The sequence below is a fragment of the Rattus rattus genome, chromosome 4 (assembly GCF_011064425.1).
Source record: "Rattus rattus isolate New Zealand chromosome 4, Rrattus_CSIRO_v1, whole genome shotgun sequence".
In the NCBI taxonomy this organism is placed as follows: Eukaryota; Metazoa; Chordata; class Mammalia; order Rodentia; family Muridae; genus Rattus; species Rattus rattus.
The window spans coordinates 2,993,353-3,106,462 of NC_046157.1; the positions used below are offsets into that span (position 1 = coordinate 2,993,353).

Sequence of the window (113,110 nt, forward strand, 5' to 3'; positions counted from 1 at the left end):
TTAAGTAGACCTGCCTTTAAGCAAAATTTATTTGTTTTTAGTTACTTGCTTTAGGTTTCACCTTGAAAAAGTATATAGGAGGCTAGAAAGATCTTGTCACTAAGTGACCACATCATTTGTACTTAGCATAACTATGAGCACAGTTCTGAGCACATTGAGGAATCTGCTTGTTCGTAAGGTGAGCATGAACCTGCATGTCTTAGTTATCTCACAGTTTGCAATAAGTTAGTAGGTTTTTGTCGGTTTGGTTTTTGTTTGTTTTTGTTTTTGTTTGAGACGGGGTATCTCTGTGTAACAGCCATGGCTGTACTGGAACTCACTCTGTAGACCAGGCTGGTCTGGAACTCACAGAGATCACCTGCCTCTGCCTCTCAAATGCTGGGACTAAAGTCATGCACCACCATTGCCCAGCATCAAGTTAGTAGCTTTAATAAGACTGGGATTTTACAGCTTTATCCCTGTTAAGTTTGAGCCTTAAAATTTTGCGTTGAAGATTTAAAGATCTTTAGCATCCAAATAAAGCTTTAAACCATAAACGCAGTCCACAGAGAGACTGGGAACAGTATCCTTATACAGTGCACCACTACAGAACGTCTCAGTTTCTTGTACTGCTCAGTTCATCCAAGTAGCTAAAGCTTAACAACATTAGCAAAGGCAGACTGGACATATATCCAAGTCAGTTACTGTTCACTGAGTGAATCTTAGGGATTTATAAACCTTACTAATCAAAACATTTACCAAACATATGTTTCTTACCTAAAATTTTTAAAAGTCTGATGTTGAATGCAGTTGGCAAAAACATAAGCAGTTAGGCAGTTTTCGTTAGCTTGAGTATATCTTTATAACCTTTTGTCATACAAAAGAAGAATTAAGTGGCTAATCTGGGATATCTTGAAGACCTACTGTTATTTCCTTAGACTAAAAAGGAGATACAATGATAAACTACCACCTCAGTGTGAATAAGATATTTTGTAGGTGCTATCTTAGGTAGTTTATACCCCATGGTTAGCTTAGTCAAGATAGTGAAGTTACATTGTATGTCATCAGCCAAGATGGAGGGGAGCCACCTGGTTGCTGTTTAAAATATCAATTTTTTTACAACTATTTTTTTTAAAACAAAGTTGAATCCAAGTTATATAAACGCTATACTCTAAACAAGAGTTGAATCACATATATAGTAAATTGTAGCAAATTAAGATTATGTATAGATTTTTAAGCTATAAGTCTTTCATTATAAGTTTTAAGTTTGTTGCAGATAGTTTCCAGCGTAGTATTAAGAGTTTATTTATTTATTTATTATATGTAAGTACACTGTAGCTGTCTTCAGACACACCAGAAGAGGACGTCGGATCTCATTACAGATGGTTGTGAGCCACCTTGTGGTTGCTGGGATTTGAACTTAGGACCTCTGGAAGAGCAGCCAGTGCTCTTAACCACTGAGCCATCTCTCCGGCCCCAAGAGATTTTTTCAAAGGCAGAAAAATCATAGAACCTAATGCTGGTTGTATTTTAATGTTAATTTGGGTCCCCCAAAGTTGTTTACACCAGAGAGTTCACACATAAGACACCGAGGGTCCCAGCTCCCACTTAATTCTGATTAGTAAATAAAGATGCCAGCAGCCAGTATCTGGGGAGAAGAGACATGGATGGGGTTTAGGTTTCCAGGGTAGGAAGGAGCAGGAAGAGAGAGAGCCGCCATGCCTTAGAAGAGGGTGCCAGAGAGACAAGAGCCACAGTGGCATAGAGAAGCTAATAGTCGCCATGGCCTCTAGGCCAAGAGAACATGTCCAGAGGGGTTTGCCTGGGTAGAGCTAAGTGCAGACCAGATGAAGCATAGTAAGCAGTAACTTGGCTTATCAATGGGAAAGTAGAATCTAAAAGCATGGAGGGCAGTCAGCTGCCCAGCTACTGTGCTGCTTAAGGCATATGAAAATATAAAGGCTGCGTGTGTGTCCTTCACCCAGGAACATAAATAATTGAGACAGGTAATAACCCTGAGCAGGGATTTACTAAAATATTCCAAATACAATAGAGATAAAAGGGATTTTTAACTCATTATTCTTTGTGCATTTTACATTATGTACCCCAATCCCACCCATCTATTTCTTTGTATCTGCCCTTACAAACTCTCCCTCAAAACAAAATAAAAAGTTAAAAATCAGATCTTGCTGTGGAAGCTGCTATGTCATAGTATGTAACACAGCATGCACTTTTGTCCAAACATCTTTACTTGCAAATGTTCATTGCAGTGAATCTTGATCTGCTCCGATGCCTCTGGATTCTCCCCAGGACTCCTTTCAGATATCCTGCTGTTGCCCTGTGTCATGAAGATCCTGCAGCTTTGGATCTGCAGGACTGGCCCCTTCATGAGCTCCAGCAGTTCACAGATGTGATAGATGTGCTGAACCAACTCAAAATCTGTGTCTGGGCCTGGGAGGTGGTTCAGTTGGCCAGCCTACCAGCTCTCCCACACCCATTACACCAGGGAGAGTTTTCCAGCACTGACCTGGCTACCTTAGGAGTGGGTGGGCTTCCGAGACAAAAGGATTTTAAGAATGGGCAGTAGGCCAGGCATAAGGGTCACTGCTTTTGATTCCAGCAATCTGGGAATGGATATCTGTGAGTAAGAGTCTATAGAGAAAATTTAATCCACCAACATTGCTGCTCTGGCAAAGGATCACATCCAAAAACCTTCTGGGTTTGTTTGTTTGTTTAAGATTTATTTATTTGTATATATGGGTGTTTGTTTATATGTGTGTCTGAACACCAGAAGAGGAAATCAGATCCCATAGGACTGCAGTTAGAGACAGTTATGAACTGTCATGTGGATGCTAGGAATTGAACTCAGAACTTCTGGAAGAGGAGTCAGTGTTCTTAACCACTGAGTCATCTCTCTAACTGTGACCTTCTAAGTCTTTAATCCAAAACAATGAAGTTAGTTTGTAGAAGGACATAGCTGTGTTTGAAATTGACATCTAATTAAAGGTGAAATGATAAATCAGAGAAAGATTTGACAAAATGAGTCAGAGATATGATACACCCAACTTCCATGAGAGCAGTACAGGAAAGAGAGGCTACTGAAGTAACAGTACAGGGAGGTGTGGTAAGTTGCACTTAAGTGTAATCAACACAGAAGGCACTGCAGTAGAGCTGAATTCATTTACAGTCAGTTCATGAAGCAAAAGCCAGAGAATTAAGAAGGAACCAAAAGATTAGAGAAATTGCCAAAGTTAGTATGAGGCCAAGCAGAGCAATTCAGCGAGAAGCCAAGCGAAACCAGATTGAAATCAGTCAGCTTGGAAGATTAGATTGTGTGGAAGCTAGAAGCTTTCAGGCCTCAGCCGAGGAATAATTAGAACAGAGGAAAGAAAATACTCTGGGCTCAACCCAAGCTATGTATTTGCAAAGCTTGGGTATGGGTCTGATCACTTCATCGGAGGAAATAAAAGCAACATTGACATAGGTCAGCCTGGTGTAGTGATATTTTTGAGAATTCTGAAATTTTGATTTTGTGGTTTGTTTTTTTAAAACACAGAAATGTTATTATAGGAATGTGCTTTTGCTTTAATTCCAGATATAGGAATGTCCAGGTAATAATAAAAAAAAAAATGGGGTTGGGAATTTAACTCAGTGGTAAAGTGCTTGCAAAAAAAGCAAAAGGCCCTGGGGTCAGTCCCCACTCACGAAAAAAAAAAAAAAAAGAAAAAATAAATAAATGGCTTGACCAGTTCACCTGCATCACGGCTCCACACTGGGCCCCTGGTACTTCTGGATCTAGGCGTTAGTTCTGGCACCATAGGGTCACATAGAACTAACATGAATTTATCTCAGCGGCGGCTGGTTTCAGTGTGGCACCACGTTAGCCTAGCTGTCTTCTAGCACCAGCTCCACTCCCATTGCTCATCGACCTGGCCAGCCCTGGACAGCTGGGAATTCTGGTTCCAGTCACCTACCTGGTAAAATTGAGACTCAACAAATTATAATCCAGCAATCAGATTAACATGTTAAATTCTCAGTCCACAAACATATCCACAGGATAAATTCACTGCCAATTAATAAAGATAGAAACCACCCATGTAGACAAGATAAAATTGACCTAGACCACCTGGATCAGAATCATCTTCCTCCATCATCTCCATCTTGATTTTCTCTCTCTCTCCTCTTCCTCTTCCTCTTCCTCCTCCTCCTCCTCCCCCTCCTCCTCCTCCTCTTCACTGTTTCCTAGACTTTTCCTTGCCTACCCTTACTTTCCGTCCAATGATAGGCTGGACCCGTCTTGCTGCATAATATCATCCTTCACAGGAAGTTGATTATGATTTGCCTCGTGCTCTAGTAGAAGCATGGTTTTGCCAGCTGCGGAGAGTTTCTGTGATTGTGTGGCATTTGGAAATCTGGGAACTTTTCAGAGGATATATAAATGGTAGGTCCCCAAGAGGCCAAGAGGTGGTGTGTGTGGTTGTAGTCATTCAGGGAAGTTGTTTGAATTTTGTTAGTAGCTGTGGTCAAAGAAAAAAAAACAATCTTTCTCTTCTAGCTAGTGTTAGGGAAAGAAAATGGAGGGTGGGTTAGGGTCCAGGAACCACCTCACAAACCACACGAACACCGATCTCAGTCAGACAGGCATAGTTTATTGAGCATATGCCCTGGGATTGGTCAACCAAGGCTATGGGCCAGATTCTGGAACCGAACCATGATTCAAGTTAAGATCCTACAGGGTTTTTTTTTTAAACATTTTTATTCATTTATTGTATAAGTGCTCTGCTGCATATACATCTGCACACTAGAAGAGAGCACCAGATCCCCTTACAGATGGTTATAGCCACCATGTGATTGCTGGGAATTGAACTCAGGATCTCAGGAAGAAGGGACAGTGCTTCTAACCACTGAGCCATCTTTCCAGCACCTCCAACAGGGTTTTTAAGTTGAAAACCCACAAACATTTGTGCCAAGTTATTTCACCAATCAGGATTTATGGATAGGGGAATTCCTTAGGAAGATGTCTTTGTTGTACACTTATCCTATTCCTATTGGTTGGGGTATTCAACTGTGGCAGGGGATTTGCCTTGTCTAATATTCCTGTCCTAAATTGTATATCAGGATGGGACTTGTCTAACGTGTCTTAACTTGTCAACCAGGATGTCAGTTACCCACATACATGTCTCTTTCTGCCAAGTAGGGTATCCATTCCCAAAGAAGTCTTGGGAATTTAAACTTTACTAGTCAAAATGGAAGTTTTATTTCAAATAGTTTCTTTTTTTTTCTTTTCTTTTTTTTCGGAGCTGGGGACCGAACCCAGGGCCTTGTGCTTGCTAGGCAAGCGCTCTACCACTGAGCTAAATCCCCAACCCCCAAATAGTTTCTTATATAGGTGCAGGTGTCTCTCTCATGTTGGGGTCCATCCCAGGGGCAGCTTATAAATACCATAAAAGCTTATACATGGGTGCAGGAGGTGATATTGTGTGACTGATTCAGGTCCAAGCATATTGTGGGTAACTATACAAAACAGTTGTACTGACTTCTACTGGTTTCCAAGGGCACAGAACATAACAAAATATGCAATCGATTTTGGCATTAGAAAGTTTCCTAGTGGGATTGGAGAGATGGCTTAGTGGTTAAGAGCACTGACTACTCTTCCAGAGCTCCTGAGCTCAATTACTAGCAACCACATGGTGGCTCACTGCCAGAAGCCATCAAGGAGAAACTAAAAACTAGCAGGTGAGCTTCCTGAGATGGTTTCTCCATGGACTGTTAAAGTTATTGATGGATTTGTTTCTCTAGGCAAGGCTGAGAATATTTTATTTTAGATAAGATTGCTATTATTAATCTTTTAATAATCTTTATATTAATAACATTACTATAATTAATCTTTTAATAACTGCTTTTCCAGTTATTAGTAAATGCATATAACAATCACTAGGTAATTAGTCCACCCTTTTGAGCAGATTTCTGCAGAACAATGAAGATGTGCTGTCTTGTAGTGATGCTATATAAACAAATAGACGATTTCTTAATTCTTTACGATGATCCTATCAGAATTCCTAAAATTATATTAGTATTATTAAACTCTTTTTAATAGGACTTCTATTAAGTCCTCTCTGATGTCAAAACTGCAATGAGAACCCTGCCAGTCTTCTGAGATAGCAAGTAGACATCTACAACTTAGAGCACTTTCCAAGAGGTTGTAAAACTACTAACCAAAGGTCATAAAAAGGAATCTAATGATTTACTCTAAGGGTAAGGACAGAAAACAAAATATTGACTGGGTTTATCTATTGAAAGTTCACTAATAACTTAGTCACAAAAATTATGGTTTTTAACTTTCAGTAAAGAACCTGCAGAGCTACTGATATATAATGAATGTTTAGCCAAATAATTACTCTTAATGGATATGCATGTAAACTTTCTCTGTTGTAAACTTCCTATTCAATTTATTGATTTGAATTTATGTGTTAACTTGTGATGAACTTTTTACCACGATATCATACATTCTGAAAGATGCGTAAGTGCTGAGAACAAAGAAAGGAGATAGAACTGAACTTAAAGAACTTAGAAGTAGGGGTTGGGGATTTAGCTCAGTGGTAGAGTGCTTGCCTAGCAAGCGCAAGGCCCTGAGTTCGGTCCCCAGCTCCGAAAAAAAAAAAAGAAAAAAAAAAGAACTTAGAAGTAAAGTCATTGGGAGAAAAGGGCATTGGGAATAAGGAATTTGGAGAAAGGGCATTGTTACTTCAGAGCAGGAAGAAAGAGCGAGATTAGAAGAAGAGAGCAGGTAGAACTTTTCAAGCAGAACTGAAGAAGAGCTTTTGAGAGAAAAGAACCTTTTAGAAAAACTTTCATAGAAAACTTTTTAGAGAGAACTTGGAAATAAAGATTAAAATCACTTTTCAAAGTGTCCTTCTTTTTTCTTCCTGGACTTAACTAGCAGGTTGGAAGTTAGAACTGCACAATTCCTGCAGAGATAGAACAGAGGCTACTTTACTTAATCCCCTGCTGTTTTATGATGAAGTGCTAAAAGCCAGGGACTACAGTTTCTGGTCTCAAAGGAACTCAGGCAGGCCAGATCAACTACAGTAGCAAAGTGACAGAATTAGGATAGGCAAACCCTAAATATCTTGCAAGACCATGTCTTACTGCAACTGACACTCCAATACTCAAGAACAACCAAGAAAGAAGTGCTGGGGCTCCCCCTTCCACTCCCCCACACCTCCACCTCCACCCCCCCACCCTCCACTCCCCAGGCAGCTCACAACCATCTGTAATAGGATCCAATAACCTGGTGTCTGAAGACAGCTACAGTGTACTCATATAAATACAATAAATAAATCTTAAACAAAACAAAGTTTCTAGAAATTGCAAAAACATATGAGAAAGTTTCCTTATAATGGCAGGCTGGCCAGGTAACAGTTACTTAGGCCTTAACATTTTACCTAGGTCCTAAGGGGGTGGGGGGGGGGAGGAATAAGAACCTACAAAGTAGCTAAGACTGGCTACAAGTGGCACCCAATGTCAGGCTTGGTAAAGAAAAACTTGGAAATTTAATTTCAAATGCCATAGAGAAAATATCAAGGGGTGAAGTAGTGGATTTTTTTTCAAGAGGTCAGAAAAAAAAAATTACTGTTGCTACTGCTAGGATATCTCAGGTTTTGCTCCCAGAGAAGATTTTCTGGTTTTTCTTTTTCTTTTTTGTTTATTTTGTTTCAAAAAGCATTAAAAGACTGTCTGAGCAGCTGGAAAGATTGCAAATGAAAATGGAGGGGCCTGAGAAAAACAACAACAAAATGGCTGAAGTAGGAAAACAAACAAACGGGAGCCTCTGCTCTCTCATTTCTGAAAGGGCTGTAGAGTTGCCTGGCAACTGGAGGGTTGTAAGTGGAAGTGAAAACACTTGGGAAACAAGGGGCACCAGAGAAGAGAGAACAGAAAGGCTCAGCCTCAGTGACTACGCAAGAGAGTAGGAGATTCCTGAAGGAGGAAAAAGAGGAGGAAACTTCCAGAGGGCAGCTGGGTCAGAGAACAGCTGAAAAAGCAGGGGACAATCAAATGAAAGACCCATTTCGCTTTTCCAACTTGGGCCCGGCAGAATGGCTCCCGCAAAGAAGGGTGGCGAGAAAAAGAAAGGCCGTTCGGCCATCAACTAGGTGGTGACCCGAGAATATACCATCAACATTCACAAGCGCATCCATGGAGTGGGCTTCAAGAAGCGTGCTCCTCGGGCACTCAAAGAAATTCGGAAATTTGCCATGAAGGAGATGGGGACTCCAGATGTGCGCATAGACACCAGGCTCAATAAAGCCGTCTGGGCCAAAGGAATAAGGAATGCTCCCTACTGCATCTGAGTGCGTTTGTCCAGAAAGCGTAATGAGGATGAGGATTCACCAAACAAGCTCTACACACTGGTAACTTACTTTCCTGTTACCATATTCAAAAATCTACAGACGGTCAATGTGGATGAGAACTAACTGCTGAATGCCAAATAAACTTACAGAACTGCCCAAAAAAAAAAAGACCCATTTCTAAGGAAAGGGTTAATATCAAACCAACTGGGCTGCCAGAGCTAGACATGGGTGGCCCAGGGTTATGAGATCACCATCAGCTCTCCCAGTAGTCATAACATATGCTTGCTAATGATGTAGAACAAAGTTATGTCAAGAAAGAATGGTGTCCTATAGAAATGATAGTTTTAAAGTGTTTTTTTTAAAAAAAAAAAAAAGATTTATTTATTTTTATATGTGAATACACTGTCATTGTCTTCAGACACACCAGAAGAAGGCGTACGATCCTATTACAGATGGTTGTGAGCCACCATGTGGTTGCTGGGAAATTGAACTCAGGACCTCTGGAAGAGCTGTCAGTGCTCTTAACTGCTGAGCCATCTCTCCAGCCCTTTAAAGTGTTTTCTAAAGAGGCAGTGACTTCATATAGGATGCACTCACCTTATGTGAAAAAAAGTCTAAGTACCTGGGCTACTCAAAAATAGAATTATTCTCCAACACTGCAAGAGAATGGTAACAGCTGCACTAGACAGAGGCTGGTCTGCAGCTGCAATGGTTAACATGGTGGAGGGAAGAAGTCTCGAACAGTGAAATGGAGCAAGAAGAATGAACATAGGAAAAGACCAGTTGTTGGGTAAAGATATACAAGACTCAGATATACAAGAATGGATTCTATTTGATGTTACCATACAACAATGTCACTCAGCAGCTTTAAAAGCTTGGGACAAAGTTGAGGAGCCCAGGAGAAAGTCCACCTCATTTACAGAGATTATAAAAGGGTCTGGAGAAGCCTTTATGATTTTCTACAAAGATGAGTCTCAGCTATGATCAAAGCCATATCAGACGCTGACACAAGGCAGGTGTTGATAGAGACCTTGGAGTTTGAACATTTGAGTACTGAATGTAAAAAGGTGTTTTAAAGGTGTGGGGCATGTCCATGGACAATTGGGTAAGGGATATGAAAAGGATGCCTAGGCTTCCCACGGTGTGAATATGATACAGCACAGGCTGCCATTGGGTTTAGTTAGGAGTGCAGATCCAAAAGAGCTATTCAAGGAAATATCTTACTGTCAGGAAATGGCTGTGGGGGCCTGGCTTGAAAGAGATCCACAGCAAAACCTAAAAGCTGTTTCTGTCACGGAGGGACATGCAGACTGAAAAATCTCTACTCAGGAGTGGAGACTTATTGCACACCACTGCAGGCAGTGCTGCTGCAGACTTGGCCACAGATAGACATCTTACTCTCTCCATAAAACTTCTCCCCCCCCCCTGGGGGCTGGGGACCGAACCCAGGACCTTGCGCTTCCTAGGCAAGCGCTCTACCACTGAGCCAAATCCCCAACCCCCTAATCTAGTTTTTTTATACAGCTGCATCAGGCTACCAGAACTAGAAGGCATCCATCATGGGTATCTATTCATATCACCCATACTTATTTACACACGGGTGTGCCAGGCCCCTCAGCATAAGGAAATGAAGACACTGACCAGTCGTTAGTAGGAAGTGTATTAGAAGCTTCCAATTTTCATGAACTGCATCAGGCAAACAGCGAAAGCTTAAAAAGCTGTTTTCTGGGGTTGGGGATTTAGCTCAGTGGTAGAGCGCTTGCCTAGGAAGCGCAAGGCCCTGGGTTCGATCCCCAGCTCCGGAAAAAAAAGAACCAAAAAAAATAAAAGAGTGAATGGAAGCCAGGGAAAGTTTTGTATTTGGGACATAGATTTTTTCTTATACTTCCACAGGAAGTGAAAAGACTGATAAAGAACTGTGCAGGAGAGGACTCCTGAAAACCTTGGCCACCGACCCAAAAAGTGCTTATTTCATTGAAAATGTCTGTTTATAATATTCCACTACACACAGCACGAGTAATGGCTTAAAACAGAGAGGGGAAAGGTAGTGACGTTATTGAAAATTATGGAATTTTGGTTTCTTTAAAAATATTATAATAATGTGCTTCATTTTAACCTCAGGTATAGGGATAAGGGGCTGCTTTGGACATTTGGAATTCTGGGAACCTTTCAGAGGGTATATCAATACCAGAACGTCAGAGGCAATGTGGGGTAGTTGTTGGCCATTTAGGGAGGTTGGTTGAGATTTGTTAGTAGCCACAGTCAAAGAAGAAACAAAAGGAACAAAATTAGATCCGGGGATCTCCCTCTCCTTCTCCTCCCCTCTCCCCCTCCCCTTTCCCTTTCCCTTCTATCTTTCTTTCTCTCCTATTCTAGAGTTAGGGGAACGAATAGGGTGGGAAAGAAGAACTCACAAAGTAGCAAAGACCAGTTATAGTCTGGCCTACAGAGTGAGTTCTAGGACAGTTAAGGCTACATGAAGAAACCCTGTCTCCAAAATCAAAAAATAAAAACACATGAACAAAAACGAGTGGGAAATAGAAAACCCCAGAGATAGAAGACTTTTGGGCATGCAGAGAAAGCTTAGATACAAGAGACTTGGGGATCATTTGTACAGTGTCAGAAGTCACCACATGAGAGAATTTGAACATTGAGCATGCCATTTCGAATTTTTATTATGTGTGTGTGTGTGTGTGTGTGTATGTGTGTGTGTGTGTGTGTGTGTTTGTCTGTGAATGTGCCCAGGAGGTAAGAAAGGGATCAGCTCTCTGAAACTGGAATTACAGACAGTTGTGAGCTTCCTGAGGTGGGATTGAACTGGAATTGAACTTGGTTCTTCTGCAAAAACATGTGCTTTTAGACACTGAGCCATTCATCTGTCCAGCAAAAATGCCAATTTAGTTTTTTCAATTCATTTTAACTTTTTAACTTTAATTTTAATTTTTTTGCCACTGAGCTGCATTGAAGCCAAGCCATTTGTAGCAAAACAGCAAGGTTTTAGTAACAGTAGTGTAGTGGATCAGGAGGGTTTAGGGAAGCTTTAGAACTTAGCCTACAGCTGCTCAGGGAGATAAGGAAGTTTGGGGTGGGAAGAGCTGAGAACAAAGGGAAGATTTTGATGACAAGAATTTCAATCTAGGCATTCCCAAGTGTACTGAGAGATTTGTCTGAGGTCCCAAATTCCAGAAAGTCATTTCTTTCCATGTGACTAGGGGCCCAGTAAGGTGAGGAGAGCTTCCTGGCACACCAGTGTGGCTTTTGTAGTAACAGTAGACTAGAGCAGGCAGTTCCAGGTGATAGGTATCTATTAGAGTGGGAGAAGAAAAACAGAGTTGCCCACATGGGCACAGCAGGCCAGAGAGCCTGAGAGAGTCGACAAAGAGGAGCCAATGGTCGGAGCACATGGAGTGAGGAAGCAGCTGAAAAGTCGGACTCTAGAATTTGGAGTAAAATGTAATGTGTGGCAGAAGCCAGCAGAAACAAATGATCCATGTATACCCCAGAAGAGGTATCAGTAGCTTGGCTCAGAAAAGCGGAATCCCTTGGAAGGAAGCTCATTCATGCTACTCCTGGGCTTCAGCACTAGGAGAATAAAAACAAAACAAAACAAAAACAACCAAACCAAAAAAACAATCGACCAAACAAACAGGCAAACACACAAGTGAGATGGCTAGGTAGGTGGAGGGAGAAAACCAGGAGAGGTGCAAAGATCAGGACTAGATAAGGTCATGGGTGGGGGTGGGATGGGAGTTATGAGAGAAGAGAGAGAGGAACAGGAGACCATGCAGCCAAAATGGCTGGTTCTATAGGAATGAGAGAAGCTGGAGGAAGGGAAGCCCAGCCCAGCCCCTGGGTTGAAGCAGTTGAGGGTAGGGGTCAGGGTATGTTGGTCAGGATGATAGGTAAGAGTGAGTAGAGACTGAGGGAAAGGGGCAGCCGGAGTCTACTTTGATATGTTAAACAGTCACTTGTCCTGAGTTTGAGACTAACCCCATACCTCCTACACTTTTCCAGCCCAAACAAGGGCTGCCCTTCCCCCAGTTTCTCGTTTCTATATAATTCTGCCACTTCTTTCATATGCTCTCTTTGCTCTCTTGGTCTCTTCCCCTCACCCCATCTCCTCTCACGGCCCAGTTCAGTCCATTTAATGTTCTCCTTTCTCTCCTTGCTCTGAATTCTTCTAGACGCCTCCAGCTGTTCTCAGTCTCATTTCTACAATGAAAACCTCCTCAACCATACCTTGGAGCAGTCGTGTTCTCAGTTTATAATTGAGGGAAGTGCCCCCTCACTGAGCTACATTCCCAGCCCTTATTTTGACTTTGAGAGAGAAATTCCACTAAATTGCTTAGCCTGGTCTTGAACTTGTGATTCTCCTGTCTCAGCTGCCTCGATAGCTGGATTTCAGGGTACCCCACAGGGCTCATCTTTGAGATGTGTCTCTAAGCATCTGTCCTGTCACAAACGTACCACAGATAGTTCTACATCAGATTCCCTACCTAGGTTGCTATAGAGATTAAAAGACCAAATCAAACGCTTGTACCTTAACAATCAAACCTTTACTCCTTGGTGCCCAGTTCAGTGAGTTGTGATGCCTCACAAAAAAAATCTACAGCTTACAGCTTACCTCCTAGGGACCCATGATGACTCATCCCAAACGTCAGTCACAGGAAAGACCACTGCTGCCTTAAATATGATTTAACAAGACAGTGAGATGACTGCTGTACACACACACACACACACACAGTCACACACACACACACACCACACAGTCACACACAGTCCACAGTCACACACAGTCACACACACAGTCATACAAAGTCACATACACAGTCCACACACAGACACACACACACAGTCCACACACAGTCACACACACACACAGTCACACACACAGTCACATACAAAGTCACACACACACAGTCGCACAGTCACACACACACACACAGTCACACACACAGTCACACAAAGTCCATCACAGTCACACCACCAGTCACACACACACAGTCACATCACAAAAGTCACACACAGTCACATACACACACACACACACACACACACACAGTCACACACACACACACACAGTCACACACACACACACACACACACTGTAGTGTGTCGATCTTACCTCAAAGGAAGTAAGATAGTTTATTCTGGAGCCAAACTTGAGTGACCATGGCTAAGGAACATAGCTCAAGGTCACCCAGGTCCCCTGTTTCGATCTGGAAGCATTTTCTGATTTTTTGTTTTGTTGTTTTGTTTTTTAAACAGTAACAGAACAAAGAAGCTCATATGTCAAAGCATTGTAAACTACATCAGAGGAAATATTAAGTGTGCATTCACAGCAGCCTGGCTGCTATCTGTTAGCATTCTTAGTCCTTCCATTGTTGGAGAAGAGGGTTTTGTTAATGTAATACATTAAAAAAGTCATTTTATCCAGGTTAGGTCTGAGTCTGGGCTGGGTAAGAGAAAGGATTAAGATAGCTTCAAAGAAATTGTGATTAGGTTATCAGATCAGCAATGTGGTGTTTTGGACAGGTATGGCCTCATGCCTTTGAATGCTTGGCCCAGGTGGAGAGGCACAACTAGGAGGTGTGGCCTCGCTGGAGTGGGTGTGGCCTTGCTGGAGGAAGTGTGTCTCTGTGGAGGCAGGTTTTGCTCTGCTCCGTGTGGCACACAGCCTCCTTCTGCTGCCTTCAGATCAGGATGTAGAACTCAGTTCCTTCTCCAGCACCACGTCTGCCTGGATGCCGCCACACTTAACACCATGATGATGGACTAAACCCCTGAAACTGTAAGCCAGTCCCAGTTAAATGTTTTCCTTTCTAAGTGTTGCCTTGGTCGTGGTGTTTCTTCACAGCATTAAAACCCAAACTAAGTCGAGCAACATTCCATACTCTCCGTAGTTATTAGGTTTTCATCAGTAGTCGATGCAGACATCTTTCCAGGAATTCACATTTACACTGCTTATTTATCCAGATGTGAACCCTACACTAATAGAACGTGAGGTTGTTAGACAGTTTGGGAAATGGAGACTAAGAAAACTGAGGCAGAGAAGCAAACAAGGGATCTCACAGCTGAGATTGGAACAGTGAGGGCCTGATCTTTCCATAGGATGAAGGATAAGATGAGAGGGGCTGAGGGCCATGTAAACAGGTAGTTACAAGAAGTTACAGCTATGCGTGTGTGCTTGTGTGTGCATGTTTGTATGTGAGTATGTGTGTGTTTGTGTGTGTTTGTGTGTGCGTGTTTGTGCATACTTGTGTGTGTGTGTGTGTGTGTGTGTGTGTGTGTGTGTGTGTGTGTGTGTGTGTGGTTTGACTGGGAGAATGATGAGTTGTTTTCCATACCCAGGTACATTACTTCTGCATGTGGAGTGGACTGTTGAGGCTGGAACCAAACCGTTCTCTATGGCTAGGGTGACTGCTCAGCACAGCCTAACTCAGTAAATGATTTTTTTTTCATTTATTTATTTTATTTATCAGTACACTGTCTCTGTCTTCAGACACACCAGAAGAGGGCATCAGATCTCACTACAGATGGTTGTGAGCCACCATGTGGTTGCTGGGATTTGAACTCAGGACCTCTGGAAGAGCAGTCAGTGCTCTTAATCACTGAGCCATCTCTCCAGCCCAGTAAATGATTTTTTTACTGAATGGTGAAAGTAACTGAAAAGGAAGGACCTACTAGGTATGGTGGAGGAGAAGGTTTATTGTGGATAAAAGGGAGAACATAGACAGAGGCAGAGACATCTGGGAAACCCAGAGTGAACATGACCCTGAGCTGAGCCATGTGAGGAGACAGGAGAATCAGGAGGGTAAAGTGCCAGGTCACCAAAATGGCTGGACTATACAGGGAAAGGCGGCTAAGTGAAGAACAGCTCAGCCCCTGGGCTGGAGAAGTTTAGGGTAGGGGAGTGTGGTATACCACCTATGCCCTGTAACAGGTATGGACTGAGGGATGCTGGGAGAACCTGGTGGCCAGGTCTGCTTTGATACATTAGAAAGGCACCCTAGTCACTTAGCCATGTGTCCTGGGTTTGAGACCTAAGAAGTTTCTTATGGCCTGAGGCAATTATGCAACAGAGAGGAGAGGGAATCCTAGAAAGATGTGCTGAGATGAACTTACTGCCCTTGGGGTAAAAGACTCATTAGGAGAGTTAGTAATGAATGCCACACACAAGAGAGTAGGGTTCTAAAAAACTGAGGCTTCAGATTTACCTGACAAAGTGAGTTGTCTGTTCTTACAGGGAGGAGGGGGTCCCACACAGCAGGCCTTGTTAATAAGTAGCAGACACTCTGTTAGTAAGTAGTATACGAGGCGCCTGTAGTCTCAGGTTGTCTGGGATTCCTGGTGAAGGAGTTGGGGATAGGTTGGGGAGTGGCAGCTTTTTGTGAGAGCTGAGAAGAGGCAGGCTGCAGGGTCACAGCAGGTGACCTGTCACACATTTACCAGGGGAAAAGATTGCAGGGTTGTAAGTGGCCTGGTTTGAGAGGCTACGGAGAACTAAGAGAGAATGTTTCCAGGGGTCTCCCGCTCAGGCTGCTCTCTATCCCGGCAAGCAGTATGCTCACAGAACAGAACTTCAGTGGCACAGTAGCACAGCCAAGAGTGTATCGATGTGAGCAAGGAACAGTACTGTCTAGAAAGAGTGGGCCTGCTGTATAGCAACAGCACCCATCTAGTGTTACTGGGGCCTGGAGGCCAGCCATACTCCCTGTCACCTTTAGCAACAAACCAGAGAGAGAAGTAGGTGGGGGAGACAGCTTACACAAGTCCAGACTTGGAAAACTGGATTAAAGACAATATGCCTTAGGGGATAGCATTCCTCAGTTTTGAAAGGAAAAGTGTTCTTGGGGGTCTTAAGGGGTGATGGGTGGAAGAATTCTGTGCTTAGAGACGTTCTTTGTTTTCTCATTTAAGTTCCTAAACAGCAGAGCCTTGCTCTACGTTTTCTTTGAAATTATTCTTAAGGTTGAACTCTCTCTCTCTCTCTCTCTCTCTCTCTCTCTCTCTCTCTCTCTCAATTGAATTTGACATCATGCACCTCAATCCCACTCCTCTGCCTCCCCTCGTACCTGCCCCAACCCTTGCAACCTCCCCTTAACAGAGAAAAAATAACTTTTTGTGGAAGCTATAGCGAGTCACAGTGTGTCCCACAGTATACCCTTGGTACACACTTCTTTGCTTGCAATGAGTCATTGCAATGACTCATTGATCTGGTATGAGGTCTCTGGCTTCTGCTAGTGCTACAATACTGGAACCTCGTTGGGACTCCTCTCGGATATCCTGTTGTTGCCCTGTGTCTTGGAGATCCCGTAGTTTTGCATCTGTAGGACTGGCTGTTCCTGCACTCCAGCATCATTGGGCCAATCCAAAACCCTGGATCTAGGTCCCAGAGGTATCTGAGCTGATCAGTCCATTGGTCTCATGCCCTTAGGACTGGCTCACTAACAACTCCCTGAAACCAGGGCCAGTTCTACCCTACTGCCTAGGTGAGGTAAGGCCCACTCTCCTGAGTGCTTCAGCCAGTGAGAGACATGGCTAGTTCCCCCATTCTCATGACCCTGGACCAGCTCTCCCACCTGCCATAGATGGCGAAGGATGAATGAGGGCATCTCTTTTCCGCACCACTGCACAACAGAGAAGCAGCAGGGCTGGCTTGATCTCTCTCTCTCTCTCTCTCTCTCTCTCTCTCTCTCTCTCTCTCTCTCTCTCCTCTCTCCCTCCCTCCCTGTACAGGGCTACTCTTCCAAGTACTGCAGCTGGCTAGGGGAACCATCAAGTCTGTTCTCACGCCCCCAAGCCCAGCTCTTCCATGATCCCCATTTGGCAGGGTTGTGAGGTAGAACTATTCCCAATTTTCTGAGAAAATGCCAAGTTGATTTTCAGAGTTGTACAAGTTTTCACTCTCACCAGCATTGTGCTGGAATCTTGAAGCTATAGATCGCTTTTGGTAAGACTGCCATTTTACCATTGTTAATCCTACCGATCCATGAGCTTGGGAGATCTTTCCATTTTCTGAAATCTTCCTCAATTTTTTCCTTCAGCGACTCGAAGTTCTTGTCATACAGATCTTGGTAAGAATTGTTACACCAAGATTATATATATATCAAGATTATATATATATATATATATATATATATATATATATATATATCTCAAGATAATATATATCTCAAGATTATATATATATCAAGATAATATATATATCTCAAGATTATATGTATGTATGTATGTATGTATGTATGTATATATTCATGGCTATTGTAAAGGGTGTTGTTTCCCTGATTTCTTTCCCAGGACCCTCCATCATTTGTATAAATGAGGGCCACTGATTTTTTGGATTTGATATTATAATCAGCCACTTTGCTGAAGTTGTTTATCAACTGTAAGAGTTCTCTGGTACAATTTTTGGGGTCACTATGTTTACTATCCTATCATCCACAAACAGCTATACTTTGACTTCTTCCTTTCCATTTTGTAGTCCTTTCGTTGTCTGATTGCTCTGGCTAGAACTTCTAGTACTCTATTGAATAGATAGGGAGAGAGTGGGAGCCTTGTCTTGTCCGAGTTTAATGGGCTCAGGGGACTTCTCACAACTCATCTCTGTAGTCTGTGTTTCCGGCATATCCGACTGGGATGGGAGTGGTGAGGCAGGGTTCCAAGCCAGTCTGTCTTGGAGCTCCCACGGGTTTTCATGGGGAAGCAAGGTGCTCTTGGGATCTTGCGAGATCATTCCAAATGGAAGAGATAGCCAGAGCTAGACAATGGTCCTCAGGGGACTGTGTGCAACTCCCAACCTATTGTTCTTTATGTCTTATTGTTGAGGGCCTGTGGGTCAGTTCCTCCCATCCTAACAGTAAGACCAAGTAACTTCCTGTAACTGTCATATAGGAATTCCCATTCTCTCTTGTTATAACATAAAAAGCAGCAGCTTCCTGGAAGGCTGATACATGTCAACCTCAGAGGAGCTGAAGTGAAGAGGTCTTGGAGGGAACAGCAGGCCCAGGGCTGAAGAGGAGCTTCCTTAAGTGTCACATCCGCACCCACTGGAAACAGGGAAAGTCATAAAGCCAGCACAGCTGTTTGACATAGTTTGAATAAATCAGAGCTGAATGCTGTAATCGCTGTCTTTCTGTCTCTCACTTTTGAGTTTTGGTTTTTGCATTCTTGGGGACTTTCTGCATTATGACTCACTTATGGCTTTTCCTGAGACTTTTTTAGGAAAGTCCTAAACTTAACATTATCTGGCCAGTCCTTGGAAGTCTTCCTTATGCTGTGGAGACCATTAAGCACAGATAAGCACATAGCTATATGAGGCCAGGAATCTTCTTGGGTCATCTGCCCCTGAGCAAACTCAAACAGAATAATTGGTGCAGGGTAAACAGAGACAACTGACAAACTCTGACTGGCCAGGAAGTTACAGATTCAAGCCTCTCTTTACTATATGCTTAGAGCACTCTGAAAATGTAGTTTAAAGTCAGGGGATCATACAGGGTATATAGCCCTAGAGGAGTGGAACTCAGTAACTAAGATGGGTTGACTAAAATAATTTCCTACTTTACAGTGTAGATGTTAAAGAATGTAGTAAAGGAGTTAGGTGTTAGTGTTTGTTATTCCTAAAAAGACAGTTCAGATAGGTTTCTGCTTGCCTGGAATGCTTTCAAACTGCAAACACTGCCAACCTAAAAGCAGGCTGTCATATAATAAATGTGTTTGCTTTGGAGGAGACATTCTTTAGATTCTCTGAACTGGAGTTATAAGGCTGGTAATATTAAAATCTGTTCTGTTTGTACTTTCTAATTGTGACTGAACTTGTAACCCTGGACATCCAATGAAAAAATCAGACGTATAATCTACACTTCTTGGAAATCATGAGTCTGTTCTATGAAGCCTGTATAAATAACGAAGCAATCTGTTTGCTACTCAGAGCTGCAGAAAAAGGAACAATTGCTAGTTATTTAGAGCTGCAAGACTGCCTGACTCCCTCCCTCCAATCTTGGATTCCTTTTCTCCTCTGAGGACCATCCTACCAGGGACTGGCTGCACTGCTGACACTTAATTGAGGCCACTATGTACCGCATGACAGAGGGCCTGGAAGAAAGTAACTTCGAATCCTGCCAACAAAGGTTTCTGATTCTTACCTGTCTTCCGATGGTGGCAAGAAGTTCCGTACCACGTAACTTAGCTTGGCCTAGCCTACATATCAAGGGCCAGAGAAGCCAGCATTAAGTAGGAGCATACATTATCTTGCAGTTATAAGAGGGAGTAGGATTTCTTTCCTCCCCAAGGCCTGTGTGCTCTGTTACAACAGACACCTGTCAGTTCTTTATCCTAGGGGACAGACTGAAGAAAGCATGACCTGATTTCTGGTAGGGAAAGAGAGAGGCAGTTAGAAGGTCTGTGATTGACCATGTCTTGGGGGTGACTTCCTCTCTTGAAATCTACCCACTACATCTCTCTCTCTTATCAGTCTATTTTCTTTAATAAGTTTACTTTAACGTTTTCTAAATCTGTTCTATCTTGGCAAACACTTTTGAGACACACAGACAGACATTTGTAGTATTAATTTTTAATAAATCCTGACGCAGGGTCACTTCCTGCCTCCGCAGTTCACGTTCCCGAATGAAAGATACAACCCACGGCCTTTATATTTCAACACGCCTTAAGCAGCACAATAGCTGGGGAACTGCCTAAATTTCATGCGGTTAGAAATCTACCTCCCACCGATAATTCCAAGACACTACTTACTAATTTATATGCTCCATCTTGGCTGCTCTAGACCCAGTGGAGAAGCCCTCTGAGCCGTTGTCTTGGTCCCTTTACATGGATGGCATCTCTGTTTCTCAGTCCTGTACACACCTCGGGTGTGGCTTCTCTCTCGTTCTCCTCCACACTCTCCCAAGGCATGGTGGATTTCCTCCTTCCTCCTCAAGGCCCCATGCCTGGGAAACTTAAATCCCACCTCTTTCTCTTCTTCCCAGCTATTGGCTGCTGGCATCTTTATTTGTCAAAGATTCCCAGAAGCCAAGTGCAGACCCTCTGGTGCAAACAGTTTTGGGGGACACGATTAGCATTAGAATACAAGCAGCGGGCTGGAGAGATGGCTCAGTGGCTAAGAGCACTGACTGCTCTTCCAGAGGTCCTGAGTTCAATTCCCAGCAACCACATGGTGGCTCACATCCATCTGTAATGGGATCCGATGCCTGGTGTGTCTGAAGACAGTGACAATGTATACATAGAATAAATAAATCTTAAAAAAAAAAAAAAGAATACAAGCAGCTCCAGACATTACCAGCTGAGAGAGAGAGAGAGAGAGAGAGAGAGAGAATGAACATGAAAGGTAAGCATCACAACAACCCCCCATCCCTTTTAAAAGTTACACATCGATGGGCCAGTGGCATTTGCTCTTAATCCCAGCACTTGGGAGGCAGAGGTAGGCAGATCTCTATGATTCTGAAGCCAGTCTGGTCTACATAGTGAGTTCCAGGACAGACAGGACTCTGTAGAGAAACTATGTCACAATCAAACAGACTTTATATTGATTGATTAGGTGTGTGTAACGTACCATGACGTGCATGCGGAGGAGGTCAGAGGACAACATACAGTGGTCATCCCTCCACCATGCAGTTCCCAGAGAGTGAGCTTAGGTTGCCAGGGTTGGCAAGCACCTTTTACCTGCTGAGTCATCTCACCTGCCAGGACTGCCCTGTGTTAAGATTTAAAGCAGCATAGGAAGGTTGGGGCACCAGTACCTTGTTGGGACTAAGGGAATGCTACTTCCTCCTTGTCAAAAGAGTGTACCCTGAGTTCTCGATCTGTCCCTGGGGTTGGGGGGTGGGGGAGACAAGATGTTCTGATCTGTCCCAAAGAATAGAACATTATATACTATTGTCTTACTCCCCCCTTAAGAGTTGACCTGACCATGATATCCTTGGAAAAGCTGACTCACCTGAAACCATGATAAGGACACCGGAGGAATCACTGCCCTCCTACCGAGATAATTGCCCTTAGCCCTGGTCCTCAAGGCAGTTGGTCCGACATCTTCACTGCTAAACTAGACCACTTTTCCAAGTTCTAACTCAAAGAGTGTAACTTATCTTTCCCCTTTTCTATCTGTTTGTTTTTTTCAAGACGGGGCTTTCTGTGTGTGCCCCTGGCTGTTCTAGACCAGCTTTAGACTTCAGAGCTCCACGAGCCTCTGCCTCCTGAGTGCTGGGATTAAAGGTGCCCACCACCACCGCCATGCTTCCTTTGCCTCTTGTTTCTGGACATCAGCCAAAATCCTAGCACTCGGTACTGGTTACGTTTTTTGTTGCTGTGATAAAATGGCCAAAGGCAACCTAAGGAAGAGAGAATTTACTTTGTCTTAACAAGTTCAGTGAGATTAAAAGTCTACCAAGGCGGAGAGGAGCATGGCAGACAAGTGGCAGGCATGGCAGGGGCAGAAAGCTGGCCTGGAAATGGGTGGACGTTTAGGCTAAGCCTGCCCTTAGTGACAGACTTCCTACGGCAAGGCGGCATCTCCCCACAACTTACAAACAGCACAACCAACTGGGACCCAGTGTGGAGATGCCTTAACCTTTGGGGGTTATTTTGAATTCAAACCAGGACACATGCTCTCCGTGGCACATGGCTTCTCCATGCTTCTCTGAAGACCTCTTCCCTAGGTTGGGGATTTAGCTCAGTGGTAGAGCGCTTGCCTAGCAGGCGCAAGGCCCTGGGTTCGGTCCCCAGCTCCGGAAAAAAAAACAAAAAACAAAAAACCCTTCCCTAAATACTTGTAGACATCTGATGTTGATCCTAACAAAAAGCCTGACTTTTCCCCCTCCTCTCCACCTCCATTCTCCTGGCACTGCTTGGGATTTTAGCTTGCTGGCTTTGTTGCTTTTCCTTTCCAAAGTCTAATAAGATGGTCTGGCCGTTTTGAAGTTCTTTTATTGCCAGGTGTGTCAGAGCACACCTTTAATCCCAGCCCTCAGGAGGCAGAGAGGCGGGTGGATCTGCCTCTGGTCTACACCGTGAGTTCAGAAAAGCCCAGGCTACACAGAGAGACCCTCAAAAAACAAAAACTAAAGCCCCCAACTCTCAAACCAAAAGAAAAAGTTATCAGCGAGAATAAGAAGAATCCACAAAAGAGAGCCCTGATTTCCTCTTTAGCACCTTTACTAAGACATCTTCCGCTTATCACCATCATTTCTAGTGAGACATTTTGGCGACGGACAGGGAATCTCTTTATATCATTTCACTCTGGTTCTTGTGGCAGTAAGTGGATCTGCCTGTATTCAACTGCAGATCTCTGGCGGGTACTGCTCTCCATTAAGACTGACAAGATAACTATTGTAGTGTTGCTTTTTCCTCCATGATGTTCCCAGAGCCATTTTGGAGTAGAGATTGCCTGTTAGTCACAATACCTAACTGAGCAGAACAATACAGTACTGTCTAGGTCTGCTATATTAGTAATGTTACTCCTTCACTAGAAAAAGGGGAGGACCATGGGTCCCTCTGCTGGGCTTCTAGTTAGTCCTTCTGGCCCCACTCCTAGGCACATGTGATCTTGGGAGACTCTGGAGTATATAAGAAGTGGAAGACTAACTGAAACTGAGACCGCATGATGTAGCTCCCGTGAGGTCTCATCAGTGGCAGGGTGGGACTCTGAAGCTGGGGTCACCCAGTCTCTTATAAGTCTAATAAGCTCTTTGGTTCATAAATATGGACCTCAGTGGGACCCTTACTTTGGTCCGTCATTGGAAGGTTCATGAAAAAGAATGGGTACACATCACCATCAGAAGAGCTATTATTAGGAGAGGAGGCCCTGCAGGGGACTGGAGGCCTTCAAGGTCTGAAGAGGAGCTGGAAAGAGAAGAGGAGAGATAGACTGTTATGGCCAGGGGAAAGCCATAACTGGGTCTTGAAGTGTTTGACAAAACTCGTCCTGGAAACTTGAAACACAAGTCTACTCTTCCTAGATATGGAACCCACAAAAGACCAAAGTCCAAGTTGGTAAACAAACAAGTTATTGAGTTTACTCACAGGAATATAGGTGATGGGCTACTTATGAAAGAATAAAGATTTTAAACTATCTCCCACTGACCCTGCTGCGAGGACAAGTGCACTTCACAGCAAAGAATAACATAACATGTTTTGGGGATGTAGCCTGGCTATAGCCACCACAAACCATCTGGCCTCGATAAGGCCTGACTCAACAGTCCTGAGAAAAAATGAGAATTAGGGTCAGCTTGCCCCAGAAGCAGGGTGGCCTAGAGTTGAACTGAGCCCAAGTTACAAACCAATGAAATTGCTTTGTGTGACTGTTGCCGACTGCCTATGTAGTTTTCCCTATAAATACCTTCCCCTAATTGGGCTCGGGGTCGACTCCTCTGTCTCCTGTGTGAGATACATGTCGTCCCCAGAGCTCTGGTTCCTCAAATATACCTCTTGTCTGTTACATCAAGACCCATTTCTCGTGAATTCTTGGGGGGTTGTGTCATCTTGAGATTTGAGTGGGGGTCTTCCCCACCCCGGTGGTGGTCTTTCACTTACAGGCTCAGAAGTGACTCAAAGACAGCTGAATCACCAACCAATATGGGTGACAGCTCACCAGGCCGGAAACCTGGAGCACACTGCACAGCCTGCAGGCAGGTGAGGAGGTTGGAGAATGTCCTTTCCAGGTGTCTTGTTTGGTCTAAACCTCTTCCAGGCAGCCCAGCTGCTTCCTGCTTTGTTAAGGCCATTGGTCTGGTCTGAGTCTACTCAGCAGCTTTTGTCCTCGGAGAGTCTTGTGCAGCTCAGTTTCACTTGTCAGAGAGGGACTTTCAGCTTTTGTTATTTCTCTGACAGGGAGGGGCCGAGTGAATTTGGTCCGTTTCAAGGACTTCCTGAAACTACTTAGAGTTTTTTTAACCTTCCTGCTTACGGAGTTTCCCTGAAGAATGAAATGCTCCAATCTTGGGGAAAAAACTGGGAGAAAGGGGCTTTCTTTCAAATCTAGAGACCAAGGCTTTTGGGATGGGAATATCTTCACACTATATAAACTAGTTTTGGGGCAAAGATTGTGGGATCCCTTCCTATTCTGCTAGTCCCCATCTCTAAAACTTTTTAGAGGGTGACCTGTTTTGGTTGTATTTTTAGATAGCCAGAAATGACAAGGGAATGTTGTCTTCTACTTTTTGTTGGATCTCATGTCCTTGTATTTGCTGATGGTATCCCTTGCTAGAATACTTTTATCATGGTCTGAAAGTCCCCAGCTCTGTTGTCATTTGCTCCAGGGAGCCCTGATGGGTAGAAGTCCACCTACATTGGGCGTCTCTTTCTCTAGAAAGAGGGTCCATATCTTTTCTTCTGGGTCCTTATCTAGCCTCCAGGCATCAATCAGGGTTCACCTGAAACAGCCTTTCTTTTATTCACTTTCTTCTTCTCTCCTCTTTTTCACGAGGAGGCTTCCTTAGTGATATCTTTCCCCTATCTTTCATTCTCCACATTGAAACTACAGTTTCCTTCCATCTATTTGTAAGGCCCTACAGCTATCCTCTGGGATTCTGCTATAGGTATGCACCCCTCAGAGTGTGATCCTCTTGGAGGTGAGGCAGAGGAAAGTGGGTGTCCTCAGGAGAGCTAGGGGCAGCTGAGTTTTGGGATTTTACTCTAGAGTCTCCGAAAAGAGGAAAATCAACACTTGTTCATAAAGGCCTTTGCTTATTTTCACTCTCCACAGAAAGCACTGGGCGAGCGACCTTCCAAAGTCTAAAGTACAGTGAGAGAAGAAACAAGCAAGCGAATGCCTGGGCCAGTGAAGAAAGAAATAAGAGGCACAGGGAAGAACTCAGACAATAAATAAGGGGATGAGGGAAATGAAGACAGCATGAACGAGAGGGTAGGAGCGACGTAGGGAGCAAGGAAGAAGCGAGAAGGAGGGGACAAGTGAAGCAATGAGTGAAGTAATGAATACGCGATGAAGAATAGAAGGAAGTAATGCAGGGAGAAACGAAATGAATGAGAGAGGAGAGTGAGGGAAGGAAGGAGGCAATGAGGGAGAGGGTAAGTGATTAGGTGTGAAGAGACAAGCAAGCAAAGAAGCTATGAGAGAACGAGTGAGGGTAAGAATGAGGCAAGGAGGAAGGGAAAGAAGGGCATAAATTTGCACCTCCAAAAGGCACTTCTAGGGTGGCGTTTCCTGACCAGCGGACCAACGACAGTGTAGCCCCAGTCCCGCTCTTCGGCCTCGCTCCGCCCCGCCCCGCAGCGATCCCCCTGTAGTCCACTTGCGCCTGCGCAGCATCCCACGTGACGGTGAGGCTCCGCCCCCACCTCCAGCCTCCCGCCTCCCGCCTGCTGCGAGAGCGGCCACAGCTTGCGGCAGCACCAGGTCAGCTGCGAGGCATGAACCGTGTGGGCCTGGCAGGCCTTCGTCGCCGAGCTTGCGCTGCACGCGGGGATGGGAGAGGGAGCGGGGACAGCGGCGGACGCGGGGATACGGGCCAAGTATCACGGGCGCCTGGGGAGGGCGCGGGCGACTGCCTGACGTGGCGGGGGCCCGGCCGGGCGACCCTAGGGCGTCCGGCGCGGGCCTGGCGCCGTGGCGCGGGCTGGCCGAGGCCTGCGCGTGGCTGAGGCGGACCGTGGCCCTCGCAGCCCAGTCGACCACTCTCTATAGCCAGTCGTGGGTCCGAGTGTGGCCTCCGGCCTGTCCGGGTCCCTCGAAGCTATGGGAGCAGGGATTGCAACAGGCGGCGGGGCGGGCCTGGCTGCCGCTCCCGGCGTGACCTCTGGCTCTTCAGCCGCTGCTGCGGTTGTTGAGAGAAGCCGGAGAGCTCGCGCTGTCAGTGCAAAATCCCCGGGATGTACTAGTTTAGATCCTGTACAGGCCGAACGAACGGACCTGTCCGGGCGCAACGGGGCCACCTTCTACCCGCGGCAGCTTCCTAGGGTAAGGCCTGATCCCCGAAATGCTCCTAGTCAGTGCTCTAGGGAACAAGCCACAGAGCACGTCAGCACCTTTTGGAGACTCTCCGCCCCCCGTGGAAATAAGGACCCACTCTTTCTCATTCCAAGCTGCTGATTTTTCTTTTGTTGCACATGTTGCGTTGTGATACGGATAAGTTGAGGACAGATACTGAATGGGAGCCCCTACAGAAGGTTAAGGATGCCTTTCTAGTAAATGTTCGTTGAAGATTCCTCTAAAATATGTTTCAGTGTATGGCTGTTTGGATAGGAAACCCAGATATCTTGACTAGGGGCCCTTAAATAAAGCGTGTTTACACGCGTGAGAAGCATGAAGTTATAAGCCGAAGCAAATGGAAAGTGAAGAGGAATATTGACGATCTGTAGTCACTAGAGTCTCCTTAATTTTTTTGTCGTTAAAAAGAGTGAAGCCAGGTGTGGTGGCACCTGCCTTTAATCCCTGTACTCCGGAGGCAGAGGACGGCAGATCTCTGTGAGTTCGAGGCCAGCCTGATCAACAGAGCTCCAGGACAGTGAAGGCTGTTACACAGGACACTTGAAAAAACAAGTGTCTGTATGTGCACCTGGGTGAAGGAGTGAAGGCTCTGGAGACCAGCAGAGGGCGTCTCGACCGGATGTACTGATGTACTGGGAACAAAACTCCAGTTCTTTGAACAAATAGTTTTGTGTTAAATGCACTGAGCCTTCTCTCTAACCCTACTTGTTCCTTATTTATTTATGACAAGTCTACATATTGTAGGCTGGCTTCCAACTTTGTGATCTTTTTGTATCAGCACTCCTGAGTGCTGGAGTTACAGATCTGTTACCACCGCATCTGGCTATACCAGAGATCCTGGATGCTGTTGCACTCTTGGTTGTACTGAATTTCTTTTCTTGAGCTTAGTAAATGTGCTCTGCCTATCCAAAGGAGTAGCCATCCTGTTTTACTGTACTTGTTTTTGTGGTGGCTGTTTAGAGAGTAGATGATATTTCCAAGAGGGCAGGCAGGCTGCTCAGCTGACAACTGTGGAGACCACCCCAACATGTGCATTTCGGGGGAGAGTCAGTGTCTGTTAGGGCAATTAATCATCCACAGATGGGGAAGCCTTCCAGGACGCTGAGGTTTGAAGGTAGCAGCCAGAGTCTGGTTAGCAGATATTGCCATAGAAACTAACCTTGAGGTGCTTGGGAGACAAACTGTCAAGGGTAGAGAAGACTGGTTCCCTACCAGAGCATGTTTTTTGAGATTGTATGAAGGCTCTAGGTAGATGTGATCAACTAGATCATGGCCAGACTAGTACTATGAGAAACGAACATAGTTCTGTTAGAGGATTGCAGGTGTTCCTGTGGGTCTAAGAACTGGTAATGTGGCAGGCAGGAGAAGGAAGAAAGACTTTGAGCCTTTGAGTATGAAGTGGGGAGATGGCACAGGGTAATGAGGCGAGAGTTAGGGAAATCCTTTGGAACAACATTTCTATGCTCTGACTCCAAACTGTGGCCACTGGAAAAAATAAGGGAATGGCTGTGCAAGATATAGGAGTAGAATCAAGACCAAAGGATCTTATAAAACATAAGCTTAAGAAGGAAAAGAGATCATGGAGACTAGGAGGTTTCAGGTAGAAATGGAGCATGCAACTGACAAAAACAGACCAGTTAGGAGGGATTCTGGCTGGAGATGCCATTGGGAATACATGTCCTGGGGAATGGATGGATTGAAGGAAAGGAAGAAGTCAGGAGAGGAGGAATTACTTTACAGCAGAGTTCCAGGCTGGAGAGATCCTAACCCAGAAACAGTTGCCAAGACATAAGCTCTAACCATCTCTAGGGCCTTGTGAGAAGGCATCTGGTTCAGGTAGAATGAAGGTGTGGGCAAGCCAATAGAGCCCCAGCATCCAGGGGATGGAAGAGAAGGAGGCATGTGATGGGAGGCAGGAGAGGCTTGAGAGCACGTAGGTCCTGAAGAGGAGGTGAGGGTGGGGAGAAATGTGTTCCTTCAGTAAGAAGGCTTTTGGGCTAGATTTGATTTCCCTTGACATCTATTTTTCATTTTGAAATATACATATTTGAGGGCTGGCGAAATGGTTCAGTAGTTTAAGAGTGCTTACTGCTCTTACAGAGGACTTGGGTTTTGTTCCTAGCACCTTGGTTAATGGCTCACAACTGTATTCCAGAGGATCTGACACTCTCTTCCGACCGCTGAGGTCTCTTACACATACACATTGCACATAAGTAAAAATAAATCTTTAAACTTATTTATTGTTATTTTATGTGTGCATGTGTGTACCACAGTGTATGAGGGGAGGTCAGAAGACAATTTGGTGGAGTTTAGTCTTTCCTTCCATCTATGTGGGTTCCAGGCATTGGATTCAGGCTGCCAGACTTACAGGGCAAATGTCTTTATGGTAGGGAACTCAAATGTCTTTAAGCGTAAGTAGGGTAGCATGAGGTGGACAGGGTCCATGGCCTTCTTAATGGCTGACCTGTGCTAAAAGAACATATGGTTAGCCACGGCCCATATCTTACCTCCAGGTTGGTTGTTTCCTGATCTCTAGTAGCTGACTATGCACTGTTGTTTATGGTTCATTCAGGGTGTGTGTGTGTGTGAGTGTGTGTGTGTGTGTGTGTTGGTAAAGGAATATTTGTAGTAGGTTTGTTTTCTTGGTTGAGGTTTTATGGCTCCTTTTAAAATCATTTTTTTGTTGCAGTTTTTGAGCATGATTGTTTGTTTTTGGACATAGGGTCTCATATAGCTTAGGTTTGCCTCAAACTCCCACTGTCGATAAGGATGGCCTTGAGTTTTTTTTAATGCGTATTAATTATATATGTGCATGTTTATATCTGTGTGCATGTGAGTGCATGTACCCAAAGAAACTAGAGACATCAGATTCCTCTAGAGCTGGAATTACAGGCAGCTATGAGACTCTCAACATAAGTGATGGGAATTGAACAGAACTCTGGACTGTTCAGAATAGAATTCTGATCCTGTAGAAGAGCAGTACGTGCTCTTGAACACTGATTCATCTCTCCAGCCGCCTACCTCCACCCTTTTACACACACACACACACACACACACACACACACACACACACACACACACACACTGGGGGGCGGGGCGACATGTTTACTTATTTACTCATTTTCAAGACAGGGTTTCTCTGTGACAGCCCTGGCTATTCTAGAACTCCCTTTGTAGACCAGGCTGGACTCCAGTTCATAGAGATCCACTTGCCTCTACCTCCTGAGTGCTGGGATTAAAAATGTGTTCTACCACACCCAGCATTCCCATATTCTCTTAATTTTCCCTGTCTTTCTGTCCTGTCTCAAGTCTTCCAAACTCTTTTTTTGCCCAATGCTGGGGATCAAGTGTTAGACCCCACATGTGCTAGATAAGTGCTTTAATGAATCATACCCTGTATCCTCTTTTTTAATTCTGCTTTGAGACAGGGTCTCTAAGTTGCTGAGCTGCTCCTGAATTTGTGATCTTGCAGTCTAAGCCTTCCAGGTAGTTGGGTTAACACTTGTGAGTCATTGTGGCAGCCTCAGAACACTTGTCTTACTGCAGTGCTGACGGTGGCACATAGGCTGAAGAGACCAGGTTATAAGATAGAAGGTCAAGTGGGACCAGGGCTGGCAGGAAACAGGGAATAGTGGTTTTGGGGTCTTAGGGAAGTCCCTGCACCAGGTGCCACAGGTAAGTATTTTCAGCCTGTGTGGCACTGCCACCTACCTACCTGCTCACTCCTTGCTCTCCCTGTCTTGCAGCTGACTACAGTAGTGAGGGCTGCTGCGGCTGTCAGGATGGCTGAGGAGCAGGACTTTGCCCAGCTGTGCAAGCTGTCCACACAGCCCTCCCACTCACACTGCGTCAACAATACCTATCGAAGCACACAGCACTCCCAGGCCCTGCTCCGGGGACTGCTTGCTTTGCGAGACAGTGGGATCCTCTTTGATGTTGTCCTGGTGGTAGAGGGGAGGCACATTGAAGCCCATCGGATTCTGCTGGCTGCATCATGTGATTACTTCAGGTAAGCTACCTATAGTTAACTTTTCTTTTTTGTGTTTTTGTTTTTTTCTTTTCAAGACAAGATTTCTCTATGTAGCTCTGGCTGTCCTGGAACTCACTTTGTAGACCATGCTGGCATGGAGCAAAGGGTACCTGCCTCTGTCTCTCAAGTGCTAGGATTGAAGGTGTGCACTGCCATGCCCAGCTTATGCTCATGTCTTCAATGTCTTTATCAGAATATATTAGCTATATGTAATAATGGGTTTCATTAGGGCACTCTGACACACACACACACACAAACACACACACACACACACACACACACACACACAATGTGTTTTGATCATATTCACCTTAATACTCTCTTTCGCACTCCCAAAGGCCCCCTTCTTTTCCCTACCAGCTCTCCTATGTTTTTGTTTTGATTTTAGTGATCCACTAAATATATTAAGGCCTTTGACAGGAGAGTTGAGTCACAGGTTTATTTAGTGAATTGAGTACCTTCCCAGTGACTTAGGAAAATGTCTTAACTCCCTCAGCAACCATTAAGGAACTATCTATAAATCCTCAAAAAGGAAGGGGCTCTCCTCCTGTAACTGTTTCTGTAGGGCTAATAACAGGTTGTCCTGACTTTACCAAGTTGGGGTACTGGCACCGAAGATGACTGGGTCTTCTCTTGTCTTAGTCTTTCCCACAGTCTACTGTGCAGGCTTCATCAATCAGCCTAGCATAGAAGAGGTCTTAAGAGTTTATCTTTCAGTTTGTTTCCCCTTTGGGCATGTTTTCATTTTTCAAGACTGGGTCATGGCTGGCTGGCTTTGCAGTGTTGTGTTTTATAAGAGAATATTCAACTGCAAATGCAGTATTTGGTGATTTCCTTGTCATGATTTAAAACCTGCGATGTTCAAAGGCTAGTGTGTAAGGAATATAACTAACAGATGCTAACATGTTAAGGCTAGTGTGTAAGGAATATAACTAACAGATGCTAACACGTTAAGGCTAGTGTGTAAGGAATATAACTAACAAATGCTAACACGTTGCTTCCTTGCTTTCAGTCTCTTTATATACTTGCCTGCTTTCAAGATGTCGCGACACTTTACCCCTCACCCGTTAGAATGCTGTCTATGAGGTTTGCACACTCATTCCTCTGACACCTCTGAAAGCAGACATCTAAAGCTAGAAAATTGTTACTGTAAAGCGATTCGTCACACATCTGCATGATGCTTAAAGTCACCTTTTCCCTGGCCAGCTACTATCTGTCTTATAACCCCTGTTGCTGCTGAAAGTTCCTTCCCAGGAGATGTGAGCAATTCCACCCACCCTCCTAAGGTCCCAACAACAAATCAGGCATAATTCCCACCCAACTTTACTTAAACCAATGAGTTTATTAGATTTTTTTTTTTTTTTTTTTTTTTTTTTTTTTTTTTCAGAGCTGGGGACCAACTCAGGGCCTTGCGCTTTTCTAGGCAAGCGCTCTACCACTGAGCCAAATCCCCAACCCTAGATTTTCTTAAATAGCATAGAGGAGGGGTTATGTACAGGGATGTGGGTGCTCCTCCTCCAACAGTCAGCACCTGAACAGCCTTTACCTAGCAGAGATGAGGGCTTCCTTAAAGCTGCATAGATGGGGTCCCCTTCCCCTAGTCTTCTTCAGTCTAATTAATATTCCTGGAACCATGTGCAAATAAGGCAGTGTTACATACAGTGGGTGGTAGGGAGTTGGGTATTCAGGTAGGGATCTCATGATCCTCCTCCCCAGCTCTCCATGGGCATGTAAACAGTCAACAAGCCCAACTGCAATAATCTTTACCATGAGGTTCAGCTGAATTGCTTGGAAGAAAGTCACTCACAGTGACCTCCCATTACCAGGAGTTAAGCTTTGGCCTGTCTGATATGCTCTGTGATCCTTCAGTGCTTTCCCTGGCTTCTTGCATGACCACATGACCACATGTCAGGACTTAGCACATGGGGAAGAACTGGGCTGGTTTGTCTGACTCACACAGTAGAGCTGGAATCTGTCACGTATAGGATAGGATCTCATGTAACCCAGGCTGACCTTGAGCTCCTTAATTGTTCCTCCATGACCTCAGTCCTGGGATTTCAGGCATGCATGACCATATCTAGCTGTACGTCTTTGTTTATTTAGTTAGTCTTTGTGTGTGTGGTAGGGTCATTAGGTGTTTAGCTCTAATCGCTTCACACTCACTGTGTACCTCAGGTTCTCACACTTGTGCTGGGAATGCAGATGTGAATTACCACATCTGCTGCTTTTTGTTTGGTTTAATTTTTAGACTTGATGTCTTAGTTTGGGTTTTATTGCTGTGAAGAGACATCATGAGCACAGCAACGCTTACAAAGGAAACCATTTAATCGCTGGCTTGGTTACAGCTTCAGAGGTAGGTCCATTATGGCAGGAAACATGGCAGAGTGCAGGCAGACATGGTGCTGGTGAAAGAGTCTATCCGTATCTTGATCCAAAGGGAGCAGAAAGAAGACTGTGTGGCACACTGGGAATAGCTTGAGCATCGGAAACCTCAAGCCAGGCCCCACAGTGATGGACTCCCTCCCATAAGGCCACACCTCTTAATAGTGCCACTCCCTGTGGCCAAGCATTCAAATACATGAGTCTATAGGGACCAAACCAATTTAAACCACCACGCCTGGGTTTTACTATTCGCTTTGGCTGGTCTGAGACTCACAAAAGTCCTCTTGCTTCTTTCCAAATGCTGGGATTAAAGGTATGTGCTACACTGTTCATGGCCCTGGCCTGGGCTTTAAATTTAATTTTTTTTGTTTGTTTTTGGACAAAGGGTCTTTTTATGTAGTCTTAGCTGATTAGACGTTCCCTGGTGGACTAGGATAGCCTAAAATTTTCACCACTTTTCCAGCTTGTGCTTTTGGAAAGCTGGGGTCATGGGTGTGTATGAACCATGCCCATGCTGCTTAGGGGCAGTGCTCAGGGTGCTGCTAGTTCTGCTCTTACCAGCAGCTTGGAGGTCTGGGCAGAGAAGTCATAAAGGGAAGTCTGTATAGTAGCAGCCATGGAAAGTCTAGAGTACAAGATGCAAAGAGAGATGGCAAAGGGCTGGCTAAATGTGGAGTATCTGGAAATAAGTTTAACTTGTGCTTGGTCTATAGGACTTTGGGAGAAGCCAAGAAGAGCTGGACATAAAGAAGCTGTTGTTTTCCTTGCAAAGAGCTAGTTCTCTCTGTATTAATCTGAATGTTTACTATATTTCCAAGAGGCTTTATTGGAAGATGTATGGGCAAAATGGTGTACTGTGGGGTACCCTGTGACACACCCTAGCATCACGTGAGACGATTTGGGAGTAAATTGTACAAATTAGTTATAAACTTGAGAAGAAAAAGCAAGCATTGGCCAAGAAATTGTTGACAACAGCCATGCAAGGAGTTTGGCTCTGTTCTATAATGCATGATATGGACGAACAGGATTTAAAATTTCCTGTTGGTGAAAGAGAAGGAAATATAGAAAAAGCCAGGAGGTTTAGAAACATCATAAATATATCAGGAACTCTGCATGTGACAAAAATGATATGGTAAATCATATCAAATTTGATATGGGAGGGGCAGTAGATGTTATCATTGCCACTGGAAGAACAATGTTAGACCCTTGCTAGATACCTTATATATTCATTAATGCCAAGGAATGAATATTTTTTATGTTGCACTGCTAAGAATCAAACCCAGCAGTCTTGGCACATGCTAGACAGTTGCTCTGTTTGAGGCTACACCACTAGTCTGCTGTGGTGTGTGTGTGTGTGTGTGTGTGTGTGTGTGTGTGTGTGTGTGTGTGTGTGTGTGTGTTAGTTAGTATCTACCACCCATGTAGAGGCCCAAGATCATTTTCTTCCCTTGCTCTTCATCTTATTTCCAGTTTTGAGATAGTCTCTTACTGAACCTGACCAGTGAGCCCCAGGGCTTCTTCTGGCTCTGTTTTCTATCACTGGGACGACAGGGGTGTGATGAAGCCAGAGTAGTGTAGGAAACACGTTACCCACTACACCATCTCTCTAGCCCACAAACCTGAGGGGTTTTTTGTTTGTTTTTTTTTTTTATATATTTTTTTAAGACATTAATTTTTTATTTGTACAAGTTCAATGTCACTATCTTCAGACACACCAGAAGAGGGCACCAGATCTCATTACAGATGGTTGTGAGCCACCATGTGGTTGCTGGGATTTGAACTCAGGACCTCTGGAAGAGCAGTCAGTGCTCTTAACCGCTGAGCCATCTCTCCAGCCCACAACCTGGGGTTTTTAACATTAAATAGCAAACTAGAAGAAAATCCAGAGAAGTATTTTCTAATATAAACTCAGAAGGGAAAGTTTGACACAAAATACAGTGACAAGAATTGAAATAGATACATTTGATTACATTTAAATTAGACAGCTAGACATGGTACTACACAACCTGTAGTCCAGCATTCACCTGGACTACATAGTTTAAATTGACAAAAACAAAACAAAAAAAACCCCACAAATTTCACAGCCAGGAATGGAGGTACACGCCTTTAAACTTAGCACTCAGGAGGCAGAGGCAGGCAGATCTCTGTGACTTCAAGGACAGCATGGTCTACAGAGTGAATTCCAGCATAGCCAGAGCTACATAAAGAGATCGGGACTAAAAACAAAAGACCCACCAACAAAACAAAACAAAAACCTGCCAAATTTCTGCATGTTCAAATCTTCATTAAAGGCTGGGTAGAAGTTTAACTCATCCCTGAAAGACCCATCTCTTCTAATAGATAAGAGTTTATAGTAGAAAACTATCACAATTCTAGGTTCAGAAAGACTATTGGAATGTATTTTAACAATATGATAAGGTTTTTTATTCCATTTATAAAAACGTTTCTTCTCCTGGTGGTAGAGTTAGAGTGAGTATTTCCTAGCTCTTAGTACTTTGTGGATAGTGTGGGGGGGTCAAGGTTCCTGATTCCAGTATGAGGGTGATGTAAGACGATCAGGTGGATGGGACTATTCAGTTGTGAATGTTAACTTTTGGGCCCAGTATCCACATTTGTGGAAAGTAAACCTGTCAGATGCAGTGTGAATGTGAGTGGACCCATATCTGTTGTGCGAAGTAAATCAAAATGGATTTAAATTGGAGTTGGTTAAATGACTGATGGCAGAATTTACAAGGGGTAAGGCTGACTTTGCTGCTGCATCACTAAAAAGCCCAGGTGATTGCTTCCAAAGCTACAGCCCTGGACTCTGAACAACTTTTCAGGCTACTCTAATAGTCTAACAGCGTCCTCTCTTAAAGGCCAAATCTGTCAGAATCTCCTTGGGAAGCCCTTGTTTACTGCTTCTAAAAGCTGGGGGAGATGGCTTTGCAATCTCTTCTGGAAGGGCTGTTTCTATTCTGCTAAACCATTCTTTTTGTTTGTTTTTTTTTTGCTTTTTTTTTTTCGGAGCTGGGGACCGAATCCCAGGGCCTTGCCTTTCCCTAGGCAAGCGCCACCACTGAGCTAAATCCCTCAACCTGCAAACCATTCTAACCTGTGGGTCCCAACCCCTTCTTGGGGTCAAAAACTTTTTTTTTTTTTTTGGTTCTTTTTCGAGCTGGGGACCAACCCAGGGTAAAAACCCTTTTATAGGGGTCACCTAAGACCATCCTGCATATCAGACACTTATGTTATGATTCAAAATAGTAGCAAAATTACAGTTATGAAGTAGCAACGAAAATAATTTATGGTTGTAGGTCACTACAACATGAGGAACTGTATTAAAGGGTCACATGCAACATTAGAAAGGTTGAAAACCACTTCGCTAGACAATGATAGGTAAGAATTGATTTCCCAGATGTGAAGTGGAAACTTAGGGTTTCTTTGGAAAGTCAGTTTTGTCAGATATTTTTTTGCTGGAGCAAACGTGAAGAGGTGTTTTCCTGAAGCAGACACAGGTGAAAGGATGTTTTGCTAAAGTAAGCATGTGAAAGGACATGTGAAGAATTCTTCACTAACTACACACATGTATTGGTTCACCTTACGTTGCATAACAGAGCTCCATTTGACATGACTCCATATAGAGATACACACCAAAAAACTTATGGTGGTGTTCTGGTGGCTTCCTGAGACTCAGACCAATTGGCAGAGTGATATCAGCTGATGCAGACTCGTGTGGAATTTTGCCAAGACAGACTCATGTGCTGAGGCAAGACCCATGAAGAACACGTGATATTTGGAGGGTATAAATAGGACTCAACAGACAGTGACAGAGGCTGGCTTGCATAGCTAGCTTTGCAACTCATCTTTGATAATCTTTACTTCATTGAGAGAGCATAGAAGAGAACTTCTGGTGTTCCTGTTGGTCCTGGTGCTCCTGCTGATTCGTTCTGATTTGGCAGCCTAGCTGTTTCTGCTAGGTCATGCTACTGCTGCTGATTCATGTTTGCTATCCCAACACTACTGAACTGGACTGCTGGTGTATTCGTGAAGTATTTGTGAGTGGATTGACACTCACAAATGTCAAATGACACTCACAATTGACAAAGCAGACTGGATTTGCTCCAAAGAACAATTTCTAAACAGGTCCTCTTCCCCCGTATCCTAATAACCTTTTTTTCCTACTCCTTCTGGTGGGTGATAGGCTAGAAGGGAGGTTAAAGCATCTAAGAACCCGTATTAAAAGTAAGACTTGGGAAAAAGCCAAGCTCACACAGATGTGCCTCAAATAAAAGCAAAAAAAAAGCACTCCTACCACTGGAGTGACCTTGGGGATTGGGAAGTACAAGCCAGCCTTTTGCTAGAAGACAGTGCTAAAGAAATTTCACCACAACTTTTTAAAAATTTTTTAATTAATTAAATTAATTAATTAATTTTGGGGGACTAAGTCTCACTGAGTCACTTGACCACCCTAGAAGTGGACTGTAGACCAGGCTGCCTCCCAAGTACTAGGATTGAAGACGTGCAGTGCCATACTTGGCTCAGATCTTTATAAAAAAGAACACAGATTTTATTGTCACATGATTATAATAACACCAAGGCCACAAAACAATATTAATAAATATTTCAGACTATACATCCAGCAGAAGATACCTTTTTTGTTTATGTTGTAGTTTTTTCTTTTGAGACAGGGTTTCTTTGTCTGGATGCAGAGAAACTCACTCTGTAGAAGACCAGGCTTGGTTCCCCCTGCCTCTGCCTTCCAAGTGCTGCTACTAAAGATGTGCCCTGACTCCTCCAGCACCACTAGTGTGCAAAAGATACCTTTAAGAAAATATCATTGCCATCTCAACTTCTCAGTGTGGGGTTTTGTTTTTCAAGACATGGTTTCTCTTTGTTGCCCTGGCTGTCTTGGAACTCCGTAGACTAGGCTAGTCTCGAATTGAGAGAACCATCTGCCTCTTCTACCAAGTGCTGGGATTAAAAGTGTGTACCACCACACCCAGACAATATCAAACTTCTGTCTCTGACCATTTTTGTCTTAGACTATTTCTAGTTGGAAACACATTGTAGCAGAGTAATATTATCGGGTCTTAAATATTTAAGTTTGTAGCTATATTTGTTACATTGTTAAAATATAGGTGAAAGGTCAAAGTAGTTCTCAAAGTTGCTGCTTGAGATGTTTGGTCTTCCATCTTAGGGCAGGTGGTGTAGCTCAGTAATAGGAAACTTGTGAGAGCTAGTGTCCTACTCTAGCAACACAAAATAATATAGTGATGTATTATGTAGTGATGTGTAATATAGTGACGGTGATAGTAATTACAGTGTCACAGCTCTGAATGTCACAGTATCCTGGCAGTCCTGAACCACAGAATATCACAAAGTCCCACTGCATAACAAACCTCACTCAAGAGATTTATTGAAAGAGACACAAAGTGGTGGCTGCTTCTGCTAAGGGGAGAAGCAGCAGGAAATTGAGCAAAAGACAGGTTTATATAGGGTTGTGGGGTGAGAAGTTTTCTAGGGTGAAGACTGGTACAATTTCAAGCCAAGCCTAGGGATTGGTGGGTTTGGGGGCTCAGGGATGGTGGGTTTTTAGAAGGTTTTTGCTCAGAACTTTTACCGTACAGTAATAAAAACCTGTTTGGTCCTGCTCATTTGCCTCTTGCCTTGTAATACCTGATCAGTGTCTCTATCTGAGTGTTTTAATGTGACATGGCAGGACTCCTAACTGTTTTGTTTAAACCCGTTCCTGTTGAAGTTTTCTTTATCTGCCCAACTGCTTTGCCCAGCAAAGGATCTTGTGTCCTCCAGATACTCCTAAAATCAGACTGTCAGCAAGCCCTTAGATGGTTGAACTCAAGGTTTCAAATAATCTGGCCTTTCTGGCATAATTCTTGGCATGCCAGAAGAGGGCATCAGATTACACTATAGATAATTGTGAGCCACCATGCAGTTGTTGGGAATTGAACTCAGGACCTCAGGAAGAGCAGGCAGTGCTTTTAACCATGGAGCCATCTCTCCAGCCCTATTGCTGGTGTTTTGTTTTGTTTTTAGACAGGCTTCCTCTATATAGCCCTATCTGTCCTGGAACTCATACAGACCAGTCTGTCTGTGCCTCTGAGAGCTGGGACTAAAGGTGTGTGCCAGTACACACCTTTGTTTGAGAAAATATATAATACCTCTGTAGACAATTTTGCCTTACCAGTTATATTGAAGCTTCTCAACTGTCAACAAGAAAGGCAAACTAGATCTCCTGTAGGGGGCTTTTTCTCCTTATATCATCCCCTTACTTTTTTCTGTCTATCTGTTCTGCTTCAATAGTCCACAAACATGTGGTAAGCACTCATTAAATATATGGAGTGCAGTGATTCTCATTGATTACTTATTTGCCATCAGCACATTCTTTCCAAACTTTAATTATTGCTGTCAGAGTCATGAACAGTACCAGTAGATGATGCAACAGGCAAACTAGGCACTGGCCTGCTCCCAGAAAGTGCATATGGGGTTCCTGGGACCATGGAAAGGGGGTCAGGCTTCTTCCACAGATTCACTCCCCTTTCAGACGGTTTATTCAGAGGCAGAGCAGTCATCGTTCCCACACTCAGACTGCTATCCTGGGACCATGGAAAGGGGGTCAGGCTTCTTCCACAGATTCACCCCCCTTTCAGACGGTTTATTCAGAGGCAGAGCAGTCATGGTTCCCACATCCAGACTGTTATCCTGCCAGCCCCACCACTGACTCTTGGTTCCTTCTGAATGCTTTCTGTGGCTCACAGTCAGGTTCTGCCTGAATAACGCTCATGCCTTGTCTCTTTGCCTTACAGAGGAATGTTTGCTGGGGGATTGAAGGAAATGGAGCAGGAAGAGGTCTTGATCCATGGTGTGTCTTACAACGCCATGTGCCAGATCCTGCACTTCATATACACGTCTGAACTAGAGCTGAGCCTGAGCAATGTGCAGGAGACCCTGGTGGCTGCCTGCCAACTTCAGGTGAGAGTTGCCTTGTCGATCGAGAAGACTCAGACCTGTGGGGGGCTTCACCAGAGACCTGTGGTGACTGCTGGTGTGAGGTAGGTCAAGAGGGCAGGAATGCCAAGTCATAAGGGACATTATGGAGCAGAGAGGGCACCTTGCTGTTGAGCCTTGGGAACTGAAGCAGAGTGCCTCCAAATTCCCTGCCTGCCCTCTTCTTCTGCCCTTGACTCTTTTCTACTTACGAAAAAATGATTTGTTTATGTGTATGAGCATTTTGCCTGTATGTATGTATGTAGTATGCCATGTCAGAAGAGGGCATCGGATCTAATGCAACTGGAGGTATGAGTGATTGTGAGCCACCATGTGTGTGCTGGGATTTGAACTAGGTCTTCTTCAGGAGTAACATGTACTTTAACTGTGAAACCATCTCCTCACCCTTGCCCCCGGTTTTAAGTTTATTTAAGTTTACCCTATGTGTAGGGTATTTTGCCTGTATGCTTGTCTGGGTGTCTCGTGTGTATCGTGCCTGTGGAGGACATGAGAAGGTGTTGGGTCCCCTGAGACTGGAGCTGCAGATGGTTGTGATCTGCTATGTAGTTGTTGGGAGTCAAACCCAGAGTCTTCTGTTGCAGCCAGTGCTCTTAACCACCTGGCCATCTCTCTAGCCCCACTTTGCTTCAGCTTTTGAGATAATCTCAGTATGGCCCAGTCTGGCCTAGAGTGTATGTAGTTTAGGATGCCTAATCTCATGGCAGGCCTGCCTTAGCCTCCAGAGTGCTGGGGTCACAGGCATGAACCAACGCTCCTAGCTTGTCCTTTCCTTCTTTGCTGCTTCCTTCCTCTGGCCTGGTTTCCCTGTATGGAAAAAAAAATACAAGCTGTCCAACCTGAGGTTCGTGTTTGTGATGGTCTTGTGTTCTGTGATGTCCCGTGCCCTGCACTACCCACAAGTTTTTCCTGCCCACCAGTTGTGTTTGCCCACTTTCTTCTTTCTTATTTTTATAAACAGTCTTACTGTATTACACACAGACCTTAAATTCACAATCTGGCCTCAGCCACCTGAGTACCTGGTCCCATACACATGTGCATGGTCCCCTTTCTCTTTTCTTTATTTTTATTTTTTTGTATGTTTTATGCTATGTATGTATGTATGTATGTATGTATGTATGTATGTATGTATGTGAACATGTATGCCTGGTTCTGGCAGAGACAAGAAGAAAATGATCTGGTACTGGGGCTACAAATGTTATTAGTTTCCATATGGTAGTGAAAACCAAGCCCAGGTCCTCTGTAAGAACAGTAACTAATCTAATTCGTTTAGGTTTATTTTATAGGTGTGAGTGTTTTGCCTATACCATATGTGTGCTCGTACTTAAAGACATCAGATAGATCTTCTAGAGTTGGAGTTAGGGATGGTTGTGAACCCATGTGGGTCCTGGGAACCGAACTTAGGTTCTCTTGCAGGCAAATACTCATATAAATAATATCTTTAAACATTCTTTTTAAATATATAAATACATACTCTTAGGTTTCTTTCATTTTGTTTCCTTAAATAAAAAGTTCAAAGCTAACTTTTAGGGAAAGCAGCTATAAGGAGTGGGAAAGACAAGGAGGAAGAACCATGGTGGTTCCCTCCAACTAAGAGCCAGGAGGCCTATGGGAGCAGCAGGGCAGGGGCGGTGGCCCCAGTAAGCTGCCTAGCGTATAGGCTCAGCTACTCTAGAGCTGAAGGGGCAGAGAGTGGCCAATGAAGCAACCCCATCTCCCCACCTGGGTTGAGCAAAGAGGTTAGAGAGAGGCCCTACAGCTTCTTCAAGGAGGACACAATGCTCAGTCCCACAGAGGGCCTGTGAGTGGGAAGGGAAGGCTGGATCCCATTGGGTAAGCTAATATCAAACCGGCAAGGTGAGGGGGATGCTCCCCCACCAATTGCAATGACAGGCCCATCAGGAAGGAGGGGAAGTGAGGGAGGGCATTTCTGCAACAGTCTGAACTTGTGTTGGTGTGTCAAGTTTTACCTGATAGAACGTGGTGGAATCTGCAAATCAAGTTTGGCCATTGCAGCTGGTAGTTTGCCACCATTTGCTACATCCTCCAGTACCTTCACGGTGCCCCTAGAGACGTGGGTCTGAATCCTAGCCAAACCAGCCTTGTTGGCTTGCTCAGGAAAGGATGTTCCATTCTGAGGCTGTCTGCTTGGGGATCCTGTACCAGATGAGCCTCAGCCGTATCTGTTTGGGATTCCACACTGCAAGGGATCTTGGTGCAAGGGGATGGGTTATTTCTAAGGTGGCACTGCTCATTCTCACTCAGGGCCCTGCTTTGTCTTCAAAGCTCAGGTCCTTGGCAGAAGTAGTATTTTAGGGAAAAGATGAAGACTAGAAGAGCTGGCTAGGGAGTTAAACAATGGCGAAGGAAGATGTCCAGGAACCACAGAGAACCTGGAGAATTTGGTAATGGGGCATGCATTTCTCTGCTTGGGTAGGTGTCTATTCAGCCTGCACTATATTGTCTGGCAAATGAGCATGAGTTTTCTTTTTTTTTTTTTTAATTCTAAACATTAATATACTTCAAATATTAGCAGAATTTCTCTGTATATAGTTGTTAATTTGTTGGTGATAGTAGTTGAATCAGATCAGTTGAATCTTGCAGTTCCCTCAGAGAACCGGTTCTAGGGCTCCCTGTGGATATCAGAGTTCAAAGGTCTGTAGGCCTTCTGTAAAGTGGAGTATCCATTGATGAGTAACATACCTACATGCTCCTTGTATGCCTTAGATCATCTCAAGATTGCTGTATCAATTAAGTGCTGCACAAATAATTGTTATACTGTCCTGTATAAACGGATGAAGTGAAGCTGGGTATGGTGGAATACACCTTTATTCCTAGCACTTGGGAGGCAGAGATATGCGGGATCTATGACGTCAAGGCCAGCCTGGTCTGCAGAGTAAGTTCCAGGACACACAGGGCTACATAGTAAGACTCTATCTCAAAAAATAAAAACAACAGAACTGGGGTTGGGGATTTAGCTCAGTGGTAGAGCGATTGCCTAGCTAGCGCAAGGCCCTGGGTTCTGTCCCCAGCTCCGAAAAAAAGAAAAGAAAACAACAACAACAACAACAGAACTGGTGTGGCAATGCGCATTTGTCATCTAAGCACTCCCGTCCAAGGTGGAGGCAGGGGAAATCATCTACATAGTTAGTGTTGGGCTAGGCTGATGGACAAAGTGAGTTAGAGGACAGCTTGAACTCAACATAGTAAGACTTTATCTCAAAACAAAAATGTGTGTATATTTTTCTATTTTTGGTGAGAGTCCAAAATTTTGTTTTTCTAAAAAATAGATGTAGTGGTATGTGTTGTTTTTTTGTTTTTTTTTTTAAAGATTTATTCATTTATTATATATAAGTACACTGTAGCTGTCTTCAGATGCACCAGAAGAGGGCATCGGATCTCTTTACAGATGGTTGTGAGCCACCATGTGGTTGCTGGGAATTGAACTCAGGACCTCTGGAAGAGCAGTCAGTGCTCTTAACCACTGAGCCATCTCTCCAGCCCCGTGGTATGTGTTTTTAATCCCAACACTTGGGAGGCTAAGACAAGCTACTGTGAGTTTGAGGCCAGCTTGGGCTACTCAGTAAGCTCTTGTTTAAAAGTAAAAGACTTTAGCTGTACCTAGTTTACTATGCAGGAAGTTATCCTTTTGTCTTTGCTTTGTCCTGCTTTGCCTGGCAAGTGCCAGGTGTCTTTGAGTAGCCTTCAGGGCTCTGTTGCCTGATTCTCAGCTTCCTCCTTCCTCAGTGCCTCTATGGCCTGCCTTCCCTCCCTCCCGCCAGTGCTGTGCAGCTAGGCACAGGTACTGCTGCCACCTGGGAATCTTGTACCCACTGGAGTAGAGTGGGTTTCTCAGCCCAGGCCGAGGCCACAGGATGGGTTCACAGCTTTTCAAGAAATATGAGTCTTGAAATGAGTCACTAGCATTGGTGCTGGTGAATGTCTGGAGAACCTTGCTGACAGTTCTGTGTGTAGTATTAAGTGGCAGTGGCGGGGCCTGATCTGCAGTTCCAACTGATGTGGTTTTTTCAGAGAATTTGACAGAAAGAGCCATGTGTACTGTTGGTTGCAGCACCTTGGCTCTTGTAGAGAGTGCCAGTGGCCACAGGTTCCTTCCAAGCAGTCTGTGACATATCCTACTTCCTTTGCACTCAGACTTTCACTCTGAAAGCAGGTGGTATATATCAGAAAGCCTGTCTGCTGAGTGGTGCTTGTGCTCGTCCTCAGCCTGTTCCTTCCCACTTCACCCTTGTTCTGTAAATGGAGATCGAGGCTCTGAGGGGTTAAGAACATGCCCTGTATTACCACAGCAGGTTTTAAACTCAACCTGCAGGAAGTTCCAATTTTCTATCAGAAAAAGTTGGGGATGGTTGAGGAAAGATTCCACCTTGCTTTCCCCAGTCCCAGAAGGCCAGCTTCGGGGACAGCCAGCTCCGCATGCCTTACTTCTGCTGTCATCCTGCCCTTTATACCTGGATGCAGTCCTGCAGCTCAGACTTGAGTGGGTATCCTTCTTTTTACAGATACCAGAAATTATCCATTTCTGCTGTGATTTCCTCATGTCATGGGTCGATGAGGAGAACATCCTTGATGTTTACCGGCTGGCAGAGCTCTTTGACTTGAACCGTCTGACCCAACAGCTGGATACCTACATCCTCAAAAACTTTGTGGCCTTCTCAAGAACTGACAAGTACCGCCAGCTTCCCTTGGAGAAGGTCTACTCTCTCCTCAGCAGCAATCGCCTGGAGGTTTCCTGTGAGACTGAAGTGTATGAAGGGGCCCTGCTCTACCATTACTCCATGGAACAGGTGCAGGCTGACCAGATCTCACTGCATGAGCCCCCCAAGCTCCTAGAGACTGTGCGTTTTCCCCTGATGGAAGCTGAGGTCCTCCAGCGGCTGCACGACAAGCTTGGTCCTAGCCCACTGAGGGACACAGTGGCCAGTGCCCTTATGTACCACCGGAATGAGAGCCTGCAGCCCAGCCTTCAGGGCCCACACACAGAGCTTCGTTCAGACTTCCAGTGTGTTGTGGGCTTTGGGGGCATTCACTCCACACCATCTACAATCCTCAGTGACCAGGCCAAGTACCTGAATCCCCTTCTGGGAGAGTGGAAACACTTCACTGCCTCTCTAGCGCCCCGAATGTCCAACCAGGGCATTGCAGTGCTCAACAACTTCGTGTACTTAATTGGAGGGGACAATAATGTCCAAGGATTCCGAGCTGAGTCCCGATGCTGGAGGTATGAAAGGGCACTTGTCATCATTGCCTTTATCCTTAGGCAGCTCCAGGTGCGGGAGTTGTGGGTTATGCGGGCTGTTTGGGGACACGTTATCAGGGCACATCACTACAGACCTGGTTCCTGCATCTGCCTTTTACATGAGTGTTACAGCTTTTCTGGGCTATCCCTGTGTCATGTAATGGAGTCCAGATGAATCCAGACAAAGTGGACCACAGTGAAATAAGGAAAAGGGCTCAGATTGCTTTCTCGCCCCCTGACCTGCTGTCCAGAAACTCTGAAGCACAGCCACCTATCCTTGCTGTCTGCAGAAGGTCACTGGCTGCCTGTGCTCAGGGAGCATGCCTTATTCAGTAAGGGGCTGGCGCAGTGGCTCCTGCCATCTTCAGCCTGCCTCTTCAGTGTCCTTTTTTCAACGTCTCTACTCTTTTTCTCCATATTGCCAGCCAGGATGTCTTCCAGATGCTGCCTGCTGGAGCCCACATCTGAGTACAGAGAGTGGGAAGGACCAGTAAGCATCATTGAGCCTTCACTAAGTCCCCCGTGGGCCTGTAGTCAGATGAGTATGTACTCAATAAATACTCTGGGAGGAGGCAGTTTTTCTTGAGGGAGTTTTGTGAACTGATTTGATCTGCAGGTTGCTTCTAGCTGTGGTCCCAGAGATCCATTTCTTTGGACAGAACAAGAGACATTAGTTTAAGTCTCCAGCTACCAATGGATTTTAAGGGGCCTTTTCTCTTCATTATACCTTGGTGTATGTGGGAACCCCTGCCATCCCCGGTGCCTACCACAAGCTAAGATGATGTTTTTAGAGAGCAGCTCTGAGCTGAGTGCCGATGTAATTCACTTTGACATGCAAGCTGTGTTTTTGGCTGTAAGGGTAAGGCTGGATTCTGCTCTGGCCCTGCCACATGAATCAAGAAAGCACAGTGACACTGACCAAGAAGAAAGCAGGCATTTCTTGGTCATTTCTGTTCTCTTAGCCCTAGGAAGCAGTCATCTTCGATAAACTGATGAGACTTAAACCTACCTATAACACATAACGGTTAGATGGTTGGGATTGCAGAGTTCAGAAAGAAGGAAATGACTCACTTCCCTTCTAACTGAATCCTGTCTTCAGTGAACATGGATGAATTTGCCTTCCCTCAGGTCAAGCCTGCAAGCTTCTTTCTTGCAGGGCTCTGCTTCTAGCTGTGGGATTAGGTTCAGACTGCCCTGCCTTAGCTATTCAGAGCTACAAAGCAGACCTCTCCAAAGCACTGACAGCTGGGAGCTGAAGTTGGAGCATGGCAGGTGGGATCAAAGGAACAGGAATTTACAAGGTTGCTGTGGCAAGGACCAGGCCCTGCGTGCCAGCTGACTAGGGTGTCTGTCATCTCTGCCAAATGAAAACTTCATTTACTTCCTAGTCATCTCAAGCCTTACAAAGCTAGGGGTACGGCTCAGTGTTTAATGTTTCCCTAGCTTGAGTAAGTAAGGCCCTGATTCCACCCCAGCACTGTGTGTTTTTGTTTTTGTTTTTTGGTCAAACTCACTAGCTGAGTAGTGAGGATGACCTTAAAATCCATGGCCATTCTGTCTTCATCTCCCAATTGCTGGGAAGTGGCTGAATCCCTAAAATAGATTTTTCTGAGTTTGTTTCTTTTCTGTATTCATAGTTTACCAGATTTAAAATCTATAAGCTCTTAGAATGTAAGAAAACATTATTTTACAGTAGATAAAGTATTGCAATCTGAGGACATAGTGCTTAGCAAATATGTTCTAGAACTCTGATGTTGAACTTGTAAGAAATGGTCCTGTGAAGCAAATTGATTTGCCCTTGTTTCCACTAGTTCTTTTATTTTCTTTCTTTGAATTCATATATATACAAAGTGTTTTGGCTTCATATCACTACTATGAAATATCTAAAGTAACTAGTTGATAAATAGAAAACATTTATTTACTGCATACTTTGAGAAGTTTAAAGTCCAACCAAGACCATGCAATTTATGCAGTATACCCTCTGGTTTGTCCTATGTTCCTATGTGAGGGTAGATGGCAGCGGAGGGAGCACTGAACCTATAGTCACATTGTGGTCCAGGAAACAGGAGGGAGAGCAGAGTTACACAGTGTTGTTTAAAGACAGGGTCAGAGAGAGAGAGAGAGAGAGAGAGAGAGAGAGAGAGAGAGAGAGAGAGAGAGAGAGAGAAAGGGGGGTAGTGGTGGTGCCCTCCTTTAATCCTAGCATTCAGGAGGCAATGGCAGGTAGAGCTCAGAGTTTGAGGACAGCCTGATCTACAGAGTGAGTTCTAAGACAGGCAGACTTACACCAAGAAGGTGGTAGGGTGTTCTTATTTTGCATTCCTGGCTGGCCCAGAACTCTACATAGACCAGGTTGGCTTTGAACTTGGAGCAGTGCTCTGCCTCCACTTCCCTGGTGCTACAATAAGAGAGGTATGTGCAACTGTAATAGGTTTCACTATCTCTTGGGTGTGTTTTCCAGTGATCCAAGCAGGTCTACAGTACCTCCCCAAACGGTCACTTTGAGGATCAGGTTTATCTTATGGTTACTATTGCCGTGATGAAACACCATATACAAAAACACATTGGGGAAGACAGGGTTTAATTCACTCACATTTCCATATCACAGTCCATCATCAAAAGCAGTGAACGCAGGAATTCCAACCGAGCAGGAACCTTGAGGCAGGAAGTGATTTAGAGGCCTTGGAGCATTGCTGCTCACTAGCTTGCCTTCTATGGTTTTCTCAGCCTGAGTTACAGGAGCCAGGACAACCAGCCCAGGGGCAACCGCACGCACAATGAGCTGGGTCCTCCCACAGCCTCATCTTATGAAGGCGGTTTGGGTTTTTTTGTTTTGTTTTGTTTTGTTTTTTTTTCCAGTTGAGGCTTCCTCTCTGCTCTCTGATGACTCTACCTTGTGTCCATTAACATAAAAACTAGGCAGCACAAGGCCTTTATAAACAGACCTTTGGAGGCGTCCATCTAAATCTATGGGAGTTACCCATGCCACTCTGTACTTTTTTCATAGCTGTAGCTGAATAAATTAAAGTAGTATTTTGGGTTTTTCTCTTAAGGATTTCCATGTGCCTTAAAAATTCTAATAGACTTAAAAACACTAATAGTTGAGCCTATCATCCCTGTCGTTTAAGAGGCTGAGGCAGGAAGGTTACCAGTTCAAGATCTGCCTGGGCTACTGAATGAGTTAAGATCTAGCCTGGGCAACTTAGTCAGACACTGCCACAAAATAGTGAAAAGAAGTCTGGAAGCCAAATTTGGTGGTTCTTACCTTTAATCATAGTCCTAGGAGACAGAGACAGGCAGATATCAGTGAGTTTCCTTCAAACAAAGGGAGAATGGTGGGCTGGGGTGATAAAGCTTAGTAATAGAACTCTTTAACTCTTGGTTCTTCAGTGTATACTCCTCACACCACCACAGTAATGGAAATACAGAAGAAAAAACAACTTGCTAAATTTGACAAAGACCTAGAACATGTTTGAACATAGATTTTACCTCTCGATTTATAGTAGTTTGGCAATTCAAATATGTGGGTTAAAATTATTATCTTAGAAAACTTTGGCTGCTATAACAAATACCACAGAGTAGGTGGCTTAACTACCAAACACCTGTTTCTCATAATCATCTTTTTTTTTTTTTTTTTTTTTGGTTCTTTTTTTTTGGAGCTGGGGACCGAACCCAGGGCCTTAAGCGCTTCCTAGGCAAGCGCTCTACCACTGAGCTAAATCCCCAACCCCTGTTTCTCATAACCTTGGTTCTGGAATATCATCTTATTAAGTCTGGTGAGGACCTTTTCTTGCTGTGTCCTCACATAGTAGAGAGACTATCTCATCTCCTCCTTTTCCCTTCTCTTCCCTCTTTCCTCCCTCTTTCCTTCCTCCCTCTTCTTCCTCCTCTCTCCTCTCCCCTCCTCCTCCCTCTTTCCTCCTTCCTTCCTTCCTCCTTCCCTCCCTCTTCCTCCTTCCTCCTCCCTCCTTCCTCCTTCCTCCTTCCTCCTTCCTTCCTTCCTCCTTCCCTCCCTCTTCCTTCTCCCTCCTCCCTCCTTCCTCCTTCCTTCCTTCCTTCCTCCCTCCCTCCCTCCCTCTTCCTCCTCCTCCTCCTCCTCTCTTTTTTTTTTTTTAGTGGTTTTAAAGACAGAGTTTCTCTGTGTGGCCCTGGCTGTCCTGGAACTCGCTCTATAAACCAGCCTGGTTTTGAACTCAGTGCTGGGATTAAAGGTGTGTGTCACCACTGTCTGGCTTTTAATCTCTTAATAGACTTAATCCTGTCTTAGGCTCCATCCCTAAGACCCGAGTAAATCCGAGAGCATTGTCAGGGATTTCAGAGGGTTGGTTTTTGGAACACAGGCATTCAGTCCACAGCAGTGTTAGCTGAATTGTAGGTAATATTGAATTTTGGGCTGGAGAGATAGCTTAGTCTGTAAAGAGCTTGCTTTCCAATCATGAGGATCATTCAGATTCCTGGTGCTCATATAAAAGCCAGATGTGGTGGTGCCCATCTGTACTCCAGTATGTGGCAGGGGTAGAAACGGGAGGATCCTGAAGGCCTGTTGGCCAGCCAGTGAAGCCAAAACTGAGCTCCAGGTTTGATGAGAGACTCTATTTCAAAATATAAGGTAGAAAGTGGTATAAGAAGATATCAATATTGACTTTTGTCCTTTACAGGCACATATAGGAACATATCAGCACACATAAAAACATTTTTATAAAACATCCTCTTAGTGTGTCCATGTGATCAGAGTCATAAAGAGTGTGTTCTCTACTTCCACCATGATGATGCCAGGGATAGAATTCAAATCATCAGGCTTGGCAGAAAGCAGCCTTATTCACTGAACCATTTTATCAGACCTGTGTGGTACACACCTGTGATTCCAATATTTGGGAGGAGACAGGGGGGTCGAGTTACATAGGGAGTGCAAGGCCAGACTGGGTTTCATGAGACCCTGTTTAAAAACAAAGAAACAAAAACCCAAGAGGCCAGTGATATGGCTCAGTAGGTAAAGGCACTTGCCTCATAATGGCAATTTGTATTTAATCCCTGAAACCTGTACAAAGGTTTAGAATAGACAAAAATGTCCTCTGACCTTACGTACATGCCATGGTATCTGCATTGTCTGTCTGTCTGTTTGTCTGTCTCTCTCTCTTTCTCTCTCCCCCCACCCATGAACACACACACATACATACACACTAATACAAGCAAAAATAAACTAGAAAATGACTCCAGTAAAGAGCAGCATGGTCAGCTGAACGTGGCCATTTATATCTGTGATCCTGGTGCTGGGAAGGCTAAGGCAGGAGGATTGGTAGTTAGAGGCCTTCTGGTCTACTTAGCAAACTTAAGGCCAGCCTTAGTTAATGTAACAAGGCCTTGTGTGGGGTGGGGAGGAAGAGATCAGATACAGATAGGTAAAAGAATAAAATCTATAAACCTATAGTTTCAGGGAATATGTGTTTGTGTTTTCTTAAGCCTGAAACCACAAGGTCCAAAGAATTTCAGCCTAAGAAACTGAGGTTGAAGATCAGAGAGAATCAGGTGGGAAACTCCAGAGTCTTGTTTTGCTGTGGTAGGGGAAATGGCTTCTGACCTGGCTGAACTTAAAACCAGGGAGGAGGGGAATGCACATACATAAAGAAGGTCAGTGTGCAGGAAAGGCAGGGGGTGTCCCCATTTAACCAGATGGCAAGTTTCTCAGCCTGCCAGGATAATGTCATGAGACCCTGTTTCAAAATTTTGGAAAGGTAGGACTAGAGAGATGACTCAGCTGTTAAGAGACCTTACTTTCAAAGGTCCTGGGTTTGGTTCCCAGCACCCATATGCTGGCTCACAACCTTTTATAATGGGATCTGATGCCCTGTTCTGTCTCATACTTTTCTCTGTCATGCAGGCATACATACAAAAAGAACATTCCTATACATAAAATATATAAGTAAATATTTTTTAAAAATTAAGGAAAAAAGAGGGCTAGGAATATAACTTGTTAGTAGAACACTTGCCTAACATCCGGTGGCCACTGTCTCAGTCCCTAGAGTGTCAAAGGAAAAAAGAATGAGGATAGTCTTAGGTTGTAGAGGGAGTTACATGTGGGCTCAGATGTCTGGGCATCAGAATATAAGCATGCATGGGTTTTGCTGGTGGGTTTGCTGGGAACAGGAGGACAAGGGGAATTCAGGACTCTATTAAGAATAGGTAAGTGAACAGCCACATAGATCTAAAATACAGTAGAGGCCATAGAAGACAGTTGATATGCTGGATGACTGAGAGCACCTGGGTGTGGATTGTTCAGTGGATAGAGACATGGGGAAAGGGAGGGAGGGCAACAGTGACAGGACTGGCTCTGTGCAAGGGTAGATGATTCTTGTTACTTAAGGATTAGACTTTTTTTTAAACAGTTGTCAGGGAAACAAAGCTGTGCCTTAAGGATACTGTATTTTTTCTGTGAGTGACATAATGTGGCCTGATATCAGAAAAGTAAGCTATAGCAACAGTGCTTGAAAGTTGCACTCTCAGCAAGGGGTTAACAAGTGAATGCTTCTCCTTTCCTGCCTCAGACTCTTCTTCCTGTGTCCCTCTTGTCTGGACTGTTCTTCATTGTGATTACCCCCAGCTTAGCCTCAGCCTAGCCGCCTTCCTGGTCTTGTACAGAGTCCTCTGGCTTCATGTAGTCAGCCTCATTTTTTTTCTTTAGTGGGTTGCATTTCCTTTAGTGGGGTCCCTGGAATGTCAGGATCCTGACCTCTGGTAACCAAAGTTCAAGGTGAGAGTTGACACTTCCACTTTGGCAAGGATACCCTGAGGGGATGGGGGTGAAGACAACTTCCCTAGCTGTTTCCAAGCAGGGAACAGGGTAGTTATTTCAGATGTATGAGAGGGCTTAGAGGAACCTATTACTATCAGTAAGAACAAGGATGTGATGGTGCACAAGGTGACCTTTGTAGACCTCACATGATAGTGTTGGGAGAGGCTGGTGTACCCATCTGGATGAAATGCTGTAATTTTGGCCTTCCTGTACACAGGTGAGAGGAAGGTGGTCCTAGAAACACCTGTGTAGCCTGTGATGGACATTTGGGGAGGTACAAACCCTAGAGAGGCTGTACCTGAAAGGGGGGTTCCTGGCTACATTTCCAAGCCACTTTGTGAGTACACTGTGTTCCAGACGTCTGCAGACATGGCTCTGGGTCAGCAAGTCCTAATGGCCAGGATGAAGGATGTTCAGACCAGGCAAATGGGGGGTAGGAAATGTAGACCTGAAAGGGAAGTAGCTTTCCTAGTCACTGACATACTGTCCTTATGTCCTCCAAAGGTATGACCCAAGACACAATCGCTGGTTCCAGATCCAGTCCTTGCAGCAGGAACATGCAGACTTGTGTGTGTGTGTAGTGGGAAAGTACATCTACGCTGTGGCAGGCCGTGACTACCACAATAACCTGAGTGCTGTGGAGCGCTATGACCCTGCCACCAACTCCTGGGAATATGTGGCCCCACTCAAGAAGGAGGTAAGGAAGCCCTACAGGAGCCTTCCCAATTCCTTCCATGGATCATACTCAGACCCAGGTGTCAAGGCTGGTCCTGGAACCGGGTCAGGGAAATCAGGCGTGGTGAGTGGATTCTGTATGGATGTTTGTGGGCCTGTCAGGAGGCCTTGCATTAAGCATTCAGACTCATTCTTCAGACCAGTGCCCCTCGGGAGTTCCCTGTGTTGAGACTGCTATTCGCTTTGTTCCTATACTTCTGTATAGATAGAACGATTTCCAAATATATCAAAATAAAGGGACTTTGAGAGGCTGAAGGGCAGCCTGATTCATAGGTGTTTACACAGACTCTTCTCCTACAGAAAACAGCCATAGGACTTTCCAGAGGCCACAACATACTTTAGGGGCTCCATTTTTATCAAAGACAATAAAAATCATGTACATATAGCATAGTAGTACCTTGGCTTAGTCTAGTTCAGGGATCTTTAAGGTTATGTACATTATACAAACATAATACTTTATGGGTAATTCTTATTCTTTTTGTGGTTCTGAGGTACTTTGGCCTATCTCCAAACCCCTTGGCATGTGGAATCTCATGGCAAGAAGTAGGTCTTGTTGGCATCAGCTCTGAAGCTTAAGACTCTGAAGGAAGGTGTGTGGGTCTGTTTGATGTACTTGCTCCAGACTGTACCTTAGGGATCCCTGGGCCCAGAATCAGGATAGTAGAGTGGGCATACATCCAAACTCTGCCCTTGTCAGGGGCCTGGGCAGGAGCTCTGGCCTTGGGACTTTTTCTACTACCTGCCATTGCTTTCCCTCTCTCTTCCTCAAACCCTTGGAGATTAAGACTGACCTCAATGGATTGGGATTGGGATCTTCTGCACAAGTCACAGACAATAGATCTAATTCTTTTTTTTTTTTTTTTTTTTTTTTTTTTTTGGTTCTTTTTTTTTTTTTTGGAGCTGGGGACCAACCCAGGGCCTTCGCTTCCTAGGTAAGCGCTCTACCACTGAGCTAAATCCCCAGCCCCAGATCTAATTCTTGCCATCCTTTCTATAGGCCCCTAGCCATGCCAAGGCCTTGCTCTTTGCAGGAAGGAAGCTCTGCCCTACTTGTGGAAAAAGGAACAGATTTTACATGGAAAATATCTGAGATCTCTTGACAACTGATGGTTCTTTCCAGGAGTTTAAAAGGCTCCTGGACTCTCTGAGGCTGCAAAGTTGCAATTCGTCATCTTGGCCACAGAAGAGCTGCCTTGAACCTCACTGTCTCAGTCAGGGTTCTATTCCTGCACAAACATGACCAAGAAGCAAGTTGGGGAGGAAAGGGTTTATTCAGCTCACACTCCCATCCCAGGGACGGCACCATTCACAATGGGCTGGGTCCTCCCCCCTTGATCACTAGTTAAAAAAATGCCTTACAGCTGGGTCTCATGGAGGCGTTTTCTCAATTGAAGCTCCTTTCTCAGTGATAACTCCATCTTGTGTCAAGTTGACACACAAAGCCAGCCAGTACAATTGACACCTTGTCAACTTGACACTCAAACACATCACTATTAAGCCTCAACCTTTACTTTTCTTTTTTTTTTTTTTTTTTTTTTTTTTTTTTGGTTCTTTTTTTTTTTTTTTTTCCGGGCTGGGGGCCCAACCCAGGGCCTTGCGCTTGCTAGACAAGCGCTCTACCACTGAGCTAAATCCCCAACCCAACCTTTACTTTCTTATTCATCCCCAAGATCTAAATAACTTTAAGAGTTCCACAATCTTTACATATTAAAGATCAATCCCTTTAAAATATCCAAAAATTTTTTTCTTTTTTCGGAGCTGGGGACCGAACCCAGGGCTTGCGCTTGCTAGGCAAGCGCTCTACCACTGAGCTAAATCCCCAACCCCCTCAATATCTTTTAAAATTAAAAATCTCTTTTAACTGTGGACTCCACTAAAATTCTTTCTTCAAGAGGGAAATATATCAGGGCACAGTCACAATCAAAAGCAAAATCAAACTCTTTAACTGTCCAATGTCTGGGATCCACTCATGATCTTCTGGGCTTCCAAAGCTTGGGTGACTTCTCCAGATGCCTGTACCCCACTGCTGCTGCTGCTCTTGGTGACCATCTCATGGTACTGGCATCTCCAACTGCAACCAGGCTTCACCAATAGCCTCTCACAGGCTCTCTTCATGGTGCCAAACCTCAACTCCTTTGCATGACCCCTTCAGTCCTGGGCATCAATTGCAACTGAAGCTGCACCTTCACCAGTGACCTTCCATGGCTCTCACAGTGCCGTGCCTCAGCTGCTCTTCATGACCCCTTCATGCCTTCAAAACCAGTACCACCTGGGTGACTCTTCCTCATCACCAAGCCCGGCTGCCAACACGAGGTACAACTGTGGCTGCTTCTGGAACACAGCTTCTCTGTGCTCTCAGAAACACTTCCCAGGAGATTTCACCTCAATGATGCTGTTCTCTTCTTAATCACCGCTAATTTCTTAGCTCCAGCTGACAGAATCAATAGCCCCAGTAATGCAAAGGTTTGCTTTAGTGGTTCTGGGATCTTGTTAATCACAGCTGATTCTTCAGCCCCAGCTAACCAGAACCACGGAATCTTCACAATCAAAACAGCAACGGCCCTAAAAAGAGTCTTTAATCTTCCCTCCAAAAGTTCACAAGCCAGGCCTCCATCTTCTGCACTGTTCTCAACATTATCTTCCAAGCTCCTACAGAGCATCCCACAGAGCTCTTCTAGCTCAAAGTTCCAAGTCCTTCCACAGTCCTCCCCAAAATATGATCAGGTTATCACAGGAATACCCCATTCCTGGTAGCAATTTATCTTAGCGTTTCTATTCCTCCACAAACATCATGACCAAGAAGCAAATTGGGGATGAAAGGGATTATTCAGCTTACACTTCCACATTGCTGTTCATCACCAAAGAGGTCAGAACTGGAACTCAAGGAAGCAGGAGCTGATGCAGAGGCCATGGAGGGATGTTAGTTATTGGTTTGCATCCTCTGGCTTGCTCAGCTTGCTCTCTTGTAGAACCGAAGACCACCAGCCCAGGGACAGCACCATCCACAATAGTCTGGGTCCTCCCCACTTGAACACTAGTTGAGAAAATGCCTTACAGCTGGATCTCATGGAGGCATTTCCTCAACTAAGGCTCCTTTCTCTGTGATAACTCTTGTCTTGCATCAAGTTGACACACAGAACCAGCCAGTACACTCACTCACCTTACTTTGGCATCTAGTAGTTACCTTCCTTTTTTCATGCATGTAGTAGTCATCTCCTCTACTATTAACCAACTACTGTATACTAATCATGGAGATTAGTGGTTGCCCTGTCACCATGCAGTGGTGACTTATTAATAACCCAGAAATCATTAATTAGTTACAGTTCATTCAATAAGTTGATGAAAGAAATAAAGGCTGAAATGTCCTGGCAGACTCTTGAAGGGTTAAGTGGAGATGTATTATTTGGGACTGTCTGTCTGAGTAAGGGTCAGAGTAAGGCCTGAAAAAAAATAACTAACCTTTTTCATTAGACAAAGGACATCTCGGGAGGTTCGTAGTCTGTTTTGAGAGGGACAAACCTGGAGACCCCTTGTGAAGAGCTGAAAGGTTAAAGAGCCTAGAAAAGGAATAAGGAGGGCTGTGCTGAGTGAGACCTGTGTTAGTGTAGGGCTGGGCCAGACTTGTGGAGATAGAGGGAAATGGAGGGCTAAGAGTGGTTTAGAGGTCACTCAAAGTGGTTTATAGACTGAAATATAAAACTAGATCTTTGAGACAGATGAATCTAAACAGGGGCCTGACATAACATGTGCCTATAACCTCAGCACTAGGAGAGTACAGGAGGGTCACAGCAGATCAGGCTGCCTTTAGGTCAGCCCGGTCTGCATGGTGACTTCTAGAACTACTTAGCAAGACTCTGTGTTAACCAAAAGGACAAAACAAAATAAAAACAGAAGAAAATGGTCAGGATGCAGACTAGGTGAGTTTTCAGACTTAATGTCAAACACATCAGACATGAAAAAGAAAAACTGATAAATTGGATCTTTTCAAAATCAACTCTTGCTGGTAAAAGACCCTCTGTTTTGTTTTTTGTTTTTTGAATATTTGTTTATTTATTTTATGTACTGTCTTTGTCTTCAGACACGCCAGAAGAGGGTATCAGATCCCATTGCAGATGGCTGTGAGCCACTATGTGGTTGCTGGGAATTGAACTCAGGACCTGAAAGACCTCTTTGTTAAAAGTGCAGTTAATTATTTGTTTGTGTGGCAGAGGTACCTGTCAATGTCAGAGGGCAACTTCAGGAGTTAGTTCTCTCCTTCCAACATTTGCATCCTAGGCATCAAACTAGGGTCCTTGGGGTGGGCAGCACATGCTTTTAGGAAGAGAGCCAGCTCTCAAGCTCCACCCCCAATTTTTAAAAATAGGAATTTATAAAAGAAAGTAGCAGAAAATAGATGCAAACCACATGTCTGAGCCTTAGTATTGAGGAAGGCAAGACAAGTGTTGGCATGTGTACCTTTAATCACACGTGTGAAGCTACTCTGTGTATAAGAGAGACTGAGGGGGCAAGAAAGAAGAAAGTGGGAGGGAACACAAGGGTAAAGCGATTTCTCTGAGAAGACAGATGACAAACGAGCGCAAAAGAAAATCGCATTGTTTGCCACAGGCAACCACACAAAGCCCGCCGAGTGCTGCCTGTCAGGGCAGTGGAGGAAATAGCCCTCTGCCAAATGTTGTTGGCCATGCCACGCAGGGCGCTGGTGTCACTTAGGCTTTGCCCATGAGCAGGTAAATTAGTGTGCTTTCTAGAAGAGCACAGTGTCTTCCCGCTGCTATGCTACTCAGCGCTTCCATCCTGAGGATCTGTCCTGGAGAAATGAAGACTTTGCCACAGATACTAATAGCCGCCTTTTTGCATAATATCCAGAAACTGAATAAATGAGATGTCCTCTAACAGGTTAATGGCTAAATAAACTGTGGTAGAGTCACAGCAAGAAGAAAGAACCAGGGCTGGAGAGATGGCTCAGTGGTTATGAGCACTGACTGCTCTTCCAGAGGTCCTGAGTTCAAATCCCAGCAACCACATGGTGGCTCACAACCATCTACAATGGGATCTGATGCCCTCTTCTGATGCGTTTGAAGGCAACTACAGTGTATTTATATATAATAAATAAATCTTTTTAAAAAAGAGAGAGAAAAGAACTAACTGGGGATATTGGAGAATCTGGACAGGGACAGAAAGCCAGGTGTAGAAGGTTTTATTTTCAGTCTAGGTGAGATGACACCTGCCTTTAATCTAGCACTTGGGAGGCACAGGTGGGGGATCTCTGAGTTTGAGGCCAGTATATTCTACATAGAGAGTTCCAGGATAGAAAGACCCTATTTCTTTTTTTTTTTTTTAATAAGTATATTTTTTTATTTTTTTATTTATTCATTTATTATATATAAGTACACTGTAGCTGTCTTCAGATACACCAGAGGAGGGCATCGGATCTCTTTACAGATGGTTGTGAGCCACCATGTGGTTGCTGGGAATTGAACTCATGACCTCTGGAAGAGCAGTCGGGTGCTCTTAACCGCTGAGCCATTTCTCCAGCCCAAGACCCTATTTCAAAACAACACCTATCCTATTTTATTTGTATGCTGTTCCTTTTTTTGTTTTCTGAGACAGGGTTTCTCTGTAGCCTTGGCTGGCCTAGAACCGACTTTATAGACCAGGCTGGCCTGGAACGCACAGAGAGCCTCTGCACCACCACTACCTGGCTCATGCATGATGTTCTTGAAAAGAAAGTGTTAGAGAAAGACAGAAGAGATTGGTGGTTGTACAGGAGTTGAAGCCAGGAGAGGAGTGGTTGTGATTATTGTCCACCCCAACTGAACAACACAGAGATGAATTCTTGAAAGTCAAGTGTTTGTTTATTCAGAAACAGCAAGGATACTCCTGGTCCCCCATTGCAGCTAAGTTGTGCTATGGTGGGCCATCGGCAGGCATCCAAAGTGGACAAGGGCAGTCCAGGCCTGGTGGGTTTGCTCAGCGGATAAAGGTGCTGACAACCTAAGTTTTATCCCTGGATCTCACAGAGCAGGAGAGACTTGACTTCTATACACACACACACACACACACACACACACACACACACACACACGACGATAAAGACAGGAGCTGTGACTGTGGGTGAAGAGGTCTCCTTTAGGAATGAGTTTCTCTGGAGGTTCTGGTCTTAGTGACCCTTCATAATGGATCCTCCTGTCAGCATATATACATGAGGACCTTGGGGTTTGACATGGTGTTTCTCTTTTGCCTCAACTCTGACAGAGCACCTGGAGGGTGCTAGTGCTGACAGGAATGTTGTGGGATGACATCCATTCATCCTGTTTAAGATGATGTAGTATGTTATGCAAACCCTCACTATTTAGAGAAACTTTTGGAAGGAAGCAGGGCACCCTTTAATCTAAAAATTATTAATTGGAAATAAAAATTAACCTCTGCAGCCTGCTACGTATGCTGGGAGAAGATGCAGACTCTGTGCCTGCTCTGCTGCTGCTGTTTGTGTTTCTCCAGCTCACACACAGTAACCAGTCCTATGACGCTACCATGCAGTCTCCAGGACCCTGCAGAGCTCCCTTCTCCTCACACGATCAGAGCCTTCTGTTGGCCATTGGCTTTGAGTCAGTAAAACTTGGAGGGGCCAGTGAGTGCACATATGGTTAGATGGGTGGCCCAGAAGGACAGAGCTGCCAAAGTAGGGGCAGAAAATCGTTGAGTATTGCAGGCTAGTGTCTCCTTATACACACTATCAGTGAAGAGGGGGTGTTCTTTGTATAGCTGTCCTTTATGATACAAACTAGGTTAGTTTTAGGATCCCCACCCCTCAAGGATAATGAAATCTTAACAGTATTTGTGTAAAGCCTATATATCCAAGCTTCAGAGGGAGAGGCAGGAAGATAAAATGTTCAGGGCCAGCCTGGGCTAAGGATTGTGAAGCCAGTCCTTTTCTGAAAGCTAAAAAAAAAAAAACCAAGTAGGGGTTGTTGGTATGTTGCTATAGAGTGAGTTCCAAGACAGCTAGAACTACACAGTGAGACTGTCTCAAAAATCACCAAAAGTGGGGTGGGAGCTGAGAGAGGAGGGTTTAGTGTTGGGATGTAATTTATGAGAGAGGGGTGGAGGAAGGAGGGAGAGAGGGAGGGACGGAGGGACGGACCAGTTGGTAGAGTCTTGGCTAACATGCATGAAACTCTAAGTTCATTCCTCAGCATCAGCAGATAACCCTGGTGTCACACACACACACACACACACACCTGTAAAGTGCCTAATATTGGGAGATGGAGGAGGGAGATCAGAGGCACAGGACCATCCTTGGCTGCATAGCAGGTTCTAGATCACCCTGGGAGTCAGGAGAGTCTGTCTCCAAAAACAGCAACAACAAAAGTATTAAGAAGAATGCTAGCCTCAGTGGTAGGCCATTTGCAAGTCTGTGTGTTCAATCATCCTGTATTATAATACATGGTACAGTGAAATGTTATGTAAATTGTTCTATACAGAAGACTGAACCTTGGCATGTGGTTAGTACAAATCCAGTATATTGATTTGAGTCTGTCTGTCTGTCTATCTATCTATCTTTTTTTCTTTCTTTCTCTTTTTTTTTTTTGGATTTGAGTATTTTTTTATCCTAGTTTTAGTTGAACACATGGGTATGAAGAGCCAATCAGATTTGATGCCTTGTCTCAGTTTTTTTCTTCCCTACAGCCTACTTCCTATGTGTGGGAACTATCTGCAGACAGATAGCTGGTAGAAAGTTGAAGCCACCAAGAGCAGGTGTGTTTCTCTGGCAACTTGGAAGTGAGCCTTGACTTTCTTGTTCCCTGTCCAGATGTTTCCTTTAGAGGCAAAGAAACACAAAGATTACATTTAATTTCTGGGTCTGTGGATAATGTGCCCTGTTGGAAAGAGGCTAGGGGTCAACAAGTAGGGCAGTGTATTCAGTGAGAAGCCCATGCCCTCTCCAGCACGGAATGGCAGGCACGTCAGCTGTGGTTGGCCTCGACTGCTGTGTTATCAGGCAGATGCAGAGGGGTGGCCGTAGCCTCAGTAGAGAGACCAGCTTCCTCACGGCCTTCTTGCCCCCTTTACCTTTCCTGGTTCTCTTGGTGACTCCAAACAGGTATATGCCCATGCAGGCACCACGCTGCAGGGGAAGATGTACATCACCTGTGGTCGCAGAGGAGAGGACTACCTGAAAGAGACACACTGCTACGACCCAGGAAGCAACACGTGGCACACTCTAGCCGATGGGCCTGTTCGACGCGCCTGGCACGGCATGGCTGCGCTCCTTGACAAGCTGTTTGTGATTGGAGGCAGCAACAATGATGCTGGCTACAGGAGAGATGTGCACCAGGTGAGCAGGGCCCAGGCCACCCACTTGAGAATGAGCAGAAGTCCAGGGAGTTCCCCGGTCCCCTCTGATTCCATGCATGCATAGCTTCCCCACTATGCGTGTCCTTCATGAGAAGGACATGTGCTAGATTCATTGAACCCATACTAACATAGCCTGAGGACTCATAATGTTGCACATTCCATAGGATGCATACATATGCCCTCCATAGGAGTTTCCCTGGTGCCTTTAGTTGTTATGTTTGCATTAAAAAGCCAGTATACCCAAACCCATATTGTAGACCCTACCAGAATAGAGAAGAATGAAGAACTCATACCCTCTACTTGTATTATTGGTTCTCAGTCTGTCCGTGACTTACTCATAGCTATTCATAGTCAGAGAGCATCCCAAGCCAAGTGTGGTAGTCCATTCCTGTAACTCTAGCACTCAAAGTCTGAGGCTGGAGGATTGCAAATTTGAGACTAGACTAGGCTGCGCAGTGAAATGAAATTAAACAGAATATGCTTTTCTCACCAGCATTTGTCCCTACCTTCCTCCAATTTAACATTTTGCCTCCCCCACCCCACCCCACCCCACCCCCGCCTGCACGTACACGTGCATTAGAGAAGCTTTCTACTACAGAGTTAATCTACAAATGTCTTTTTACTTTTTATTTGGAGGTGGGGCTTCAGTAAGTTGCCCAGGCTGGCCTTGAACTCACCTTGTAGCCTAGTCAGAGTTCTTTAATCTGTCAGTCCTTCTTCATGCTCGTTAGCTGGAAATGCAGGTTCGTGCCAGTGGGCCAGCTTCATAACTCTGCCTGCCCATGCCCCACTCCGTAGCTCAGCAGTGCTTTGTTTAGGGTCTGAGCTTTACTCCCATTACCTTATGAGGGACACTGGCTCTGAAGAGCTCGTCAGGGACTTTGGATTCTTCCAAGTTCAAGAATTTTAGACCAGACCCCAGACCTTTGGTTTGGAAGGACTGAGAGTGGGGCTGGGTCACCTGGATTGACATTTCCTCCCATGGTGAGAGAGTGACCTGGTGTATAATTTCCTCAATGTTTCTACCGCTGATCCCCGAAGCCTAAGTAACTCGAGTCTCTTCTCATAGTCCTACGTTCAGCAGGTTCATCTTCAAGCAGCAAGGGCGGGTGGAGTCTTCCTATCCCTTCTGTATGCCTCTCTCTTTCTTATTTGAGTACTTACATAATTAAAGCTGTTTCTCCATTCATGATAGGATTGTCTGTTTATAAACTTATAATCAGCTAAAAACACCCTACCTCAGATGTACCTGTAACCAGGCCACGAGCATAGCTAAGTCCATACAGTACTTTTTACATAAGCATAGGACCAGTTTGATTCCCTACAGCACACATAAAAGCTGAGCACAGTGATACCTGCTTGTGACCCTAGTACTTGGACAGGCACCTGGGGTTTGCTGGCTAACCTAACCCAAATGTGGAGCCCAGGTCTCAGTGAGAGATCCTGTCTCCAAAAAAAAAAAAAAATTCCCAAGAAACATCGTATGATGTTGGCCTTTGACCTCTGCACACGTACAAATGCATTTAGCCACCCTAATCCAAGGACTGTCATTACTTAGCAACATTGAGTGCTGTAGGAACTTTCAAGATGGAGTAGCTGGCAAGGGCTACAGCTTACCTTCCCTGCCCAGTATCTCAAAAGAATTGTACTGAGTTAACCAACTCATGAAAAGGCCAAGTCCAAACTGGGAACTGTGGTTTCTATCAAAACTTAGATCAATGTAAAAGCTGAAAAACTGTAAGCAAAAGCTTCCTAAGTCTGAACTGTCTGTTGACTGGGCACAGTGGCTCACTCCTGTGCTCAGAGCAGAGCCAAGTAGGTCTCTGCAAGTTCAAAGCCAACCTGGTCTGCAAAGAGTTTTAGGCCAGTCAGTGTTATGTATCTAGATCCTGTCTCCAAATCAAAACTATGGAGTGGGTCTACCCAGAAAACACACCTCAGAATAACCACCTACATAATCCTATCTGTAAAGTCAATTTTTCCATGTAACGTAACACATTCATTGGTTCCAAAGGTTAGGATTCCTAGGGTAAGGAGTATTATTTTGCCTATTGTAGCTAGAACCTCGATTTGATTGCTTAATGAAGCAGATAAGATTTTTGTTCATTTATTTTTGTTTTGTTTGTTTATGAAACAGGATCTGAATGTGCATCCCAACATGATGTGTAGACCAGGCTAGCCTTGAACTCACAGGGAACCACTTGCTTCTGCCTGTCCGGTGAAGAAGTTTTGGTTTGGCTTTTGGTTTTTTGAGACATGGCTTCTTTGTGTAGCCTTGGCTATCCTGTAACTCACTCGGTAGACCAGGCTGGCCCTGAACTCAGAGATCTCCTGCCTCTGCATCCCAAGTGCTAGGTGGCATGTGCCACCACCTCGGGCTTGAAGAAGAAGTTTAAATGTCTCTTACTACATACTACTAAATCCCTTTCCTGACATGTGAGACACACTCACTAGCTTTGCCAAACCTTCACCAGCACTGGGTTTTATGAGTTCCTTCCCTCCATGGTTGCTGCTTAAGAGGGGACATTTTGGTGTACTTCTTGGATTAGTAATAGATTGAGCATTTTTCTTAAGTCTTTGTTTACTGCTTTGGCTGTTTATGAAAGAAGTTTGGCGGTCAGCGAGTACCTGCTGCACACACTCCATGAGTATGAGTAGGGGTGCTGTAAAGGAAGAAGAGACTGGATCTGGAGATGAGGAGAGGAAGGCACCTTCACTCTTAGGAGCTAAAGGGTAGGGAGGCTAGACAGACTCAGCATCCAGGTGAGGCCTGCTATAGACCTCACTGTGGACAGAAGTGACCTAGGGTGGGCTGGCAACCTGTCTCAGAAGCTTCTGGGTTGACCATGGTCTTGGCTTTGCAGGTGGCTTGCTACAGTTGTACATCTCGTCAGTGGTCATCGGTCTGCCCACTGCCAGCTGGGCATGGTGAGCCTGGCATTGCTGTGCTAGACAACAGGATATATGTGCTGGGCGGCCGCTCTCACAACCGAGGCAGCCGCACAGGCTACGTGCACATCTACGACATGGAGAAAGACTGCTGGGAAGAGGGACCCCAGCTGAACAATTCCATCTCAGGCCTGGCAGCCTGTGTGCTCACCCTGCCCCGCTCTCTGCTCCATGAGCAACCCCGAGGGACTCCCAACCGTAGCCAGGCAGATGCAGACTTTGCCTCTGAGGTGATGAGTGTGTCTGACTGGGAAGAGTTTGACAACTCTAGCGAGGACTAGGGCTCTCCCCAGTGTGTGGGTGTTCAGGAGGGGCAATGGGCAGTGAAGGCCATAGAGCTTGGGTTAGAACACCAGGCTCCAGGGGAGGGGCCCTTCCCCAAGCCATCCTGGTTCACCAGCTGCCCTTTTTCACTCTTGTTTCTTCAACTAGCTGGCTGCCAGCATTTGCAAACTCCATGACTGTGAATTATGTTACAAAGAAAAGTGCTGGGGAGGCTGTATCTGAGGGAGTGACCAGGCCCATTCTCTGTAAACTCTGAACTAATGCTATCTATCTGGCCTCTTCTCCTTAGCCTGGTCCCTGACGGGTTAAGTAAGGTCCTTCCTGCAAGAGGTCCTGGGGACAGCACTCCTAGCCACAGCCAAAGTTTGTGGCTCCCCTTCTGTGAACCATGGTCTGTCTGGTGAGCAGCTCCAGCTGCCTGCAGCCAGGGCATTGAGCAGCTGTGGAGTTCTCAAGGTATATGTACTGTTAGAGATAACAGTCCACCTGAAACTGGCTCTAGGGATGAAGAGATACCCTTATGCTCTGTTTCTGACCCAATATTGTTGAAAAATGAAATAAAACATTATGCAAAAGGTGTTGCATCTAATGTGGCTGCAGTCTGGGTTTCTTTCCTCTTAGTGTCTTTGAGTGGCATCTAGGGTGTACAGGTCAGCCACCCTGGGCTGTGGGCTTGGCATGGGAAATGAGGCTCTGCACTATACCAAGGAGTCACTACCCTGCTTCTGACATATGATAAGCTCCTCAGGCTGGAAGAATGTTGGTCACACAGAGACCAGGACCTGCCACACTGAGGTGGCAAATAGTTGCCTGTCTCCCAGTCAGGGCATCTAGAATGTCTGCCCTGTGGCTCACCAGCTCCTGCTGTCTCATATCTACTCTAGCCCCTGGGCAGTCTGCCTTTAGCTGTGGTGCTGAAAGAGTGACCTAGTCCCATCCTCCTCGGGAAACCTGAGATGGTTCACCTCACTGCACATCTTAAGGCAGAGGCTCTGAGGACTTGCCTGGAATGTGGTCCACTCATGAGGATGGAAAGGCATTACGCACAGGATAGCAACGTCCTGGTCCGTGTCAGGAGTAGGTTTTAGGTACAGGGGAGGGGTGGCCGTGTATCATTGGAAACCAAGGCACAGGCCTCGTTGTGGGTATGTATACAGGACGTCTTCCTACCTTCTGGTTTCCCAAAAGTCTGTCAGGTGACTCAGTTAATCACTTTGGGGGCTGTGTTAGCACAGCAGGGGAAACCTCTATTCACCTTTACTAGCACCTCCCCCACCTTTTGGAAGATGTCTGGCATGGCCTGTGCCCAACATGAATGGACTCAGGATCCGAGCGTCCAGATGCTTGCTACAAGGTCTTCAGTTACAGAAGCCTACCACAGGCCTCCTGCCAAGAGCGGGCAGCTGGCAGAGTGAGCTCCCAATCTTCCCACTGGTACCCTTTCAAGGAAGGGGAGAATACAGAGTGGTGCACTGGAGGATGGGTGAGGAAAGGAAAGTCACACTCGATCCATGAGTGCAGTGGGCTGGAGGCTTGGAGTTGATGTCCACCAGCATGTGTAACCTCACTATCAGGATCTGCGGCCCGTGGAGAGAAATGACATCACACACAGATGCCTCAGACTGACAAACTCCACCAAAATGTTAACACCTGCTTGAAGTGAGTCACTTCTTTCAAGGGCAGATGGCCACATCTTCCAGTGTTATGTGTTCCTACTAAAAATACCATTTTTCAGGTCTTTAGAGTACTTGCTTCATGTGCCAGTCTGCCAGCACTGCTGTTGCCCAAGCCAAACATGGCCAAGGTTTATGGAAGGTTTCTGCTTGGCCAAGGGGTAGGGGGACCCCTAGGCGGTCATGGGTTTCTCTGGTCGTGTACATGGGCTGTGTCTGCACTGCATTCTCAGGACAGCTATCTCAGGCCACATCATAGTCCCATGCCTCCTGCCAGCAACCTATAAAGTCTCTGGTATCCCCTAGAGCCTAGTGTCATCAACTCCCAAATCTCAAACTGAATCTTTCCATTTTCCTCTTTTTTTAAAAAAAATTTTTTTGAGACAATAAACAAAGAAGACTGTATATAGCCCTGGGTGGACTAGGACTTGCTTATAGGTAGGTAGAAGAGGTTGGCCTCGAACTCAAAGATCCTGTCTCCGCCAGCTAAAACATTCAGTCACCGTCCACAGTTATCTCAAGAGTTGAACCTGCAAGGCGCAACTTGAATGTTCAGGTAGGAGCCTACCCTAGCTTAGGGAGAGGGCAATGGGGTGTATGGGTGACACTGAGGAACTCATGCAAGGACGATGAGGTCAGGTAGGAGCCTACCCTAGCTTAGGGAGAGGGCAATGGGGTGTATGGGTGACACTGAGGAGCTCATGCAAGGACGATGAGGTCACGTATTTAGGTTGTGCCCTTAATAGACATCCAGCATGGGATGGGTCTATGGGAAGAGGATGGGCCAATGCCATTAGAACGTCGCCCAGCCGAGGTTCCCCCTCAGGTCTATTAAGGTCAGGACTTACAAAGCCCAGATCAAACAATGCAGCTATGGGAACTTCTGCTGCCCACAGCCTTGCCAGCCTCCTTGGGGAGGGCACTGCTGAAGGCAGGGTTGTGCTCACCCTCAGCTTCTCAGAAGTGGTTGGCTTATTTACTTGCTACTGAGAAGTGTTTGCATTTGTGACCACGAGGGAAGACTGTTCTTTTTCCCACTCCACTTCTCCCCTGCACTACCAGCCTAACCAGGCTGAGAGGGCTGAGGTCCCACCCTTCCATCCAGCCTGCTAATGCCTGTGGCCTTGGGCATGTCCATTGCTCTGGTTCCAGCTCAGTCCTTCAGGCTCCCTTTCCACACCACCTGTCTCCCATCCTCAAGGGGCCTTCTGCTGGCTGTGGAAGAAGATGCTGTCTAACTTTCCCCTCAAGTCAAACAAACTTCTTCTTGGTGAACCAGGCTGTCAACAAGGGTGTGTGAACTTCTGCTCAGAGTCTGGAGCAGTCTGCCTCGGGGTCTCTCCTGCTTTGTCTTTTCTGGACCTATGCAGCTCCAACCGTTTCCTGTCTGACCTAGGCTGTGGTAACCATAAGTGCCGTGTTCTGCTATGCCTGGGTGAAGCCAGTGGTTCGAGGCAGTGATGAAAGAAGTGCTTTACTGACAAGAGGGCCCAGTGGTCTTATCCATAAACTGATGTAGAGACTTGGGGGGAGGATATCTTTAGTCAAGTCCGAGTTGGTGCTAGGATGGACACTGATTCTGCACCTCCTTTGACAGGCTTGCTGATGTCATACTAAGGTCAGACCAAAGGTTCCTGGTAAAGAAAGCTTAGTGACTCCGAGGACTTTTCTTGTTCTACTTACATGATGAAGCCCACTTTGACAGCTGTTTAGGGAGTGAGGTGCTCAGGAAAGAAAAGTGAACAGCAGATTTGGTAGAGACAGAGCAACTTACTTAGTGACCCTGCTTGTCCTTATGTAGTAGGGGTCTCCATTGATTCCTTGATTCCACCCTCTGAACTTTCCCTCTTAGGAGCCAGTAAATACATGCCTGGGCACCTAGTTCCTTCCTACCCCTTCATAGGGCTCCTTTAGCTTTCATGTCCAATGTCCCCTTCCCTGTCTTTACCTCTACATTATATTAGACCTTGGCTGTTTCCTTCTGCTCCTACCTCTCCAGTCTTTTTCCTCAGAGAGCTTCTTTCCCTAGGTCTCCAGTTCATTCCCACAGGTCCTTGCCTACATCTTGCATAGTCGTCTCTTGAACACTGCGGGAGATACCACGGCACACCATCGGACAACTAGAGGGTCTTGGCCCCAGCCGAAGGCCAGTGTGTGACCCAGGGCCTTAGCCTGGACCCCTTTCCCCCCCGGGCCTGGCGGCTCCAGGGCTTCTGGCAAGGAGGAGAAAAGGCGCGGACCAGGACGTCTTCACGGGCTCCCACAGCTCTTTCCTCCGGCAGCGCTCCGCGGGCCTCCACCAAGTTCGCCCCGGAGTTCGTGCGTGGCCAGGTGGGGGCGGGGGCCGAGCAAAGGGGCGGAGGCGCGACCGGAGGGTGGGGTCTGGCGCGCGGGGCGGGCGCTGCCGCCTGGCCGGCCGCGCTGGCCCAGGATCAGGGAGCCGATGTGGAATTTCCTGCCCGGCCCGGCGCCCCTCCTGCCGCCCCCCGCCCGGCCTCGCACTCCGCTTCCGGCCGCCCTTGCCGCGGCCGCACCCGCGCCCACCCGCGCCTGCCCCGCGCCTCATGGAGGGCGCAGGGTCCCGGGGGCCGGGCCGGCGCGGCGCCAGGGAGCCCGAGGGCCGCCGCCGCTGCTGCTGCTCTGGCTGCTGCCCGGTCTTGCGGCGGCCCAGGACTTGAACCCGCGAGGCCGCAACGTGTGCCGCACGCCCGGGTAGGAGCTGGGCCTGTCCGAGGCGTGGGCGCGAAGCGGGCTGGGGGTAGCGGTGCCCCATTTCGTTCCAGGCCATCCAGGACCTCCCTAAACTGGTCACGCGAGCCCCTCGGGCCTGCCTCGCATCCTGGGCTCGGTTCCAGGCCTGGGCTCCTAGGCTGCATCCGAGGGCCGGCTGGACCAGAAATCACCTGAGGGGATGACGAGTGCTGTGGGGAGCCCAGAGGGGTACTATGTGGTGTCCAAAATGTCAGGGAAGAAAAGAAAGGAGCTACTCCCGAAGCCAAGCAAGGACACTCAGAGGGAGGGAACAGCATGTGCATAGGCTCCAGGAACCCGGAGCCTGGAGTGGAGTTTAGAAGGGCGAAGGAGCAACCCCTGGGCGAGTTAGGCACTGGGACAGTCGAAACTTGGAAGGACAGATTTGTCTTGGTAGAGTGGGCACAGGGTGGGAGGAGGATGGTGGTGGAAGTGAGCAGGGACAAGCCTACGCTCACGGTGGAGCAGAAACCGGAGTCCTGGAAGACAATGATGGACGCGTGATGGGGAGGACATGGGAACCCCTGTTGGCTCCTTGGGGCAGACATTGGGTGCGCGGTGGTGGGTTTCTGAGAGGATCTTGCTGGGGAAGCCGGTGTGGGACAGGCCCAGCCTGAAAGCAGTGGAGCCCGGAGCTCGCGTGGAGGGTGAAGAGCGACGCAGAGTAGGCGCAGAAGCTGAGGGACCTGTCGGCTGATCTGAGCCACGACGCAGTCAAGGCATCTCTGCGCAGAGGCGGGGGAACCCGTGGTGGGGCGCCTCTGCCGGTGCTGGGGAGGCTGTTTTGGGACTCCAGACTAGGGTACGGGGGGCACGCTGGGTCAAACGGCCCCCCGGGGTGCGAAACGTCAGCTAGGGTTTTGGAGGGTCAAAGTAGACAAGGGGTGGCTAGCTGACCGCGCGGTTTCCGAAATCGGGTTGAGACGACACAGACCACTCCCGGCCCTGAGCCCCGCCTCGGAGGCGGAGGGGAGGGGGTGGCCCGCCTGGCTAGCCATCTGCTTCGCATCGCCGCCGCCGCCGCCTCGTCCCGGGCCTCCCGGGCCCCAGGAATGCAGCGGCTGAGGCAGGCGGGGCGGTGCCTGGGGAGGGCGGTCAGCCCGCACCAGGCCTACTCCTCTGACGGGCTGGCCGGAGGACTGGGACTCCGGTGGTGGTGGTGGGTCAAGCTGTTTCAAGCTGGAGTTGGGGAGCCCTTGGCCTCCAATATTTCTGCTGGCGACCTCTCTCTGGAGAAGGTCTTGCCTCTGTAGCTCACACCCGCGATGTGTTTTGCCGTCACAGTCTGGCAGCAGGCTGCCCCAGCTGTCTGGATCTGAGCAAACACTTGGATTTTCTGGCTCTGTCTCTCTCTACTCTGTAAAATAGGGTTGCAGTGGGCCTCGGCTCTTGGTACTGGAGATGGGGCTGGATGCCCTGACTGTGTGTGAAGAGTTTGTGGGAAGAATGATCGATCTCTGGACTGTGCTCGCCCCGGGTCTGGGCCATTCTTTTGGTTACAATGCATGAGGTCCAGCAGAGATTGGTGCCAGCTCAGCCAGGATGCCAGACCATGCACATACTGCCTCTTGGTGCAAGGACTCTGCAGCAGGGACCAGTGCCCCATCTCACAAGGAGTTATAGAGTTGGGGGTACCTTTTTCTTTAGCATGATCAGGGAAGACACACCACGATGAACACAGACCTACAGGAGAGGAGGAGATGGTCCTGCAGATAGATATTTGGGGCACAGCTCATCCTACAACCCCTTCCCCTTCTAGAAAACACCTTGGAAGCCCTGAAGGTGTGGGGTTGGGGGGAGTGGGCCACTGCTCTGAGAATGAGGCTGATTTTCATAGAGGGGATGCCTAACCAGTACAGAGGAGCTTTGAGACTGCAGAAGGTGTGCTAGCTAGGAGGTGGAAGGTGGCCTCTGGAGGCCAGAGCCCAGATTTAATAGAATTTGGAAGAGAAAGCAGGTCGACTTCTCAGTAGATGTGATGTGAGCATGGTCTTGTCTTCCCAGCATGGGAAGACAGGGGCAACCTGAGATGGAGAAGTACAGAGGAGGTTGGTTTTTTGACACTCCTGAGCATCCAGAGTTATGGTGTCATCCCCGTGGGCAGTTGCAGTAGCAAGCCTAGTGAGGGAGCAAGCCTCATGGCGTTCCTTACATGGTGGGGCCTGGTGGAGCACCTTGAAGAAATGGGTATGGTTAGGGCAGAGGAGAGCCATGTCTGGGGCAAGAGGGGAGATGGATGGGAACCCACATAAGGGAGTAGGCACAGACGCCTCCTTGGGTGGATCTTGGAGTGATTGAGGACAGTGACCAGCGACAGGCATAGTGAGTGGGCTCTACAATGGGAAAATGAGCTGCTTGCCACGCAGCAGTGACTGTGGCCCCCAGAGCATCAACCTGTAGCACCACATACTGATGCTTGTGGTCTGATTCCTTGAGGTAGCACTCACTCAGAGAGCAGGGGTCTGCCTTCGTAAGTTTCTGAGTTTTTTTGTTTTGTTTTGTTTCTGTCTGTTTTGTAATATCTTCTTAACTGAGTTTACCAGGCCTTCTTGGTTTGCCATGATCACTGGGTGATAAGTCCTTGCGAGAATGCAAGACTTGTCTTCAGTGAACCCAAATGGACTTTGGTCTGCTTGTAGTGTCAGCTGTTCTCAAAGACATCCTATAGCCTGTTCCTGTTGCTGTAAATTGCCCTGTACAGGCAAGGAACTTAACTTCTCTGAGCTGCAGGTTCCTTAGCTAAAGAGTAGGATCTGAGGCTGCTGAGCTCACTCAGTGGGTCAAGGAACTTGCCACAGAACCCGATGATCTGAGCTCAGTTGCCAGAGCCCTCATGACAGGAGGAGAGAATTGACCTCCACTCTACATGCATAAAGTGGTCTGTACACACACACACACACACACACACACACACACACACACACACACACACACACACACACACACACACACACACACACACACACACACACACAAACACACACACACACACACACACACCCACACACACACCACACACACACACACACACACACACACACACACACACACCACACACACACACACACACACACACACACACACACACACACACACCACCACACACACACACACACACACACACACACACACACACACACACACACACACACACACACACACACACCACACACACACACACACACACACACACACACACACACACACACACACACACACACACACTCACACACACACACACACACACACACACACACACACAGAGAGACACACACACACAGAGAGACACACACACACAGAGAGAGAGAGAGAGAGAGGAGAATAAGTGTCTGCTTGTTTAAAGAATGGAACCATGGGTTTGGCAGGAAAGAGCTAAGATATACAGCTTACTGTTTACTGCACAGTTTGCTTTCCAAGCCCTGCTGCTTCACCTATCAAACACCATTGAGTGTGGCCCTAGAACCAGACACCCAACGACAGAACTGTGTACTAGGCTAGCCAGGGAGGACAGGAACCAATGTTTCTGGAGCTCCCAGGAGGCCACCTGCCAAGGGAAACAACCAGACCGAGTGGAAGTGAGAAGAGATAGGTGAGAAGAGATAGGCGGATGAACTTGGGTCTTTCTGAGAAGGGATCCCTGGGTCAAGGTGGGTGGGCCAGTGAGGGCAAGAAAACCAGGCCTGTTTCTCCCCCCCCTCCCCTGTGGTTTCCAGTTTTAATTGCGGAAAATATGCAAAGCCTGTTCCCTTAGTTTAAAGTTTTATGGGCTCTGTCCCTAGGCCCCAACTTTGATCTGAGGGAGAACCTTACTCTGGCTGGGAAGGGGGCTTTTCAAGGCGCTGAATCCTATCCACAGTATGACCATTACCCCCAAACTGGTATGAGCAGCATGGGGGCTTTCCGTTCAGCCTGCCTCCCACCCTCTCTGAGTCCTAGGTTCAGAAGTTGCAGAAAAAGCACACTCGTTTTCTCTAGAATGTAAATAGATGCTGCATTCCTGTAAGGCTGAGGCAAAATTTGGGGCCTTCTGAAGTTTCTGTGACTGTCCCCTTTCAGCCTCATCTACCTTAACCATGGACACGACACTGCACCCCAGCTCACCACCACCCCTTTAGTCCCCAGGCCCTCTCCCAGTCTTTGGTTTGAAAGGGTCTTCACAGCTGCTGACTTCCCAGGCTGAACCCCCCTGAAATGCTGCAGTGGGTTACTGTCCCTGGAGCCGAGCTACAGATTTCCTCCCCAGCAGAGTCCTCTGAAAAAAAAAAAAAAAAAAAAAAAAACCTGAGGGGTTGGGGATTTAGCTCAGTGGTAGAGCGCTTGCCTAGCAAGCGCAAGGCCCTGGGTTCGTTCCCCAGCTCCGAAAAAAAGAAGGAAAAAAAAAAAAACAAAACTGACATTGCATGTACATTGTAAGGTCAAAGAAACATAAGCAAAACATTAAATACAAGTAGCTCTTCCACCCTCTCTGCCCCTAGAAGGCACTGGGCTTTCTTACGCCCCAGGAAGAATCCCATGTGTGGTTCCATAGCCTAGTAGGATCCCCAGGTGCCTGCCTCCAAGGGACACCTCCAGAGGAACTATGCACGGTCTACACTTGGCTCCACCCTAGGTTTTAGCCCCACATGGGTATCCAGGTGCCCCTTGGGACCGCCTGGCAGTGGCGCTGCCACAGCAATGTCACGTTTGGATCCCTGACACCCATTTAGCTAGGCCATTGGTCCTAAAAGATGTATTAGACCTGTCTCTGAGGTCATGAGAGTCGGGTGGCTCTGTATGCCGGATTCACTACTGCCCCTTACCGTCTCACTTCGTCCTATTTCTTACTCTGCGGCTGATGGGTTGGAGGAACTGGAATCCCTGTAGATGACAATTCTTGGAGGCTGGCTCTTTGCCAGGTATGCAGACCAGGAGGTATGCACTTCTCGGGCAGAGACCTGAGCCATTCTCACTCACCGTTAGGCCCCCTCACCTACCTCTGTCTGGCAGGCTTCCTGTAGGAGGTGTCCAACACCTCCCTCAGGCTGGACACCCTGAAGGCTGGGAAGGAGTGTAGGGAGAAGGGTGTCAGGCTCAGACGTCTCTCCTCTGCTTGAAGTTCCCAGGTGCTCACGTGCTGCGCTGGCTGGAGGCAGCTGGGGGATGAGTGTGGGATCGGTGAGTGAGGCATTGTGGGGTCCTGGGCAGGCGGGTCCGGGGCGGAGGTGGTTAAGATCATGTGCTGCAGCTCAGCCCGTCTCGTCTCGTTTGCAGCGGTGTGTGAAGGCAATTCCACGTGCTCAGAAAATGAGGTGTGCGTGCGGCCAGGCGAGTGCCGCTGCCGACATGGCTACTTCGGTGCCAACTGCGACACTAGTGAGCGTGGGGCGAGGTGGGGTTGGGTGTTGGACAGTTTGGCGGGAAACTAGAGAAATTAGGCAGGGAGGCGGATTGGACTGGGTTAACCTTGGGAGCTGGGTATGGTGGAGCTGAGGATGGGATGTATCAAGCTAATGACTAAACCTCTCACCTGGTTCTTGCAGAGTGCCCGCGCCAGTTCTGGGGCCCCGACTGCAAGGAGAGGTGCAGTTGCCATCCGCACGGACAGTGCGAGGACGTGACCGGACAGTGTACGTGTCACGCGCGCCGCTGGGGTGCGCGCTGCGAGCATGCTTGCCAGTGCCAGCATGGCACGTGCCACCCGCGGAGCGGCGCGTGCCGGTGCGAGCCGGGCTGGTGGGGTGCACAATGCGCTAGCGCCTGCTACTGCAGCGCTACTTCGCGCTGCGATCCACAGACAGGCGCCTGCCTGTGCCACGCAGGCTGGTGGGGCCGCAGCTGCAACAACCAGTGCTCCTGCAACTCATCGCCCTGCGAGCAGCAGAGCGGCCGCTGCCAGTGTCGCGAGCGCACGTTCGGCGCGCGCTGTGATCGCTATTGCCAGTGCTTCCGCGGTCGCTGCCACCCGGTGGACGGCACGTGCGCCTGCGACCCGGGCTACCGGGGCAAGTATTGTCGTGAGCCATGCCCCGCTGGCTTCTACGGCCTCGGGTGTCGCCGTCGGTAAGCGTTGCGGGCTGGTGGCGGGAAGGCGGAAGGGCGAAGCGGAGCTCCATCCGGCCCAGCTTCCTGACCCTTCCGTAGGTGTGGCCAATGCAAAGGCCAGCAGCCGTGCACAGTAGTCGAAGGCCGCTGTCTGACGTGCGAACCCGGCTGGAACGGAACCAAATGTGACCAACCCTGCGCCACTGGTTTTTATGGCGAGGGTTGTGGCCACCGCTGTCCACCCTGCCGCGATGGGCATGCCTGCAACCATGTCACCGGCAAGTGTACGCACTGCAATGCGGGCTGGATCGGCGACCGGTGAGCAGCCCGTGCCAGCTTCGGCCCAAGCCACCGCCTTTCTAGGCTTGGCTCCCATGCAGTTTTCGCACGGTGGGCTCTGTAGGCCTCGTGGCCTTTGGGCCTTTGGCTTACATTTCAGCTCATGACTCCTCTCTTGATACCAAGGTGCGAGACTAAGTGCAGTAATGGCACTTACGGTGAGGACTGTGCCTTCGTGTGTTCTGACTGCGGCAGCGGCCACTGTGACTTCCAGTCCGGGCGCTGCCTTTGCAGCCCTGGTGTTCACGGACCTCAGTGAGTGGGGGACCTGGAGAGGGGTAGGGAATATGTACCCGACACTGGGACCTCCAGATACACCCCAGGGACCCTGCAGTAGGGAGTGTCAGCAAACACCTTGATTTGGAGCCTGCCCTCTAACCAAGTGGCATCCTTATGTGACATGGATATGGTATAGAGCGAGTCAGTAGTCTGGACTGGGATCTCCATTTTCCACTCACACAATAATCAGCCCCTTGTGGTCACGCTTCATCTTTCAGACCCCTCTCCTGTAGAACGCACACACACACACTTCTAAACTGAGATTATCAAGTGAGTGCCTGCCTGCAGGTGGGGGTGGGCTTCAGTCTTAGAGGATGGAGTCAGAGCCTTGGTTAGAGCGTCCGGACCAGCCGGCAATGGCGGCCAGGGCAGGGAAAGGAGGCATTCTGGACTCCCAAACTTTGCAGCTGTAATGTAACTTGCCCGGCCGGGCTCCATGGTGTGGACTGCGCCCAGGCCTGCAGCTGTCACGAGGAATCATGCGACCCGGTCACCGGGGCCTGCCACCTGGGTGAGTGGGTGAAGAACGTCGGGCCAGGGAATGAAGTGGGGTGCGTGATCCTGCGCTGAGCCGCTGCTCCCCACAGAGACCAATCAGCGCAAAGGTGTGATGGGCGCCGGCGCGCTGCTCACGCTGCTCCTCGGCCTGCTGCTCTCGCTGCTCGGTTGTTGCTGTGCCTGCCGGGGCAAGGACTCGGCGCGCCGGTGAGGCCCCAAGGCAGCCCCCACCCACCGCTTGGTTTAGGTAGCCCGCTCTGTGTGACTGGGTGTGCTTCTTGAACCCAGACCCCACTCCTGAGGCAGGGCCCAGTCCTCTATTTCTTCAGGGCCTCCCCTTTCTGTTCCCACCGAATTTGAACCGCCCCGCCCAGTCCCGCCCCCACCCCGCCCCTTCGCTCAGGCCCCGCCCCCGCAGGGAGCTCACCCTCGGAAGGAAGAAGGCACCTCAACGCTTTTGTGGAAGGTTCAGCCGCATCCGCATGAAGCTACCCCGAATCCCGCTTCGCAGGCAGAAGCTGCCCAAAGTCGTAGGTAAGAATGTAGGCTCTGGGACTCAGGGGAAACACATTACAAAAGGCTTCTAGAAAATGGTGTACAGAGGCTCAATGCAGAAGTGAGGGACTTTTGAGTTTTAATGTGTGGGGGAGTGGAGAGGTGCGCCTGAAAGAAGGAAGGGAGGATGTTGCTAGGGGGTGAGACTGTAGGGCAAGGAAGTTCCAGAGGTGTGGGTAGATGTTAGGGGGTATGCAGGAGGCATGAGGACACATGAGTCATTGCCTGGCAGGCCACCTGACCTAAGGTCAGGTCTCTCTACATTGAGATGCAGAACTGCAGGGGAACTAGTGGCAGTGTGTGTGTGTAGCACACCGAGAGTTTGGTTGGTTCCCAGCAGTTACTAGAGCCCTTCCTAGAAAAGGGCAGGCTGGTCCCCATGCCCCTTTGAGTCTTTAGTAGATGTTCCATGTGATGACAGGAGAGGGGGTGGTGCCTCCCTTTAGACAACTTCTTTCTGAAGCTTGGTGGGGTCGTTAAGTCTCTTAGGAGGTAAAGGAGCCACATGACTCCTAGGAGCAGAAGTGCAAGGGCTGCTGGGAGAGCCAGAGCCCAGCAGCAGTCCTCCTGAACTTCCGAATTCAGAAGCTCTCCAGGGTTCCCTGAGTCTCTATGTCTTTCCTTAACACATAGTCTACTCTTTCGGCTCCCTAGCTGACTGCATTTGGCTTGTACTTTTTCCTTATTTTAAAAATATCTTTAAAAACTGTTACTCATTTTGCGTGTATGGGTGTTTTGCCTTCATGTATGTGTGCACCACTTGTGTGTCTGTGGGAGTTACCAATGGTTGTACACTACCATGAGGGTTCTGGGAATCGAATCCAGAACTTCTGGAAGAACAGCCAGTGTCCTTAACCATTTCTCCAGTTCTTTGTTTGGTGTTTGAGACAGGGTCTCATCCTGTAGGCCAGGCTGTCACGAACTCAGCTGAGTAGCCTAGGCTAGCCTCAAGCTAACGCTGATGCACCTTCCTCCAGCTTTCAAGTTCTTGGGTTACAGGCCCGTACTTCCTTATCCTACTTCCTTCATACTTCCCTTTTCTGGGTTTCCTTGCTACCCATTCTTCAGCCCTGGTCTAATGTAACTCTGTTGAGTGTCATGCCCCACCTGCAGTCTTCTGGAGGGGGCCGGTCATGACCACTTCATTCGTGGTTAGCGAATTAAGAGTACAGACTGGGAAAAGGCGAGGTCCCTCGAACCCTGCCTCACTTATTTTCCCCTCCAGTGGCCCATCATGACCTAGACAACACGCTCAACTGCAGTTTCCTGGAACCACCTTCAGGGCTGGAGCAGCCCTCTCCATCATGGTCCTCCAGGGCCTCCTTCTCATCATTTGACACCACAGATGAAGGCCCTGTGTACTGTGTGCCCCACGAGGGTGAGTGTGACGCTGCATAGACGTCCCTCTAGCACAATGGAATGGTCTTGCTGTCTATGTTGGAGGTCCATGAGGATTAGGGCACCAAGAAGCTAAGAACTAGGAGTTGTTGGTCTCAGCTGCAAAGCTGAGATTCTGTGGGGTAAGTCATGGAGGGATAGGTAGCTCCTTTGTAACTGGTCAGCCATACTAACTTCTGGGGCTAAATCTAGATAAGGGCAGAGGAGACAGGAAGAATATAAGGTAGAGGGAAAGAAATGGCCTGTCCTACTTTGGTGCCACTAGGTGACTTTGGGCAAGTGACTAATGCTTCAATATCAGAAAAATTAAGTCTTAAAGGGCATGAATCCGCTTAAAGTTGACAATTGTGACCCCTGAGAGTGGGGTGTGGTGGGGTACAAAGTCTAGAGCCTGAGCCCCGAAAAAAAATCCCTCATTCCCCAGCAGTAAGCCCACACCCTGGGGAATCCCACTAAGTTTGTGGTAATGCTGTGAATGTACCAGGTATGCCTGAATGACAGAGACAACTGGGCCTCTGGCAGAGGAGAAAGGGTCACTTGTGGGGGTTGGCTCCACCAGTGCTATTAGATGTTGAGATTAGTTTGTTGTCCTACCCTTGTTAGAGGCGACTGCTGAGAGCCGAGACCCAGAAGCTTCTGCCTCTCTCACTGAGGTGCCCGCTGTGTCCCTAGCGCCCATGGGCACTTCGGTGCCCGGGGAGGAGGCAGCAGCCCTCCCTGCATCCTCAGACAGCGAGCGCTCAGCATCAAGCGTGGAGGGGCCGGGCGGGGCGCTGTACGCGCGTGTGGCCCGGCGCGAGGCCCGGCCGGCCCGGACCCGATGTGAGGCTGGGGGCTTGTCACTGTCCCCATCGCCCGAGCGCAGGAAGCCACCGCCACCCGACCCTGCCACCAAGCCTAAGGTGTCCTGGATCCACGGCAAGCAAGGCGCCGCGGCCGCTGCACCTTCGCCGCCGCCCGCAGGCCGCAAGGCTGCGCCGAGCCCTAGCGGGAGGAAACGGACCCCCAGCAACATGTCGGTGCAGCCCCCGGGCCTGACCGAAGAAGCCACCGGCCCGGCCTCACCCACGCCACCCCGCGCCCGAGCGCGCGGCCGCGGCCCGGGTCTCTTGGAGCCCACGGACGCGGGAGGTCCCCCGCGCAGTGCGCCCGAGGCCGCCTCTATGCTGGCAGCCGAGCTGCGCGATAAGACTCGCAGCCTGGGTCGCGCCGAGAAGCCGCCGCCGCCTCAGAAGGCCAAGCGCTCCGTGCTCCCGGCCTCGACCGCCCGCGCGGCTTCGGCGTCCGAAGCCTCGGCGTCTGAGAAGGTGGCAGCCAGCGCACCTGAGCCCGAGACACCTCGGAAGAAGACCCCCATCCAGAAACCGCCTCGAAAGAAGAGCAGGGAGGCTGCTGGGGAGCCGAGCAGGGCGGGCGCGGCCCCCGGAGCTTCCTAGGCTCGCGGCCCCAGGAGCCACTGCGTTTCTCACCGTCGTTTCCCCGCGCAGCCGCAGCGAAGGCATTTTATTGGCCCGAGCGCCCAGTGCCCGCTCGAGCCTGTGTCTGATTGGCTTAGGCTCCAGCAGCCTCCACGTGGTTGGATCTGCCCTTGGGCCTCGCAGACACTTAGCTGGCTACCCGCTCCCACTAGCAAACTTGTGGAGCTTTTTTAGTAATCTGCGTCTCCTTGGCCATAGCTTGAGGAGTCTACAGACTTCTTACTGGCTAAGAGGGGTGTTCTTGCCTGGGCCAACTTGTCATTGGCCGATGCCAGCAGCGCTTCTGCTTCTTGGCTGCCTCTCATTTGCCAAGGCCTGGTGCCTATGGCTGTAGGGTCTTTTCTTTGCAGATAGTCAGAGGTTGCTTCCATTAACTGGGCTCCCCAGTATCTGGTTGACCCAAACCTGGGGAGCAGAGCTGGTTTCTGCTCCTCAGGGGGCTCAGCCATGTTGGCTTGTCCCCTTCCCACTCACTCATGCCAGCCCTGGTCCCTCAGCCATCGAGCTGGTTTTGATGGCTTCCTATCACCCCACGAGGGAACCCCAGGGGCTACTCTGGTGGCCGTAGATGTATTTATAGGCCCCGGGCAGGGCTTCTCCCTTCCCATCTGAGGCCTTCAGGATGGGCTCCTCCTAGCAGGCCAAAGCTTTCTTTAATAAAATGCTTCTCCCCACTCCCAGTGCTCTAATTACTTCCTGCTGGAGGTTGTGGAGCACAGATGACCTCTTATGGAATCTGTATGCGGCATCTTCTGGATTCCTGCAGTTAAATGGAACCTTGGAGTTCCCCCGGTGCGGGTCTCCAGGAACGACACGAAAATATGCCAATTCCGTCAGTCCTGAACTACCGCTTGGAAGAAGCGGGATCTGTGCTGGGGGGATCCAGAGGTCAGAACTGTTTCTGGTGAGACAGAGGTGAGGGCAAGGGACACTGTGCAGTGCGCCCAGACTCCAGCCAGGCCTCACAAAGCAGCCTGTCCCTGCTTGCTCCCATAGGTGCCTTGTCCTGAATGAAAACCTCCCTACCTCACCTCCACGTGCTGCAGCGGGGGAAGAAAGGGAAGGCCGCCTGCTTGGCCTTCTCTGGAGCCATTTGTCTGCCCCCATCCCACCCTAGCACCTTTACCTCTCCCGGCAGGCTCCTAACGGCCTTTCTGAGCCTTGGACCTCTGGTCCTCAGGGAACCTACTGGCCTTAGTTTCTGAAAGCCGTCTGTCTTGGTTCCTTCTAGCCCCCTACCTCCAGCAGACTCTCTTCCTGTCTCTAGTATCTTTTTTGTTGTTAGGACAGGGTATGAACCTAAACTTCTGCCCCAGATTTCCAAGTGGGAAGCCATGCGGATGCTGGGTATCCAATTAAAAAAAACCAAAACAAAACAACAACAACAAAAATGCTCCTAGCTGCAGAGCCAGCTCTCCGGCACTTTCTCCTATCTGCTTATGCCCAGTTTAAAATTTCATTCTGTCAACAACTTCCTAGCTTCAAGAATCATCCATGTTGGCAGCTCCCGGGGCCTCTTTTTGGCCAGGCCCTTGTTCTCTGGCCACATAGTACTTTGAGGTCAGCTTTGGTCCCATACGGGGATTCAGCCATCAGAGGGGAGACAGCGTCCAGAGCAGCTGATGGACACAGTGCCCTAAGCTGGCCTGGCTGGGCAGCTTGTGGTTGGCAGCCCTGTTGTCTCTGTGCCAGATGCTTCCCTCGGCCAGGCAGGCACCTTCCTGCTGTGCTCTTGTGGTTTGATTGGCCTTGGATCCATCGAGGCACTAAGTCATAGGAGCTGCCAGGGCTGAAGTCAGGCGCAGCGCCAGGCAGAAAGGGGCAGAGGCAGGACAGTCAGTGTAGTGTGGAACATTGTTTGGCCCCACTCTTACTCATTCTGTGTCCCTACCAAGCCGTCCTGCCACAATGGCCTCTCACTCAATTCCTTAGTCTACACCTCCATTTCCTTAGTCTGGACTGGTATGAGTTGGGCAGTTCAGGAATGTCTCAGTGCTGGCCTGGGGCCTTTCCTCCCACTGTCCAGGAAACCTGACCTGCAGGAGCCTCTCTGTGGGCCTCTCCTGGACAGAGACCAGTGCTTCCCATCATCCGCCAGTCCTGCTGCCTGTCCCCTAGGAGAGTTCCCCTTAAATGTCTTTCACCACCCAGTATTCCCCACCCCCTCTGGGCTTGCACTAGTGCCAGCTCTCGGGGCAGGCGCCACAAAAGGGAACCACGACTGCTGGAACCTCGGTTGCCATGGGGACGGGGACCACAGAGCTCACATCTGGTAGTAATTGAGGAGGAAAAATTATGAGTGGTGGAAAACGCAAATATTTTTTTGTAGCACAGAGCACAAAGGAATGTGGGGACTGGAGAGGGGCCTGGGCTCCGTCTGGTTTCCAGCAGGATGTAGCACACATCACTCAGAGAGGCCAGGCTGTGCCAGACAGCTCATACATGCACACACACCAGCAGTTTCTGTCTTGTGGTACACATACCTTTGCCACTAGATGCATAGAAATACCAACACAGTGCAACACACACGCATGTGCAACAAGCCAGAGTAGCTCAGAAACACAGAACAAACACATGGCCGCATGTGCCCTATGTAACTGCATCCAAATTAAAAGAGACAAATACTCATGGCTCCAGAACTCCCTGGACACACAGAGGCACCCAGACACACCATCTGCTAGAAATGGACCTTCATGTCCAACACAAATGGGCAGCAGCACGGTGCATGCAGACCGAGGGACACAGACTCTGCCACACACATGTCTAGACAGCCATAGTCATGCAGAGAGGACTGCCAGCCCTCAGAACACACAAACGAAGGGCAGGGAATACACAGCAAATCCAACAAACATGGGAACATAAGACACCCTACAGCAATGGGCTTCAGGCATGGAATCAGATCATACCCTATGAATCACATGGGCGACCTGGTGCGTGGAAACTGAATTCCTTGAAGCATGCCTACACATAATTCATGGTGCAATGAAAACAGAGGCAAGTTCTGATCCCACACACATAGCCACTACACACAGAAACAGGCAACAAACATGCCACACACTCACCAAACATGTTCTCTGTAACACATACCTCTCTGTACTAGACAAAATGTCAACACGTACCCAGCACTTCACCACATCCAGGAGCCTGCATCTCAACTTGTCACACCGACACCACGGTCACCTGACAAAAACATTGAGAGACACCCCTCTGCCATCTCTGAAACACACAGCAGACACAGACACAGTGACATGATCTTTAACAACCACACATTCTACCAAAGCCAATTAGATACAAAGGCATTGGCATTGACGACAGATGCACACACACACATGCACACACACACACACACACACACACACACACACACACACCATGACCTCCTGATGTACAAACACACAGAAAAGACTCAGAAAAGCGTATTCAGTCCATAAGTAAACACACATGTGCAGCATGGCCACACAGTAACCAACTAAACCTGGAGGTGTGCATACTCCTGAAACACAGCCAGATGTGTTGGAAGTTACCTGAGTTCTGTGATCCAGAAGAGCAGGGGGTGTAGCATGCACAATGTCCTGGTTCAATCCCCAGCATCACCAAAACCAACAAGACAAGCAACAACAACAAAACAAGGGGGACAGAGGGAACAGAAAGTTGATCAGGATAAGGTAACAGGTCTTCGATATTTGCAAAGACCTGGGCTGAATAATGGACCTTCTTAGCCACTGAAGCTCCAGCAACCTCTGACTAGTGTGGCTGCTGGGGGTGGGTGGGTACAGAAGGATCAGTGAACACAGTGGGCCTGAGCTTCTTGTTGCACACAGCAGCATGGGATACACCCCCAACGACTTTTCTTCCCCCAGGTGGTGTTTCATGTAGCTCAGGCTAGCCTTGAACTAGCTTTGTAGCTGAAGATGACTTGAGCCTCTGATCCCCTAACCCCCAGCTGCTGGGATTCATGTCTGGTTTATACAGTGCTAGGAATCATGGTGTTCGCCATGTCTGGTTTATACAGGGCTAGGGATCGAACTCAGAACTTTGTTCAAGCCAGGTAAGCGTTCTACCAACTAAGCCATGTTCCTGAGTAAGGAACATACGTTCCTAAGCTGTGTTCAGTGGCTTTATAATTCTCATTTATGTGTATGAATGTTTGCCTGGTACCTGTGGAGCTTAGAAGAGGGTGTCAGATCTCTTGGAACTGGAGTTCAAATAGGTGGCTGAGAGCTACCATGTGGACGGTGGGACTTAAACTCAGGTCTTCTGAAAGAGCAGCTGGAGCTCTTAACTGCTCACTCATCTCTCCACCCCACCCCAAACCCTATTATTTTTAAAGACAGGGTCTTACTATGTAGCCCTTGCTGTCTTGGAATTCTGTGTAGTCTAGGCTCGAACTCACAGAGCTACACCTGCCTCTGTCCCCTGGGATTAAAGGTGTGTACCACAACGTCCAGCTTACAGTGGCTTTTTATTACTGCTTTTCTGTACACTTTAAAGCACATTGAGTGAGTGTTTAAAGCATTCATTCTAGAGGCATGACATTAGGCATTTTCAATCACTCTGCTGTCCCTTATGTGGCAGGACACCCTTGATATTTTAGGGCTAGAGACGGGACCTTTTTGAACACGTTGAAATCCATTGTAAGCAAGGTAGAACTATTCTAATGGTGCCATCTAGTGGTGAACACCAGCAACACCTGGAGCAGAAATGAGTCCTCGTAGAAAAATAACCCAGGGTGTGTTGCTAGGAGAGGACACTGAGGTGGGGATCCCAGGCTCAGGTCTTTGACCAAAGTTGGCAGTAGCCAGCTAGGGGAGAAGCTCAGAGAATGCTAGATGCTGGAGGTCTGGTGGGGTAGGAGTGGCAAGGATGGGAAGACACAGGGAAGTGAGACAAGAGAGGTGAGCTGGGGGGGGGGGGAGTTGCACTGCCCACCTTGAGGGCACCTTCCAGACTCACAGACCTTCTGCTAGGCTTCTGTTTTTAAACTTAAAAATAATTATACTGTTATGTGATGTGCGTGCACATCTCAGTGCAGGCACAAGATGCCATCGTGTACTGTGGCGGTCAGAGGCCAGCTTTGGAGAGGCAGCGCTCCCCTTTCACTGTGGAGAGAACCAGTCAGGCTTATGAAGTAATTGTATCTGCCCTGGTGAGCCATAGTGCTTGTCATTGCTGGAGCACGTTGCAGGCCGCCCATCCCTCAAGATTTTCTCTCTCTCTCTCTCTCTCTCTCTCTCTCTCTCTCTCTCTCTCTCTCTTTCTTTCTTTTTTCTTTCTTTCTGAGACAGAAAGGGTTTGACTTTGTAACCCTGGCTGTCCTGGAACTTGCTATGTAGACCAGGCTTGTCTCAAATTTAGAGATCAGAACTGGCTTAGGATAGTTTCCTGGACTCATCAAGCGAGTTTCCAGATTCCTACTCCTGTGACCTGGGAGCAGGACTCACGTTAAGGCGGACGTTACACTGTAGATCATCTTTGCTCCCTGTCTTTGCCCTCTGCTGGTTTATCCAGCTTTAGGGGCAGAGGAAACAGGCCATTCGGTAAAGTGATTACTGCACAAACACGAAGGCCTGTGCTTCATGTCCAATGCTCACACACAAGGATGCGTGTCATAGGCATATTTGAGATTCCAGCTCTGACAAGACGGAGGACGCCCAGAGCTCTGGGGTTCATCACACAGCCTCGTCAGAGTCCAAAGTCCTAAAGAAGGACGCTGGCAAATGGTTCTTGAGGAAAGATCCCCGAGCTTCCCAATTCAGCTAGACCTGCCAGCCCTAGGGGTCCTTCTGTCTCTACTTCCCCTGAGATTACAAGCATGTCACCAATCCTGGCTTCCTGCGTAGGTGCTGGGGATCTGAACATAGGCATGCGTCGCTAATCTCAACTTCTGTTTATTGGTGTGTGTGTCTGGTGTATGTGCATGCATGAGTGTGTGCACCCATGTGTTTATTTACAGAGGCCAGAGAAGGACATCGAGTGTCTTGTTCTATCACTCTCTGCCTTTTTCCTTCAAGACAGGGTGTCTTATGAACTTGGAGCCAGGCTAGCAGCCAACAAGGCTCAGAGAGCCTCTTGTGTCTCTGATTCAGTGCTGGGAGTGTGTGTGTGCTCTGGGGACTAGAACTCAGGTTTTTACGTTGGCACCTCTGTGCCATTTCTCCAGACCCTTTGTGTGTGTATCTGTGTTCATATTGGAGTGTGTGCTTCTGGGGAGACTGTGTGTGTATCTGTGTTCATATTGGAGTGTGTGCTTCTGGGGAGACTGTGTGTGTCTGTGTACATAGTGGAGTGTGTGCTTCTGGGGAGACTGTGTGTGTATCTGTGTACATAGTGGAGTGTGTGCTTCTGGGGAGACTGTATGTGTATCTGTGTACATAGTGGAGTGTGTGCTTCTGGGGAGACTGTGTGTGTATCTGTGTACATAGTGGAGTGTGTGCTTCTGGGGAGACTGTGTGTGTATCTGTGTACATAGTGGAGTGTGTGCTTCTGGGGAGACACCAGGTGCCTTCCTTTATGGTTTCTACATTATTTGTTTATTTCGAGACAGTCTCACTATGGAGCTCTGGCTGGCCTGGAGTGCTCTCTCTCTCTCTCTCTGTAGACCAGTCTGGCCTCAAACTCACAGAGATCCTCCTGTCTCTGCCTCCTGGGTGCTGATATTAAAGGCATGCACCATTATACACCTCATCTTGTCCTACTTTATTATTTTCCAAGCCAGTTTTCCGTGGCCGGAGGGATGGCTCAGTAGGAAGTGCACTGGCTGCTCTTCCAGAGGACCTAGGTTTGATTTCCAGCACCAACATGGCAGCTCAGAACCATCTGTAACTCCAGTTCTAGGGGATCTAATCTACTTTTCTGGCCTCTATGGGAACCAGGCACCCAGGTGATGCACTAGCATCCATGCAGGCAAAACACCTACGTACGTAAAAGAAAAAATAAAAATTCGTTGAAGAAATGCCAGGATCTCACCAGTTAAGCTGGACGGACTGGCTGGAAAGCTTCAAGGGCTTACTGGTTCCTGTCCTGCTCAGAGCTGGGCTTACACCTATCCACTAAACCTGGCTTTTACACAGGATCTGAAGGGGCAGACTCAGGCCTTCATACTTGCATGGCCAAAAGCATTTTACCCACGGACACAGCTGCACAGTCCTTATTTCCTTTTAAAGGAAAATGCCAGCTGGGAGGTGGTGATGCACACTTTTAGTCCCAGCGCTTGGCAGTTCAAAGCCAGCCTGGTCTACAGAGAGCTCCAGGACAACCAGGGCTGCACAGAGAAACACTGTCTCAAAAAAAAAAAAAAAAAAAAAAAAAAAAAGAAAAAGAAAAAAAAAAAAAAAATTTTAAAAAAGAAAGAAAATGCCTATGTCTAGTTGCAAAGAAAAACACCAGAAGGAAATGTATGCAGGTGTTCACCATGCCAAATCTTCAGCCAATGACCCAGGAGCTGGTACTGGATGCTATTTTTTATTCTTATAATTTTGATCTTTCTTAAACTTTTTCAGTATACATTTTTTTTCCTTGATGTGGGAGGGAGACTGGTTAGAAACAGATTTAAGAATACAGGAAGACTTCACAGAAAAAAAGAAACAAGAGGCAGATCCAAACAATTTTCAAGAAAGAAGTGTGATAAAAATAAACCCTGACACTGGGGGGATAGCTTAGTGGTTAGGAATGCTTGCTGGTTTCCAGAAACATCCACACCAGGGAGTTCAAGCCCAGCTGCAGCAGACTCACAGCCACATGTATTCAAGTGCACAGACCCTCATACAGAAGTACACACACATACACGTAATTAAAAAAAAAAAAAAACATGGCTGGGCATGGTGGTACATTTCTTCAATCCCGGCAATTGGGGCAGAAGCACTACCTAGAGCCCCTGTCTCAAAAACAAAACAAAACAAACCAGACAGACTCTTGTAGACTGGGAAAGTGATTCAGTTGGTCCAGTGCTTGCATGAAGCTCCAGATTCAATCCCGGCAACACATAAACCAGGCCTGTAATCTCAGTGTGTCAGAGGTGAGACCAGACTGCATAGAAACTGCAAGGGCATTCTCAGCTATACAGACCAGCCTAGGCAACAAGAAACTGTCTCACGATAACCCCTCGTTAGTGGACTCTGGCCCCGCTAAGGAAAGCATGTTGGTGGGATGACTTCAAATCTCTCCCGAGGCTTGTCCCTTCTCTGGCTGTGACCATATCTAGTAGGCTTGTGAAAGCCTACTTTAAAGCCAAGCCAGGCTTTTACTCCTGGAGGGACTGCAGTCTGGCTCTGAAAGCCCAAAGAGCTGCTGACACATGACTTGGGGGAGTGAGGAAGTAACGAGTGGGTGTCACCCTGATTGCCAGGTTTGTTCTCCAGGGGACAGTTTCTATCAGCTGGAGGCTGTATCACGCACAGCTTTGCTACACCCAAAGCGTGTACCAGGCCCATGCCAATCGCCTTAGTATTCCCTGCTTCCGACAGGCTGCCAGGCATGGAGCTCAGCAGGCACCTATTGAACTGAATGGTGAAGGGCATCTCCTCACAGTGCAACCTCTGGGGCTCCAGATGTGAGTTCCAGCCGAAAGCCTCCCCGCCCTTGATGAAAGCTTTCTCTCCGGAGTGAACCTTCTGGTATTTGGTAAGACAGTGGTTCTGGCTAAAGGCCTTGCCGCACTGATGGCATCTGTAGGGCTTCTCACTGGTGTGGACACGCTGGTGCACCCTGAGGTACTAGTGGCAGCTGAAGACCTTGCCGCCCTTGAAGGGCTCGAGCACTTGAAGGGTTCGTTGCCCGTGTGCGCCCTCTGGTGGAGGGCGAGGCGCGCGCGGCCGTGGACGGCCTTGCCGCAGTCCCAGCACTTGAGTGGTCTGTCGCCGTGGTGGATCTCTTCTCGTGCACGGTGAGCGAGGAGTGGCAGGAGAAGGCCTTGCCACCGCCGCACTTGTAGGGCCTCTCGCCCGTGTGGTTGCGAAAGTGGTGGGTGAAGTGTGCGCGCTGGTTGCATGCCTTGCGGCACTCGGCGCATGCGTACGGCCTCTTCTCGCGGGTGCGTGCGGAGTAGGGAGCTGCGACTCAAGGCCTTAATAGCAGGCGCCACACTTGAAGGGCGATTCGCCCGTGTGGGTGCAGTGGGGCACGTTGAGGGGTGAGTGGCAACTGAAGAGCTTGCCGCAAACGCTGCAGAAAAAGGGCTTGTCGCCGGCGTGGCTGCGCTAGCGCTCCACAGGGTTGGCGCTCCAGGAGAAGGTCTTGCCGCACTCGTGGCATTTGAAGGCCTTTGGGCAGCCATTCCAGGCCAAGTGCAGCGCCACGGCCGGCCGAGCTCTGCAGGAAAACCTCCCCGTACTGTATGCACACAGATAAGCTCTCTGCACGTCAGTGCAGCCACCGAGTGCTATCTGTGTTCTAGTGCAGATTGCCTGGGCTCGCCTGACGGTAGGTGTGCTCTTTGGTGGTTCTGAGGCAGTCCCTTTGTGGACTGGATGTCCTTGCTGCATCTAACAGGTGAGTGTTCTGTGGGAGTGCCTTGCTCAGAGAAAGGGACACCCTAGGGGGACAGCCTCTCAGTCCCACTGTGGCTGCCAAGGCTCTCCTTTATGAAGTCACCCCCACTGGCAATAGGAGCTGACTTTGCTCCTCAGTGCAGTGTCATACACCCTGCACCTCCCAGGCCAGGATACTACCTGGGCTGGCTCCCATCGGACATGGCTTCTTCAGCTACCTCAGAATCAAAGCCTGAGGCAACCCTGTTTTGTGAATGTCCTCCTCCATCACCTCAGGTTCCACCTTCCACTCTGTAACAGATTGGAGCAGGGTTTTTTGTGTGTGAGTGTAAGCATGGCCCTGGGACTTAGACTGGGTTGCTGATCTGGAGATGCAGGTAAACCAGGAAATTATGTTGAAACCAAAAAGCACCCGGGAGTCCAAAGGCACAAAATCAGCAGCCAAAGGGACTCTCCCAGCTCAAGACCCAGCCAGGCTTCAAACCTTGAGGGCTGAGATAAGGATCGGGAGGTCTGGGGATCAGGAACTAATTCAGTCACAGACACATCCACCCGCAGACTGAACTGGCATAAACTCAAGTCTAAGATGTGATCCAGCAGTTCTGTGGTATCTCAGGGGAAAGAGACTGCCTCCTTGCCCTCTTTAACATTCCTTCCCAACAGCTGGAGCTGCTTGAACAGTTCAGAAATGTAGCAAACCTCTTGATGGGTTTGTCTCCTAGGATACCATCTGTGGAGCTACCCTGTGAGGGAGTACATGTGAACCAGAGCTGCCCCAACCTCATTTTCCTAGCTCACCTCTGACCTCTGCACAGTGTGCTTCATCTGACTACCCAGGAATAATCCCACTATGTTTTCTCTGACCTGGGTGACTCTCCTTATTCTGTAGGAGTTTAGTTTGAGATGTAACAGTGTTCCTCAAAAAAAGACCTGGGAGATGGCTGACTCTCCTTATTCTTCCAGGAGTTTAATTTGAACCATGTCTGTAAAGTGTTCCTCAAAAGATACAATATATAATAAATAAATAAATCTTTAAAAAAAAAAAAAAAAAAGGCCTGGCATGGTGGCCCAGGTCTTTAATCCCACTGCTCAGGATGCAGAGGCAGTTAAATCTCTGTGAGTTCTAGGCCAGTCTGTCTGCATAGTGAACATAGCATAGTCAGGGCTGTGTACAGAGACCTCTGTCTCAAAAACCAGAGGAGAAGTTGTATTTTTCTCTTGGAGGAGACCAGACAACAAATTTGATGTTTTTTTCCCCCACTACTGGGGTAAACTCTGTGCTGTTGGGAGACTTACTTTCTTTCTTTTTTTTTTTTAATATTTATTTATTTATTTATTTATTTATTTATTTATTTATTTAATGCATGTGAGTACACCGTAGCTGTCTTCAGACACACCAAAAGAGGGCATCAGATCCCATTACAGATGGCTGTGAGCCACCATGTGGTTGCTGGGAATTGAACTCAGGACCTCTGGGAGAGCAGTCAGTGCTCTTAACCGCTGAGCCATCTCTCCAGCCCTGGGAGACTTACTTTCTAAGTCTATCTTCTCCACAAGCTCTCAATATACTGTAGGGGTTCTCAGCCACAGAGAGGAGGGGGACAGATAGAATTAGCTCCTGAAGGGTGGAGAGCCAGCAGCTAGAGGCAGGGTGAGCAGGAGAGGGCTTATGCCGAGGTGCACAGGCAAGAGTGGATGTGAGGACATGAGGGGCAAATGCAAGGGAGGGGTCCTTCCGGCAATCAGTGCAGGTGAGGAGGCACTGAGGCAGAGGGCCCTGGGGAGGCTGACTTTCCACACAGTGAGTAGTATAACCATAAAGGGGAACACTCAGGATGGCTCTGTGCATGAGTAACTTGGCAAAAACAGCCTCTAGACTGCCATTGCAGTTATGAACAGGAGCAGGAAACCTGAGATTCAAGAAGGTAGCAGGAGGGAGGATAGAGAAGGCAGAACCTGGCCATGCCAAATCTGGGTGGCCAGTGGAAGATTTGCAAATAGGTGGGATTTCAATATTTCTCTATATTATCATAATTTTTAGGAAACTCATATGTTAGACATAGAATAGTGTTACTTAAAAATGTAATTTGGGGAGCTGGATTCTCAGAAGTGCTGACACACCTGAGAGCACAGGTGAGACCACCATTTCTGCTCACATTCCTGGCCCAAGAGGAACCCATCTGGAACCCTCAGAACTCAGGAGCCGAGGAGCAGTCTGGGACAGGATCCTTCTGGTTTCTGCCTGGTCCCTGAGCTGACCCTGTGCCACAGCTCTTTGTACCCAGATCCCCCTGGGAGAGAGTTGGTTTCCCAGTAATGTTGACACACAGGCCTACAGGAGGGTCAAGCCACAGTCAGAGACAGCAAGACCAGCTAACACCAGCGATAAGCAGATGGCAAGAGGCAAGGGCAAGAACCTAAGCAACAGAAACCAAGGCCACTTTGCATCATCAGAACCCAGTTCCCCCACCACAGCAAGCCCTGGATACCCCCAACACACCAGAAAGGCAAGATTTTGATTTAAAAATCACAACTCATGACGATGTTGGAGGACTTTGAAAAGGACATAAATAATTCCCTTCAGACCAATTTCCCTTATGAATATCAATGCAAAATTAACTCAATAAAATTCTCGAAAACCTAGTCCAAGAACACATCAAAATGATCATTCATCGTGATCAAGTAGGCTGCATCCCAGGGATGCAGGAATGGTTCAATATATGGAAATTCATCAACATAATCCACTATATAAACAAACTCAAAGAAAAAAACCACATGATCATCTCATTAGATGCTGAGAAAGCATTTGACAGAATTCAACACCCCTTCATGTTAATTTTGTCTTTTTTTTTTCCCGAGCTGAGGACCCGAACCCTGGGCCTTGCGCTTGCTAGGCAAGCACTCTACCACTGAGCTAAATCCCCAACCCCCCTTCATGTTAAAAGTCTTGGAAAGATCAGGAATTCAAAGCCCATACCTAAACATAGTAAAAGCACTATGCACCAAACCAGTAGCCAATATCAAACTAAATGGAGAGAAACTTGAAGCAGTCCCACTAAAATCAGGGACTAGACAAGGCTGCCCACTCTCTCCCTACTTATTCAATATAGTTCTTGAAGTTCTAGCCAGAGCAATCAGACAACAAAAGGAGGTCAAGGGGATACAGATCGGAAAAGAAGAAGTCAAAATATCACTATTTGCAGATGATATGATAGTATATTTAAGTGATCCCAAAAGTTCCACCAGAGAACTACTAAAGCTGATAAACAACTTCAGCAAAGTGGCTGGGTATAAAATTAACTCAAATAAATCAGTAGCCTTCCTCTACACAAAAGAGAAACAAGCTGAAAAGAAATTAGGGAAACGACACCCTTCATAATAGACCCAAATAATATAAAATACCTTGTGTGACTTTAACCAAGCAAGTGAAAGATCTGTATGACAAGAATTTCAAGTCTCTGGAGAAAGAAATTGAAGATCTCAGAAGATGGAAAGATCTCCCATGCTCATGGATAGGCAGGATTAATATTGTAAAAATTGCCATCTTGCCAAAAGCAATCTACAGATTCAATGCCATCCCCATCAAACTTCCAATTCAATTTTTTTTTTTTTTTTGTTTTTTTTTTTTTTGTTCTTTTTTTCGGAGCTGGGGACCGAACCCAGGGCCTTGCGCTTCATAGGAAAACGCCTAAAAAAACAACAAACCCCAAAAAAAAGGAAGGGGTTTTTAACAAAAAGAAAGAGTTATAAAGAGAAATTTGCAAATTGATTTGGAATAACAAAAACAAAAAAACAAAAAACCTGGGGTAGAGAAAACTATACTCAACAATAAAAGAACATCTGGGGGATTCACCATCCCTAACCTCAAACTGTATTTCAGAGCAATCGTGATAAAAACTGTACAGTATTAATACAGAGACAGGGAGGTGGATCCTTGGAATAGAATTGAAGACCCAGAAATGAACTCCCACACCTATGGTCACTTGATCTTTGGCAAAGGAAATAAAACCATCCAGTGGAAAAAAGATAGCATTTTCAACAAATGGCGCTTGTTCAACTGGAGGTCAGCATGTAGAAGAATGCAAATCGATCCATTCTTATTACCTGTACAAAGCTCAAGTCCAAGTGGATAAAGGACTTCCACATAAAACCAGATATACTCAAACTAACAGACAAGAAAGTGGGGAAGAGCCTAAACTAATAGAAGAAAAAGTGGGGAAGAGCCTTGAACACATGGTCACTGGGGAAAATTTCCTGAACAGAACACCAATTGCTTATGCTCTTAGATCAAGAATTGGCAAATGGGACTTCATAAAATTGCAAAGCTTCTGTAAGGCATAGGACACTGCTATTAGGTCAAATAGCAACCAACAAAATGGGATAAAGATCATTACCAATATGATACAAGAGGGCTAATATCTAATATAAGTAATAGACTCCAGAGAACCTAATAATGCTATTAAAAATGGGATACAGAGCTAAACAAAGAATTCTCAACTGAGGAATATTGAATGGCTGAGAAGCACCTAAAGAAATATTCAAGGGGTTGGGGATTTAGCTCAGTGGTAGAGCGCTGCCTAGGAAGCGCAAGGCCCTGGGTTCGGGTCCCCAGCTCAAAAAAGAACCAAAAAAAAAAAAAAAAGAAATATTCAACATTCTTAGTTATCAGGGAAATGCAAAGCCTGAGATTCCACCTCACATCAGTCAGAATGGCTAAGATAAAAAAAACTCAGGTGGCAACAGATGCTTTCAAGTATGTGGAGAAAGAGGAACACTACTCCACTGTTGGTGGAATTGCAGACTGGTACAACCACTCTGGAAATCAGTCTGGAGGTTTCTCAGATAATTGGACATTGCACTACCTGAGGGCCCAGCTATACCACTCCTGGGCATTTACCCAAAAGATGCTCCAATATATAACAAGTACACATGCTCCACTATATTCATAGCAGCATTATTTATAATAGACAGAAGCTGGAAAGAACCCTGATGTTCCTCAACAGAGGAATGGATACAGGAAATGTGGTACATTTACACAATAGAGTACTGCTCAGCTATTAAAAACAACGAAATTCATAAGCAAATGGATAGAACTAGAAAATAGCATCCTGAGTGAGGTAACCCAAACACAAAAAAATCACACATGGTATGCACTCACTGATAACGGATATTAGCCCAAAAGCTTGGATTACCCAAGAAACAATCCATAGACCACAGTGTGGATACTTCAGTCCTTCTTAGAAGGAGGAACAAAAATATTCACAAGAGGAAATATGGAGACAAAGTTTGGAGCAGAGACTAAAGGAAAGGCCATCTAGAGACTGCACCACCTGGGGATCCAGTCCGTATACAGCTACCAAACCCAGACAATATTGCTGATGCCAAGAAGTGCAAGCTGACAGGAGCCTGATCTAGCTGTCTCCTGAGAGGCTCTGCCAGAGCATGACAAATACAGAGGCAGATACTTGCAGCCAACCATTGAACTGAGAATGAGGTCCCCAATGGAGAAGTTGGAGAAAGGATTAAAGGAGCTGAAGGGGCTTGCAACCCCATAAGAACAACAATGCCAACCAATCAGAGCTCCCAGGGACTAAACCACCACCCAAAGAGTGCACATGGACAGACCCATGGCTCCAGCTGCATATGTAGCAGAGGATGGCCTTGTTGGGCATCAGTGGGAGGAGAAGCCCTTGGTCCTGCCAAGGCTCGATGCCCTAGTGTAGGGGAATGTCAGGGTGGGGAGATGGAGTTGGGGGCATAAGGCACTACCCTAATAGAAGGAGAGGGAGGGAGTATGGGATAGAGAGGTTATGGATGAGAAACTGGGAAAGGGGATAACATTTGAAATGTAAATAAAAATATCCAATTAAAAAATGTAATTTTGGTAAAGAGGGCAGAGAAAACAAAAGAAGCTGGGGCCAGAAATAGTCCAGACTTTGGGACTGTGGCTACTGCAGTGCCTGTGCCAGGCTGGGGACTGGAGCTGTGAAGACAGAGATGGCGTTGAGAATGGAAGAGGTTCGCCTGGCCTCTGTGTCATGCGTCTAGGCACTGTACTCTCGGCCAGGAACTCAGAACTACACTTAAACCAATTAATTAAACTGTGTTTTGTTTTGTCCTGGAACTCACTTTGTAGGCCTCAAACTCAAGAGACCTGCCTGCCTCTGCCTTCAAAGTGCTGGGATTAAAGGTATGTGCCACCGCTGCCTGGTTCATTAAACAACTTTTTATGAGACGTCACTAAAAAGAAAATGTCTGAGAGCTTATAACACGTTCTGGTAGTTGGGAGGCTGAAGCAGGAGGATCACTTTGAGTCTGAGGCAAGTTTAGAGCATAGTGAGTTCAAGACCAGGATGAGATCCTGCCTCAACAAGCCTACTCCCATTTAAAAAAAAAAAAAAAAAATAATAATAATAATAATAATAAGGCAAGTTTTGCCAGCCTCCTACTGAAGATCTGCCCCTGGCTCTCCTTGATCAAGAAGTGGGACATGTAATGTGGCCTCGTCCTGCCCCTTCCTGTGCTGCCTCAGTCTTCTGCTTCTCCCACCAGCTCTCACTGAGCAAGGTGCATATTCCTCGTCCATTCTCACAGACGCTGCACAGGGCGGAGATTTAGATGAGCTTGTCCACCCTGAAGTGTATACTTTGGCACACAGCTGGTATTCAGTATATGGAAGAGAGAGGACAGGGCTGGGAGGGGAATAGGGAAGGCATAGATAAAGGTCAAGCAGTAGGGCTGAGGAAAGAAAGAAGGCTCTGACAGGGAGAACTACAAGGGGAGAAGGGACCCAAAGTCCATTACCCTTTAACAGTTACACGCTTACCTGGACAAACCTCTCTTTTTAAAAAAAAAAAAAAGATTTATTTATTATATATGAGTACACTGTATCTGTCTCCAGACACACCAGAAGAGGGCATCGGATCTCATTACAGATGGTTGTGAGCCACCATGTGGTTGCTGGGATTTGAACTCAGGACCTCTGGAAGAGCAGTCAGTGCTCTTAACCACTGAGCCATCTCTCCAGCCCTGGACAAACCTCTCTTGGGATCTTTCTGTGCTCCTTCCAGGGCTCCTCACCTCATTCCAGGTGGGAGATCATGTCTGGTCTGTGTCGTGGAGGCCCTGCTTCTGGGGGTTGTTGGGAGGGCAGAGTGGAGGGGGAAACAGCAGGGCTAATGTGCTCTGGTTCTAGGTTAGAAACCTCACAGGGCAACCCATGAACACAGACAAGGTACTGTAAGGAGCAGGGTGTCATCACCAGGGGCATGAAGCCTATGAGTCCCAAATCATTGAAGAGTCTCAGATACACATTTTCAGGTCCATATATGACATCCCCGCTTTGTCACCTGAAAAAGTTCTAAGGCTCCTAGCTCCCACCTTACCTTCTCAGCAGGCCTCCTTCTCTTACATGGTCTAGTCTGGGACCAGTCACAGCTCAAGGTCAGGAAGCTGCTTTCTGGGTACTTCTGGCATGGTGGATCTGGCTGCAGATGTAGCAGCACTGGTGCCTAAGGGCTCTTCCCTCACCTGTAAAGAAAACTGACAGCAGACATCCAGGTTTGGAGGAACCTGCTTACCAAGGGCAAGAAGGTTCTGGTAGTTCTCTGGCATCACCTCTGGATACAGAGCCTTTTTGAAGAGAATGCGGCTGACCCCACTCCTCCTGGGTGTAGTCTATGGTCACATCCTTGAAAATCACTGGTTCCTGAAATGGCATATACATTCTCATTCACCTAGGACAAGAGAGATGCTGTGTCCTTGGTTCCAAGGGATTAAGAACCTTGTAGAGGGGTTGGGGATTTAGCTCAGTGGTAGAGTGCTTGCCTAGGAAGCACAAGGCCCTGGTTCTGGTCCCCAGCTCCGGAAAAAAGAAAGAAAAAAAAAAAAAGAACCTTGTAGAGCCCAGTGTGAACAGCAGCTGACCTCAGAAGCAGAGAGCACCAGGCAAAAGAGTGAGGGGTGGGGCAGGAAGGGACAGACACTGAATTCTGGGCTTTGGCAGTGAGACTGAGTGCATACCTTGTCATGCTAACAACCCCAGGGACCTGGAGCCTGATCTTAGTTGTGCATGTCTTGGGTGGGATGTTTTATTTTCCAGGGCCAAGAATTACAACCTTAAAACCTTAAACTTTGGAGAGATGACTCAGCATTTAAGAACATTTGTTGCTCTTTGAGAAGATTTGAATACCCGTTTAACTACCAGTAACTCCTGATCCAGGAGGTTGGCCTATAAGCGTATCTCCAGTACACATAAATAAAAATAAGTATTTAAAAAAAAAAAAAACAGGGCTGGAGAGATGGCTCAGTGGGGGCTGGAGAGATGGCTCAGTGGTTAAGAGCACCGACCTGCTCTTCCAGAGGTCCTGAGTTCAATTCCCAGCAACCACATGGTGGCTCACAACCATCCCTCTTCTGGTGTGTCTGAAGACAGCTACAGTGTATTCATATAAATAAAATAAATCTTAAAAAAAAAAAAACAGAACCTTGAATATATGGTACAAAGAACACAGCAATTTTATTGAAAATTTACCAACTCCAGGCTGGAAATGATTATTTTTAAGAAAGGAAAGTATGTATCAGAAAATACAAGCAGGGGCTGGAGAGATGGCTCAGTGGTTAAGAGCACTGACTGCTCTTCCAGAGGTCCTGAGTTCAAATCCCAGCAACCACATGGTGGCTCACAACCATCTGTAATGAGATCTGATATCCTCTTCTGGTGTGACTGAAGACAGCTACAGTGTACTTATATATAATAAATAATCTTTAAAAAGAAAATACAAGCAGACTTCCATTGACTCCTTTTGGTGCCTTGAATATCCCAAGCAGGATTCCGCTTACCACATCATCCCCGACTTGCTTCGTCCTTTAGAGGAGCAAACTGATGCCCCATATTTTTGCTACTCCCAGTGAGTCTTAGAAAAATTTAAAGAAGTCCAAAAAGGCAATATTCACCAATGTAATTTGCAATGTCTAATATGCAATCAAGAAGAAAAGAAAGGAAAATCACAGGCACCAAGAGAATAGCAAAACAGTGTTTGAGATAGAAACAAAATGGCACACGGTATAGCAAGCAGTGGGTGGCAAGGCCAGCAACTGAACTCCAACTATGTTGCTAATAACATTCAATGCGAATGGTCCAAACACTCAGCTAAAAGGTAGACCCTGGAAGCAGAGAAGCACCTTAGTTGGTAAAATGCTATTAAGGGTGCATGAAGACCCGAGTTCAGTCTCAGAAGCCACAGAGCAAAGCCAGGAGAGTCCTGCATGCTTGTCCCAGCAGTTTCTCACAGTTGAGTCTGACTGGAAGCCTTAGAGAGAGGACCTCACTATGTAACCTTAACTGGCTTGGAACTCTTTATGCAGACCAAGCTGTCCTTGAACCCACAGAGATCTGCTTGCCTCTGCCTCCTGAGTGCTGAGATTAAAGGCATGTGACAACAAGACATTCTTATTCTTGGTTTTTTTTTTTTTCTTTTTTTCGGAGCTGGGAACTGAACCCAGGGCCTTGTGCTTGCTAGGCAAGCGCTCTACCACTGAGCTAAATCCCCAACCCCTCTTATTCTTGTTTTTTAAATTTTATACAGGACACTGAGCATTTATTTAATAAGAAGATTAAGAATATTTAAAAAGGAATAGATCTTGGATTTAGAAGAATTAATGGAAGTGTCAGGTTAAGAATGTATGTTTGCCTATTTTCTGTGTATTCACCAATGCAGACAACTGTAGACGACAGACATGATCAAATCTTTTACTAACAGACAGAGCCTGGAAGTTCAAGTATATTCATCAATGTGAGTTGTATGTTTATATATTCAGTAGCATCCTCCGGGGAGATACACAATTATCTCACTATTAGGCACTGGTTCTCTAGCAAGTAGAGGCATCGACTAATGGGAAAACATACAAACAGCATTGAGAAAAATCTAGCTACTGTTTAAAATGGTTTGTTTAGTAAAAAGATATAATTTTTTAACTAAATTTGATCCCCAACACTAAACCCTAACCCCAAACCAAGAGCTATCCATAGTCCTTGAAAGACCCCCAGTCACGGGTTGAGGTGTCCCCAAGAAACGCGAGTAGCCGGTCTTGATGCAACAGCAAGAGGTAGCGTTTATTAACGAGATCCCGGACCGACACGTATCTCACACAGGAGACAGAGGAATCGGCCCCGAGCCTCTTCAGGCAGGGGTTTATATAGGAGAAGCCAGGGGGTTTCGCGTGGTTATCAGCAAGGGAAATGGGTACAAGGTCTCATCTGCAAGCAGTACGTGCGGGCTGGGGTGTTCTCAATATAGGAGAACGTCTTATCTTTATCTGTAGAGCAGGGAGTCATCCGTCCGGATGGCCCCCTTCCTGGAACAATCCCTTGACCTTGTTTTTAGGCTTGGCCGGGCACATCTCAGGCCAGCTCTGTCCTGCCCCCTTATCTGCTGTTCTTTTGCAGTTTTTTTTTTTTTTTTTTTTTTTTTTTTTCGGAGCTGGGGACAACCCAGGGCCTTTTCCTATTTTAAAATCTTCAGCTCCTCCAAATGGTCCGGCAAGCCCTATAGTCTCCCTCAGGTAGTCCGGACCTTGTTTATGACTAACTTTTTGAAATTTAATCCCAGGTGTGGGATATGTGGCTACCTCAGACTGTCCACAGCAGCTGACTGTGGTTTGTCCCATGCACTGGCAGGGCTGTGAGTTTTGCTGCAGAAACTTTCTACAAGTGTGTGATGTCTGGAATTCTGAGGACTCTTCAGAGGGTGTATCAATCCTGGGGCCCCAAGAGGTGTTGTGGGTTGTTGGTTGGTCGGTTGCTTGCTTGGTTACTATTGGTCATGATTTGTTAAGCATTTATATGCCAAGAAGAAACAAGACATTAGATATACTAACAGCAAAGATCAAACTTGCTCCGAGGAGCTCGATGGCCCTAATCAGCAGGAAGTAGTCCAATGATAACAACATTCCCTTTCCTTTCTATCCTTTTCCCTCTCCTACCTAGTGTTAGGAGGTTGGAAGGGTGGAATAGGATGAAAGAAAGAAGCCAGAGTAGCCAAAAAGCCGCTGCACGTGGTCAAGGTGTTAGTCTCATGGCTGAACACTGTTGTCAAATCGTATCTGGATATCTGCGTGGGTTATGTTCTACATAAGCTGAATACTTTAATTAATTAAAAAAATGTTTCTTTTACTTAACTGGGGTGATGGTGGTGCCCACCTTTAATCCCAGCTCTCTGGAGGCAGAAGTAGGCTGATCTCTGAGTTTGAGTTCCAGGACAGCCAGAGCTACACAGAGAAACCCTGTCTCAAAAGACAGAACATTTTTTTTCTTACTTTATATGGATGGGTGTTTGCCTGCATGCATGTCTGTGTGCTATGTGGACTGGTGCCTGGGGAGGTCATAAGAAGACATAGGATCCCTTGGAACTGAAGCCATTGAAGCCCAGGTCCCCTGGAAGAGCAGCTGGTGCCCTTAAGTGCTGAGCCATCTCTCCAGCCCCTCCAAGGTAATATATCTTAAAATAAATTAACTGAATGAGATGGCTACAATGTATAAGAAAAACAACAAGAAGTAGAAACGAACATTTCACAGAGCAGGAGCTGTGCACGTTTAACGTGCACGGGATGATGAAGCGCAGTGTGGCAATGCATGCTGGGAATCCCAGCACTTGGGCGGGTGGTGAAGGCAGAACAGGCAAGAGTTCAAGGCCAGGTTAAAAAAATGACCTCATAAATTAGCAACAAACATAAACCAGAATGTTTCAACTGTCCATTGCTAGAAGTATAAATAATTCAGTTGAAACACTACACAGCAGTTAAAATAAATGGCTAAAGCCACACAAGGACTGAAGTGCATCTCAGTGGCAGGGGACTTTCTTGGAGCAAGGAAGACAGCCCTGTACAAAAACGAAACACAAAAAAGAGTGTTGTGTTGCACAGCAAGTGCTAGAGACCATATACAGCATAAACCAATTTAAACTCAGACAGAGACAGGCAAGCCGAGGCATACACGGCTTAGAGATAATACTCAGTGACCCTGGCACAGGGAGGGAGCTGGGGGTCACCCTGGTTAAATAGTTGGTTTACCCGTGGGCCTTAGGTAATGAGGTTTTGCTTTAAGCAGACAGTGGGTAGTATTTTGTGTTCTCTCGCAGTTTACAGTAAATGCATAATAAAAAAATAATTAACCAACTTCAAGCTTCCTCATTTGGACACAGAAGCTGGGGGGAGGGGGGAGGGAAGCTGGTGGGGGAGGGGAGCTGGCTGAAAAGGTGCAAATGTCTGAAATAACCTGGTTCAGGTCCTGGGAGAGGTCTGTTAGCTGGTGACACGGTGAGCACTCAGATGGCGTCTGCTGCTGGGGCCTCCTCGATGAGCCCTCCTGGTTAGAAAGCAGCAGCAGCAGTCCAAGGGCCGCACCGTCTCTTCTCTCCTCCTGAGATGCACAGGCGGGCAGTCTCTGCCTCTCAGCTGAAGAAGACAAGAGCGGAGCAGGGTGCCCTGGGTTCTCACTGGGCAGGAGGTGTGAAGATGGACCCAGCACCAGCACCTGGCCCTGCCCAAATATTTACCTAATGCCTACTGAATTCCAAGCCCTGGGCTCACGCTGTATTGACAAGGAACATGAATTTGTTTATTGTATAGTGGGTGTGTGTATGTCCCTGTGTGTGAGTATATGCATGTTCCTGTGTGCACATGTTCCTATGTGTGAGTGCATGTGTGTGTATTTATCAGTGTGTATATTTTCTTGTGCAAGTGTGTGTACATGTTCCTGTAGATTGTGCGTATGTGTACATGTCCCTTTGTGTGTCTGTGTGTGTATGTTCCTCTGTGTGTGTGTGTGTGTGTGTGTGCGTGTGGGTTCAGAGTGCAACCTTGGGAGGTTCCTTACCTCCCGCTTTGAGGTTTCACGGCCAGGCTAGCCCGTCAATGAGCCTCTTCCACCCTTTCTGGAGTAACATGGACTGGGCTTACAGGTGCTCTTTCTACCATGCCTGGCTTTCATGAATTTGAACTTGAGTCCTCGTAAGTGCTTTACCAACTAAGCTATGTCCCTGCTGACACCAGGACCCAGCAAACAGAGTCATTACCAGGTAATGACCTCATTAGGAGGTCAGACAAGGTCATGCTATATATGGGTGTTTCTCCAAGAGTCTGAAAGTGTAGACAGACACCAGTCAAAAGGCAAACAGGACAGGAGGGGTCACAAAGAGAAGTAGGCACAGACTAAAGAGAGGGCCTTGCACAAGGACGGATAAGGGACACGGGAGGCTGCTGTGACAGGGGTGTGTAAACTGTCCTGAGGCTGAGCTTGTTTACGTAACGTTTTCCAGACACACAGCAGGCACTTGCTGGATTGGGAGCAGCAGAGGGTGCCCCACTGCAGTGGCACAGCCAGGGCCTCAGACTGGCTGACCTGCTTTATGGCTTTTCCTCCTGACTTCCTTCTCCAGGAACAACGAAAAAGATTCCTCCATAGTCTGGAAGATGGCCACGGTGGGGACAGCTTAGCAGGCAGGGGAAGGGAGACTTTGAAAGACTGTCAGACACTGGACACATCCTTCCCAGGTGACTAGCCACGCTGTGTCCTGCAACGGCACCCTACATGTTGGCCCTCTTGTGTCCGGGGCTACATTTAGAATGATTCAGAAGCTGGGTGGTGGAAATGCACACCTTTAATCCCAGCACTTGGGAGGCAGAGGTGGGTGGATCTCTGTGAGTTCAAGGCCAGCCTGGTCTACAGAGCGAGTTCTAGGGCATCCTGGGCTACACAGTGACCCTGACTTGAAAAAACGAAAACAAAAACCGAAGCCAAAGAAACAAAAAGATTCAGCCATCTATCTGGATAGAGCCCGGCACTGTGGGTGGTGGTGCGGGTTCTGCTGTGGGAGGAAGAGACGGGATTCATCTCTGAACACAGAGTGACAAATGGGAATGTTTAGCTGCGTAGCAGGTAGGGGCTGTGATGAGACGTGACACAGAGGACCAGGTAAGGAGGGGGCTCTTTTTGAAGATGGATGAGGCCACCAGGTCGTCTGGGACACAGTGGAGGCTGAGCTGGGTAGACATTTGCCCTTGCTAAACGGCCTTAGCAGAATTCCTGTTTGGTTTGTGTTTCCAGAGACAGGGTCTCTTTAGCCCAGGCTGGCCCTGGGACTCACTTTATAGCACAGACTGGTCTTGAACTCACAGCAATTCTCCAGTTTCCACTTCCCAAACACTGGGATTACAGGCATGAGTCATGAGTTAGGCTGAGAATCCAGAAGGACCTAGGGGACTTTAGCAGCTGAGTACGTTTGGCTGGGCAAAGGATTTTCATCACTGTCTGTGGTAAGACGGAGCACAGCTTGAACAAGGCCTTCTCCACCCAGGCCTTTGGGAGGGGCAGTCCGTAGGAGCTGAGGCACACCTGTGCTGGTGGGTTCATTTCCATCTCTCTCCCAGACAGGGGTTAGGGCCCAAGGCACAGACTGGTCAGAGCCACTTCAAGCCAGACATTGCAGGGCTGGGAGGCTGGTGACGCCAACACCCAGCAAACAGAGTCATTACCAGGTAATGACCTCATTAGGAGGTCAGACAAGGCCATTACTGAGTAATGGGTCTGCCCCCTGCAGAGGCACCTGCCTCAGTACAGTTCCCAGAAAACCTCACTGTGGCCAGTGCCCAGGGGTGTTCAGGGCAAGATATGCCCATGTTCAGCCCCCATGGAAGGAAGCCATGGACCGTGCAATGACATGTAGGCCCCATTTTCTTCCACTCAGTTTGCAAACAGAGTCCACAAGTCCAAGAGCCAGAAGTTTGCGATTCTGTGTGAGGACAAACACGCTTTTCCCCCATGTCACTTTCTGGCAGCATAGACGCTCACAGAACTGACAGGAGGGGAACTAAGGTAAGGCAGTGGGAAGTACAGCTGTCTAGCAGGAGGTAAGTCGTCCTCAGGAGATGTGTTTGCACCCTCCCATGTGGCTATCAGACTTTTTGAACAATTAAGGAATTATAATTTTCCCAGAAATTTAATGCTGGAGGAAAGGAAAGCCTAACACACCAGCCAGAGGGGCACTTGTCTCCCGCAAAGAGATTTCAGAGCGCTGAGAACTCGTTAGATGGCCTCGCAGGGCAGACTAGAGCAGAAACAGCCACAAGTCAGTAACAGACAGGACCACACTGACCAGGACGGCTTAGCTGTTGTACTCCCTGCTCTCCACTAAACCTGAGCCTACCAGAATCAGCCGGGGAGGTCACTGGGTCCCTTGCTCCTCTTCTCAGTGTCACCGCAGGATCTCTCTCTCATCTCTGCTTTTCCATACTACTTGTCATTTTCTCTGTTGAGAGTGAACTTGTTAGGACTGCCAAGGTCCAGGTTGTACCCTAGAAACTCTGGTGACAGGGCCACCAGAGTTGTATGAGCTGGGACCCTGCTCCTGCTCCTTCCAGATCTCCTCACTCCCTGTCATGTTCGAGAGGCAATGCCAGAGCCCTGGAGCTGCACAGATAGCTCACACAGCCAGGCAGCTTCACCATGAACCAAGACAGCTTGAACTTGGCAGGTCTCCTGGGTTTGGGGGTACATGTGCTCTGACACCCTCTCCCCAGTAAGGATGTGAAGCTAGTGCTCCGTCCTCCTCTAAAGCCACCAAAGCCCCTCCATCATGGCTGAGTGCTCCCACATGCCCCTCTGGCTCTAAGAAATAAATCCTATCTTGGCGACGGCCAGGGCTTAATACCAAGAGCATAACAGTGGCAGTAGTGACGACATTTAAGTCACAGGAGGGGGTTGCCATCTCCATCCCTGCCTGGAGCCCCAGGTGTTCCACCCCACTGGCCTCGTTCATGAGTTAATGAGGGGTTTGGTCACTGACTGTCCTTTCAGAAGGTCCCACCTGGATGCACAGGGCTAAAGCAGGGGTCAGATGGGGATAACTCTGCATCCAGGCTCCCTGGGCCACAGCGCCTGGCCACGCCCTGGTCTAGTCAGCCTCTCTATGCAGGGAACTAAGGATCTGGCTGACTCAGAGGCTCCCAGGAGGAAACAGAGGCTAGCCTGCCCTGGCTTCTTGTTCTGTGCCCTCCAGCTCTGCCCCTGCTTTTAGCCCACCTCCTCCTTTCTGAAGGCAACATCCGAGTGACCATCTGGGTAAGGGCTGGTGCTCTCCCACCACAGCTTCTGCCTCCAGACCTCAGCATCTGCTCTAACCCTGCCACCACCCATCAGACCTGGGCCAAGCACCCCACAGCCTTACCGTGCCCACCCCCACCCCTCCGTGCAGGGCAAGATCCCAGGGTTTTGTTCACGTGAGAGACAAACCCTCCCACCCTTGCGCACACACTTGCCTTTCAGCTCTCATCTCTGCAGCTCTGCTCTGGACCCCTAGGGTCCTCTGCCATGAACATGGGACCCCTTGTCTGCAATGTTAGCAAGGGACAACGGGGACCTCTCTGTAGCTCAGTATATTCCTAAGTGCCCTGAGTCAGGTATTAAAAATACTGAGTCATTGGGGGCTGGAGAGATGGCTCAGTGGTTAAGAGCACTGACTGCTCTTCCCGAGGTCCTGAGTTCAATTCCCAGCAACCACATGGTGGCTCATAACCATCTGTAATGAGATCTGATGCCCTCTTCTGGTGTGTCTGAAGACAGCTACAGTGTACTCATATATAATAAGTAAATAAAATATAAAAAAAAAATACTGAGTCAGCCACTACTTGACATAAAGTACTTCTCTAATGCTGTCTGCAAGCTTAGAGTCTCTGGCAGCCTCTCCCACCTTCCCAGTTGTTAGGCTTCCTGGGTGCAGACTTGGTTCAGAAAGGGGAGAGCCCCTGGGCCACACAACCTGGAAATCAGGCCTGGGGCAGGGATTCAGGGCTTTGTAGTCAGCAGCAGGGGTTTGGGGAGAGGCAAGGCTAATGAGCTCTAGAATTCATCTGGGCCAATACAGGAGGGCCCAAGGGAACAGGTAAATCAGCAAGAACAGGGGTGACACTGAGTGTCACATTCTCATCTCCTGGCTTTAACTACATGAGCCAGACTGAACGAACTAGAAGGGAAACAGGTGGTCCCTACCAGGCAGACAGCACCCCACCCTCACCCCTGTACTTACGCACACATGCAGTTGCAGGGATGCAGAGGCTACCCTCTCTGCATCTGGGCACACGGATCCAGCCTCCCCTCCCAGCACTGCTGGATTTCTGCAGAGCTCTCCCTCCTTACAATTTTCTTGGAGGTCCCAGGGCACTGAGCACCCAGAGTGCTAACAATGCCCCAGGGGTACAGTGAGAACAACACGCTTGGTGGGAAGATCCTGCCCTCTAGAGGGATATAAAACCCATTGTACAAGGCATGAGCGCAGCTCAAGTCCTACGGGGGCAGGAAAGGACCAGGCTCCACAGAAAGAGAAAGGGTAATAAAGACAGTCAGGAGAGGAAAGATTAGCTAGAGTGGTCACGGCCCCTAAGGGACTTGGCAGGGGAGTGGGAATGCTCATCGGTTCCGATGCTCAGCCCTTGGCGTCCATATATTTATTTCTTTGTCAAACATTCAGCATTTAGCAACTCTAAGAATCTAGCCCTGTGCCAGACTCACCACAGAAGAGCCAGCCACGAGTTCAGGCGCCTCACTGTGGAAGTGGAAAATCACGATAAGCCAGAGGCAGTGATAGGAACCTGTAGTCCTGGCTACTGGTGAGACTGAGGCAGGAGAGACCATTTGAGTACAGGAGTTCAAGAGCAGTCTGGGCAACAGAGCAAGGCCCTGTCTCAAAACTAAACAGAAATGCACTGGAGAATTGGCTCATTAAAGTCATGTTCAAAGGACCTGGGTTTGATTCCCAGCATTCACATGGAGGCTCACCACTAGCTCGGGCACCAATCAGGCATGTGGTTCATGACACACAATGTAGGCAAAATGCTCATTTGCATAAAATAATAAAAAGAATCTAAAAAAAAATCACCCTTAAACTAAACCAAAACCAAAGCCAGCTGGTGATGGATCTCAGTCAGTAGAGGGCTTCCTCAGCAAGAGCGAATGCCTGGGTCGAATCCTCAGTCTGTCTGCATTAACTGGGCATGACGACCCACACCTGTAACCCCAGCACGCCAGAGGCAGAGCCGGAGGCCCAGGAATTCAATCAGTCCTGGCTACGTAAAGAGTATGAGGGGGTTAGGGATTTAGCTCAGTGGTAGAACGCTTGCCTAGGAAGCGCAAGGCCCTGGGTTCGGTCCCCAGCTCCGAAAAAAAGAAAAGAAAAAGAACCAAAAAAAAAAAAAAAGAGTATGAGACCATGAGACCCCGTTTAAGAAACAATGAATGTGAAAGTTACCTGTGGTTGAGGCTCCAGTTACTTGTGAAATTGGGTGGGTAAGGAAGGTTCAGTGTCCTAGTGGGAGAAGCAGAAGCTGTCGGCAGGGGGAGCCATGGAGCCTAGGTACGGAAAGACAAGAGGATAGCTAGGGTGCCTGGTCAGAGGAGGTTAAACAGGACACAGTATGAGATGGGCTGGGGCTCAGCAGTCTCTAAGCCCCTCAAAGTTTTGTAGAGGGACGAGAGCTTGGGGTTGGAGATGCCAGTGAGAAAGATGAATTCTTGTGGCTGAGTGTGCTATGTGGGAGACACAAGAGACAGAGCGGCTAGAGTGGCTTGGGTTGCTGTGGCCAAGACAACGTGAAAGAATGTGAGGTGGGCTTTGATCCTGGCCTTACAGTGTCTAGGCTTTAGCAGCCGTTGTGCCATGTGCTATTGCCGCTGCCTAGAGGCCAACCTAAGTCCCCTATGGGGGCCCCAGCCGACAACACGGTCCCTACAGCCAAGTTTCAAATTCCCCTGCCTACTGGCACGGCCCTCCCCCATACTCGTGGCCTCCTTGGAGCTCCAGCCACTCAGGAATTGGCCCTGCAGGGGTTCTCCCAGGTCTGGTCGTTCCCACAGACGTCCCAGGGGCGCGTCCCCGCGAGCCCAGTCGTCGCTAGGCTGCAGGCTGGTGCCCTGGCCCTCTCCGCTGAGCTGACAGAGAGCGGTGCAGGCGGCAGCGCATGGCGGCAGAGTCCGGGCGTTCGTGGACTCAGGTGCGCGGCGCGTACGGCGTTAGAGAGGCGCTGAGGCGAGGCGAGGCCCGCCGGCTGGATCCGGACTCGCAGCCCAACGGGCCGGTTCCCGACGATGCCCGCGCCCGGGGCCGCCTGGCTCGCCTGCGTGGCCAGCTGCGGGTCGAGGCGGCGGCGCGAGTCGAGGCACCGCGGCTGCTGCGGGTGGTCGAGCGCGCGGGCGCGCGAGCCGGGGCGACCGGGACCGGCGAGAGGAGCGAGGCGCGCAGCGGCGGCTCCGTGTGCTCTGTGTGCGGGGAACCGCGCGGCGGCGCCACCTACCCCGCCGGTGTCCTAGAGGTGAGCGAGCGGCGGCTGCAGGAGGGGCTGGCGGCCGTGCGAGCCGAGCTGGGCGCGGGGCTGGAGGCGCTGCGTGCGGAACTGCGGAGCGAGCTGAACGCCCTGCGCGCCCTGCTGCCGCCGCCGCCTCCACCGCCGCCGCCGCCGCCACCCGCCCGCCGCGAGCCCCGCGGTCCGGCCCTGCTGCGGGTCCTTGGCACGGTGAACGCCTTGGCTTCGTCCTCCAGGGCCGCGGATAATGGCCCGGACGCCCCCGCGGATGGCCTGGCGAACCGAGCCGTGGCCCGCAAGAACTACAAGAAAACTCCAGTGCCTCCAGCGGCTGCCCAAGGCGGCAGAGACTAAGGGGCTCCGGTGTCCCCAGAAGGGGGCAAATCGGCCGATGTGCCGTGCTCCTATAGACTCCCCAGATGCCTCCAACTGACATTCTATTATTTAGAGGGTGGGCGGCAGAGGCTATGCAGATGGTTTTGCGGTGTGGTTGATGACCGCCCGGGACTGAGTCTGGGCTGTAGAGCTCCTTTTGGCCTTGGAGTTGGGGAAGAATCTGGACTAGAGTGGCACTGCGGAGTGGCACTGCCTGAGAGGAGCAGCTGGCCGAGCCAAGGAATCTGCAGCCTGGAGGCAAAAGCTTGTCTTTTTCTTTAAAGTCCTCGGACTCAGCCTCAGACACTGATAAAGAGGACACTTACACGCTTACTTAGCCTCCCAACAGTAGGCCAACACCAGCTTCTCTTTAGAAAATACTCCACAGGGCAATTATTTGGCAGGCCTGGTTTTGTAGCGCTTGCTGTCTCTCACAAAACCAGCCAACTCGGTGACTCGTGTCGGACCCTGCTTTTACTTTTAAAGACTGGCCTTGGAATTTCAACCCGGGTCATCATTTTAATCGGACACAGTAACTCCCCTTGTTGATCACCCAGATTGTATAATAAAATGCAATTTCTGGAATAGGTGGCATTTCTAAGGTGCACTGACTTTCTCCCTTCCCTCTGACCGGAAGACTCAAATAGCGTGTTGTTGCCAGTGCTTATCTTGACTGGGTCTCAGTTTTGGTTGAAGTTTCTATGGCTATGGTGGGCAAGAGGACAGTCACTCGGGAGCCTCTCGGTTCTGAGGACAGGAACATTGAAGCCGCAGTGAGGTTAAGGAGGATTCTCTACCTGCCATCCACTTGACCACTAGGCACACAACCCTTCCCAGCCACATTAGGCCCAGGTCACTGTGCATGATTTATTGTGGAAACACTATTGTGGGGGTCACTGTGGATCCTAGGGACCCTGCCAGAGCCTCAGGCCAACTCCCAAGCCCAAAAGAGCCAAGTGCAAACAGGGCCGGATAGGGGCTGATGATCGGATGGATGCTCCAGGAGAGGCTGATATCCTTCGCCCTCCAAGAGGCTGCTGGGGGCGGAAATTATCTGTGAGTGGTCTGGGGTGCAAACCTGGTGGCCCAGTCTGGGGCACGGCCTGGAACTGGACTACCTGAGGGTGGGCAAAGATGGGTCAAGATGTGACTGGGCAGGCAGAGAAGGCAGGGGTAGCAACTGAGACTGTGGGAAAGAGCCTGGTCGTGGGGGGGGGGCAGTGGCTCCCACCTGCGCATGCCCAATGGGTACGGTGTTTTCAAAGACAGTCCAGAGCACCGTGGGCTCGCAGCCTGGCGTGGTCAGAGACCCAGAGTATCGGTAGTAGCGCAAAAGTCCCAAAGCACTTGGCAGCAGAGAGGCCAGCGCAAAGGTGGACGTCAGATTCACAGAGACCCCTGGATGGTGGAAGAGAAGCTGGAACTTGCCTCTGGTGCTCTTGCTCCTCATCCACCTAACTTGCAGCCCAGAAGGGACCCCACGGCTCCTTACCAGGTGAAGATACATTTTTCAGACCAGACACGATGGCAGAGAAATTGGTATTGTCCTTGTCCTCTTCCTATGGAAGTTTTAGTAAGAGACGCTTTGATGCTTGCGCTCTCTCTCTCTCTCTCTCTCCCTTTCCTCTACCGCCCCCACCCCCCGTGTGTGTGTGAAGGTAAAGCAGGAACACCAGTGGGTAGGGCGCAGTCGGAGGGTCTGGGAGATCTAGGAGTGAGGAAGATGACCTGCTACGAGGTCCACCAACACTCCATTCCTTTGGCCCTCGCCTCCTTGGTGGGGAGTTCCCTGGCCATCCAGGGAACTGACTGTCCTCAGGGGCCGTGGCTAGTTTCATTTATAGGGATCTCCTGCCACCTCCCTACATTTTGTGTAGAGCCTCCTCTGCTCTGTTCACAAGGATTTGGACTCCCCTGTGCACCCCATTCTTTTGGATGACTAGACCACTTGTGTTCGTGTGTTGAGGGGCAGTGAGCTCTTCTGAGTTCCCTAGGCCCTCCAGACCTGAAGATCCCTGGTCCCTCCACACAACTCTTTTCCCCCTCTCTGGAAACATGCATAGGCCACAGCCCTTTCCTCACCACCAATAGCACAGCCAGTATAGCCAGCCCATCTGGTTGGCTCCGCGCATGCCCCATGCTCTGGTACTTTGTGTTCATGTGGACCATGTGCATCTAGGGAATACAGACCAAAGCTGGTGTCCGGGGGCTCTCTGCTTGCTATGCCCGTCTTTCTCCTGGTCCCCCCTGAACCCACCTCCATAGAGCCATGCTTCTCATCCACACTGTGCTCTGAGCCTTTGTGCCCTGGGCTTCCCCAGTGGAAATGCAGCTGCAGTAACCGGTATTCTGATGATGGGAGCCCAGCACCTCCGATGGCTGGGCAGTTCTGCTGACAGGAATGTACTCGCAGTAGCACTGAAGGCAGGGAGCACATGAGAGTATTTCTCCCCAGCAGTCCCCCCGCCCCCGTGTAGAATAACACTGTCACTAGCAGTTTGGTTATGAGGACTTTGACTTCTTTCCAGCATCTTGGCATCTAGACATGAACCGACTGACTGTCCTCGGTGGTCATGGCTAGTTTCATTTATAGGGATCTCCTGCCACCTCCCTACATCTTGTGTAGAGCCTCCTCTGCTCTGTTCACAAGGATTTGGATTCCCCTGTGTATCCCGTTCTTATACATGATTAGCCCATTTGTGTGTGTGCGTAGCGGGCAGCGAGCTCTTTTGAGAAGCTGGTCTCTCAGCTTGTCTGAGTCCTCATCGCTGTGCATGTGAGATTCCTGTAAGGTGTGTGGAGTCCTGCTTCTGGGTAGCAGTCTTAACCTCATGGTGCTGACCTGTATGGCCATCATTCTCCAGGATCCAAGGATCTTGAGGTGCTGAGTCATAGCCGTGAAAGATGAAGGGCTTAAGAGCATAGTCCCGCTGGACCAATCGAAGGTCAATGTTGATAGGGGACTGGGTTGGGCCCCCACAGGCAGGTGCTAGCTCCTTCCAGTGGGCAGGGCCTGAGGAAACAAGGACTGGAGTCTACAGCAGGGGCGTAGGAGGCAGTGTGGGAGTACAGTGAGGAGGGTGGATTCCATATACCCAGATGCCCTCCCTCTGCCCTCCACACATCTGGTTGCAGAAGAACCTTATCTGACTTAGCTACCAAGTCTGCACACATACCGGCCCACAGAGAGATTAAGTAGGTGGGTTTGGGACATGGCTGCATACTCATGCTGAGGACCATCCCAACACACACATGGTCTAGTCACACCCATAGGCTCACAGACCCCCAACAACAGACACACAGAATCACAGCGTGCCTGCTGTCTGGTGTCCAGTCCCTTGGAGCACAGGAGCTAACAGAGACCAGACAGATCCACATAGCCTGTTACAAGTGTTCTCACCACACTTTGGGTCTTGGGAGTCATAGCACCAGGTACCTGCAAACAGGAGGCAGGGACTGACTGAGCTGAGAACCACTATGTGGGTCTTTAAAGTTTCATCCTGGCCTCAGTCCAGGAATGGAGCCAGGTTAGACAGCAGAGGCCGTTCCCCTGTCACTGTGTCTCCTCCCAAGCTCCCCACGCCCCAGTGGGTAGATGTATCAGGTAGCTCTAAGGACACACAGGCAGAGCCTTGGTGCTCACCGTTGGAGTCCACCTGTGCCGCCAGCGTGAGGAGGAAGCAGAGCCGGAAGCCCAGGGCCCACATGATGCCGCAGTGACGGACTCTGGAGAACTGCAAAGTGGACGAGGAGTGTACAGGCAGACTACTGAGAAGGCTGCTCGTATCCATTGGTAGGTGAACTAGAGGTCTGGATAAGTTCTGTGGACACCCTGGGGTGGGGCTAGAGTGGGTGGAGACCAGGTAGAGCCACTAGAAATGGAGGTGGGCTGGAGCCTAAACTTCAGAGCTGCTGCAGCCAGTGTAAGGCTTGGCATTACTCCTTAAGGGTGTCTGGTTATTACTCTCCCAGCAGTGAAAATGGGTGGCAGAGAGCAGGAGTGACATGCCAAAGCCACCAAGGGCACTTTGGATCCTACTGCCTAAGACTTAAGCGGCTAGGGCAGGAGGCATGGATGTTTCTTGTGACAAGTTTGAGACTCCAACCCCTGTTCCAAGTCCAGGTCCGCACCTGCCTTCCTACCGATGCTCCTGTCTGAGGACTACCCTACTGAAAAAAGGGTCTTGGGTGAAGCTGCAGCCCTCCTGTGGTGGGGATACTACAGTAGTTCAAGCCCCTGACACTCTGGAGGCCTTCCCGATGTGCCATGTGGTCACTTGACAGGAGCTCTGCACATGGGCACCATGTCTGTGGGTGTGAGCAGCTTAGGCTGAACAATGACCTGCAGAGCGTAGGCTGGAAGGCTGCCCCTCTCAGTCTTCCAGTTCTCAGCATCTCTTTCCCATAGCCCGAGAGAGGCGGGGTACAGCTTAGTGGAAGAGTACTTTCTTAGCATGTCTCCCTGGACTCACTCTCAGTGCTGCAAAAACTAACAGCAACTACTGGAGGACCAGGTCCATCCCTGCAGAGGAGGAAAGGGCGGTGCTGACAGTGACCTAGGCACCCGGATTCATATGTGCTGAGGGCAGAACAAGGCTCCTGTCCCTACCAAAGGCCTCATAGGTCCTTAACGCCAACCCCTTGCCAGCCTTTGTAGCAGCCTGGTATCACTGCCCCTTCTGAGCTAGGTTAAGCTGGTTAGGATAGTGAACTTGATCGATCACAGCTAGAAATCTAGTTCCCAAGTTTAATCGAGGGCTCTTGTATGTATGGGGTGCTAAAACATACAGGCACAAACACACAAAAAACTATCAAAATTAAAATA

At 47.8% G+C, this 113,110-nt stretch overlaps 3 protein-coding genes and 1 pseudogene across 4 annotated transcripts; 3 read left to right on the forward strand and 1 right to left on the reverse strand.

The window, feature by feature from the left end:
- Positions 1-8,069: 8,069 nt before the first annotated feature.
- On the forward strand, positions 8,070-8,456 carry LOC116897776 (annotated as a pseudogene).
- A 17,173-nt stretch (positions 8,457-25,629) lies between these two features.
- Klhl22 (kelch like family member 22) lies at positions 25,630-64,672 on the forward strand. Of its 2 annotated transcripts, none has more exons than XM_032899882.1 (7): positions 25,630-25,698; positions 30,036-30,298; positions 39,508-39,673; positions 44,230-44,948; positions 52,261-52,453; positions 60,596-60,829; positions 63,714-64,672. In XM_032899882.1, the coding sequence occupies exons 2-7, from the start codon at positions 30,072-30,074 to the stop codon at positions 64,077-64,079; spliced, it is 1,905 nt and encodes a 634-aa protein (XP_032755773.1). In that variant the 5' UTR covers positions 25,630-25,698; positions 30,036-30,071; the 3' UTR covers positions 64,080-64,672. The 2 variants fall into 2 exon arrangements, with proteins under 2 accessions (XP_032755773.1, XP_032755772.1); XM_032899881.1 differs by lacking the exon at positions 25,630-25,698 and adding an exon at positions 25,925-26,259.
- Positions 64,673-68,181: 3,509 nt separating this feature from the next.
- On the forward strand, positions 68,182-79,752 carry Scarf2 (scavenger receptor class F member 2). The gene is made up of 11 exons (XM_032899883.1): positions 68,182-68,468; positions 73,603-73,661; positions 73,758-73,859; positions 74,027-74,546; positions 74,628-74,846; positions 74,994-75,122; positions 75,554-75,657; positions 75,734-75,851; positions 76,063-76,178; positions 77,425-77,577; positions 78,201-79,752. The coding sequence occupies exons 1-11, from the start codon at positions 68,200-68,202 to the stop codon at positions 79,031-79,033; spliced, it is 2,622 nt and encodes an 873-aa protein (XP_032755774.1). The 5' UTR covers positions 68,182-68,199; the 3' UTR covers positions 79,034-79,752.
- A 29,386-nt stretch (positions 79,753-109,138) lies between these two features.
- Positions 109,139-112,062, reverse strand: LOC116897777 (carbonic anhydrase 15). Its single transcript, XM_032899204.1, has 8 exons — positions 111,929-112,062; positions 111,686-111,721; positions 111,128-111,298; positions 110,543-110,703; positions 110,368-110,460; positions 109,778-109,844; positions 109,517-109,683; positions 109,139-109,403 (listed from the first exon to the last, which is right to left on the reverse strand). Exons 1-8 carry the CDS (start codon positions 111,990-111,992, stop codon positions 109,191-109,193), a joined length of 972 nt encoding a protein of 323 aa, XP_032755095.1. The 5' UTR covers positions 111,993-112,062; the 3' UTR covers positions 109,139-109,190.
- Between the last annotated feature and the right edge of the window lie 1,048 nt (positions 112,063-113,110).

Bases quoted from the DNA above. Each gene is read 5' to 3' on its own strand.
- Klhl22 (XM_032899881.1), top strand. From the start codon at position 26,038: ATGGGAGCAGGGATTGCAACAGGCGGCGGGGCGGGCCTGGCTGCCGCT. The intron at 26,260-30,035 runs GTAAGGCCTGAT...CCTGTCTTGCAG, and splicing joins ACCCGCGGCAGCTTCCTAGG to CTGACTACAGTAGTGAGGGC. The intron at 44,949-52,260 runs GTATGAAAGGGC...TGTCCTCCAAAG, and splicing joins GCTGAGTCCCGATGCTGGAG to GTATGACCCAAGACACAATC.
- Scarf2 (XM_032899883.1), top strand. From the start codon at position 68,200: ATGTGGAATTTCCTGCCCGGCCCGGCGCCCCTCCTGCCGCCCCCCGCC. The intron at 73,860-74,026 runs GTGAGCGTGGGG...TGGTTCTTGCAG, and splicing joins CGGTGCCAACTGCGACACTA to AGTGCCCGCGCCAGTTCTGG. The intron at 76,179-77,424 runs GTAAGAATGTAG...TTTCCCCTCCAG, and splicing joins GAAGCTGCCCAAAGTCGTAG to TGGCCCATCATGACCTAGAC.
- LOC116897777 (XM_032899204.1), bottom strand. From the start codon at position 111,992: ATGTGGGCCCTGGGCTTCCGGCTCTGCTTCCTCCTCACGCTGGCGGCA. The intron at 110,461-110,542 runs GTGGGTTCAGGG...TGTATTCCCTAG, and splicing joins AGAAGCATGGCTCTATGGAG to ATGCACATGGTCCACATGAA. The intron at 109,404-109,516 runs GTGGGAGCCACT...GCCCACCCTCAG, and splicing joins TACCCATTGGGCATGCGCAG to GTAGTCCAGTTCCAGGCCGT.